The 144,179-nt window shown below is 45.5% G+C and overlaps 1 protein-coding gene across 10 annotated transcripts; it reads right to left on the minus strand.

The window, feature by feature from the left end:
* Window positions 1-31,273: 31,273 nt before the first annotated feature.
* LOC141048589 (uncharacterized) lies at window positions 31,274-106,966 on the minus strand. 10 transcript variants are annotated; one of them, XM_073544330.1, is made up of 7 exons: window positions 106,669-106,900; window positions 63,907-63,969; window positions 63,673-63,823; window positions 48,276-48,458; window positions 47,116-47,306; window positions 46,843-46,939; window positions 31,274-32,355 (listed from the first exon to the last, which is right to left on the minus strand). In XM_073544330.1, the coding sequence occupies exons 5-7, from the start codon at window positions 47,152-47,154 to the stop codon at window positions 31,361-31,363; spliced, it is 1,131 nt and encodes a 376-aa protein (XP_073400431.1). In that variant the 5' UTR covers window positions 47,155-47,306; window positions 48,276-48,458; window positions 63,673-63,823; window positions 63,907-63,969; window positions 106,669-106,900; the 3' UTR covers window positions 31,274-31,360. The 10 variants fall into 10 exon arrangements, with proteins under 10 accessions (XP_073400431.1, XP_073400429.1, XP_073400430.1 ...); XM_073544328.1 differs by lacking the exon at window positions 47,116-47,306 and adding an exon at window positions 48,084-48,162 and having other exon boundaries at window positions 106,669-106,893; XM_073544329.1 differs by having other exon boundaries at window positions 47,116-48,458; window positions 106,669-106,966.
* Between the last annotated feature and the right edge of the window lie 37,213 nt (window positions 106,967-144,179).

Genomic DNA, 144,179 nt, shown 5'->3' on the forward strand with positions numbered 1-144,179 from the left:
GTTATATGGATAAAAGGAGAGGCGCAGCTGCGCTGTTTACATTGGTATGGCGTCATCGGGATGGGGCAAGAGATGTAATCAAATACCACTATATGGTGGGGATGTATTTCCTACATGATGCACATATGTTATAACATATACAGGCTTTATCATGTTACTAGCCAGAGGTCGGTTCACACCAGGCAGTCAGTATAGGGACCCATTCAATCTGAGATCACCTTGTCGCTGGTGAATGGGCTCATATCTTTTGGCCAAATTTTGTGCTAAGTATCTCATATGTTTTTCTAGATTACAAAAGCCATTATGCTATTCATATTTCACTTATTTCATATTTGATATGCCTTATAAGAGCCATTATGATATGTATTACTAAAGCCATTTTGCTATTCCTATTTCATATTTGGTGTGCTACCATTTTCTAATTTAATATGTAAGTTGCCTTTTGGTATGCACCTATTCAGACTAGTTCTAGATGTGCCGTCAGTAGAGTTGAGCGACTTTGGTCGGATCGGGTTTCATGAAACAAAATTTGTTTCAGATGAAACTCGTCCGACTAGGGTAAAAAAAGTCGGAGTTTCGTCCGAAACCTGACCCCAATGCAAGTCAATGGGGAATAAAAGTCGGCATTGAGCGGATGAATGTGATCCACTCAATGCCGACTTTTATTACCCATTGACTTGCATTGGGGTCGGGTTTCGGACGAAACTCCGACTTTTTTTACCCTAGTCGGACGAGTTTCATCTGAAACAAATTTTGTTTCATAAAACCCGATCCGACCAAAGTCGCTCAACTCTAGCCGTCAGTTTTTTCTATAACTTGTATACTAGTTTTCTGACTGAGCACTCCGCCCTTCATCAAGTGGTGATTTTAATCGCATTCAATCACATGTTTGGTTCCTATCGTCCTATATATACAGGCTTTATCATGTTACTAGCCAGAGGTCAGTTCACACCAGGCAGTCAGTATACGGACCCATTCAGTCTGAGATCACCTTGTCGCTGGTGAATGGGCTCACATCTTTTGGCCAAATTTTGTGCTAAGTATCTCATATGTTTTTCTAGATTACAAAAGCCATTATGCTATTCATGTTTCACTTATTTCATATTTGATATGCCTTATAAGAGCCATTATATGTATTACTAAAGCCATTTTGCTATTCCTATTTCATATTTGGTGTGCTACCATTTTCTAATTTAATCTGGGAGTAGGCACACAGGTTTTTATTGTTACTATTTTGGTATGGATTTAGCTACCGGAAAAGCGGCCTGGAGCAACCAGACACAGGGGATTTTTGATGATTGTCAGGTGGCTGTTACTAGCAGAAAATAGTGGTGATGCTGATTTTCATGGTATTTCTAAAGAACATATTGGCTTACATAACTCTTTTACCAAAACTTGGTGGAAAATAAAAAACCTTAGAGGAATACAAGAAATCTGGGCTGGTCCCAAGAGGTTTGAGAATACAAATTTTTCCAGCTTGGGAGGCTGATGATTCCTTTCAAAAAACATGGGAAGGCGGATTACTTAAGTGTTCAAATATCATTATGGATATGCCTATTGAACATGATTGTGGCATTTTATTAGTGATTAAAGACAAAATCAAAATCTGTGAGATGAAACTAGAGAAGTATGATAAAAAGACTTTGGTTGAGCCTTTTCAAATACAGCTTAAAACCACTATAGACCAATTTGAAAAAGAAGTGATTGGTGGCAAGAAAAACAAATTCAAGAGAGATCAAGCTGATTTCAAACATGGACTTGCATACAGATGGATACACAAAGGCAATAAGAGGCCTTCTAGCCCGGATACTGTGGCCAGTAATGATGTGGCTACGTTACACAAACTCCCATCGAGTGATATTTTATCTTCAGAACCAAGTGACGTCGAGGGCGCAATAGGAGGGGTCGACGCAAGAACGGACTCTCAAAGAAAACGAACCAGAAATTTTAGGACTTGGTCCCCCAAATACAAGCGGCAGATCCGATAGAACAGGAGACGATAGCCTCTCCATTAACATCTGATACCCCTTTGGGGTAGGGTAAGTTTCAGATCATTATCTTATCATCTCATGTCCTTTCGGATGTATAGGTTTCTGTTCTGGAATGGGGACTTTCCTTTTACCCTACCAATTGCCTGGATAAGTTTACATTGATCAAGGATGTATATTTATTTTGCAGACAATTAACTTTTAAGTTATTGTACCACCAGCCTTCTGCAGTTGATGATCTTCCCTTGGATGAGAGGCAGGCGTTCAGAGATTTATTAGATCTTTTGGAAGAAAATGATGGAGGCCATACAAGAGCACGATTTTCCGGTAGGTTACCATCATTCACAGACCATGCCCTCTTTCTCTTTTCCCGGTAGTGCAAAGTTTTTTTGACACAGTTTGTGGTGAGATCAAAGCCTTGAAACTTGACTCTAACAGGAATAGAAATATCAGTAAGGTGAAACAGGCTGCCATTACCAGATTGGGATCAAATAGTGATTTTGTGGTCAGGGAGTCTGACAAGGGACGAATCTGGTTATTTGGCCAGTTAGTTTGTACATCAGGGAAGCCTGACACAGCATGAGCCTGCAATATCATTAATAAACGTGAGAAAGATTTTTTGACAAACCACCACCTCAGGACACCGACCTTTTATATGCTTCCTAAGGTCCACAAATCACTTCAGGACCCCCCACGTAGGCATATTGTGTCGGGGATTGGGGGTTTGTTAGAGTGGCCTTGCATTTACCTTGATTTTTTTCTCCAACCTCTGGTCCTCTCTCTTAGGTCCTATGTAAGAGACTCCACTTTCCTTATACAGTAACTGCAGGATCTGGTTCTTCCTTCCAACACATTGTTGATAATCCTGGATGTGGAGACTCTTTACACCTGTATTCAACATGATTTAGGTATTCAAGCTGTTTCCTTCTTTTTGGACCAACAGTCCTCTGGTGATAGGAAACACGATTCATTTCTTCTGGATCTCCTACATTGTGTTGACAAGAACCACTTTGTATTCGATCGGGTTCATTACAGACAAGTTACAGGTACCGCGATGAGCGCACTTTGTGCGCCTTCGTATGCAAATTTGTTTTTGGGGTGGTGGGAGAACACCAAGGTGTACTGTCTGGAGGCATTTTCCATCCACGTTGTTAAATGGTTTTGTTACATTGACGATATTTTGTTTTTTTAGACAGGCACCCTGGAGGATTGTCAGGACTTTGTTGGGACGCTGAATGCCAATCCCTGGAATATACGACTTACGGCACAGCTCTCTCCAGCAATGGTCGAATTTTTGGATCTGAGGCTTTGTCTCAAGGATTCATATATCTCCACCACCCTGTATTGTAAACTGTCGTAGCTGCTTTTTGTTCTGACCAAGAGTCAGGTATGCCAGATCACCAGTGAGGCCGGATTAGGAGTTTTCGCCCTTAATTCACAAGCGCTTGGAGACAAAGAGACTCAACACACACGAGCCGTGGTCAAATCACTTTATCTGACATAATGAAATACAAGGCTATCTTTTATACCATTTACAACAATATGTAATTTTATGGAGCTCATGTGGCCCCCACCATCACCTTCAGGGTTATACCATGTTTACAATGTACCCAGAACACGTTGTTGCTGAATATTGAGAACATATATAAGAAGAATTTTTCCCTTGAAGAGGACACAGGCAAAACTGTAGCGTCATAAGAATAAATGAAAGGCAAATCAAGAATTAAAGGCAGTTTAGGCCTTTAAAGGCAAATCATTAACCGTTCTATATCAATTTCCCCCTTTTGTAAATGGTATAACCTTTGCCACAGGGTCAGCTGATGTCCACAAAGGAGCTACTGTCTCATGGGTCTAGTACCCATAAGGGGGCTTCCTACCTGCTTCGCCCATCCACCCTCAGTGTGGACACTCACTTTCCCCATCAGCAATGGCTACCTGGGGTCTATGATACACTACAGAAGGTTCAGCCTTAGATTTTTTTCCCATACATACATTATTCGGTAGCTTAAGTAATACATATATTAGTGCTTTTACGGCTACATAAAACAATAAGCAAAACAACTAAATTTGCATACAAGTCTGTACAATGCCAAAAATCCATCCTGCTATGCCATTAAACCAATTTGCTGGATTTAAAAAAAAGAGAATGTGTTACCCCACCAGGAGTCTCTGTTTGCAGTGTTGTTTTAACCATTGGTCTCTAAGTTCACCTATTTTGTCTATAGTGGCCCAGATCTGGTGGATTGCCAGCAGGGTCGATATAATTACAACAGGCGGGACCAATTATCTGACACATTCCTCCTTCTTTTGCTGTCAGGTAATCTAGTACTATAGTATGTTGATTAGTAACTACGATTAATTGTCTCTGTATGGTATTAGTTTCATTAAGAACTTCAAGAATCTGGAAAATCTGATCGTCCAGGTAGTCGGTGGCTTCCACTAATTTATCCCACATTTGTGTTATGAAGGGGTATATTAGCATACTACTGAATATTTGTTATCCCCATTTCTACTAGATGCGGCCTACCATTTGGCCGGGGCTTATTGTCTGCAGCCCTTCTATACAAAGTATGAATTGGAACTGCTGCTGTGTCTATTTTACTATGAGGAACTATGAAAGTGGCTGGTGTTAGTTTGGCAAGAATGCAAACCCCTCTTATGTCTGGGCTTACCCATCTGTAGGCACGACGTTCGCAAACCAAGAATACTCCTTCGGGGAGAACACAAACGTGACCATGGGTCTGTATACATTGGTATAAACTCAAAAGTCCCGACATAGGTTTATGGGCACACCAAGTATTATTCATTTGTTTTCCACTTATACCAGATGTACATGTACCCCTTTCTTCCTTATTATTTTACCCATAGATGATTTACAGCCTTCAACACCATCCTGGTACACCGTCTCATTAACCTGTGTTTGATCGTGAGTGTATATACGGAAGCAATTATTGTCCTCACCACAGGTGTTTGCTCCAGTGTGTTGAAGACTGAACCACAGTCCATCATTGGGAATGGGGTCTGTGTGAGGGATTTCAGTCCTCCTCCTGGCGACCATATTTCCGACATCTGAATCATATCCCGCCACTACTTTTGTACCTTAGGCCGTGTTATAGTAAACTGAAACGAGGGATTAGTGGCCCATCCGATTATAGCCAATGAGGCAGATATATCACGGGGCACATCTTTTCCCCAAAACCTAGATTGAGTCCAAGTCTCATTATGTATGCAGTGTGGGGTTAATACCTCCCATGGCTCCAGAGGTAAGGCTAAGTACGGCATAGTCCTCGCAGATACTGGGCTGTGTGTACAGATCCAACAGTCTTTCGGTTTCTGTCCTTCCATGTCCCTTATAACAAGAGCATGATGCCGAATAAGTTTGTTGTCCCAGTCAGCATTTAAGAGTTTGTCCCGTGTCTCTGTAGAGTGCAGTAACCCTGTCACTGCCAGCAAGGTGATGAGGAGAACAGTCATTCAGCTGTTGAAAGGACCTTCTTGCAGTGACTGGCGTGGATGCAGGTGGGCTTTCCCTCAAGTTTTACTGAGGTGGATGTGGTCAGCTGGACTTGGAAGGGGCCGTCAAATCGTAGGTCCAGGCTCCTTCTCATGTGTCTGCGTATAACCACCCAATCACCTGGATTCAGCTGATGCACATCTGCACTTTCATTAGGATCTGGAATGGATGAGAACACGTTTATGCACCACATTAAGTCTTTCCTGCAAGGCCTGGACATAGGCTGTCATAGAACCGTGTTGCATTTGCAGCACCTGTGGGAAGTACAGACCAGTCTTTGGTGCACTACCAAACAGGACTTCAAAGGGAGACAAGCCTATCTTTCTATTCGGAGTGTGTCTGACTGAAAAGAGTGCAAGAGGCAAGCACTCTACCCAGCTCTTTCCTGTCTCTGCCATGGCCTTTTGAATTTTCAGTTTAAGTGTCCCATTCAGTCTTTCCACTTTCCAACTACTTTGTGGCCTATATGGTGTATGAAATGCTTGCTGTACACCCAGGGCCTGCATGACTTCCCTCATTATTTCTCCCGTGAAGTGTGTACCCCTATTGCTTTTTATGGTTTCTGGGACACCATACCTGCAGATCAGTTCTTTCATGAGTTTGTCTGCAGTCGTTTTAGCATTTGCACATTTTCCCGGATAGGCTTCCGGCCAACCAGAGAAGAGATCTACACATACCAAGACATTTGCATACACTCCTATCTTTGGTAGCTGTATGTAGTCAATCTGCAGTCTCTGAAATGGGTAGAGGCCTAGGTGTCGCTTTCTTAGGGACTTTTACTGTTTTACCTGGTTGGGCTGTGCACAGATGAGGCATGATTGTACGACTTTCGTGGCTGCATAACTGAAACCAGGAGCGATCCAGAAGGCATCTACCATGGCACACGTGACTTTTTGAGGTGTGAGTGGGGCCACGTGTTGCTTGCGCCATGATTGGGAACAGGGACTTCGGTAGGCACAACTTATCCTTATTCTTCCATACTCCGTTTGAGTTCAGATCAGCTCCCAGTCTCACCCAGTATTCTTTCTCTGTTTGGGTAGCCTGTTGCTGGAGAGATTTCAGGACATCTAGGCTCAGTGTGGCTGGAATACGCTGACTCCCCGCCACCGTCCACTGCTCCCTAGGCCGCCTTGCTGTTACTTTAGCAGCCTCGTCTGCCCTTCTGTTACCCTCTACCTTCACGGAGTCACATTTTGTGTGTGCGGAGTCACATTTTGTGTGTGCTTTTACCTTGACAATGCCACCCTGGACTGGTAACATCAATGCCTCCATTAATTGTTTCACCAGCTCTGCATTTTTAATGGGCTTCGAATCTGTGTAAATATTAGCAACTTTACCTGCAGCGGCTCTACACGCCTCAATGAGTGCCTTCAACTCTGCCTCCTGGCAGACATTTGAGGAGGGAGTGGTTCAGCTCGGATTACCTCATGTGAGGATACGACTGCATATCCAGTGTAGAATCGTCCATCCTGGTGGTATCTGGAGCCATCTACAAAAAACCCTCAAAATCTGCATTAGGATCAGTTCTATGCAGTCATGTTCATGCGTCATGTCAAAGTATTCTTCCTCACTTGCTAATACGGTCACCAATTCCCCCTTTTCTGAATCCACAGGCAGGAGGGTGGCTGGATTCAGAACGTTACATCTTTTGAGGGTGACATACTCTGGAATTAGTAGAGCACATTCAAGTCGGAGCTGTCTGGCCATAGACAGATGTTTTGGTTGAACTTGTACGAGTATGGAATGGATGTCATGTGGGGAATAAATTGTCAAAGGAGTGAGATCATAGGGGTCTGATGACAAACAGTCATAAAGTGGTTGCATCATTTATGAAGCAGGCCTTATCCAAGGCCTACAGTAGGTCACCAAGCCTAGGAAAGTGCATAGATGCTGATGTGACCTGTGTAGAGGGAGATTTTTGAATTGCCTGTTTCCTGTCTTGAGTCAGGTGTCTGGTACCTTTGGCAATACAATGTCCCAAAAATGTCACCTTTTGTTTGCAATACTGTAATTTGTCACATGAGACCTTGCAACCTTTTTCTGCTAAAAAAAAAAAAAACATAGCAAGGGACCTGTGGCTTCCCTGCAGGACCTCTGGTCCAGGCAGAACAGCAAAAGGTCATCCACGTACTGTAATAGTACAATCTGCGGATGAGGTGATTGCCACTACTCAAGGATCCCTGCCATCGCTGCTGAATAGATGGCAGGGGAGTTCTTTCCCCCTTGTGGGAGGACTGTCCAACAATATTGTTTACCTTTATGAGTAAAGGAAAAAGACACTGACAGTCAGGGTGCAGTGGCACAGAGAAAAATGCACCTGCTAAATCAATGACTGTGAAACATTTTGACATTACTGGGATCTGTGACAGACGTGTGTGTGTGTGTTAGGGACGATTGAGGTCACACTCACTGTATCATCATTAATAGCCCTTAAGTCATGAACCTTTCTGTAAGTGTCAGCAAACCCTTGAGTCCTTTTTCCCTAATGGGATACAAAAAGGGGTGTTGCAAGGGGAAGATCTTTGCACCAGAACCCCAGCCTTAACATACTCTTCAATATCTCTGCTCGGGGCCATTGATTTGGCTAGGCTCAAGGGGTATTGCTTTAAACAAGGAGTGGTTCCTTTTTTTTTCCTCTTCAATTTAATCATGACAGTAAATTCATAGGGGTATTGTCACTAACTAAGTTTTGTAAGTACCACAATTCCAGCACCTCACTGTTCCTAGGTCCCTTATTACGTCTCCACTGTTTTCCTTGTGTTCCAGCATACATGACAGGTTGTCTTATTTTCCTTGTTTGCTCAACTACTTTAGCTACCTTAAGGAGGTCTTTCGGATCTACATATCTCCGTTCAGGTCTGGCTGTCTGTACTGCGTCGTGTAAGTCTATGTTTATACCGTCAATTAATGCATTTACCAGTATTCTAACATCAAGTGGGTTTATGCAAATGTACCCCATGTCTACCCATTTCAGCTGTAACCATCCAAAGTACATCTCTACACTCTCTTCTCTTTGCTGTGTCACGTTAGTCAGGAGTACAGACTGCTCTGATTGTTCTACTGTAGCCCATTGTTTTAGTGATTCACAGTACGTCTCCCGAGACCGTGCAGATTTACCATCCATGCCCCAAGCCTGATTATTTGCCACATCTGTGTGTGTCTTAATTATATGTCCTAGTGTGTCACCTGCCTTTAAACTCACCAACCTCTCTAGGTCTGCCCAGGTACACTTATATGTCTGCTGTATTTCCTTTATGTGTCTGTAAAACGGTAATGGTTGGTTTTCAGGGTCAGGCAATTGCTTTAGCACAGCCAACTGGTCAGAGGGGCTCCAGGGATAATACAAATGCATCTTTCTTATTCTAGTCGCCCTTCTAGGTCCTGATGTGGTTGGTCGTCTACTGTCAGCTTACTCCTCAAAGGTCAATGTCCCCACTACCTACACTATTATGTCAGCTTCTTATGTCTCTACATATGATCTTGTCCGGACAGGATTTAGTGAAATTTGCTTAGGTCAGTAGCACAGGTCACACAAGTAAGCTATTCAGTCTGGGTTTGTCTGAGTCTGAACACAGTGTTTACAAGTCCATGTTTTGTCTGGGTCTCTGGTTAAACTTTGTCAATCAAAACATTCATAATACACCTTCCACACTGCTGCACATTCTCAAACATCATTTATTCACTTGCCATTTTCTTCCCTTGTCTGTGCATCCAAACATTTACACTCTGGTATTTTTGCCTTTTTCAATATTGGTCCCACTTGTTTTACTGCTTCCTTTCTTCTCTGTCTTTTACAATTTGCATAGCTGTATTGGATCCCATTGGGGGCACCGACTGTACACAGAAAAAGTTGCCCATGGCTTCAACCTTTTTCTCCCGATAGCTCACCTTTATTCTGAAATGCCCTTCTAGTGTGCCTAACCTTATCTACGGGCGGCCACACGTAGCAAGTCAGAGAGAGCCTGCCAAGGTGTAGTGGCAAGGCTCCTTGCCTCTCACCTGGTAGACTTACAGAATGTAAGGAGAAGGCTCTCTGCCTCTCACCCTTTAGATCAGCTGGCTAGAATAGGAATAGGCCTTTTTCCCTCCAGCCCAGCTCCATGGAACGTGGGAAGGCTGCTTCAACTTAGACAGCTCATCTTTCTTCTGAACTGCCCTTCTGTGTGTCTGGACCTCTGTCTTACAGCCCACACAAAGCAAGTCAGAGTGAGCCTGCCAAGGTGTATCCAGAAGGCTCCTTGCCCTCACCTCTCACTCACAACAAAAAAACCCGCTGACTAAAGTAAGACGACCCAGGTGTGATAGGCCTCTAACCTACTTTATCAGCCATACAGTCGGCTACCTCATTTGTTGATCCACAATTTGCTATACAAATCAATCACACAACTAGAAGCAGGTTCAAATACATTAATGACCAAACAATCACTTACAATTTCCTTCTAAATTAGGCACCATATTTTACTTTCAACTTCAACTTACAAAATTTCATTCCACTTCAATTAAGTACTGTTGCTTTAAAATGCACAAATCTAATAGCGAACATTTCACCAAGGACAGAACCACACAGAATCTTGAGCGCGGCTCTGTGCCCCCTCCTATTAGACACTCAGCAGAGATAAGACGAGAGGAGCGAGAGGAGAAGAGAAACCGTGCAGTGGCATCATTCTCCCTCCCATCCAAATGTAGTGTCCTTCATAAAGTAACAGAATGCCGTAGCTCTTTAGACTTAATCAAAATCAATTTCTACAAAAACCCTCAAAATCACGGGATTTCACTGTAAGAGCAGATAACTGTATAATGTGAGTAACTGAGTCTTGCCCTTTTCCGGCCAAATGCAATCAGGAAACTTTACAATGTAATGCCACATATAACACGAGCTATATCATTACTTAATTCATTCAGTCTCAGATGTAGATTTGAAATATCTATAACGCATCTGTCCGGGATCTCCCACAAAACTAGAAAGGTAACAATCTCTTGACACAAAATGATGTGTGATGATTCATTCATACGTGCTCATTCAGGGATTTTTTTTTCCATCTTCCTTCTCTTTCACTTTTCAGTGGTCATTTGATTTTACAAAGAGAAGATAACAAAAATCCCTTATACTCAATTACTCCTCTCTCATCTCATTCAGAGGTTTCTCATAGACATACATACAAGGATTCACACAGCCTACCTATCTTGCACTTTGGATTTGACACCTTAACCTACAGCAGTGTCCACTGATACTCTGAAAACACCAAAGCCAACTTTTTAAACAACAAGAATCAACAAAGACCAAAACAACCAAAAACCACAGCCCTATACAAAATACAGCCTCATATGATTTTCTGCCAATCCAAAATCACACTGCACGGAGTCTATCCCAGGCTCTGTGCTACACAGTACACCAGTACACAACCAGTTAGTATATTGGCAGAACAGATTGACAGATAATACAGATGACAATTATTATCTTATTACTCTGTTATTTAACTCTCATACGGACATACTCACCGCTCACTGGTGATGTGGATTCTTTTAAACCGTGTTTTACAGCCTTACCCAGAGATATGTAGACATCCTTAGAGAGGCTGCAAACGCAAAATCAATGTAGGAATAAATGTTCTCACCTGCTGCAGCCTGGATTTTGAATATTCAACCTCCCAGGAAACTCCCACATACGGATTCCGAATAGGCTAGTTTCCACGGTCCCCGTTGGGCATCAAAACTGTCATAGCTGCTTTTTGTTCTGACCACGAGTCAGGTATGCCAGATCACCAGTGAGGCCGGATTAGGAGTTTTCGCCCTTAATTCACAAGCGTTTGGAGACAGAGACTCAACACACGAGCCGTGGTCAAATCACTTTATCTGACGTAATGAAATACAAGGCTATCTTTTATACCATTTACAACAATATGTAATTCTATGGAGCTCATGTGGCCCCCACCATCACCTTCAGGGTTATACCATGTTTACAATGTACCCAGAACACGTTGTGGCTGACTATTGAGAACAAATATGATAAGAAGCATTTTTCCCTTGAAGAGGAGACAGGCAAAACTGCAGCGTCATAAGAATAAATGAAAGGCAAAAGGCAAATCAAGAATTAAAGGCAGTTTAGGCCATTAAAGGCAAATCATTAACACTTCTATATCAATTTCCCACTTTCCTTATACAGTAACTGCAGGATCTGGTTCTTCCTCCCAACACATTGTTGATAACCCTGATTACACCTGTATTCAACATGATTTAGGTATTCAAGCTGTTTCCTTATTTTTGGACCAACAGTCCTCTGGTGATAGGAAACACGATTCATTTCTTCTGGATCTCCTACATTTTGTGTTGACAAGAACCACTTTGTATTCTATCGGGTTCATTACAGACAAGTTACAGGTACCGCGATGGGCGCACGTTGTGCGCCTTCGTATGCAAATTTGTTTTTTGGGGGGGTGGGAGATCACCAGGGTGTACTGTCTGGAGGCATTCTCCATCCACATTGTCAAATGGTTTTATTACATTGACGATACTTTGTTTTTCTAGACAGGCACCCTGGAGGATTGTCAGGACTTTGTTGGGATGCTGAATGCCAATCCCTGGAATATATGACTTATGGCACAGTTCTCTCCAACAATGGTTGAATTTTTGGATTTGAGGCTTTGTCTCAAGGATTCACATATCTCCACCACCCTGTATTGTAAACCTACAGCTACAAACAGCTTATTGCATTTCTCGAGCTTTCATCCATCGCATTTAAAGAACGGTATCTCCAAGGACAATTTTTTTCGGTTAAAGAGGAATTGCAGCACACAGGAAGAATTCCTGAAATAGGCCAAGGACCTCACACAACGCTTCAGGAGTAGGGGTTACCCCAAAAAGGTAATTTCGCGGGCCTTTATGGCTGCCAAGGATGCCAATAGGGGACAACTTCTGCAACCCCATTTGATCAAACCCTTCAAGCCACTTGGTGTTTTTACCACCTATAATAATCAGTGGCAGGATATTCGGGGCATTTTATCTAGACACTGTGGTATTTTACACAGTGAGCCTAGGCTCAAGCCCCATATCTCCATGAAGCCCAGTTTGGTGGCAAGGAGGGCAAAAAGCCTGAAAGACTGTTTGATCCACAGTCACTTCAAACGTCCTACTGTGAGATTAAATAGGGGCACACGTCTCCAGGGGACTTTTCCCTGTTGGGGGTGCACCAAATGTTATTTTACCATCAGTTGCAGTATTTTTACACTTCCTACCGTATATACTCGAGTATAAGCCGACCCGAGTATAAGCCGACCCCCATAATTTTGCCACAAAAAACTGGGAAAACTTATTGACTCGTGTAAAAGCCGAGGGTGCACAGTGAGTGACCTCAGTTATCTGCAGTGTGTGGCCCCAGTTATGATGCACAGTGAGTAGCCCCAGTTATGCACAGTGAGTGGCCCCAGTTATAATGCACAGTATGTGGCCCCAGTTTTGCTGCACAGTATGTGGCCCCAGTTATCATGCACAGTGTGTGGCCCCAGTTATGCTGCACAGCATGTGGCCCCAGTTATCATGCACAGTGTGTGGCCCCAGTTATGCTGCACAGCATGTGGCCCCAGTTATCATGCACAGTGAGTGGCCCCAGTTATCATGCACAGTGAGTGGCCCCAGTTATCTGCACAGTGAGTGGCCCCAGTTATGATGCACAGTGAGTGGCCCCAGCTATGATGCACAGTGAGTGGCCCAGGCTTTGCTGCACAGTGAGTGGCCCCAGTTATGCTGCACAATGAGTGGCCCCAGTTATGATGCACAGTATGTGGCTCCATCATGTTGCTGCTGCCGCTGCCTCCCTTACAAAAGGGCGAGTATGATCTGACACCCCTGCTCCCCCGCCGATCCCCCCCGGTATATGACTCGTGTATAAGCCGAGAGGGGGACTTTCAGCCCAAAAAAATGGGCTGAAAATCTCGGCTTATACACGAGTATATACGGTATTTTTCCATTTCAGATTGTTTCTAAGTCCTATTTCATCTGCAAATCTCGGAATCTGATATATGCTTTGATCTGCCTGTGTCCAAAGATCTATGTCGGACAAACCATGCAGGAACTGAGAAAAAGGATACAGCAACACTTTTCTAATATAGCTACTGCCAAGAAAGACAAGGAAAAGGGCAAAACACTCTCGTCCCTCGCTATGCACTTCATGTCTATGCATAATTGCCAGTCTCGAGGAACTAAAGTTATGGGACTGGAGACTGTTTGTCCGGACATTAGGGGTGGTAATATCACTTTAGAATTGCTGAGACGTGAGTCCAAATGGATTTTTAATTTAAACAATTTAACTCTGTCTGGTCTAAATGAAGACCTGTTGTTTAGGCCTCTTTCACACTTCAGTTTTTTTCATCAGTTCAAATCCGCCAAAAAGTCATTTAGAATAGTAGTAGGCTCAGTCACATCAAGAGAATCCGCAAAGAAATTCCTAGAGAGGGCATCCGCTTTAATATTCTTAGTCTCCGGAAGAAAGGAGACCACAAAATTAAAACGCGTGAAAAACAAGGCCCACCTAGCCTGTCTAGGATTCAATCGCTTTGCTGATTCAAGATAGATCAAGTTCTTGTGGTCGGTGAGGACCACAACTTTATGTCTGGCCCCTTCCAACCAATGTCTCCACTCTTCAAATGCCCACTTCATAGCCAACAATTCCCTATTCCCCACATCATAATTACATTCAGATGGGGAACATTTTCGAGAAGAGAAGGCACAAGGATTCATCTTAGAGGTTACCGAATCTCTTTGAGACAAAATGGCTCCTGCACCAATCTCAGAAGCATCTATCTCCACCTGAAATGGGAGGGAAACATCAGGTTGCCGTAGAACAGGAGCAGAAGTGAATCTCCGCTTAAGCTCCTGAAACGCCGAGACTGCCTCTGGAGACCAATTCACCACATTAGCGCCCTTTTTGGTCAAATCCGTCAGTGGTTTAACAATACCAGAAAAATTACTTATGAATTTACGGTAGAAATTAGCAAAACCCCAACATTTCTGGAGAGCCTTCAAGGAAGTAGGCTGAACCCAATCATAAATGGCCTGGACTTTGACCGGGTCTATTTCAATAGCGGAAGGGGACGAAATGAATCCCAAAAATGAAATTTTTTGAAGGCCAAAGAGACATTTCGATCCCTTAACATACAGAGCATTTTCTCTCAAAATCTGGAATACAATCCAATCATTGGAAAAAATCAAAATATCGTCCAAATAAACGATCAAAAACTTGTCCACAAAATCTCGTAAAATATCATTCAAGACTGGAAGACGAAAGGGGCATTAGTGAGCCCAAAAGGCATCACTAGGTACTCAAAATGCCCCTCAGGAGTATTAAACGCCTTCTTCCATTTATCACCATGCTTGATGCGAATAAGATTATACACCCCCCCCCCTAAGGTCAAGCTTGGTAAACCAATTAGCACATTTCACTCTGGAGAATAAATCGTAATTCAGGGGTAACGGATACTGATATTTAACAGTGATTTTATTAAGGAGAAGATAGTCAATACATGGCCTCAATGAGCCATCATTCTTGGCCACAAAGAAAAAGCTGGCGCCTAAAGGTGAAGAGGACGGTCTGATATGACCCTTCTCCAATGACTCTTTGATATAAGATCGCATAGCATCATGTTCAGGTAAAGATAAATTGAAGAGCTGACCCTTGGGAAATTTACAACCGGGCACTAACTCGATCTCGCAATCATAACTCCTATGATCCTATGAGGAGGCAAGGACGCAGACTTAATCTCACTAAATACATCAGAGAAATCAGCCAAATAGTCAGGAACATCATGAGACTGGGGAGAGGTAGAGAAAATAGGAGTGTCACTAAGAACACATTGAGAACCACAGACACAGATTTCCAATCCAGAACAGGATTTTGGCTCTGCAACCAAGGAAAACCCAGTACAATAATGCATGTAAATTATGCAACACCAAAAATTTACAATTCACTTGGTGGTCCGGGGCTACCCGCAATATAATCTGGGTCAAAAACTGAGGTTATTCTCCGCCAAAGGGGTAGCATCAATACCCCTTAAAGGAATAGGAGTCCGCAGGGGTACCATGGGAAAACCACAATGTTTGGCAAAGTCAAAATCCATCAGGTTCAGGGCTGCTCCAGAAACATCAAAAGCCTTAGCAGAAAATGAAGATAAGGAGCAGATCAAGGAAACAGACAAAAGGAATTTAGGCTGTACATTGCCCAAAACAAATAAGTGAGCAAAACGTTTTTCCCGCTTAGGGCAGACGGAAATAGTATGAGAGGCGTCTCCACAAAAGAAGCATAACTTATTATGCCTTCTAAATTCTTAACGTTGAGCCCTAGAAAAAAACCCTATCACATTGCATGCGCTCATAAGTTTGTTCGAAAGGCAACACCGCCTCTCGCATAGTTTTACATTCACGTAAACGTGTCAATTTGAATGGCTAATGACATAGAGTTGTTGAGACCAGAGGGGACAGGAAATCCCACCATAACATCTTTTACGGTCTCTGCCAGACCTTTCCGAAAAAGAGCCACTAGGGCATCATTGTTCCATTTAGTAAGGACCGCCCACTTTCGGAATTTGACAATATAACTCTGCCGCTTCCTGACCCTGGTTCAATGCCAATAAAGTTTTCTCAGCTTGATCAATAACATTAGGTTCATCATACAACAACCCCAGAGCCTGAAAAAATGCATCCACATTATCCAGAACAGGATCCTGAGGTGTCAGGGAAAAAGCCCAGTCCTGAGGGTCGCTGCGCAACAGGGAGAACATTTTAACCTGCTGCACTGAGATCCCCGAGGAATGAGGTTTCAAGGCAAAAAACAGTTTACAAATATTCTTAAAGTTCAAAAATTTAGACCGATCCCCAGAAAATAAATCAGGAATAGGGATTTTAGGTTCTACAACAGACAACTGAGCGAGATAGGCTTAAATTCTCCGAGCTTCGGCAGCGAGCTGCTCAACACGATCAGACAATTGCTTAGTATCCATTAAAGAAAAAATCCTCCTACGGCCCCCAGAGAAAAAGAGGAAAAAATATATAAAAAAATTCTGACACCCTTTTTTATTTTTTTAACTATTCTTTCCTCCTTTACAGTACCCTAGAATCTACAGTTTGGCCGGTGATTCTGTTAGGATTAGGTAACCGATTAGGATAGCAGGGGAATGGACCAGATAACCAGAGAGAAACACAAAAAGAAAGCCAGAATGACAAATGTGCAAAAATACTCTGTAGTAAACAATATAACAGTAGTCAGCTAGTGCTAGTAAAAAGATGTTAACAAATACAGGGTATTTAGTCAATACGTTTTTTGCAAAGAATGTATACCAAGCTACTCCACCTCGTCACGGTAACCCTTAGCGGAGCAGTCCCTATCTAATGTATTTAAAACGTGAACATGTGAACGGTACCTAAATGAGCAGGATTCAGACAGGCGCTTCCTGATGTGGGCACGTGGTGTAAGATAGCTTTTTATGTGCATGCCACACAAGAGAGGGGTGGGTATCTCCCAAACCATGCATAAGCAAGGAAATAATGGATTAAAAACACGTGACATGCACATATATGAACAGGTCGGTCGGACAGTGTTCACACCATCCACTGACTGAAACACAAAAAGAAAGCACAGAATGACAAACGTGCAAAAATACTCTGTAGTAAAAAATATAACAGTGGTCAGCTAGTGCTAGTAAAAAGATGATAACAAATACAGGGTATTTAGTCTATACGTATTTAGTCTATACGTGTTTTGCAAAAAAATGTATACCAAGCTACTCCACCTCGTCATGGTAACCCCTTAACGGAGCTCACACCTGTTCAAAGCAGTTAAAACTGGTTTGAATCACTGACTGGTAACCAACTTACGATTTTACTTAAAAAAAAAAAGCTTCGTCCCAATTAATTTGCACAGCACTGTATATCTGGAAGGGTTCCAAACCTAGACTTAGTTTTAGAATCCTCTCGCTTCCTAGAACAAGAGGAGGTATGGGAGTTCCTGACCCACAGAAGTACCATATAGCAACAATATTGTCATTGATAGTCGAGTGGGCGAGAAGTCACAAACAAAAACTGTGGACAAAGGTGGCAGAGGACTCATTATCAATACCGATTACCACCATACTTCATGCATCCAAGGAATTTATTTACAAATCAGACATACCTAATGCTATCACAGTACAAACTTGGGCAAACTATTCTATTTCATTTATGCCACACCCGTCACCTTTAGTCAGAGTTATGGACCTACCAGGACTATTTTTTAGACCAGACCAACACTAAGTTTACCGATTCCCTACACTTGATTAGGGACAGAGTGGAAGCTCTTCTGGCAGAGGGCACACTACTTTCGTTACCAGAGTTTCAAACTAAATTCCCAAAATACCATATCAATTTTCTCCACTATAACAGACTCAAACAAGGTGTGAGGTCGTATTTGCAACCTGCAATCCCAGCCAGGAGGCTAACAACTTTTGAATCATTACTAACCCAGAATAAACAGCCAAAAGGTATACTGGCTAATCTGTACCAGATACTCTTGAGTAATTCAATCCCAATAAAACTAGCTTATATACTAGCATTGGAGAAAGAATTAGGCATTACGCTGCAGGACTGGGAGGTCAACCGCATTTATAAAAACTCATATGTCCCATCCGGATGTGTTAAGAGTCTAGGAGAACTCATACAAGATCATTACAAGATGGTACACCACTCCAGTAGCAACACACGTATGGTTCCCCAGTATTCCCCCAACCTACTGGAGATGCACTTTGGATAATGGGACGCTCCTCCACCTAAGGTGGTCCTGTGATAAGATAAAGCCGTTCTGGGGAAATGTTCTGAAAATTACAACTAAATTATGCAGACTTACAAAACCCCTGCAACCAAATCTTGTCTTTCTTAGTTGGTCTAGTGATTTTCCGCAAACAAAGTACAAATCTCAACTGTTATTTCGGGTAGCAGCTGCCAAATTACTTATACCTCCGAAATGGCGCTCCCAGAGCTGCCCGAGTATTTCAAAGTGGATACAAAAAGTTAATCAGCTTTATTATATAGAAGAAATAGTGGCATATACGCATCTCTCGCTGGCTAAATTTAAGGAGACCTGGGCTCCATGGGGATTAGAGAAACTGATGAATACTTGAAGTTCAAAGGAGCTGAGTAACTAAAGCACTTTAGATGATGGTCTTTGATATTGTTTAAAAAGTACGCTATGTAATAAGGTAATCTCACTATCTCTGGAGGCGCTATAGAGTTCAAGTCCTCTTTTTCTCTGAAGAGGCAATTTGCATATTAATTTCCCAGAGGAGCATTGCACGGCGAATAAGCCTCCTTACCTTGACAAGCCAGAGCTGGCATGTCACGCTCCACAAGGAGAAACCTTACCCCTTAGACCTCAGTCCAGAGCCTCTCACCTAGCCAAATCAGATCTCATACTTTGCCTTGACGAGGGCCAATATCCCGAAACACCGTGTCTGCAAATTGAGATTCTGATTTGGCTTTTATCCAAGTCATATTACATGACTCGTTAAAGGGTTGATTGTGACTTGTAGGATCGCTACTACCAACAGGTGGTGCTATAGAGTTCAAGTCCTCTTTTTCTCTGAAGAGGCAATTTGCATACTATCTCTGTAGGCCTTCCGATGAAGTTTTGATTTAAGCACCGTTTCTGCTTTCCCCTCCTGACTAGAGGAGTTTTCTATCACTCTGTTCCTTCCTTTCCTCTTCACCCCATTCACTTCTACCCTATACTTTAAAGGTTATAAGAATGTTTGTACAGATACTAATTCTTCCAGATGGAGATTATATAGGAGATTGAAATTTGTAACTATTTAGTAAGGTAACTTGTCTTTCACTTCAGATTAGTCAAACATGAAAAGCGCTCTAATAAATACTTAGTCATGTAGCCGAATGATTTTCCAATATTTATTTGTAATATCACATACATTTTGCAGTTCTTTTTCTTCTTGTATGCATTCAAAATTCAATAAAAAGATGTTTAACCCCTTCACCCCCAAGGGTGGTTTGCACGTTCATGACCGGGCCAATTTTTACAATTCTGACCACTGTACCTTTATGTACCTTCCATTGATCCCAGTGATTCTGACATTGTTTTCTCGTGACATATTGTACTTCATGTTAGTGGTAAAATTTCATTCAAATAACTTGCGTTTATTTGTGAAAAAAATGGAAATTTGGCAAAAATTTTGAAAATTTCGCAATTTTCCAACTTTGAATTTTTATGCCCTTAAATCACAGAGATACGGCACACAAAAAACTTGATAAGTAACATTTCCCACATGTTTACTTTACATCAGCACAATTTTGGAACCAAAATTTTTTTTTGTTAGGAAGTTATAAGGGTTAAAAGTTGACCAGCGATTTCTCATTTTTACAACACCATTTTATTTTTAGGACCACATCACATTTGAAGCCACTTTGAGGGGTCTATATGATAGAAAATACCCAAAAGTGACACCATTCTAAAAACTGCACCCCTTAAGGTGCTCAAAACCACATTCAAGAAGTTTATTAACCCATTAGGTGCGTCACAGGAATTTTTTTGAATATTTAAAAAGAAATGAACATCTAACTTTTTTTCACAAAAAAAATACTTCAGGTTCAATTTTTTTTATTTTACCAAGGGTAACAGGAGAAATTAGACTGCAAAAGTTATTGTGCAATTTGTCCTGAGTACGCTGATACCTGATTTGTGGGGGGGAACGACTGTTTCGGCGCATGGCAGAGCTCAGAATGGAAGGAGCGCCGTTTGACTTTTTCAATGCAAAATTGGCTGGAATTCAGATCGGACGCCATGTCACGTTTGGAGAGTCCCTGATGTACCTAAACAGTGGAAACCCCCTACAAGTGACCCCATTTTGGAAACTAGACCCCCCAAGGAACTTATCTAGATATGTGGTGAGAACTTTGAACCCACAAGGGCTTTACAGAAGTTTATAACGTACAGCGGTACAATTAAAATATCATATTTTTTCCACAAAAATGATCTTTTCACCCCAATTTTTATTTTCCCAAGGGTAACAGGACCCTAAAAGTTATTGTGCAATTTGTCCTGAGTACGCTGATACCCCACATGTGGGGGTAAACCACTATTTGGGCGCATGGCAGAGCTCGGAAGGGAAGCAATGCCATTTGACGTTTTTGGCTGGAATTGAGATCGGACACCATGTCGCGTTTGGAAAACCCCTGATGTACCAAAACAGTGGAAACCCCCCACAAATGACACCATTTTGGAAACTAGACCCCCTAAGGAACTTATCTAGATGTGTGGTGAGAACTTTGAACCCCCATGGGCTTCACAGAAGTTTATAACATACAGCCATACAATTAAAAAATCATATTTTTTCCACAAAAATGATCTTTTCACCCTCAATTCTTATTTTTCCAAGGGTAACAGGACCCTAAAAGTTATTGTGCAATTTGTCCTGAGTACGCGGATACCCCACATGTGGGGGTAAACCACTATTTGGGCGCATGGCAGAGCTCGGAAGGGAAGCAGCGCCATTTGACGTTTTTGGCTGGAATTGAGATCGGACACCATGTCGCATTTGGAAAACCCCTGATGTACCAAAACAGTGGAAATCCCCCACAAATGACACCATTTTGGAAACTAGACCCCCTAAGGAACTTATCTAGATGTGTGGTGAGAACTTTGAACCCCCATGGGCTTCACAGAAGTTTATAACATAAAGCCATACAGTTAAAAAATCATATTTTTTCCACAAAAATGATCTTTTCACCCTCAATTCTTATTTTTCCAAGGGTAACAGGACCGTAAAAGTTATTGTGCAATTTGTTCTGAGTACGCTGATACCCCACATGTGGGGGTAAACCACTATTTGGGCGCATGGCAGAGCTCGGAAGGGAAGCAGCGCCATTTGACGTTTTTGGCTGGAATTGAGATCGGACACCACGTCGCGTTTGGAAAACTCCTGATGTACCAAAACAGTGGAAACCCCCCACAAATGACACCATTTTGGAAACTAGACCCCCAAGGAACTTATCTAGATGTGTGGTGAGCACTTTGACCCCCCCAGTGCTTCACAGAAGTTTATAATGCCCGGGCGTGAAAATAAATAATTCGTATTTTTTCCACAAACATGATCTTTTAGTCACCATTTTTTTATTTTCTCAAGGGTACCAGGAGAAATTGGACCCCAAAAGTTGTTGTCCAATTTGTCCTGAGTATGCTGATACCCCATATGTGGGAGAAAACTACTGTATGGGCACACGTCGGGGCTCGGAAGGGAAGTAGTGACGTTTTGGAATGCAGACTTTGATGGAATGGTCTGCGGGTGTCATGTTGCCTTTGGAGAGCCCCTAATGTACCTAAACAGTGGAAACCCCCCACAAATGACACCATTCTGTAAACTAGACCCCCCAAGGAACTTATCTAGATGTGTGGTGAGCACTTTGACCCCCCCAGTGCTTCACAGAAGTTTATAACGCTCGGGCGTGAAAATAAAAAATTCGTATTTTTTCCACAAACATGATCTTTTAGTCACCATTTTTTTATTTTCCCAAGGGTACCAGGAGAAATTGAACCCCAAAAGTTGTTGTCCAATTTGTCCTGAGTATGCTGATACCCCATATGTGGGAGAAAACTACTGTATGGACACACGTCGGGGCTCGGAAGGGAAGCAGTGACGTTTTGGAATGCAGACTTTGATGGAATGGTCTGCGGGTGTCATGTGCGTTTGGAGAGCCCCTGATGTACCTAAACTATTGAAACTCCCCACAAGTGACCCCATTTTGGACACTAGACCCCCCACGGAACTTATCTAGATGTGTGGTGAGCACTTTGAACCCCCAAGTGCTTCACAGAAGTTTATAACACTCGGACGTGAAAATAAAAAAATAATTTTTTTCCACAAAAATGATATTTTTGCCCCCAATTTTTTATTTTCCTAAGGGTAACAGGAGAAATTGGACCCCAAAAATTGTTTTGCAATTTGTCCTGAGTAGGCTGATACCCTACATGTGGGGGTAAAACACTGTTTGGGCGCATGGCAGAGCTTGGAAGGGAAGGAGCACCATTTGACTTTTTCAACTCAGAATTGGCTGGAATTGAGATCAGACGCCATGTTGCATTTGGAGAGCCCCTGATGTGCCCAAACAGTGGAAACCCCCAATTATAACTCCAACCCTAACCCCAACACACCCCTAACCCTAATCTGAGCCCTAACCCTAGCCCTAACCCTAGCCCTAACCCTAGCCCTAACCCTAAGGCTGTGTGCACACGCTGCGGATTTTGCTGCGGTTCCGCAGCGGTTTTGGCTGCTGCGGACCCCAGTACCATGATTCCCTATGGGAATCAAAAACCGCAGTGCAGACGGTGCGGAATTTTCCGCGCGGATTATCTGCGGTTTTCAATCCGCAGAAAGAATTGACATGTCAATTCTTTCTGCGGATTCTCCTGCGGTTTGCCATCTCCTCTATTGAGGAGATGAAAAACCGCAGGACAAAACCGCAGAGCAATCTGCAGGTAAAACCGCAGGTCTTTTGACCTGCGGTTTCACCTGCGGATTTTACAAAATCCGCGCGGATGAATCCGCACCTAATCCGCAGCGTGTGCACACAGCCTTACCCTAACGGGAAAATGGAGATAAATACTTTTTTTTAGTTTTATTATTTTTCCCTAACTAAGGGGGTGATAACGGGGGGTTGATTTACTATTTATGGCGGTTTTTATTTTTGGCGGCTGTCACACGCTAAAAGACGCTTTTTATTGTAAAAATAGTTTTTGCATCACCACATTTTGAGAGCTATAATTTTTCCGTATTTTGACCCACTGAGTCATGTGAGGTCTTATTTTTTGCGGGACGAGTTGACGTTTTTATTGGTACCATTTTCGGGCACGTGACATTTTTTGATCGCTTTTTATTCCTATTTTTGGGACGCAGAATGAACAAAAACCAGCGTTTCATGAATTTCTTTTGGGGGGTGCGTTTACACCGTTCCGCGTGCGGTAAAATTGATAAGGCGGTTTTATCTTCGGGTCAGTATGGTTACAGCGATACCTCATTTAGGTCGTTTTTTTATGTTTTTGTCGGTTTTATGCAATGAAAACTATTTTATATAAAAAATAATTATTTTTGCATCGCTTTATTCTGTGAGCTATAACTTTTTTATTTTTTCGCTGATGATGCTGTGTGGTGGCTCGTTTTTTGCGGGACAAGATGACGTTTTCAGCGGTACCATGGATATTTATATGCGTCTTTTTGATCGCGCGTTATTACACTTTTTGTTTGGCGGTATGATAATAAATCATTATTTTTTGCTTCGTTTTTTATTTTTATTTTTTAAGGGGTTCGCTAAAAGGGTTAACTAATGGGACAGTTTTATAGGGCGGGTCATTACGGACGCGGCGATACCTAATATGTGTACTTTTATTGGTTTTTTTTTTTTATCATTTTCAAAAAATGAATTTATTGGGGAATATTTTTTTTTTTTTTTACTAATTTATTTGGCGATTTTTTTAAATTTATTTTTACATTTTTTTTTAATTTTTTTTTTACTTTATTACATAGTCCCAGGTGGGACATCACTGTCCTGTGACAGATCGCTGATCTGTCACATCACAGATCACTGTGACAGATCAGCAATCTGTCACAGGCATTGAAGCAGACTTCCTCTTGCCTGCGCTTTGCAGGCACTGAGGAAGCCAGCTTCCTCAGGTCCCCGAAGGCCCCCGTCGCCATCTTGGATTCGGGGGCCTGGAGGATAGGAGCCCCCCGCAGCAGCGCTGCACATTGCGCTGCCGTGGGGGGCTCAGGGAAGCATGGAGGGAGCCCCCTCCCTGCCGATGCTTCCCTTTAACTCCCGGTACACCGCGATCATGTTTGATCGCGGTGTGCAAGGGGTTAACGTGTCGGGGGCGGTCCGTGACCGCCCCTGACACATAGTGCCGGGTGTCAGCTGTGATAATCAGCTGACACCCGGCCGCGATCAGCGGCGCTCACCACGTGGGCGCCGCTGATCGCGGTAGACGTACTATCCCGTCCACGGTCATACGGGCCCGGGTACCGTGGACGGGATAGTACGTCGGATGTCAGGAAGGGGTTAAAAAAGAAGTTATTTCAGAAAAATAAAATTATATTTTGCAATTTATAATTTACTAACAGATTATAGATAGATGTCCTCTTTGAACTTTTCTATATACACCAGGCATCAGAGACAGATAGCCCTTTGTTGCAAGTGACAAGACAATGGATTACAATGAAACCATTCCAGACTAGCCTACCTCTTTTATTGATTTTCTTGTAGAAAAGAAATACATACATATACATTTTTTTTAAGCTCTTTTTATTGAAGGACTCCACAACATAGTATATCAAACATATAACATTGCAGTATGAAGTCAGTCATTCATAGTGACATAACTATGATATCATACTTTTTAAGAAACATACAAAACAAATACAACACAGTATTCTACACGATACATTATACCATTCATTGCATCTTCTAGCTAACAGGGTCCGTTTTAGGATCTGTAAGCTCATACCAGGTCCGATTATACAAGACACATTTTAAAATCACACAAATCAAAACTTGCATGGTCTAGAAGTGATATAACGTCAGGGATTATACTGTATCTCGAAATCGAAGAGACCACAGCATTAGGAGCCAAGTGTGTCAGAGGGGAGTCACACCACCTTTCCCAAATCTTATGGAACTTCTGGGGACATTTTCTGTTTTTATACAATATGTTCTCATAAGGGATTGTCATTCACTAATTTCTTCCATTGATTAATCGAAGGGGATTTCCCTCCCATCCATCTCAACACCACTCTGCCATCCTAGCCATAAATAGAACCTCTTTAAGAAATATTCTATCATAATGAACAACAACCAGGAGACATAATTCAGGAGTGCATTCAATCGGTATTACCAATATTCGTCCCAACGTATACATGACATCTCTCCAATACCCCCGTATGCTACCACTGCTCTAGATAACGTGCCAAAAGTCCACCCCCGATTCCCCACATCTATGGCATTCATTTGTTGCCCTTCTACCGAATTTATGAAGTCTGCTTGGGGTTAAATAAGACTGGTGAAGAATATACAATTGGGATTAACTTGTTTGCAGCTGGTGACACAATCGTATGTGCCCTAGGGCGTCATTCCACTGCTCATCAGTGATAGAAGGTATCAAGTGGCGCCACTTACTTTCTACAACGAGCTGAGTGGATGCAATGTTAGAATTCAATAAAAAAGGTATAAAAAGAGGAAATCATCCCCGTAGGTCCTTGGGTTGATAATATTCCTATCAATGGGTATTTAGATATTATCATTCTAGGGAATGGGAATTGATACATTATGGCGTGCCTCAGCTGCAAGTATCTATAAAATTCTCTGTAAGAAACTCCAAATCTTACATGAATTTGTTCAAAAGATAGTCAGATTTTTGAAAATGAAATTTTATTAAGGCTATGTGCCCACGTAGCGTTTTTCATGCAGAATATTCCTGAGCGGAAACGCACACCCTCTTCCGGGGAAACGCATGCGCTTTATGAAGCGCTTTTGTAAGCGTTTTTGACGCTTTTGTTAAGCGTTTTCCTATGCGTTTTTGCAATACAATTGAATGTATGCGGAAACGCGTGCGTTTCCGCAAAATTAATGAACATGCTGGGTTTTTTTCCGCTTAGCGTTTCCGCAGCAGAAAAAAACGCACCATTAGCACAACATGTGCGGATTCCATTATGATTACATTGGATGCTTTTCTTAAGCGTTTCCGCAGCAGAAACGCGCGTCTAAAAGCGCTGCGGAATCGCTTAAAAAACGCAACGTGGGCACACAGCCTGAGGCTATGTGCACACGCTGCGGTTTTGGCTGCGGATCCGCTGCGGTTTTGGCCGCTGCGGATATGCAGCAGTTCTGCAGACAGTGTATCTATGTGATTTACATTCTGCTGTGCACATGCTGCGGATTTTTAACTGCGGAAAAGCTGTGGTTTTGAACCCATAGAAAGAAATGACATGTCACTTCTTTTCTGCAGATTCTGCTGCGGTTTACCATCTCCTCCATTGTAGAGGTGATAAACCGCAGGGGAAAACCGCAGGCCAATCCGCAGGTCATTTTACCTGCGGTTCCGCAGATACAAATCCACAGACCAATCCGCAGCGTGTGCACATAGCCTAATTGTTATTATTCCATTCTGTTTCCAAAAACTTGGATCTTGTAAATTCTGAAGGTGTGGGTACTCGGGATTATCCCATATCTGAATATCCCCAATCTGATAAGTGAGTTTTATAACACGTTTACTTTCTTGCCAAATTTGTATCGCTAATTTATGCGCAAATAACAATCCCTGGGGTGGTCTATATGAACCTTCAAATATTGTTCTTAACAGCTGACATGTTGCGGCTTTGAGGTGGGCTCACTGCCGGAGCCCACCTCAAAGCGGGGGACCTTACCGATGACGTACTATTACTTCATCGGTAAGGAAGGGGTTAAAAACCCTTAGGGACCCTTACTGATATGTGCTCCAGCATATATAAACATTTGGGAAGTATCATTTTTATCAATCCAATTCTGCCCGCAACAGATAGGGGAAGCCGGGACCATATCTCAAATTTTTTCATCATATCTCCTAGGAGGTATATATTATCTGTAAGGTCATCGATCGGGTTTTGATTTATTATGATACCTAAGTATTTAAATTTTTGTACTACCTGTAAGCCACATAGCATAGGCACAGTTATGTTATCCACTAGCGGCATGATCATAGATTTTCTCCAGTTGACTTTAAGACCGGATAATTCCCCAACCTGATTAATGAGGTCAATTGCCCTTGGCAAAGATCGATCTATTCTATCCCGAAAAAGTACCAGATCATCAGCATATAATCCCATCTTATCCATCCTGGAGTTTATATTGATTCCCTCCACCACAGTATACTGTTTAATCCTCAGTGCAATCGGCTCAATCGCAAGAGCATAGGGGATAGTGGGCAGCCCTGTCTAGTTCCCCTGTCTAGATCAAAATAATCCGATAATAAGCCATTAACAAGGATATTAGCTCTGGGCCTATGATAGAGTAATTTGATCCACTTACGAAATTTATCTGAAAAACCAAATCTCCCCACTTACGAAATTTATCTGAAAAACCAAATCTCCGAAGCACCTGCTGCAGGAAACCTCACTCAAAAGCCTTTGCAGTGTCTAAAGAGGCTATCGCTCAAGGTTTCTTATATTTATGTCCTATTTGTGTTAATACCTGTACCCTTCTGATATTAGAGGGGGTGGATCTTCCTGGCGTAAAGCTGGATTGATCTTCATGTATCGGCCGTTCTTATTCCTGCAAGCACGCAGTATGGCTCTTAGGTTTGTAGTTAGCAGACGGAGTGAGCGGTTAGGCGATAAATTGGATATCCTTCTCAGAAAGGGCAGGACTCACTTGGTGTCAACTAGTACCATATACTCTACTCTGCGGAAGGAATGGTCTTGGGAGGCCAAAACCTCGGGTCCGGCGAGATGGGTACGAAACATGGAAGGTCTGGAAGTGGGAGATATATTAGAAGCTACTGAGACACAAAGGAAAATTATTCCATATAATAGTTATACATATATGGCCATATTATTGCTACATAGGGCTTATATACCCCATACGTCCAATCTAGAATGTCTCCCACAAGTTCATATCAATGTGTAAAATGTGGTCTACATAATACTGACATTTTCCATCATATGTGGTGTTGTCCAAAAATTCAAAAGTTGTGGCGTGATATCCACTCTGAGTTGCAACAATTGAGTGGTTTTGAGTTCCCTCTTACCCCAAAATGGGCTATTTTTAATATCCTAGAGGAGACCCAAAGAGTATTGCCAAAGCACACCAAAGCCATGTTAGTAATTTGGGCCTCAGCAGTAAGGAAAAGTATATTACATCAATGGTTAAACTCAAATGTTCCGTCAAAATTGTTAATATTGACAAAAATTCATTTTCTGTTTAAAATGGACTGGTTGGAAACCTTGACCAACAAAGAAAAATTAACAGAGAAGTTCTTCACCAGATGGTCGTTTTATGTTCCATCCTTGGATACAGAATCTAGGAACTGACTTAAGAAGCAATTTGAGAGCACCAGATGGTACCTGCTACAAAGCATCAGTGGACACGCACTAATTTAAGGAATCCTTTCAAATGATGACGATTGTAGGAAGGGGAGGGGTGGGGAGGAAAAGGTGGGATTTTGGCTTAGGCTATGTGCACACGTAGCCGAACTCTCGCGGAAGTTACCTAGCGATTTGCTAGCGTAATTAGCTTGCAGAATTCTAGCGTTTTCCAAGCGATCTGGAGCATCGCTTGGAGAACTGATTGACAGGTTGGTCAACTTTTTACTACTGAGGCTGCCTATGCAGCCTCAGTAGTAAAAGATAGGATGTAAAAAATAAATAAAAATATTGCTATTCTCACCTTCCGGCGTCCCGCGCAGCTTTCCCGCCTCTCTCCACGCTCCCGGTCCCAGTAATCGTTTGCGCGACTGACCGTGAGACGTTGCGCTCCCGCGACGTCATCGTGAATGACCGCGAGACGTCGCGCTCCCGCGAGATCTCGACGTCATCGCGGTCATTCTCGCAAAGGATTACTGGGACTGGGAGCGTGGAGAGAGGCGGGAAGGCTGCGCGGGACGCCGGAAGGTGAGAATAACAATATTTTTTATTTTAATTCTATTTTTTACAGGGATATGATACCCAGAGCCCGGAGGACAGTCTCCTCTCCTCTGGACCGTGGGTATCATCTGCAAATGTTCTGCTTATTTTTCGCATGGTGGGCACAGCCACATGCGGGAAGTGGAACAATGCAATCCTATGGGTGCGGGATCGTCGCGATTCCTCTAAATTAATGAGCATGCTGCGTTTTTTTTACCGCGAAGCGATTCCGCCGCGGAAAAAAAACGCAGCATTAGCACAGCATTGCGGAATCCCATAAGATGCTTATTTTTCACGTTTTCGCCGCAAAATCGCGCGTTTAAAACCGCCGTGAAAAAACCACAACGTGTGAACTCAGCCTTAATGTCATAAATATACTGTAACTGTACCTTTTCCTTGTTGTTAAAATTGTTAAATTAATAAAAATAGTTTAAAAAAAAAAGAATTACTGCTTTAAGCCACATATACTGTATATTTATTTCTCACATTGGGCATTAATCTCAAATATGCATCAAGTTTGGTGATCACTGTCTCACAAACACTGTCTGCTACAGTGAAGGAAATAATTCATTAAGATTTTGAGGCTGTCGCTTGTCAACTCAGAGCCTCAACTGCCTCCATAAGTTTTCTATGGGATTAAGGTCTAGAGACTGGCTAGGCCACTCCACGACCTTAATGTGCTTCTTTTTGAGCCACTCCTTTGTTGCCTTGGCTGTATGTATTGGATCATTGTCTTATTGGAAGACCCAGCCACGACCCATTTTTAATGCCCTGGTGGAGGGAGGGAAGGAGGTTGACACTCAGGATTTTACAGTATATGGCTCCATCCATTCTTCCATTGATGTGGTGAAGTAGTCCTGTGCCCTTAGCAGAGAAACACCCCCAAAACATAATGTTTCCACCTCCATGCTTGACAGTGAGGACAGTGTTCTTTGGTCATAGGCAGCATTTCTCTTCCTCCAAACATGGAGAGTTGAGTTAGTGCCAAAGAGCTCAATTTTTGTCTCATTTGACCACATCACCTTCTCCCAATCACTCACAGAATCATCCAGGTGTTCATTGGCAAACTTCAGACCGGCGTGCACATGTGCCTTCTTGAGCAGGAGGACCTTGCGGTCACTTCAGGATTTTAAACCTTTACAGCGTAATGCGTTACCAATGGTTTTCTTGGTGACTGTGGTCCAAGCTGCCTTGAGATCATTAACAAGTAACCCCGTGTAGTTTTATGCTGATCTCTCACCTTCCTTCTGATCAAGGATACCCCACGAGGTGAGACTTTGCATGGTGCCCCAGATCGATGTTGATTGACAGTCATTTTGTATTTCTTTCATTTTCTTGCTATTGCACCAACAGTTGTCTCCTTCTCACCCATCATCTTACTTATGGTTTTGTAGCCCATTCCAGCTTTGTGCTGGTCTATGATCTTGTCCCTGACATCCTTGTAAAGCTCTTTGGTCTTGCCCATGTTGTAGAGGTTAGAGTGTAACTGATTAATTGAGTCTGTGGACAGGAGTATTTTATAAAGGTGACTATGCAAGACAGCTGTCTTTAATGCAGGTAACAAGTTGATTAGGAGCGTCTAACTGGTCTGTAGGAGCCAGAACTCCTAATGGTTGGTAGGGGATCTAATACTTATTTCTCACTGCAAAATGCAAATAAATTTATATAATAATTTATACAATGTGATTTTCTGTATTTTATTTTTGATAGTCTATCTCTCAATGTTAAAATTAACCTACTCTTAAACTTAAAGCCTGTTCTTGTCTTTGACAGTGGCAAACTTACAAAATCAGCAATGGATCAAATAATTACTTCCTTCACTGTACGTGTGACTCTAGCCGAAGCCAACTCCACATACTCTGGCCTAATTCACATGTCTGATTTGTCACAGAACCGTTCTGAGCAAAATCGAAGAAACTTGTCCAAACTAGATCCAAGTATCAGGTCAAAATTAGAAATGCAAGTCTATAGGTTTGTGGATAAAAAATAAATAAAAAACATGCCAGCCAAGCGCAGTCCTATCGTCAGAGACTAGATAGAACCAATTTTTTTTTTTAACATATGGAAATAATAAAAACTGGATGAAAATCAGATGAAACAGATGATAATCAATGACGAAATTTAGTCCTTATTTACACACATCAGTTATTTCATGTACAAGAAAAATGACCCAAGTGTGAGAACAGCTGCTATCCAAGGTGAACAATCTGGTGTCTCATAAGATCCGATTTCTGTGTAAAGCATTTACCACACTCTGAACATTGAAATGGCTTCTCCCCTGTGTGGAATCTCTGATGTTTCATAAGCTCAGACTTCCAGGCAAAACATTTCCCACAATGGAAGCAAGAAAATGGCTTTTCCCCCGTGTGATTTCGCATGTGCTTAACAAGTTCAAATTTCAAGATGAAACGTTTTTCACACTCTGAGCAGGGAAACGGCTTTTCTCCTGTGTGAATTCTTTGATGTCTCATAAGGTCTGACTTCTGAATAAAACCTTTCCCACAGACAGAACAGAGAAACGGCTTCTCACCTGTGTGAATTCTCTCATGCTTAACAAGTTCTGATTTTCTGGCAAAACTTTTTCCGCAAGCCAAACACAACATTGGCTTCTCTCCCACATGAATTCTCTCATGTCGGACTAGCCCCAACTTCTGTGTAAAGCATTTTCCACACTCAGAACATGAAAATGGCTTCTCTGCTGTGTGGATCCTCTGATGTTTCATAAAATCAGATTTGTACGTAAAGCATTTCTCACACACAGGACAGGAAAATGGCCTCTCTCCAGTGTGAATTTTATGATGTTCCGTAAGATTAGACTTCTGCATGAAAGATTTACCACATTCCTTACATGAAAAAGGCTTCTCCCCTGTGTGGCTCCTGAAATGTTTTACAAGCGTTGACTTGCGCCTAAAACATTTACCACAGTCAATACATGCAAATGGCTTTTCCACAGAGTGGTTTTTCAAGTGACGTAAAAGACTAGATCTCATGGTAAAACTTTTCCCACATTCTGGACATGGATACGTTTCACACTCTTTGTGATCTGTGCTCTGCGACTCGGCTCCAGGGTTACAGGAATCGCTTAAAAGATCCCTGCTGTGAAGGGCTAGTGGCAGATTTGTAGCATCAGCAGCTCCTCTCTGAGAATCTTCAGTTTCAAATGTCTCATCATATTCTCCACAACCTAGGAGAAGTTAAAGAGTAGGTGTCATTTTTTTTTTTTTTAAACAATAGTACAAATGAAGATAGAAACTTTGTAATATATCTTATCATAGAAATCTGCTCATTTCGCCTCCTGCACAGATAATTCACAGGTAAAATCTGTCTTCAGCGTAGACAGATTTCTAGAGGTATGAGGTGATAGTTGCTGCTCAAACATCTATGGAGAACGGAAGAGCTAATGTAGGCCTGCACAACATGCGGCCTTCCGAAGGATACTGTATGGCGAGCAGAGAACCGTGAGACTTCAGTTCCCACCTCCCTATACTCCACTGTATTCATGTTTTTCAGATGCGAATACAGATAAACACTTCAGCAAAGCAGGACAGTGCAAATCAGCCCCCGCCCTGGCGTGCAGCAGCATCAGAAGGTCATCACACCTAGCTGTGACCTCATCACACTGCTGCTGTCACTGGCGTTGCAGGAGTTGTATGGGGGGACATCACAGAAACAGGCAGTGTGGGGAGGATATTATGGAGAGGCAGCGCTGGAGGGATATTTTGTGCAGGAAGAACAGTACGGGGCAATTATATATTCAGGGATGCAGTATGGAAGATATTATACTGCCCCATAAATAAAGATAATACTTTTATTTTTTAAAGGCACAGTGTTGGGATGTGCTACTGAAGACTGAGAAGAGAGACGTTTGCAGAGAGATGAGCTCTCGGCATGAAATCTCATCATGGCATCTGCACTATGTGGAGACAAAAGAGATGGGAACGATCAGAGAAGATGTCACTTATAAGGTACGTGGATGTAAAATATTATTTGTGCTATAGACCATGTCTCATCAAAACCGTGGTTCCTGTATGGTCCACAGTCTGATGGCTAGTATCAACAACTCCCAGTATCTCCTTACCATTATTAAGGACATACTAGGAATTGTAGGTTTACATGATACAAGTGTATATGGGGCTGACCTGAAACTGCAATTGATCACTGAACTAAGCTTGGTGATGTATTCATGCACTGACGGAGGTTCTGATCATGTAGAAATCCATACCGTGCTTCAAGTGAAAATTCAAAAAGCCTTAATTTAGTTTTCAAATTATGAGGAAGATTTAATTGAGTTTCTGCTCCAAAACCTCAGTCAAAGTTTGGAAGTGTTCACATCGTGAATGATTTTGAGTTTCTGCTCTAAAAAAAAATCAAATACCGTACTCAAAACTTGGTTCTGTAGATGTATTCATGTAAATACCTCTTTATATTTTTTTTGCACCACTTAGGACTGGTTCAGTATGACAATGAGGCCCTTCGACCAAAAAAATGTTGTGCCCCCTTGAGCTAGAGGCGGACACTGATACTCTACTGCACGTTCTCCAGAAACCACAGTTACAGTTTAAGATGTTTACTTGAAAGTTTCCTGCTCCAGGAAAGATCTAATGACTATGAAAAGCTAATACACATCCAATATCTTTGCACTGGAAATTGGCAGCAGCATTCTATGCAGAACCTTGGGCATCTGCCACAAAATTACAGGTTACACTGCTGCAAGTTTCTCTAAATGTGACTACTTTACGTGCAGCCACCTACTATGATTTTGGAATGGAAAGAAAGCTTGCCAAAAACCATTTCAATAAGTAATATATTAAATGGATTAAATTGTATTGTATAAATGTATTGAGACAGCAACAAATTACACAGAAAAATTACGCAGAAATAGGACAGGAATACCAGAAAAATATACAGCTCTGGCAAAAATTAAGAGACCACTACATCAAATCCCTGTCAGTGGCAGCCCAATCTCCAGACCTGAACCCCATTGAAAACCTGAGGAATGTAATCAAGAGGATGATGGATACTCACAAGCCATCAAACAAAGAAGAACTACTTTAATTTTTGCACTAGGAGCAGTGTGAAAGACTGGTGGAAAGCATGCCAAGAGCCATGAAAGCTGTTTTTAAAAATCATGGTTATTCCACAAAATATTGATTTCTGAACTCTTCCAGAGTTAAAACATTAGTGTTATTGTTTCTAAATGATTATGAATTTGCTTTCTTTGCATTATTTGAGGTCTGAAAGCACTGTATTTTTAATTTTGAACATTTTTCTGTCAGAAAAAAAAATACAAAAAAAATTATTGCTTGGAAATTCGGAGACATGTTGTCAGAAGTTTATAGACTAAAAGAACAATTTACATTTTGCTCAAAAATATATCTATAAAGAGAAAAATCAGACAAACTGAACATTTGAAAGTGGTGTCTTAATTTAAGTCAGAGCTATGTATACAAGCACCATATAATTCACAGTCCAAAACCAATATGGCAGAGAACAGTACTAAGAAATTGAAGACACAAGAGAAATTATATATATAAAATGAACCTTAGAGACTAATATCAAATAGCATCTTATTCTCATTGCTTTTAAAAGGGTTTTCCTCAAAATCACAAGTTATCCTCTCTCCATTAAGGATTTGGATGATTTTCCCAAAGCCACAGAAATAACTCGTCACAGAAGTTTATAAAGTATAGCCGTGAAAATAAAAAAAATAATAAAAAAAAAAAAAATCACAATTTTCCCACAAAAAATTACATTTAGTCCCAATTTTTTTTTAATTTTCACAGGTAACAGGAAATAATGGATCAAAAAGTTTGTTGTTCAAATTCTTCTGAGCGCGCAGATACCCCATATGTTGTGAAAAACTACTGAATGGGCACACTGCAGGGCTCAGAAAGGAAGGAGTGACGATTTGGAACACAAATTTTGATGGAATGGTCTGCAGGTGTCATGTCGTGTTTGGAGAGCCACTGATGTGCCGAAATAGTGGAAACCCGCCCCAAGTGAAACATTTTGGAAACTAGGCTCCTCAACGAATGTATCTATATGTGTGGTGAGCACCTTGAACCCTCAGGTGCTTCACAGAAGTTTATCAACTTCGAGCTATGAAAATAAAAAAAATAAATTTTTCCCACAAAAATGTTCTTTTTACACCCACTTTATTTTCACAAGGTTAACAGGAGAAATTGCACCATACAATTTGTTGTGCAATTTTTCCTGAGCACGCCAATACTCCATATGTGGCTGATAACTACTTTTGAGGCACAGTGCAAAGTTCCGAAGTCAAAGAAGCACCATATTGGAGTTCAGAATTTGCTGGAATGGTTTGAGGGTGCTATGTCACATTGGCAGTGCTCCTGAGGTGCCAGAAGTGAAGAAAAAAAAATAACAAAATTTTGTTATAGCCCCATCTTTTGGAAAATGGGTAGAAATGGCAAAAAAAAAATCCCACAATTTCTGCTGAATGTTGAAAAACCCCATATGTGGCTGTAGAGTACTTCTTAGCCATATGGCGAGACTCAGGCGTGACGGAGATCTATTCGCCTCCTGGAGCGCAGATTTTCCTAGAAGAGTTTGCGGACTCCATATACAGAGCCCCTAAGTGATAGAAGAGCAGAATCCCCCTTCAAGTGACCCCATTTTGGCAATTATACCCCTTTGGGAATTTATTTACATGTGTAGTGACGATTTGAACTACATGTGTAGTGACGATTTGAACTCCATGGGTGTTTTCCAGAAACAAGCTGTCATGATCCAGGTTGAGGTTTGCTTTCTGCTTCCCGACCTGGTCAGGCGGGGTTAACCTTCTCTGTGTCTTTTCCCCCCGCAGTGTATGACCCGGCTTGACTTCTGACCTGCCCATCCATCTTCCGTTCCTGTTTTGGATTGTTCTGTCTGGCTCTGACCTTTGGCGTGTTTCTGGTTGTGCTGGTGATAATTGCTTCACATGTGCAATACAAAGAAATCCTGAAAACATGATCTGTTGGTGGGCCTTGAGGACTGGAGTTGGGGAACCCTGCTCTAGTCCATCCAGCGCTTTCCTGCAGTGCTCCTTCTCCAGGCCCACACACTGAAAGTTTACACTTCTGCATTAAGCTTAGGCCATGTGACTCCTCAACCACGTGACTGATCACATGACTGTGACCTCACCAAAGGTCCTGTCAGTGGTGCTAGCTCTGTAGGGGGAGATATGGGGGAGGACACTCTCCCACCTGCTCTGTGAATGTCCCCCTAAAAACCAGCCCATAACATAACTTAACCCTCGCAACACTTACTGTGCTGGAGGAAATACATCTCTAGATTTTATAACACGGATGCCATTAGGCATAGTGAAACATATCTCCACTTTATTACATTACCAGTGACTGTCACATATTCCCCCCCTGCCCAAAACCGGAGGGTTTTTCGCGCCTTCACTGGCTTAGCAGGAGAGTCTGGATAGGGCATCTGCATTCCCATGCAGCTTCCCTGGCCTGTGCTCGACATGAAAATTAAAATCCTGTAGTGCTAAAAACCATCTAGTCACCCGAGAATTCTTCCCCTTACTTTCCCTCATCCATTTCAGGGGCACATGATCTGATACTAGCCTGAACTTACGACCTAGCAGGTAGTACTTCAGGATGTCAATCGCCCATTTGATGGCCAAGCACTCTTTCTCCACGATGGCATAGTTCTTCCCAAAAAGGAGAGTTTCCTACTCAGGTATAGGACTGGGTGTTAGTTGCCATCTGTCTCCTATGACAGCACAGCTCCTAAACTGACTTAAGAGGCATCTGTTTGGAGCACAAACTCCTTAGTGAAATCTGGCGAGACCAAGACTGGCTGTCTGCACAGGATGAGCTTCAAGTCCTGGAACACCATCTCAGCTTCAAAGGACCATTTGACCATAGTCGATTTTGTCCCTTTAAGGAGGTCCATCAGAGAGGCGGCTACCATGGCGAAGTTCGGGATAAACCAGTGGTAGCATCCCACAATGCCTAGGAATGCTTTGACCTGCTTTTTGGAGACCGGCTGTGGACACTTTTGGATTGCCTCCACTTTGTCTATTTGCGGCTTTATTTCGCCCCTTCCGTCAATTTAGCTCACGTATTTTGCCTCTTCTTTCCCAATGGCGCACTTCTTTGAGTTTATGGTAAACCCTGCCTTCCTCAGTGCATCCAGTACCGCCTGGACCTTCTGCAGATGACTTCCCCACTCCGGGCTGTTGTCCAAATAAGAGACGGTGTACTTCTTGTGAGTGACTAGGATCTGGTCCATAGCCTTCTGGAAGGTAGCTGGGGCTCCTTCTAGACCGAACGGCATTCTGGTACAATGGAAGCATCCATCAGGTATAGAGAAGGCCGTCTTCTCCTTGGCACTTGGGGTCAGGAGGATCTGCCTATACCCTTTTGTTAGGTCCAGGGTGGTGATGTATCTGGCTGACCCTAGCCTCTCGATGAGCTCATCCACCTGGGGCATTGGATACGCGTCAAACTTAAACACCTTATTCAACTTCGGGTAATCATTACAGAATCGCCACTCTCCATTAGGCTTCGGCACAAGGACAATAGGGCTGGACCAACCAGTCTTTGACTCCTCGATAACACCCAGACTCAATATTCTCCTCATCTCCTTGGAGATTACCTCGCGGCAGGCTTCGGGAATCAGATACGGCTTCTGATTCACCCTCACATGTGGTTTAGTCAGGATTTCGTGCTCCACAACTTGGTAGCTCTGTAAACACGTCTGTTGTGAACTCCCTTGCTCGGACTTCTGAGCCAAAGCTCCCTCTGGTAGTTACTGAGAGTAGTGGAGCTGGCCAGGATGATGGAAGTTCCCCACCTGACGATAATTGTGAACCTGGGATTACTGACTGGGAGCATATAATTGAGCTGGCTGCTCTTGGTGGTTTGCTGGCGATTTCCTCCATGTGCATTTGGAGTTCTTTTGTCCCCTGTCTGGTCTGCATGGTTCAGTTAAGTGATTCTTTTGCTAATTCTTTGCATCTAATCTGGTTGTGCCTTTTTTTGCTTTCTGCTTTGTTGCTAGGGTTCAGCGTACTCCCTGCTGGGGGCAGCGCTGGGCCCGGCTCCATATGTTACAGCTTGTGTCAGTTTGTTCAGTCCCCTGTTATGTTAGTATCTTTTTCTTTGCTTCCAGTTTATACCAGAGTGCTGATCTAGCGGGGGAGAGGTTGTGTGGCCTCAGGCTTTTTGTATATCAGAAGTGTTGTTTTTTTTAGGGTTTTGTGCGTGATTGCAGACAGTATCTTTTCTGTCCTGTCTAGACAGCTTGGGCCCCACCGTTTGCTCAGTCTGTTTTCTGCCTGTGTTTATCTTTCATCTTGCCTCACCGACAATATACACTGTGTGCAGAATTATTAGGCAAATGAGTATTTTGATCACATCATCCTTTTTATACATGTTGTCCTACTGCAAGCTGTATAGGCTTGAAAGCCAACTGCCAATTATGTAAATCAGTGAATATAAACTATAGGAAGAGAGAGCGCAATAGGGTCTTATCTGGGTAAACTTTGAAGAAAGACAAGATAAATATACTCACCCTTTGCAGGAGAGATTTACGCATGTAAAGTCAAAGGTCAGCCTGCTGCACGTCCAGGGCTCAACTGGCCGCCGAAAACATCAGTTTTATAAGGATTAAATTTTTGGACTTTGTGCACTGCTTGACAAATTACCACATCCAAGTTATGTCGAAGGTTTAACCATTTATTTCCCAACGCGTTTCGAAGTGTACAACACTTCTTCCTCAGGGGATGACATATGTTAAGCTTTGATATTTATGAGTCTTTTGGGTTGATTGAAAACATAGTTGTTGTTCAATAATAAAAAGAATCCTCTCAAATACAACTTGCCTAACAATTCTGCACGCAATGTATGTTTGGGGGCTGTCTATTCCTTTGGGGATCTGCTCCAGGGCAGTTTAGATTGCACCTTTCTGGCTTTAGGCTTAGTTAGTTCTCCGGCTGTGATGAAGCGTCTAGGGCATCGTAGGAATGCTCCACGGCTACTGCTAGTTGTGTTGATAGGATCAGGGGTCTGCAGTCTGCTTAGTTACCAATGTTTCTGGTGGCTTAGCCTATTCCTCCCATCCTCCTCGGTGACCCATTCATAACACAGGTCCCTGTTCCGCTGAAGCAGCTCACGACACTGTTATTTCTGGGTTGGTGACAGTGTCTCTACCACTGTGATATCCTCGACCTTGGCTTCAGGACTGGCCCCTACGCATGGTGCTTCTACCGGATCCCTGTCTCGCCATGGTTTTAGTAGGTTGATGTGTTACAATTGGTACGGCTTCCTTCTCCCTGGCTGGTGGACCTTTTAGTTGACATCACTCAACTTCTCGACCACCCCGTATGGCACTTGCCACTTGGCCAGGAATTTACATTCCAAGGTGGGAATCAACACCAACACCCGTTCTCCAGGGTTAAACTGTCTCAGCCTTGCGGCTTGTTAGTAGACCCTCGCCTGGTCTTCTTGTGCTTGAAGGAGGCTCTCCTTCACAATCGGTACTTGCGATTCTGTTCTGCATTTGGGCCACATACTCAATAACGCTCTGGTGGGGTGTAACTTCTGCCTCCCAGGTCTCCTTTGCAACATCTAGAAGTCCACAGGGATGCCGTCCATACAACAGCTCAAACAGTGAGAATTCCATAGAGGACTGAGGAACATCCCTGATAGAGAACACGTACAGTAGTAGGCAATCCCAGTCTAAGTCATCCCTGTCCACGACCTTCTTAAGCATGGACTTCAACGTCTTGTTGAATCTCTACTCCAGGCCAACTGTATGCGGATGGTACACCAATGTGCGGAGTTGTGTATCCTGAAGAGCCTTGCACAACTCCCTCATCACTTTGGACATAAACGGTGTGCCTTGGTCCGTCAGGATCTCTTTTGGCAAGCCCGTCCGAAAAAAAATATGGACTCTTGGGCTATGCTCCTGGCGGAAGAGTTTCTAAGGGGTACTGCCACCAAGTACCGTGTTGCATAGTCCATCACCACTAGAATGTATTGGTCCCCCATGGATGACTGAACCAGGGGCCCCACAAGGTCCATGGCAATCCTGTCAAATGGGACCTTTATAATGGGCAATGGCACTAGGGGACTTCAAAAATGGGACATGGGGGCTGTAAGCTGACAAGTAGGGCAGGACCGGCAATAGTTAATCTCTAGGTGACACCCAGGTCAGTACAGTCATGGCCAAAAGTTTAGAGAATGACACAAATATTATATTTTCACATGATTTGCTGCCCTCTGGTTTTTGTGTGTGTTTGTCAGATGTTTTTATCACATACAGAAATATAATTGCAATCATATTATGAGTAACAAAAGGTTATATTGACAGTTAGAATGAGTTAATGCAGCAAGTCAATATTTGCAGTGTTGACCCTTCTTCAGGACCTCAGCAATTCTCCCTGGCATGCTATCAATCAACTTCTGGATCAAATCCTGACTGATAGCAGTCCATTCTTGCAAAATCAATGCTTTTATTTTGTCTGAATTTGAAGGTTTTTGTTTGTCCACCCATCTCTTGATGATTGACCACAAGTTCTCAATGGGATTAAGATCTGGGGAGTTTCCAGGCCATGGTCCCAAAATCTCTGTTTCGTTCCCTGAGCCATTTAGTTATCACCTTTGCTTTATGGCAAGGTGCTCCATCATGTTGAAAAAGGAATTGTTGATCGCCAAACTGCTCTTGGACGGTTGGGAGAAGTTGCTCTTGGAGGACATTCTGGTACCATTCTTTATTCATGGCTGTGTTTTTAGGCAAGACAGAGAGAACCCATTCCCTTGGCTGAGAAGCCACCCCACACATGAATGGTTTCAGGATGCTTGACAGTTGGCATGAGACAAGACTGGTGGTAGCGCTCACCTGGTCTTCTCCGAATAAGCCGTTTTCCACATGTCCCAAACAATCGAAAAGGGGATTCATCAGAGAAAATGACTTTACCCCAGTCCTCAGCAGTCCACTCCCTGTACCTCTTGCAGAATATCAGTCTGTCCATGATGTTTTTTCTGGAGAGAAGTGACTTCTTTGCTGCCCTCCTTGAGACCAGGCCTTGCTCCAAGAGTCTCCGCCTCACAGTGCGTGCAGATGCACTCACACCTGCCTGCTGCCATTCCTGAGCAAGCTTTGCACTGCTGGTAACCCGATCCCGCAGCTGAAACACTTTTAAGAGACAGTCCTGGCGCTTGCTGGTCTTTCATGGGCGCCCTGGGGCCTTTTTGGCAACAAGGGAACCTCTCTCCTTGAAGTTCTTGATGATGCGATAGATTGTTGACTGAGGTGCAATCTTTCTAGCTGCGATACTCTTCCCTGTTATGCCATTTTTGTGCAGTGCAATGATGACAGCACGTGTTTCTTTAGAGATAACCATGGCTAACAGAAGTGAAACAATGATGCCAAGCACCAGCCTCCTTTTAAAGTGTCCAGTGGTGTCATTCTTACTTAATCATGACAGATTGATCTCCAGCCCTGTCCTCATCAACACCCACACCTGTGTTAATGGAGCAATCACTGAAACGATGTTAGCTGGTCCTTTTAAGGCAGGGCTGCAATGATGTTGAAATGTGTTTTGGGGGATAAAGTTAATTTTCTAGGCAAATATTGACTTTGCAAGTAATTGCTGTTAAGCTGATCACTCTTTATAACACTCTGGAGTATATGCAAATTGCCATTAGAAAAAATGAAGCAGTAGACTTTGTAAAAATTAATATTTGTGTCATTCTCTAAACTTTTGGCCATGACTGTAGAACCTCCTAAGGACCCGTTCTTGGGTTTTGTCTACTCCCAGATGTCCACCCAAGATATGGAAATGGGCCAGGTCTAAGACCCTATGCCTATGGGGACCCAGTACTAATAACTGCTCTACTACTTCATCTCTCAGCTTAGTGACCTGATACAACAGCTCTCCATATAATGCAAAATGTCGATACCTGGTGACAGCCCCCTTGGGCAACCCCATTTATCACTGTCACATTTTCCAATGCCCATTTCGGGTAAGATCCCGCATTTAAGCAGTCCCAAAATGTCCCCCAGAAACCCCCAGTTCAGGAATCTCGGCCTTACTGTTCACCGTCTCGTCCTAGTCACCAGCAAGGACCCACAAAGTGAATTCATCCACTTCCAACTGAGACTGAGTTCCCTCAGGGTTGGACAGTCAGACATTTGGTATCCCAGACTTCCACCACAAGTCCCAGAATAGTTTAAAGTCCCACCCTATTATCACCGGGTGCAGCAAGTCCTTAACCATCCCAAACTCATGCGACTCAACCCCAAAGTTAGTTTTTATAGTCACTCTGGCAACAGGATAGTCCTTGGCGTCCCCGTAGATACAGCGGACACCCACGTTTTTCCCTGAGACCAACTGCTGTGGGAGCGTGGCCTTTATCAGGGTCACCAAGCTCCCTGAGTCTAACAGTCTTGACACCAGCACTCCATTTATGTTCACAGGACATGACTGCGGCCCCTCTCCGGGCTGAGAGTCCACACTGCAGGTGGGATAAGCATAGTAGGAGCAGCGCCTCCCTAGGCTGCAGTCCATCTCTTCTGAGGACAATGGACAACGGGCGGCTATATGTCCTGGACCTCAACATCTTTAGCACAGCAAGTCTCTCCCTGTGGCCTTTGACAACCCCTCAGTGACCACTTGGGATCTAGGACTCCCCCCAGTGGTGGCTCTACTACCCCTCTTTTGGAGCTCAGGTTCCCGCTGGGTACCCCAGTATGGAGATGCACCACCCCCTGGTTTCCTTCGGGATCTCTCGACCACCTGAAACCGCTCCATTGGGCCCACTAGTTCGTCCGCATTTCGGGATCTCCCTGGGCAACCCAGGTCTGCACCAGCCTAGGAAGTGCGTGCACAAATCTGTCCATGGCCACCTGCTCGACCAACTGGGCTCGAATGGAGGATTCTGGCTGCAGCCATTTTTGCACCAGATGCAGGAGGTCAAACATCTGGGACCGAGGTGGTTTATTCCCACAATATGCTCAATGGTGAACCCTTTGCGCTCTTAATGACAAAGTCATTCCCGCACGTGCCAAAACATGGATTTTTGTGATAACTCACCGTAAAATCCTTTTCTCTGAGACGCTCATTGGGGGACACAGATACTGTGTGCTATGTCCCCCGATGAGGCGAAGGAGAAACATGGATTTTTGTAATAACTCACCGTAAAATCCTTTTCCCCGAGACGCTCATTGGCGGACACAGCACACAGTATCTGTGTCCCCCAATGAGGCGAAGGAGAAATTTCCATTTTTAACTTGGCATACTCTTGTGCATCCTGTAAAGCCAGATCATAATAGGCCTTCTGGGGCTCACCAGTCAAATAGGGGGACAGCACCTCTGCCCACTGCTCTTGTGGTAGCTTCCTACACTTCGCCACCCGCTCGAACACAGTCAAAAACGCCGCCACATGATCAGAGTCATTTTCTGCATTACTCGTCTTAGCGTCTTCTGGACGTACATGTCGTCACCTGGATTTGGGGTAGGTGTTTTCCGGCCCTCCACGAACTGCCTCTGCAAGCAAGTCAATATGCTTATGGTGCTGCTCGTGCTGTTGCTGCATCTGCTGTATAAGCAGCTTGCTTGTTTCTGGCTGCGCCATCTGCTGCTGCTGTAATTGTTGCTGATGCTGCAATTGCTGTTGCTGCTGTGCTTGTAGTAGATGTTTTAGCAGGTCCTCCATCTTACCTGACGTCACACACTAGCAGGTGGCTGTCCCACGTGTTTACTGGAAACGCTGCCTACACTTCTAACACTACTTGTGGTAGAGCGGCTCACTCGGCTGCACACAGAGGTAGGCTGAGGCTTTAAGAACTTCCTTTGGTTTATCATAAGTAGCATAAACCAAGGGGGGGGGGGTAGTGAAGAAAATACAGCCCACTGGGCAAAACAGGAAAACAAAACAAAATGGTGGCAGAACAAACACAGTCCTTCTGTGAGCCAGGTCCCTCCCGCTCACGGCTGACAGAACACACACGGTTCAGGTTCTCTAGTCCATGCAGCATTTTTCTGGAGCGCTCCTTCTCCAGGCCCACACACAGAACACTGAAAGTTCGTTCCTTCAGCCATTTAAGCCCATACCATGTGACTCCTCAACCATGTGACTGATCACGACTGTGATCTCACTAAGGTCCTGTCAGCACAAAGTGGTGCTAGCTCTGTAGGGGGAGATATGGGGGGGACATTCTCCCGCCCGCTCTATGAATGTCCCCCTAAAAACCAGCCGATAAAATAACTTGACCCTCACAACACTTACTGTGCTGGAAGAAATACAACTCTGGATTTTATAACACTGATGCCATTATGCGTAGTGAAACATATCTCCTCTCTATAACATTACCAGTGACTCTGTCACATAGGAAACCCCGATGCAAGCGCATGATAAATGTGAGCCGAGCCTTACTTTGATCTTTGAAATCAACAGCAGGTGAAGGATTTTTTTACGCCGTTCCTCCTGCGTTATAAGTGATTAAATGACGTTGTTCTTCGGGTCGGTGTGATTACAGCGATACCATAATTATGTAGGGTTTTTATGTTTGGCTGCTGTCACACACTAAAAGACTTTCTATTGCATAGAGTAGTATTTTTAGCATCACCATATTTTGAGAGCTATAATTTTTTCCATATTTCAGCAGATACAGTTATGCGAGCGATTGTTTTTTGCGTGATAAGTTGACATTTTGATTGGTACCATTTTTGGGCACATTACTTTTTTATTGCTTTCTATTCCAATTTTTACGAGGTAAAATGAACAAAAACCAGCAATTCAGGAATTGTTTTGTAGGTTTTTTTTATGCCGTTAAACAATAAATTTTAATTTTTTATTTTAAATATTTTTGCATTTTTTTTAAATTTTTTTTACTTTGTCCCACTGTGGGTCTTTTTGCAGTCTAATCGCTTGTAAAGCTTAGCAATGCCTTGAGCTTTGCTACGCTTTACAAAAGATCAGCGCGGCACTGAGAGAGATTCTTTGATCTCAGTATTTAAGGGGTTAAAGTGACGGAAGTGGTGTGAGCTGTCAGAATCCGCTCACACCCGGCGATGGATATGTCCAATGTTGGGAAGGGGTTAATGAGTAATCATCATTTTATTTTTGTTACATAAATGACTAGTACACATAAAACTCAGAAACTTTGCAATATATCTTAAAAGATAAATCTGCTTTTCTCCATCAGGACTGATCATTCATTCTTAATTTATGGGTAACATCTGTATTCAGTAAATACGGAATGTTACATTACCTAGATAGGATATAGCAGTTGCTACTGGTAAGATTCTACGTAGATAGGGCGAGAAGAAGGAAACATGAACTCTAGCTCCTCTTCCCGCCTGTCTGCATAGAATCTTATGTGCACACTCCTATCTCAGTAATGTAAACATCTGTCTTCCTTGAATTAAGATGTTACCTGGAATTGAGAATTTAGGAAATGATTGATCAGTCCTGGTAGAGAAAGAAGCACATTTTTCTGACAATCTGTCACGGGGGTACCGCAACAGAGTGGTCTCCTCTAGTTCAGGGGTCAGAAGATCGCGGTGTCCGCCTACAAGTGCACCTACACTGGGTGGATCTGCTTTGCCCTTCAGTTAGCTGTGCAGATTTCCCTTGTTTTGGTGTTGCAAGAGTTAAGCTGTGCAGATTTCACTTGCTATGTTGTTGCAAGAGTTCTGTTTGTCTCCTAGAACACTTCATACTGAATTATCTCAGCTGGTTTGATTTCTCCACTCATTTCTGTTATAAATACTCACCTCTTAGCTTTACTAGATGCCAGTGATAGCTTGCTATAACCTGGTTTGGGGCTGGAGATCTGAGCTGTTTAGAGAGGTCATCTTTGGAGATATCTGTGTGGACGTTTGAATGCCTTTCCTTACCTTATCTCCTATTTGGCTTAACTCCCCATATCCTTCCCCTTTTCCCCTTCTGTAATCTGAGAGCGTTTTCTGTGATTGCTATTTCTGTTACCCTTGTCTGGTTCCCTTTGTGTCTTTAGGTTAGACCAGAACTAGCATTAGTCGGGCTTGTTCTCAGGGTAAGATAGGGATAAGAACGTGATCGCAGCACAGGGTGAAAGATCCCATTTATGGACACCAGGGAGCTCAGGGTAAGTATCAGTTGTGTAGCCCTAGTGTTTCCCTAGTGGCAGAGTTCCCTTGTTCTTCTGTTCCACCGTGCGCTGTCATGCTTCTGGCAAAAACGGGACATAATATTACAAAGTTTCTTATTTTTACATGTATTTTTGATTTATAAACATAAAATTTAAAATGTTGTTTACTCTAATATTAATAAGAGTATGCTAGTTAAAGCTAATTTTTGACGTTAGTATTTTATATGATCGATGAGGTGACCACTGCAGCCAATCACTGGGATCAGTAGCTTGTACCATCTACAACGACATCAGTGCTAAGCCCACCAATTGGCTGCTGCATTTAGTTACGCTGTAGTTATTACGCCACCGTTGTAACCTGTCGAAGACTGAGATAGGAGCAACAGCTCTGGACCTAGGGAAGGAGATAATAGCTCTTTGTCCTTTTCTACATTTTCAATCCTGGGACAAGAAAATGAAATCCCAGACAACCCTTTTAATATTACAATGAATGTTATCTGATAATTTTCATACGGACTGAAATCTATAGGATGTGTGTCCATTGTCTAAGATAGTTGTTGGTACTCACCTGGGTTAATAACTATTGCAATGTTTTCCTCCTTAACTTGTTCCTCGCTCATAAAGCTCTCCTCTTCTCCAACAGTAACTTCAACAAGGTTGTTATCCTTAGCAAAAAAAAAAAAAATGTAAATGACTTTTTGAACCAAAGACTATGTCCACCTTTGCAACTAATTTTTTACTTTTAATCTCAAATGCAAATAATATAAACAACTTTGAAAACATTTTGTGAATAATGTTTTGCAGTGGTACAGCTCTTTATGGTTGAAGACTACGAACAAACCTTGTGTGGTCTGTGCCTACAGCAATCTTCCCGTTCCATCCATCCCCTGCCATCCCTTAGGTTATGTGCACATGATGTCTTTAAGACGCTGGTTGACCTTCCAAGGATTTCCTAGGAGCCAATTCAGGAAACAGCGGTCTTTTTCCCAGAGCGGTTTTGCTGGCGCCTCTCCTGCCGGTGTGTTTTCTTCTCTATGAGGCCACATTCACAAGTTCAGTTTTTTACCTTAGTACATGTAAGCCCAAACCAGGAGTGGAACAATCAGAGGAAAAGTATAATAGAAACACGTCATCCACTTCTGTATTTATCACACACTCCTGGTTTTGTATTACAAATTCTGAGGTAAAATACTGACACATGAAGGTGGAAACGTGACCTAATACAAACTATAACTAATGGAAGCTGTCCAAAGAATAGCCACATGGTTTCTGAAGCCTGAAGCGGTAAAGAGTAGTAACAAGAGACTGAACATGTGCACGGCAATGTTGTTTTTACATGGTTGGGCACTATATTGATTGTTTTCTGTGGTTTTTAAGATGGAATAATGTCGGAATTTGCCTGAAAAAGAAGTTGTGTACACACATCCTTACTAAGTCAGCAAGAAGGTGACAATTGGAAGTATGGCAGAAGGATTGAAGGTTTTTTTTTTGGAGCTTAATCATAGCTACACCATTTTTGATCAAGGCTAATTTGATTGTTGCTTCGGTCATAAAAATGGTTACAAGTTTTTTTATTGGTGGCTTTGACCTTGGTTAGACTTGCCCCAGTATCCTGTATAAGGTTTTGATTTTCCACTGGACAATCCTGGAAATATAGAGAACTTGGACATCTGTCTCATGTATTTCTGTTATTGGATTAATCTGAAGCACAAACAGACTGATTTTTTTTTTCCATGTTAGATGATGAGAGTAAACAAATGACTGTGAAAGCTACAGTTTATATGACAGTAAAGGAAAGTGTCCTCTCACCATACAATGTGAGGGGCTGGCAGTTCTCCACCACGAAGCCATTGTACACATTCTTGTGTCCTTCTAAATACTCCCACTCCTCCATGGAGAAACAGAGGGTTATGTCATGACATCTTATAGGAATACAATCACCATCCAGGCACCCATCTTATTTTTACTGTAAAATACCCCAATTTTCCCAGCAGCACTCACCTCTCCAGTCAGCAGCTCAATGATCTTGTTGGTGAGGTCTAGGATTTTTTGTTTCTTTTTTTCTATGCTCATTAGTGGAGTCACCATGATGGGGCACTGGGTCCTGATCAATTCTGCAGACGCACACGGATGACTCTCAAGGGAAACACACTTACTATAATTTTTCTTCACCAAAGCACAGTCCTATGAAATGAGAACAACACAGAATACATTTTAAAGAGAAACATGGATTTTTCTGAGTACTCATCGTAAAATCCTTTTCTCAGAGACGCTCATTGGGGGACACAGGTACTGTGGGTGTATGCTACTGCCGTCTGGAGGCTGACACTAAGTATACAAAAAAAAAAGTTAACTCCTCCTCGGCCGCATACACCCTCGCCCCGATTGCGGGAGGAAACCAGTTTAGTGCAATAGCAGTAGGAGAACACAAAAACAATTTAGCCTTAAAGCAGAATACCATATGTCTGAAAAAGGACCACCCTAAATTTAAAAGGAATCATATTAACTAAATAAACAAGAGCCAACTGGCTATCAGGGTGGGTGCTGTGTCCTCCAATGAGCGTCTCAGAGAAAAGGATTTTACGGTGAGTACTCACAAAAATCCATGTTTCTCCTTCGTCTCATTGGGGGACACAGGTACTGTGGGACGTCCTAAAGCAGTCCCTGGGTGGGAGATTGACTCACCGATCCAAGCCACATGCACCTCCTGCCTAAAGGTGCGCCACTGCTGCTTGGAGAATTCTTCTACCCAGACTCGCATCTGACAAAGCCTGAGTATGCACATTGTAATGTTTAGAAAAAGTGTGCAGGCTGGACCAGGTTGCCACTTTGCATACCTGCTCCTCCGAAGCCTGGTGCCGATGTGCCCAAGAGGCGCCCACTGCCCGAGTAGAGTGCGCTCTTATCCCTACTGGAATTGGTGTGCCTCTAATACGATAAGCCTCTTGAATAATTAGACGAATCCATCTGGCTATGGTCGAATTTGAGGCTGCGAGTCCCTTCCTGCGCCCTTCGGGGATCACAAACAGAGAGTCTGTCTGGCGAAAAGGTGCCGTCCGCGACACTTACCTTCTGACCGCTCTCACTAGGTCCAATGTGTGGAGCACCTTTTCCACCTGATGTACTGGCGCTGGACAAAATTAAGGCAGAACAATGTCCTCATTAATGTGAAATGAGAAGACAACCTTCGGCAGAAAGGGGGAAGCCGGTCTCAGAACTGCCTTATTCTTGTAAAAAGGTAAGAAACGGTGCCCTACAAGATAGGGCTGCCAACTCCGAGACCCTCCTAATGGAAGTTATGGCTACCAAGAATACGACCTTCCTGGAAAGGTACGATGACCCTTGGAAGTAGTGGCAGCGGGGGAAACAGGTATGGGAGGCGAAACTGGTTCCATGGTAGAACCAACGCATCCACTGCGATCGCTCGCGGGTCTTGAGATCGAGCGACAAACACGGCCACTTTGGCGTTTACCCTGGAGGCCATCAGATCCACGTCCGGTGTTCCCCACCGTTGGCAAATCTGCTGGAAGACCTCGGGGTGCTGAGACCATTCCCCGGACACGACACCCTGCCGGCTTAGGAAGTCCGCTGCCGAATTTTCCACGCCTGGTATGTGGACTGCTGAAATTACCGAGTGGTCCCCCTCGGCCCAGCGTAGCACATGCTCTATCTCGCGCATAGTTGCTCTGCTGCGCGTACCCCCCTGATGATTCACGTACGCCACCGCCGTGGCGTTGTCCGATTGAATCCGGACAGGACGTCCTGCTAGAAAGTGCTGGAAATGTTGCAGTGCCAACCGCACTGCTCGTATCTCCAACAAGTTGATCGGGAGGCGTGCCTCCTGTAGCGACCAATGCCCCCGAGTCGTGTGCTGGCGAAAAACTGCTCCCCAAACGAGGAGGCTCGCATCGGTTGTGATCACCAACCATTGATCTGGGGGGGAAAGGTTTCCCCTGAAGAAGAGAGGAGTCGCGCGTCCACCACTGCAGTGACCGTTTGACTTGGGAGGGCAACCTGCACTGATGATCGAGCGTGAATGGACTCTTGTCCCAGGATGTCAAGAGGGCGTGCTGCAGGGAACGAAGATGGAATTGGGCAAACGGAATTGCTTCCATTGCCGCCATCATCCTCCCTAGGACCCTCATCCCGAACCGAATGGTGTGAGGGCCTGGTTGTTGAAGCGTCCAAACCCCCTGCCGGAGCGCTCGCGCCTTGTCCTAGGGAGAACTACCAACCCTCGGGAGGTGTCGAAAATCATCCCTAGGAACGAAATCCTCTGAGCTGGGACAAGGGATGACTTCTTCCCGTTGATCAACCATCCTAGGCGGGATAAGGTATACAGTGTGATGTTGACATTTTCCTCGCATGCCCGAAAAGACGGACCTTTCACCAAGAGGTCATCTAAGTACGGCAAGACCACTATGCCCAGAGAGTGTAGAATGGCCATGACGACCACCATTACCTTCGTGAACACTCTGGGGGCGGTGGGCAACCCGAAAGGCAGAGCTACAAATTGGAAATGCCGCCCATCGATTGCAAAACGTAGAAACCTTTGATGCGGAGGAAAAATAGGGATGTGTAGGTAAGCATCCTGGACATCGATCGAGGCCAAGTATTCTCCCTGCTCCATGGCCGATATCACTGAACGGAGGGATTCCGTTCGGAAGTGTTTGATTCTGATGAACCTGTTCAGGAGCTTTAGGTCCAGAACTGGCCATACTGTCCCGTCCTTTTGGGGACAGCGAACAGGTTGGAATAAAAACCCTGAGTTCTCTCGTACTCTGGTACGGGGACATTTACCCCGTTGCGTTGGAGTACCTCGATGGCTCCTAGCAATGCCTCTGCCTGGGATTGCGCTTTAGGAAGCCGGGAAAGAAAAAATCGTTTTGGAGGACATTTGACAAATTCTATTTTGTACCCAAACGACACTAATTCCGCCACCCATGTGCCGCCTACTCTGTCGTCTTCGGGTAACGGATGCCCCGAGTCATTTAGCTGAGGGTCTCTGGGACCTGGCCCCCCTTGACCTGGGCAGGCGGCCTCGCATCCTGCCCAGCGGGTTGGCTCTATACGTGACCTGACGATCCTTGTCTTGGCTATAGCGGGCTGGGGCGGAAGAACTGGCCGCTGCCATCCACCCGGGGCTGCAAAATGCCCGAAAGCGTGCCTAGGGCTGACGAAATGGCAGCTTAACTTTCTGCTGTGGGAGAAAACTGCTTCCCCCCCCTCCCCCATCGCATTGGAGATGAGCTTGTCTAATTTTTCCCCAAATAGGCGGCTACCCTGATAAGGCAGGGAAGTCAAGGATTTCTTGGAAATTGAATCAGCCCGCCATAGCCTTAGCCACAGGGCTCTCCTAATGGCGATTGCATTCGCCGCTGCCAGTGCTGCGCAATTAGCCGCATCTAAGGATGCATTGATTAAATAGCCACCCGCCTTCGCGATCTGACCTGCTATCTCAGACACTTCCGTCGGCAGGTCTCTATCCTGCAGGACTTTATTTAAAGAATCTGACCATGACATCATAGCCTTGGCTACCCATGTTGCCGCAAAAGGAGAGAGTGCTGACCCCGATGCTTCATATACCGAGCGGGCCAAGCTCTCTATGAGGCGATCCGTATGGTCCTTAATGGAAGAAACACTAGGCACCGACAACAAAGTCTTTGACGCCAAGCGTGACACTGGGGGATCCACAACCGGAGATTCCGCCCATCTCTTACAGAGCTCTGGTGCAAACGGATATCTCGTTTCTAGCCTTTTCTGGCCTGAAAAACGCTTGTCTGGACGTTCCCTGTGACGCTGCACTATGTCCTCGAACTCTTGGTGAGCGCTCAACACTCTAAGCCTGGCCTTCTTAAAGGATACTTTATGACCTGAGGTTAGGGAGACGTCTTCCTCAATACCCAAAGTCTGATTGACAGCTTCAATGAGACTGTCTACCGTCTCCCGACACCCCGGGGTATCCAGGTCCAGGGATTCCTCCGCGTCATGATCTGAACTCTGCTCGCTACCGGAAAATGGTGACGGTGAATGAGACGCCGCACTCACGGATGCCGAAGCACCGGAGGGGCCTGGAGACGCAGTGTGGGTTCTCTTCCTATGCGTCTGCCAAGAGAGAGTGCGTCCCCTGCAGGCTGGAGGCTCCTGTGAGGTGGATGAACCCTCCCAGACAGGCGAGCTGTCGTCTCTGCCCCTATCCGGGGCCTGAAGGGTCTCGATCGCCATCGTAAGCGAAGCCATGGACCGCGAGAGTGATAACGCCCATTCCGGGGGATCCAGACCCCTGGGCGCCATCGCAGGGGAGGGCTCCTGGGCGCATTTGGAGTTACAGGCCTCACATAACTTAATAGTCTGCGCTCGTGGGAACATAACCCCACAGGAAACGCATGCGGCATAAAGGAACGTGTGCGTTTTTCCTTTCCCCGACATATTTCTGCTTAGGCACAATCCATGAAATTCTGAGGGGAAAGGAGGGTAACCCCTTTATCTGCACGTAGCGTGGCTCCGGGGACGGGGTCGCACTTACCCTGCTCCTGCTGTGTCCCCCCCGCCTGCCTCTGATGCGCTCCTTCACGTCTGGGTAGGCGGCGATGATGCTCTCTTGGTCGTGGCCTACCTGGTACTGAAGCCGGGGCCTCCATTTGTCCGGCGCCCGCCCTAGCCACGGGGGGCGGCGCCGGATATGACGTCACGCCGGGGGGGGGCGGAACTTCCACCCGTGGTCTAGGCCAAAGCCGCGGGCTCAATTAGTCACCGCCTGGCCGCCCGTGCACTGGGGGCCCCGCTACCCCGGCGATCCCGCCAGCACCTCCCTGAACCGCTCCGCTGGCGGTCTTCTCCATCCGCAGCCCTGATGAGTCACGAGCAGGTACAGGGAGAGAAGAGAGGAGGAGGGGAAGCGAGGAGGAGACGAGGATGGGGGAAGGGAGGGAGAGAATGGAGACTGCCGGATTGCGCCCTAGCAGAAAACCTGTCAGCTTCTGGCCGCACTGATGACCTCCAAAAACGCTGCCCAGGGTCCCCACCCCAGCCATCCATACCTGCTACTCCAGCCACTCGGTAAAGGCCATGGGGTAATCCATTTTGGACGGTGCAGGCACTCTAGCTCCGTCCCAACCAGCAGGGGCGAGGAGAGGGACTGTCCGCCGCCATGCATCACCGCCATCTTGCATTGGTGGAGCAGTGGGGGCCGCACAGACTAGTCTTGTGCCTCTGTGCAAGCCCATGGTTTCAATACCTAAGGGTGGACAGGGCTAAGTCTGGCATAATGTCCCACGGTGCGGGAAAGGATACGTGGAGGGACACTCGCACGTGCTCACCCTTTGATAGTTTGGGGAAATCGGATCCTTTCAATAGGGTCCGTCGCCCCGGTCTCATCTTCATAGTAACAAAACCAAAAAAAAAAAAAAGTCTGGAGAGATTCAGACTGTGTGTGCCTCCATAGGACACTAAGCAAAAAAACTGGTTTCTGCCCGCAATCGGGGCGAGGGTGTATGCGGCGGAGGAGGGGCTAACTTTTTTTTTTTTTTTGTATACTTAGTGTCAGCCTCCAGACGGCAGTAGCATACACTCAAAGCACCTGGGTTCCCCAATGAGACGAAGGAGAAAGTATATATTTTAATATTATATTGTGTGATGTGGCGATCACTTAAGCGGGCTAGGGAACACTCACTTGGCAGCGATATTCAAATGCACAACAGCGGTTTCTTCATTAAAACAGGCCCAGTCCTGGTTTATTATATAATCATAAACCACTATAGGGAAGTTGAACAACACAGTACCGACATACAGTCCATTTCAGGTGCGGTTATGTTTCACAACTCAGTACCTGACGCCCATCAGTTCACAATTCCCCAGGCTCTGAGTTACCCGTTTAACAGATGCTCAGGTTTTCCCCAGCCTGGATTCATATAGGTCATGTCACTCAGTAGTCCTGACCCTCAGTGCTCCCTGGACTTTCAGAAGCTCCAGCCAGTTTCAGTCTCAATCATGGCCATCATTTTCCCTGTGGTGCAAACAGGAAACGTCTATAGGACCTTCCTGACGCCACAGGGGCACACCCCCTGGGAGATGTGTGGTTAACCAGACCCACCCATCACCTCTGGTTAACTCTAAATCCAGCCCTTTACTAAAAATACAGGTTTGTGGGACTAAAATAAATTGTTTGTTCCTTTGCAAACTGCAGACAGCTCCTCCGTTCTACCATTTTCTTATACCAGTCTAATATGTCAGGGGGGGGTTGTAAGTTTTCAAAACCATGGGATTACCATTCGTGCTGCTCTTAGACAAAACCGAAGAATATCTCTCTTCTGAGTCCCTATTGAAGAAGGTAAAATTGACAGAAGAGCTATTTGAGGGGACCTTAATACACTGTTTCCCGTAATTCGCTGATAACTGTCAAAAACCTTCTCCCATAATGTCTTGATCTTAGAGCACTCCCACCAAATGTGAATCATAGAGCCCACCTCCCTCTCACCTCTCCAACAGACCTCTGAAAGTGCTGGATATATTGCGTGTAGTTTAGAAGGGTAATGATACCATCTCATAAGTATTTTATAGTCCTTCTCTTGTGCAATCCCAGCGCTAGCAAGTTTAAGAGTGAAGAGAGACCCCCTCTCCCATTCCTCAGGAGATAAGCTTATCCCCAAGTCTCTCTCCCATGCCTGTTGAAATGTTAACTTCTCCGCTTCACCCTCTTTGCTCAATTCCCCATAAATCACTGATATAGCATGTGGCGGCTTATTTTCTTCTCAGAATAATTTCTCAAAAACTGGTAAATTTTGATAAATTTTCGATTTCAAACTTATGTGACACTAGGAAGAATTGTAATTGCAAGTATTCCCCGTCTTCTAGCACCTGAAACAATCGGGTATCCTCCACTGCTCTCGGACCGAGAAAAGTTCCACGCAAATATCCAGGGAGAAAGGATGGATTGAAAAACACTGATGTAAGTGGGCTAATATTCCTATACGGGAACCCCTTCTTTCTCAGAGTGTGCCATATTTTAGGTGTGTCTCTAGTTAAATTACAATTGACTATAGTCAATGATTCCCCGGAACAGCACGGCAGATGTCTTAAAGGGACATCTAAACCCTCCTGTTCCACCCCCACCCATTGTTCAGCATCAGCTTGAAAGTGCCAGTCTAGAATCCTAAGTAATGTAGTAGCCTGGAAGTACCTCCTAAAACTGGGAAGACCAGCACTACCTATAGATTTAGGTCGAGAAAGGATCTGTATGCTTATGCGAGGTTTGAGTGTAACCCATATGAATTTGGTTAAAGCTGATCGTAATTTAAAGAAGAAACTATGAGGGGGGGAAATCGGTACTGTTTGGAATATGATTAGGAAACGGGGTAAAATGTCCATTTTGATAGCATTCATCCTTCCAAACCAGGATAGTTTAAATTTACTATAGTTCGCTAGGTCTCTGTATGTTCTGCTTAATAAAATTTGATAGCTAAGCTCGAACAATTTATTAGGATCAGAAAGGACCACGACCCCTAGATATTCCAATGACTCTCCTTGCCATTTAAATGGAAATTTATTCATGATTTGAAGGACCTCATTCTGAGGAAGGGATATATTTAAGGCTACTGATTTGGAATAATTGACTTTACTACTGAGTAATCCGAACCTATCAAATTCTTTTAAAATCATTGGAAACTATATTTGTGGTTGTAATATATAAAGGAGTAAATCATCTACATACAGAGCTGTTTTTTAAGAGTTAGGTCCTATCGTGTATCCATGAATATTGCTATTATTTCTGATATCGTTGGCTAGGTGTTCCATTACCACTACGTAAAGAAATGGAGAAAAAAAGGGAAGCCCTGTCTGGTTCCATTGTTGATCTTAAATGGGCTGGATAGTGAACCATTTACTCTAACCCGCACTGTTGGACCATTATATAAGGCTAAGATTTTCTGTAGAAAGCGAGGACCTAGACCTATCTGTCTCAAAGCATTCTCCATAAACCCCAAATGGACTCTATCGAAAGCCTTCACTGCGTCTACAGATAAAAGAACTAGTGGCATGGAGCTAGTTTTTGTCTTGGAAATTATATGTAATGTCTTAATAGTATTATCCCGGGTCTCTCGTCTTTTGACGAATCCTACCTGATCATTATTGACCAGGGAAGGAAGTAAAGGGGCTAGCTTCTCAGCTAAGACTTTTGAAAATAATTTAATGTCTAAAAGAGAAAGAGGCTTAAAGTTGACAATTATCGAAGGGTCTTTACCTGGCTTAGGGAGCACACTAATGTGGGGGGACAAATCCAGTATTTTCATCAATAGCATTGAAAGTCTTTGCCATTATTGGAGAGCGTTGTTCCCTAAAGTTTTTATAAAACGCCAGTGTGAATCCGTCTGGACCAGAGCATTTACCTGACGGAGAAGACTGTATTTGCAGTCAGTCAATGTCTTCTATTGAAATCTCCTCCTCTAAAGATTTCTGAACTGAACTACTCAACAAAACGTAGGGAAGTTTCCTGAATGTATTCCTTTACCTTATAGGAGAGGTCTAATGGGGGCATATCTGCAAATTGGTTCTTAATATTGTATAAATTCTCATAAGAAGACTGAAAAAGATCCATAATTTCTTTTGGGTTGTGTGTATACCTGCCATTTTGTTTTTTTAACAAACGGAATAAAAGTAGCAGACACACGTGGATGGTGCAGTCTGGATAATGGTCTCCAGCACTTGTCCGATAAGTCATAGAAAAAACGATTAGATTTTATTATTTATATTTCATAAGAAACTGGAGAAGTTCAAATTGCACTAGGATGTTAGTGGATTCCTGCATTGACCCATTTTACCCCAACATGCCTTCTTACTAGCATTTCCCCTCTTTGCAAATACTGACTTGCTCTCACTACAGATTTCCACTTGCTCCAATGATAAGGCCAAGTAACGGGATCCTGTTGGGGTTGTATTATGTGGCCCTTTCAGATGTGCCCTCACCCTTGTCACCCAGAAACTCCAGGGTGGTCATTATGGGCAAACTTTCCAAACCTCCTCACTATGTCCCCAAATACATCTTTTTGCCTCTTCCTGCAAGACGCATGGGCGCCATCTTGGGACCCAGCCTGTAATCCTCCAACTTCCAGGTCCATCCTTTTGCTGCGGGTCATAGCTTCAGCCTCAGATAGCCAGAGACTTCTTCCCCTGAGCTTCAGCTCCTTACATTCACAAGCGCTGACTGCAGGATCTAAGTACTGGAGGCTTTATAACCCAAGGGAGCAGGCTGCACGTAAACCAGCTCTGCACTCAGGCCGTGAGCTTTTTGTCATCAGGGACCTGTAGTACCTTCACACCAGGGGTAAGTAATGCCTTGCCTTGTCCTGTGCACACCGTCACGTGTCCATTACAACACCGGTACAATGTGGGAAAGACAAAAGTGCAAAACGAAGGGATGAGAGGTAGGGAGCCTAACACTAGGGAAGAGGGGAGTGGAGACCCCTAGGCAGATCTAAAGTCACCCTGTCTGCCCTAAACGTACATATATAGGTTATTATTATAGTGCCATTTATTCCATGGAGCTTTACATGTGAAAAAGGGGCATACATAGACAAGTACAAACAACATGAGCAATACAAGGCACACACAAGTACAGAAGGAGAGAAAGATGACTCTTTACCTATTGCCGAGCAGGAACTTAATTGCTGCCTGACCCTGGCAATAAGCCATGTTTAGGGAAGGACGTGGTGCCACCAGTCACTACAACTAAAGACAGATGGGATAGACAAACAAGGGGAACACTTATCTTGAGTTGAGATAGAGAGAAAGTACAGATGTCCTTCAACAGCACCAAAGAGGAAGATAGCCGACTGCTATAGCTCCAAGCCTCAACAGGGGGAAATGGAAATATCAATGGTGATTCCCAGAAGCAGCCATGAAGTCTATAAACATCCAGGTCCAGGTATGTCAATTAGAGCCGGGGGGAGTCAGAAGGACCGGGAAGGCGTCTGCAAAGCCAACCACAGAGACCTTCTGCAGACAGATGCTGTGCGACTGTCTGCAGCCTCTGACACATCTGTGACACCCAGCGTGACAAGAGCGGAAGGACCCACGATCCATGGACTCTTATACACCTATATTGCATATGACATTAAGGTCTTGGCTAAAATATTTGAAAACTAAATTGAAGTGAGTAATAGTGAAATTAAAGGGAATCTGTCACCATGCTTTTCCTATGCAATCTGAGAACAGCATGATGTAGTGGAAGTGGAAGCATGATGCTGATTCCAGCAATGTGTCACTTACTGCGCTGTGTCTTGATGTTTTAACCCCTTTCTGACATCATACGTACTATCCCGTCCATGGGACCCGAGCCCCTATGCCCATGGACGGGATAGTACGTCTAGAGCGATCAGCTGCGCTCACGGGGGGAGCGCAGCTGATCGCGGCCGGGTGTCAGCTGATTATCACAGCTGACACCCGGCACTATGTGTCAGGGGTGCCCCCGACATGTTAACCCCTTGCACACCGCGATCAAACACAATTGCGGTGTACTGGGGGTTAAAGGGAAGCATCGGCAGGGAGGGGGCTCCCTCCGTGCTTCCCTGAGCCCCCCACAGCAGAGCAATGTGCAGAGCTGCTGCGGGGGCTCCATCCCTGCAGGTCCCCGAATCCAAGATGGCGACGGGGGCCTGCAGGGAGCTAGCTTCCTCAGTGCCTGCAAAGCGCAGGCATGAGGAAGTCTGCGTCTATGCCTGTGACAGATCGCTGATCTGTCACAGTGATCTGTGATGTGACAGATCAGTGATCTGTCACAGGACAGTGATGTCCCACCTGGGACAACCTAATAAAGTAAAAAAAAAAAAAGTGTAAAACTAATTTTAAAAAAATCGCTAATTAAAAAAAAAAAATATCCCCTAATAAATTCATTTTTAGAAATAAAAAACAAAACAAAATAAAAGTACACATATTTGGTATCGCCGCGTCCAAAACGACCCGCCCTATAAAACTGTCCCATTAGTTAACCCCTTAAAAAATAAAAAACGAAACAAAAAATAATGATTATCACCACCGAACAAAAAGTGCAATAACACGCGATCAAAAAGACGCATATAATTATCCATGGTACCGCTGAAAACGTCATCTTGTCCCGCAAAAAACGAGCCACCACGCAGCATCATCACAGAAAAAATAAAAAAGTTATAGCTTGCAGAATAAAGCGATGCAAAAATAATTATTTTTTATATAAAATTGTTTTCATTGCATAAAAGCGCCAAAACATAAAAAAAGACATAAATGAGGTATCGCTGTAACCGTACTGACCCGAAGAATAAAACCGCCTTATCAATTTTACTGCACGCGGAACGGTGTAAACGCACCTTCCAAAAGAAATTCTTGAAATGCTGGCTTTTGTTCACTCTGCGTCCCAAAAAAAGGAATAAAAAGCGATCAAAAAATGTCACGTGCCCGAAAATGGTACCAATAAAAGCGTCAACTCGTCCCGCAAAAAATAAGACCTCACATGACTCGCTGGTTCAAAATACCTAAAATTATAGGTCTCAAAATGTGGTGATGCAAAAACTATTTTTACAATAAAAAGTGTCTTTTAGCGTGCGACAGCTGCCAAAAATAAAAACCGCCATAAATAGTAAATCAAACCCCCCGTTATCACCCCCTTAGTTAGGGAAAAATAATAAAATTAAAAAAAAAATGCATTTATTTCCATTTTCCCGTTAGGGTTAGGGCTAGGGATAGGGCTGAGATTAGGGTTAGGGGTGTGTTGGGGTTAGGGTTGGAATTAGAATTGGGGGGTTTCCACTGTTTGGGCACATCAGGTGCTCTCCAAACGCAACATGGCGTCTGATCTCAATTCCAGCCAATTCTGCGTTGAAAAAGTCAAATGGTGCTCCTTCCCTTCCAACCTCTGCCATGCGCCCAAACAGTGGTTTACCCCCACATATAGGGTATCAGCCTACTCAAGACAAATTGCAAAACAACTTTTGGGGTCAAATTTCTCTGTAACCCTTAGGAAAATAAAAAATTGGGGGCAAAAATATCATTTTTGTGGAAAAAAATATGATTTTTTTATTTTCACGCCCGGACGTTATAAACTTCTGTGAAGCACTTGGGGGCTCAAAGTGCTCACCACACATCTAGATAAGTTCCGTGGGGGGGTTTAGTTTCCAAAATGGGGTCACTTCCAGCCAAAAAAGTCAAATGGCGCTGCTTCCCTTCCGAGCTCTGCCATGTGCCCAAATAGTGGTTACCCCCACATATGGCGTATCAGCATACTCAGGACAAATTGCACAATAACTTTTGGGGTCCTGTTACCCTTGGAAAAATAAAAATTGAGGGTGAAAAGATCATTTTTGTGGAAAAAATATGATTTTTTAATTGTACGGCTGTACGTTATAAACTTCTGTGAAGCCCTTGTGAGTTCAAAGTTCTCACCACATATCTAGATAAGTTCCTTGGGGGGTCTAGTTTCCAAAATGGGGTCACTTGTGGGGGGTTTCCACTGTTTAGGCACATCAGGGGCTCTCCAAACGTGACATGGCGTCCAATCTGAATTCCAGCCAATTTTGCATTGAAAAAGTCAAACGGCGCTCCTTCCCTTCTGAGCTCTGTCATGCGCCGAAACAGTGGTTCCCCCCCACATATCAGGTATCAGCGTACTCAGGACAAATTGCACAATAACTTTTGCAGTCCAATTTCTTCTGTTACCCTTGGTAAAAAAAAAAATTGGACCTGAAGGAATTTTTTTTGTAAAAAAAGTTAAATGTTCATTTTTTTTAAACATTCAAAAAATTCTTGTGAAGCACCTGAAGGGTTAATAAACTTCTTGAATGTGGTTTTGAGCACCTTGAGGGTTGCAGCTTTTAGAATGGTGTCACTTTTGGGGATTTTCTATCATATAGACCCCTCAAAGTGACTTCAAATGTGATGTGGTCCGTAAAAATAAAATGGTGTTGCAAAAATGAGAAATCGCTGGTTAACTTTTAACCCTTATAACTTAACAAAAAAAAAATTTTGGTTCCAAAATTGTGCTGATGTAAAGTAAACATGTGGGAAATGTTACTTATTAAGTTTTTTGTGTGCCGTATCTCTGTGATTTATGGGCATAAAAATTCAAAGTTGGAAAATTGTGACATTTTCAAAATTTTCGCCAAATTTCCGCTTTTTTCACAAATAAACGCAAGTTATATGAATGAAATTTTACCACTAACATGAAGTACAATATGTCACGAGAAAACAATGTCAGAATCACCGGGATCCATGGAAGCGTTTCAGAGTTATTACCTCATAAAGGGACAGTGGTCAGAATTGTAAAAATTGGCCCGGTCATGAATGTGCAAACCACCCTTGGGGGTAAAGGGGTTAATACAATCATTGTTTTATCAGCAGAAGATCACAACAGGACAACTAGCCTTGTGCCCCCTGGTCCAACCCTGCCCCCAGCACTGATTAGCCGCTTTCCGTCAATTTACAATGGCAGCTTTCTGTGTGCAATCAGTGGTGTACACGGGATAACACATGGTTTATTCTAGTCTCTGCTTAATCTGCAGCAGAGAAAACTGTGATTCTATCATAACTACAGCACCCAGTAAACTGAGAGCTCGCATGAATCAGGGTCTCTGTCTATTCATCATGATTCTGTCGGATTACATCACAACAATCTACTGACAAATTCACTTTAATAAATAAAGAACAAGCTGGTTTCACGGCTTTATGGTCCCACAATCTGAAGACGCTATTGAAGTATATTCAGAGGTTCCCCTTATCCCCTCTTTTGTTTAGCTATTGAGCCCTTTGGAAATAGCATGAGAAGAGCATAGATTCAGGGAATCAATTAGAGGAATGTGGTAGAGAGAATAGCACTATTTGTGGCCGCCATCTTACTGTTCCATGGCTCCTACAGTCTGATCAGTGGGGTAATGGAAATGATTAAACAGTTTCGAAATTTGACAGGCCTAAAAATTCACTGGCTAGCATTAGTTATAATGCCCCTATATGAAAAATAAAGTTTACTGGTTGAGGGATCAAAGAAGATAGATGAAGAAAGAGAATTCATGTACCTAGGGGTTAATGTGGAGAGGAGTGTGGAAAATTATAAGAGTTGATTGATTTTATGTTTTGATCAGAAGTTTACAGACACAGTAATACCAGTTTCTTCTTCATGTTTAAATGTTTAATGGGGGTGATCTGAAATTTTTTTACTTAAAAAAAAAAAAGTTTTCAGAGACTTGAACCTGCAATCATCTGGTCACTTGTATTACTGTATATACTGCATTACCAAATATTGTAGTACATAGGGAAAACCACAGTCTCCTATCAAGCTTAACCCGTGACTGAACTTCATAGGTGTACCAAAATGGTTGCCAAAATGACCAAGCAGTGCAATGTGGGTGGGGTTCAACGGGACCCAATGCCTGCGTGAGCACCAACTCGACAGTGGAATTTAAATGGTTAACAGCCGCAATTAGAGCTCAGCTCTGCCTTCTGCTGCGAGACGCACATGCCGGCGTGTATTATAGCCGACATCTACAGCATGAGAAGGGAGCTCAGCCCCTCAGTCCCCCAGCACACAATGGCACCCCAGTGAAGATGAATCTATATGCAACAATGGGTTAAATATTGTAACAGGGTCACTGGCACCTAATGTGAGGGGAGATATGTGTCGCAAAGGTCATTATCCTGTGTGATGTAAAAGCCATGAGTTTTCCCTCCAGCATGATAGGTGCTGAGAGTATGTCAGTGGTTCCTAGGGCCTGGCTTTCATGTGAGTAGGTCAGAAATTGGCGGGACGCCTACTCACCATATCTCCACCTCCAGGGTGTGGCTGGGATGTTTAAATGTCCAGCCAGTGTTTTTTACTCTGTCGGTAGTGTGTGGAGGAAAGGAAGCCTCCATACTGAAGCTCCTGTGAGAATTGCTATATGTTTTGTCCCAGAGGACCTGGGCAGGACTGTGTATGAACTTTTTTTTTCATTTGAGCCGGACAGGCTGTTTTTCTGTCACCAGTTTGAGTTTTTTGGTTTATGATGCAATAAACCACCCAGAGACTTTAACACATGGGTGCCTGTGTCTACCTCGAGGAGCAGCTAAGTGAGCTGACCTTCCACAATATGTAAAAACAAATTCTAGAATTTGCCATTATGTTTTGGGAGACAGTTTTTTTTTTTTTTACATTTTCTATTAGACCCAGTCTTGGTTTTAATTGCTGATACAAGACAACGGTCTCCTACTAAGCGCCATCACAGGCTGGGCTTCTTAGATGTACTAGCATGGGGTCCTTCGGTAGGTCCCTGGCGGCCATGGCAACCTATCGCATCGCATTGTAATGGGCATATGCTGTTCCTAACTTTTAAAAACCCTACAACGAGACAGAACAAAATAACTCCAAGGGCTAGTGTGAACCTGGTCTTACCCAGACGCCTCTCACCTCTCCAGTTAGAAGGTGGATGATGTCCAAGGTGAGGTTTAATATCCTTTCAGTCATGGGACTCCTATCTGCTGCCATTCGCCAAGAATTGTGATCTTTCCAGGATTCTTCCCAAAAGCCAGAATAATATCACATGACCTTACAGGCCAATCTGGAACGAAATGAGATTGAAGTCAATATAGGGGCACCAACACACCAGCAGACATGACCAAACTCCATACGTTATCATTATACCTTGTCCTTCACTTCTATAGAGGTGGTCTTTATCCCCAGTCACCACCAGGTGATGCAGTGTTTCTGGAAGAAAGAGGAGTCATGTTGTAGCGCCTGCAAAAACCATTTCACGTGTTTTACAAATGCAAAGTAAAAGTGCAACATAATAATGGTAGTACCTTTACCTGGATACATTCGTTTTAGCCTCTTGCAGCCCAGCTGTGGCTGTACAGAGATCTATAGTCTACAAGTAGGTCACATAGTGCGAGGGATTGTCAAAGAAATCTGTCCCCAGGTTTGTGCCACCCCATCTGAAGGCAGCATGACGTCGCTAGAGACCCCGATTGTCACTTTGACGAATTAGTGCCGTGTTGTACTCTATATTCATGAGCTCCTCTCCCCCTGCTGCTGTCTCACCGCATTCTGAATATATTATGCAATTAGCACCACAGACAAAGAAACCAGATCAGTGTATTTAAGAATACTACTGAAATATGGCCAATAAGTGACATTACAATCTGAGTTTGTTCCCACCTTATGCTAGCCTCAGGACAGCAGAAACGTGGTGGCATATTCCCTTTAATTTACTCTTGCAGATCACACAAAACATAGCAACAAGACTGGGTGAAAGGCCTCTGACAGGGGGTCTAAGGTGTAAGGATTTTTCTTGAGGATAATGTCAATTAGCGTAGTGAGACTTAAGGGTAATTCACATATAGCGAAATAGTTAGCGAGATTGCTGAAACGTCACAGGTTTTGTGATACAACAGCAACCTCGCCAGCGATCTTGCTACGTGTGACAAATAGCGGCAACCGGCCCCCCCGCTGCGATATCGCTGATCGTGCTCAAATGTCCTAGGCCATTTTTTGATCGTTGGTGTCCCGCTGGCCAGCATGCATCGCTGTGTTTGACGCCATATCAACGACGAGCGACCTCGTTGGCGACTCAGAACTCAGGGACGCAGGCGTGATTTTGCTTTGTTTTTTCAACGCCTCCTCAGCTCCGATTGGTAGTCTCAAATTAGGATCTTTGTAGCGTTTCCTTTTATAGGTCAGCTATCAATTATATGCAATCATAACATCTAACATGTACAGTTATAATAATTGCGTGTTCCCGTGTCAGTGACTGTGGATCCACGAATAAATAGCGCACTAGTGACTCAGACAAGGACGCTGAAGCAAACCGCGTAGTGATAGCGCAGTAGTGGCCACCAATCGGAGCAGAGGGGCATGGAAAAGGCAACGCTGAAGCACGCCTATCGAGGTCTGAGTCGTCAGAATAGCTACTGTGTGACAAAGTCGTTATACGGATCGCCGTATCGTTGCTGCGTCGTTGAGTAGATCTGCCTGTTTGACAGCTTACTAGCGACCATGTAGTGACGTACCAGCGATCCTTACCAGGTCGTATAGTTGTTGGGATTGCTGGAGCGTTGCTATGTGTAACGGGAACCTTACAGTGGGTACGGAAAGTATTCAGACCTCTTCACATTTTTTCACTCTTTGTTTCATTGCAGCCATTTGGTAAATTCAAAAAAGTTCATTTTTTCTCATTATTGTACACTCTGCACCGAATCTTGACTGAAAAAAACAGAAATGTAGAAATTTTTGCAAATTAAAAAAGAAAAACTGAAATATCACATGGTCATAAGTATTCAGACCCTTTGCTCAGACACTAAGTCACATGCTGTCCATTTCCTTGTGATCCTCCCTGAGACTGTTCTACTCCTTCATTGGAGTCCAGTTGTGTTTAATTAAACTGATAGGACTTTATTTGTAAAGGCACACACCTGTCTATATAAGATTTCACAGCTCAAAGTGCATGTCAGACTAAATAAGAATCATGAGGAACTGGCCAAGGAGCTCAGAGACAGAATTATGGCAAGGCACACATCTGGCCAAGGTTAAAAAACAATTTCTGCAGTACTCAAGGTTCCTAATAGCACAGTGGCCTCCATAATCTTTAAATGGAAGAAGTTTGGGATCACCAAAAGTCTTTATAGACGTTGCAACAAGGCGGAACTCCGCCATGCACATGGTTGAGAGGCTGTGCGAACAGAGGCAGGCTGTAATGCATTTGTGGGAGGATACACGGGCAGGCAGTTCGAGGGCAGACATCGAGTTGTCGGGTGTGCAGTGGTCAAAGCTGAAAGACCTCTGTAAAGTCCTTCAGTGTTTTGAGGAATGCACACGGCTGGTAAGCGCAGACAACGCCATCATAAGCATGAGCATCCCACTTATGCGTCTGCTCATGCAAACTTTGACGCACATTAAGGATCAGGCGTCTGCAGCGGAGGAGGAGGAGGGAAGCCTTGATGACAGTCAGGCATTGTCTGCTCAGGGAACTGTCCTGGGCAAGGTGGAGGAAGAAGAGGAAGAGGAGGAGGAGGATGAGGGGGATGATTATTTTGGGGAGAAGGATGCTTCTCAGTGGACAAGAGAAAATGTTGGCTTGCCAAGGTCAGGTCCAGGGTTTATGCGTGACTGGAGGGATGTGGATTTGGCAGAAAGTGCTCCTCCACCCACCACTGGCAGTGCATCATTGACACCTGGAACATTGGCCCACATGTGTGATTATCTCTTGCAGATCCTAAAAAGGGACCCCCGCATTGCCAAAATACGTTACTATTATTATAAAGTAAATTAAGGTTGACAAGCTTAAGTAATAAGAATTGATGTCGTTACCACTGAAATGGGCACTGTAGGTGTTTTTACTGTCCTCCACTCACTGCCAACTTTTATTCCCCATTGACTTGCATTGGGGTCGGGTTTCTCTCAGAACTCCGACTTTTGCCGATAGTCGGCCGATTTCGTTCGACTCGACTTTTGGAAAAGTCGAGTGGTCCGAAACCCGACTCGACCCTCCCGGAGGCAAAGTCGCTCATCTCTACTTATAACCATGTGATATTTCAGTTTTTCATTTTAATAAATTTGCAAAAATTTCTACATTTCTGTTTTTTCAGTCAAGATGGGGTGCAGAGCGTACATTAATGAGAAAAAAAATGAACTTTTTTGAATTTACCAAATGGCTGCAATGAAACAAAGAGTGAAAAATTTAAAGAGGTCTGAATACTTTCCGTAAACACTGTATAGGCCACGCAGTGCTTCTCTGGGAATACGAATATGCAAGTAATCTCTTCAGAGAAGGAACTCTAGGGCCACCTATTGAAGGTAGCAATTCTAAAAGTCAATATCGACCAAGTCAACGGCCTTGCCACATGGCTTAAAAATTAATTAAAGGCCAAACTAGGAACTTAATTTGCAGACACATATTTCAGGTAGTCTTCCCCTCATTAGTGTAAAGCAGGAGATCTGGTTTGGCTGGGAGAGAAGTCTCTCACAAGAGATCAAGTTTCTACTTATAGAGTGTGATAAATTGGCATAGGGAGACTTACAAGCCGTGAAATGCTAAACTAGGAATATACACTTCCAAGTAGCCTCCTTGGAAAGAGGAGGACTGGAACTCTAGTGCCTGTTTTCTTCTCTGAAAAGTAAAAAACACAGCATAAACTATTTTTTCTTCATCAGACCACCCAACAAAAAGTAGAATAAAACGTAATAAAAAAGTCGTAGGTAAAGAAAAATAGTATCAATAGAAATTATATTTTGTCCCACCCTGAAAAAACCCCTCATATGACTGTTAGCGGAAAAATAAAATGGTTATATTCTCCTTTCTAAATTTGGCAATGCAAACACAAATGATATTTCTGAATTATAAATGGGATGTTGCTGTAATCATACTGATAAATTTACAGACATCAGTTTTATCGCATGGTGATTGGTGTGAAAAAAAATGTAGCTTTCAAAACATTGCAAAAATTCAAAGTGTGTGATAGCAGCCAAACAGAATAATATAAATCTGGTAACGCTGTAATCATACTGATCTGAAAAAAATGCTCTCTTATCACTTATACTGCATGGTGAATGGCGTAAAAATATTGAAATGCTGTGTTTATACGATCTCCCAAAAACAGTAATAACCCTAGGTACATCATATTTATCTTGCACCATATATGCTGAGTACTTACGTTGGAATTTGCATGTTAGGACTCACAAAAAAAAAAAACAAAAAAAAAACACACGGACCATGCACGTGCAGTATGATTTTTACGCATGCATCACAAAGGAAACCCACATTTCATCAGCCAATTGCACTAAATTTGCAGCTCGAACTGTCATGATAGTATAGACAGAAATATGTCACATAATCAGTGATTTGTGTGTAGTTGTGTGTACTTGTATTTAGCAGACAGCTGTGAGCTAGTATTATTCTGGGAAGGGGCCAATATCTATGGAGGTTCCTAGCCTATTAAAAACAGCCCACAGCTGTCTGCACAGTCTTTGTTGGTTATTAACCCCTTCACCCCGAAGCCTGCTTTCACCTTCCTGACCCGGCCAATTTTTACAATTCTGACCACTGTCACGTTATGATGACATACAGTGCTGTGCAAATTAATTGGGACAAAGCATTTTTTTTCAGTAAAATTGTAAGTTGGTTACCAGTCAGTGATTCAAACCAGTTTTAACTGCTTTGAACAGGCACTCACACCACAGGCACTCACACCACAGGCACTCACACCTGTTCAAAGCAGTTAAAAATGGTTTGAATCACTGATTGGTAACCAACTTACGATTTTACTGAAAAAAATGCTTTGTCCCAAATAATTTGCACAGCACTGTAACTCTAGAACGTGTCAATGTATCCCGCTGATTCTGAGATCATTTTCTCGTGACATATTGTACTTTATGATAGTAGCAATATTTCTTTTATATGAACTTGCGTTTGTTTAAAAAATGGCAATTTGGCGAAAATTTTGCAGTTTCCAAACTTTAATTTTTATGCCCTTAAATCGGAGTCATATCGCACAAAATAGTTAATAAATAAGATTTCCCACATGCCTACTTTACATCAGCACAATTTTGGAAAAAAATTTTTTGTTAGGAAGTTACAAGGGTTAAAAGTTGACCAGCGATTTCTCATTTTTACAACAAAATTTGCAAAACCATTTTTTTTTTTAGGGACCACATCACATTTGAAGTGACTTTGTGGGGCCTATACGACAGAAAATACCCAAAAGTGACACCATTCTAAAAACTGCACCCTCAAGGTGCTCAAAACCACATTCAAGAAGTTTATTAACCTTTCAGATGCTTCACAAGAATTTTTGGAATGTGGAAGGAAAAACTAAACATTAACCGTATTTTTCGCTTTATAAGATTCCCAGGATTATAACACGCACCTCAAATTTTGAGAAAAATAAGAAAAATATTTTTTAATAAAATGGTGGTGCCTCTTATAATCCTTGCATCGGTGTTTTTTTGTGCATCAGACGTGTTGGACTTTTTGCAGGGTTTTTTGCGTGATTACAGAGTGTCTTTCCTGTCCTATCTAGTCATTGTGGGCCCCATCATTTGCGCAGCCTATTTTCCTACCTGTGTTTGTGTTTTCATCTTGTCTCACCGACAATATATGTTTGGGGGCTATCTATTCCTTTGGGGTCTGCTCTGGGGCAGTTTAGATTTCCCCCTTCTTGCTTTAGGCCGAGTTAGATCTCTGGCTGTGCCGAGGCGTCTAGAATCATCGTAGGTATGCTCCACAGCTACTGCTAGTTGTGTGGATAGGATCAGGGGTCTGCAATCCGCTTAGTTACCAACCTCTCTGGTTTTCTGTGGCTTAGCCTAGGCCTGCTATCCTCCTCGGTGACCCATTCATAACACTTACATTTGCTGAGAGAAAAGCTCTAAATAATTTAAAATCTAATCCTGACATTATAATCAAAATGTCAGACAAAGTGGGCTCAGTAGTGATTATGAACTCATGCGATTATCTTACAGCGGTGAATGAAATGATTTCCAAAGACACTATTTACATTGCTTTACAAGGTGATCCTATGGTTCCTTTTCTCAGCAAATGTAAATTGATCATTGATGATGTAGTTAAACAAGGATTTTTCACTAAAAAACAGTCAGAATATCTTCTGATTGATAATCCTGTTATTCCAATCTTGCATGCACTACCCAAAACACATAAAAATGTATTTCCGCCCCCTATGCGACCAATAGTGGCTGGCATAGGTTCAATGAATGAACACTTAGATCAGTGGCTAGATTCGGTTCTTCATTTGTAAAAGACACTAAAGATGTTTTAGGCATTTTTCATAATGTTTCTTGGCATATAAATTGGACCTGGCTAACATGTGATGTGGTTTCGTTATACACATGCATTCCTCACAATATTGCAATGTCAGCAGTACGTTATCATCTATGTAAATAGAGTCCATACTGTATAGAATTACAGAACTACATTGTTGCGGTACTGCAATTTTTGTTATCCCACAATTATTTTCTGTTTAATGAGAAATTTTATCTACAAAACAGCGGTGTGTCGATGGGGGCAAAATTTTCCCCTTCAGTCGCTAACTTGGAAATGGCATGGTGGAAAGAACTGATTATTTTCAATGAAAGCAATCCTTTTTTGAACAATATAGAATGGTATATAAGATACATAGACTATCTGTTAATTATATGGAAAGGGGATGCTCATCTTATTCCCCTTTTCATTGATTATATCAATGTTAATCGATTTAACTTGAAATTTACACATTCTTTTGATACAGTTAGGTCCATATATATGTGGAAAGAGACAACATTTTTCTAATTTTGGTTCTAGACATTACCATAATGAATTTTAAACAAAACAATTCAGATGCAGTCGAAGTTCAGACTTTCAGCTTTCATTTGAGGGTATCCACATTAAAATAGGATGAAGGGTTTAGGAGTTTCAGCTCCTTAACATGTGCCACCCTGTTTTTAAAGGGACCAAAAGTAATTGGACAGATTAAATAATTGTAAATAAAATGTTTGTTTCTAGTACTTGGTTGAAAACCCTTTGTTGGCAATGACTGCCTGAAGTCTTGAACTCATGGACATTGCTAGATGCTGTGTTTCCTCCTTTTTGATGCTCTGCCAGGCCTTCACTGCGGTGGTTTTCAGTTGCTGTTTGTTTGTGGGCCTTTCTGTCTGAAGTTTAGTCTTTAACAAGTGAAATGCATGCTCAATTGGGTTGAGATCAGGTGACTGACTTGGCCATTCAAGAATATTCCACTTCTTTGCTTTAATAAACTCCTGGGTTGCTTTGGCTTTATGTTTTGGGTCATTGTCCATCTGTAGTATGAAACGACGACCAATCAGTTTGGCTGCATTTGGCTGGCTCTGAGCACACAGTATGGCTCTGAATACCTCAGAATTCATTCGGCTGCTTCTGTCCTGTGTCACATCATCAATAAACACTAGTGACCCAGTGCTACTAGCAGCCATGCATGCCCAAGCCATCACATTGCCTCTGCAGTGTTTTACAGATTATGTGGTATGCTTTGGATCATGAGCTGTACCACGCCTTCACCATACTTTTCTCTTTCTATCATTCTGGTAGAGGTTGATCTTGGTTTCATCTGTCCAAAGAATGTTCTTCTAGAACTGTGCTGGCTTTTTTAGATGTTTTTTAGCAAAGTCCAATCTAGCCTTTTGATTCTTGATGCTTATGAGTGGCTTGCACCGTGCAGTGAACCCTCTGTATTTACTTTCATGCAGTCTTCTCTTTATGGTAGATTTGGATATTGATACGCCTACCTCCTGGAGAGTGTTGGTCACTTGGTTGGCTGTTGTGAAGGAGTTTCTCTTTACCATGGAGATTATTCTGCGATCATCCACCACTGTTATCTTCCGTGGGCGCCCAGGTCTTTTTGCATTGATGAGTTCACCAGTGCTTTCTTTCTTTCTCAGGATGTACCAAACTGTAGATTTTGCCACTCCTAATGTAGCAATTTCTCAGATGGGTTTTTTCTGTTTTTGCAGCTTAAGGATGGCTTGTTTCTCCTGCATGGAGAGCTCCTTTGACAGCGTGTTTCCTTCACAGCAAAACCTTCCAAATGCAAGCACCACACCTCAAATCAACTCCAGGCCTTTTATCTGCTTAATTGAGAATGACATAACGAAGGGATTGCCCACACCTGTCCATGAAATAGCCTTGGAGTCAATTGTCCAATTACTTTTGGTCCCTTTAAAAACAGGGTGGCACATGTTAAGGAGCTGAAACTCCTAAACCCTTCATCCAATTTCAATGTGGATACTCTAAAATGAAAGCTGGAAGTCTGAACTTCAACTGCATCTGAATTGTTTTGTTTAAAATTCATTGTGGTAATGTCTAGAACCAAAATTAGAAAAATGTTGTCTCTGTCCAAATATATATGGACCTAACTGTAGATCCACAATTTGCTTTTTAGATCTTCGTTTAACTGGGATACCGCCAATAATGTATTTCCTCTTCTACCTACCGCAAAGAAATCGCTGGTAATACAATTATGCACACGCGCTCCTTTCACCCTGCTCACACAATCAAAGCGATTCCTGCGGTCGAACTAATTAGAGCAAAAAGAAACTGCAGTGAGAAATCGTCTTTTGATGGGGAATTTATCTCCATAAAAAGTCGCTTAAACAGACGCGGTTATCCAAACTGGACAATAAATAGAGATGTCGATATTGTAAATAATAAAACAAGAGAAACATTACTTAGACCAAAGTGTACTTCTAAAAATAGAAACCAACAAACTCATTGTCCCACACTAGTTCTTACAGCCCATATTTTAAACAAATCAGTAAAATAATTCAATAGAAATTTACATTTACTCCGTAATGATGATATCATGGACAATTTATTAATGAATGGTGTCAGGATTGTCTCTAGGAGAGCCTCAACTCTGGGGAATTTTTTGTCACCCAGTTTATATAGTACAAATAAAAATAATAAAAATTGGTTATCGATAATGGGCTACTATAAATGCGGTCAGACTCCCTGTAAAACGTGCTCTTTCATTCAAAACCTTATCTTTTTTCAATTCCTCAAACAACAAAGAATACAAGATTAAAGATTATTTGAATTGTAAGGCTACTTTCAGACATCCGGTGTGTGGGGTCCGGCGGTGTGCAGCAAAAAGCCAAGCCACCGGATCCGGCCTGCAGCGGTGACACCGGATGTGTATGCGGCGTCTGATACGGCTCGGACAGGATTTAAAGGAGCCGCAGGAGGAAGATACATCAGGGACGAGAGAGACAGTCGCCGAAGGGTATGGGGGGGGGGGGGGGAGGCGGTTAGAGAGAGACACATGTGGGGTTAACACTCAGTGTCCGGGCGACAGAGAGAGAGATCTCTCTCCAGGCACCTGTTGGGTTAACAAGTGCCTGCTTGTTTAACCCACAAGTGCCCGGCAAGAGAGATCTCTCACAAGTGTACGGGTGAGAGAGAGAGAGCTCTCTTGCCGGGCACTTGTGGGGTTAACACTCACAGTGTCTGGGCAAGCGCTGTGTAAAAAGCCGTTCCGGCGCTGCAAAAAACGTTGCAGGGAATGTTTTTTGCAGACGCCAGACAGGCATTTTTTGCCGTATCCGGCAAAAGCCGGACACGCCGCATGGCCATCAGGCGCAATGCGGCGATAATGCTAGTCTATGGGATAAAAGCCGGATCCGGTGACAACCGGCGCCGGATCCGGCTTTTACATTTTTCGCTGCATCGCGCCTGATGCTAAAAAACTGAAGTCTGAAAGTAGCCTACCGTATATACTCGAATATAAGCCGAGATTTTCAGCCCAAAAAATTGGGCTGAAAGTCCCCCTCTCGTCTTATATTCGAGTCATATACAAAGGGGGTCAGAGGGGGCGGAGGTGTCAAGTCATACGTACCCGTCCTGACGCTGTGTCTTGAGTCCCCAGCTTCTTCTTCAGCGGTCACGTGGTGCCGCTCATTAAAACTCATGAATATGCGCATATTCATGAGTTTTAATGAGCGGTACCACATGACCGCTGAAGGCAGGAAGAGAGAGCGCGGAGAAGCTGGGGGCTCAAGAGACAGCGTCAGGACGGGTAAGTATAGCGATACTCACCTGTCCTGCGTCCATGGCTGCTTGATGCTGTCTGCCATCGGTCAGTGACTTCAGACAGCAGAGGGCGCGGTGACGTGGTTAGTGTGCGCCGCGCCCCCTGCAGTCTGAACGTCACTGACTGATGACGTGATAGATAGCGGTGAGCAGCCATGGACCTAGGGCACATGAGTATCTCAGGTGGCAGCAGTGACACCGGCACCTCACACCCAGCGACGGAGAGGTGAGTATGTCATTTTTTTTATTTTTACATGCAGCAGCAGCATGGAGGCAGCATATGGGGCCATAATCTATGGAGCTTCTTCTGGGGGCAGCATATGGGGGGAACAATCTATGGAGCTTCTTCTGGGGTCAGCATATGGGGCCATAATCAATGGAGCTTCTTCTGGGGGCAGCATATGGGGGGAACAATCTATGGAGCTTCTTCTGGGGGCACCATATGGGGGAATAATCTATGGAGCTTCTTCTGGGGACACCATATGGGGGAATAATCTATGGAGCATTTCCCACCCTAGGCTTATACTTGAGTCAAAAAGTTCTCCCAGTTTTTTGTGGCAAAATTAGGGGGGGTCGGCGTATACTCGAGTATATACGGTAATTCAAACTTTGTTGTTTATATTGTGGAATCTACACATTGTAACTTAAAATATGTGGGTTCGACTATCCATAAGCTAAAGGGTAGGATTCGGGAGCATCTATATGATATTGTCCAGCCCACAACCCGCAATATATCTAATGTGTCAAAACATTTTGTGTCCACTCATAATAGGGACCTTTCATCCATTAAAATCTATGCTATAGAACAAATTAAAAGAAGAACTAGAGGTGGAAATAGAGAAATTATTACGGGATAGATAAGCATATTGGATTTACCTTCTTGACACACGAACACCTATGGGTATGAATTTAAGAAGAGTTCATGCTTTATTATTAATTATATGTATACAAATTTTTTTTTTTGGTTTGTTTTATGTGATGTATAGTATTATTCATTTTACTATTTTTTTTTTATTTTCGGATAGATTTTGGATTTTTCCTTTGCATTTTTCTTAAATAATTAATTATGTACACCTGTGTATTGTCTTAATATGCTGCTCAGTTACTTCCTTGGGGTCATTCTGAGTTTTAGAGCGCACAGCGCTCGAAACGCGTTCAGAGCCTCCTGGGCATCTTTCTGTGCGGTCATCCCATGCCAGAGTAAAAACAGCAATGACGAGTATAGCAGCCATATCTGTATTTTAATGAAACAAATAAAGAAAACTTTGGATTTTATTCCTTGAGCTGGACTGCCTTTTTCCATGGAGAATCTCAGGACGTCTGGGTGGAGACGTGTCCTTGCTCGGATTTTGCTGCATTATCAGTGACTAAAGAGGTGAGTCGAATCTAACCTTTTTTTTTTTTTTTTTCCATAAGCCGGGTATGCATTGTCCCCTCATCCCCATCCTTGTATGAACAACCTCCTCATGCCTAACCTGGTCTGCATGGCCCCCCTCATTCCTATCCTGGTATGCATGACCCCCTCATCCCTATCCTGGTCTGCATGGCCCCCCTCATTCCTATCCTGGTATGCATGACCCCCCTCATCCCGATCCTGGTGCATGTATTTAACAATATATGGCGCTCATACTGTATGGAGTACTGTGTATTGCCCATAACACTGTATGGAGCACTATGTGGTGCCCATAATAGAGAGGACAATGTGGTGCCCATAATACTGTATGGAGGACAACACTGTTCAGACTAAAATTAAAACTTATTAATCCCCCAGTGCACGAACTGCGAGGACTCACCGGTTTCTGAGCTATTGTAGAATTTTCTATAGATATCACTCATGTAATGTAAGAAGTGAAATCTTTAGCATTAGGGTATACTATACAGTAACTATATTTCTCTGCCGTATTTGACCATTATGAATCATGGCATGTGTTAAAAGGGCCCACTGAGACTTTTTCGCCCGGGGCTCACAAAAATCTGCAGTTGGACCTGTACAGCCACTGCTCACAGAATAATGAGTGGGGACTAAAGCTGAAGCACTTCACCCAGAGGGGAGGCAGGGCCCACTCCCGCAGCGCTACACCCAGAGGCGAGATAGAACCGGCTCCTGTAGTGCTACACCCATAGGGGAGGCAGATCCCACTCCTGTAGTATTACATATAGAGGGGAGGAAGAGTCCGCTTTAGTTTGGAGAATCGAAGGCTTAGGGGTGATCTTATTACAATGTATAAATATATGCGGGAACAGTACAAAGACCTTTCTAATGATCTTTTTACTCTTAGACCTGTGACGGGGACAAGGGGGCATCCTCTACGTCTGGAGGAAAGAAGGTTTAAGCATACTCACAGACGCGGATTCTTTACTGTAAGAGCAGTGAGACTATGGAACTCTCTGCCATATGATGTTGTAATGAGTGATTCACTAATAAAATTTAAGAAGGGACTGGATGCCTTTCTTGAAAAGTATAATATTACAGGGCATATACACTAGTTTCCTTAATATTGCGTTGATCCAGGGAGCTAGTCTGATTGCCGTATGTGGAGTCGGGAAGGAATTTTTTTCCCCAATGTGAAGCTTACTGTTTGCCACATGGGTTTTTTTTGCCTTCCTCTGGATCAACATGTTAGGGCAAGTTAGGACAGGATATGGCTTGAACTAGATGGATTTAAAGTCTCCCTTCAACCTTAATAACTATGTTACTATGTTACTCCTGGAGTATTACATATACAGGGAAGCCGCCCACTCCTGCAGTATTACATATAGAGGGAAGCCGCCCACTCCTGCAGTATTACATATAGAGGGAAGCCGCCCACTCCTGCAGTATTACATATAGAGGGAAGCCGACCTGCTCCTGCAGTATTACATATAGAGGGAAGCCGACCCGCTCCTGTAGTATTACATATAGAGGGAAGCCGCCCGCTCCTATAGTATTACATATAGAGGGAAGCCGCCCCTCCTGTAGTATTACATATAGAGGGAAGCCGCCCCTCCTGTAGTATTACATATAGAGGGAAGCCGCCCGCTCCTGTAGTATTACATATAGAGGTAAGCCGGCCGCTCCTGTAGTATTACATATAGAGGGGAGGCAGAGCCCACTCCTGTAGTATTACATATAGAGGGAAGCCGCCCGCTCCTGTAGTATTACATATAGAGGGAAGCCGCCCGCTCCTGTAGTATTACATATAGAGGGAAGCCGGCCGCTCCTGCAGTATTACATATAGAGGGAAGCCGACCAGCTCCTGTAGTATTACATATAAAGGGAAGCCGCCCGCTCCTGTAGTATTACATATAAAGGGAAGCCGCCCGCTCCTGTAGTATTACATATAGAGGTAAGCCGCCCCGCTCCTGTAGTATTACATATAGAGGGAAGCCGCCCGCTCCTATAGTATTACATATAGAGGGAAGCCGCCCCTCCTGTAGTATTACATATAAAGGGAAGCCGCCCGCTCCTGTAGTATTACATATAGAGGTAAGCCGCCCCGCTCCTGTAGTATTACATATAGAGGGAAGCCGCCCACTCCTGCAGTATCACATATAGAGGGAAGCCGACCCGCTCCTGCAGTATTACATATAGAGGGAAGCCGACCCGCTCCTGTAGTATTACATATAGAGGGAAGCCGCCCGCTCCTATAGTATTACATATAGAGGGAAGCCGCCCCTCCTGTAGTATTACATATAGAGGGAAGCCGCCCCTCCTGTAGTATTACATATAGAGGGAAGCCGCCCGCTCCTGTAGTATTACATATAGAGGTAAGCCGGCCGCTCCTGTAGTATTACATATAGAGGGGAGGCAGAGCCCACTCCTGTAGTATTACATATAGAGGGAAGCCGCCCGCTCCTGTAGTATTACATATAGAGGGAAGCCGCCCACTCCTGTAGTATTACATATAGAGGGGAGGCAGAGCCCACTCCTGTAGTATTACATATAGAGGGAAGCCGCCCGCTCCTGTAGTATTACATATAGAGGGGAGGCAGAGCCCACTCCTGTAGTATTACATATAGAGGGAAGCCGCCCGCTCCTGTAGTATTACATATAGAGGGAAGCCGCCCGCTCCTGTAGTATTACATATAGAGGGAAGCCGGCCGCTCCTGCAGTATTACATATAGAGGGAAGCCGACCAGCTCCTGTAGTATTACATATAAAGGGAAGCCGCCCGCTCCTGTAGTATTACATATAAAGGGAAGCCGCCCGCTCCTGTAGTATTACATATAGAGGTAAGCCGCCCCTCCTGTAGTATTACATATAGAGGGAAGCCACCCGCTCCTGTAGTATTACATTTACATATAGAGGGAAGCAGCCCGCTCCTGTAGTATTACATATAGAGGGAAGCCGGCCCGCTCCTGTAGTATTACATATAGAGAGAAGCCGACCCGCTCCTGTAGTATTACATATAGAGGGAAGCCGCCCCTCCTGTAGTATTACATATAGAGGGAAGCCGCCCCTCCTGTAGTATTACATATAGAGGGAAGCCGCCCCTCCTGTAGTGTTACATATAGAGGGAAGCCGGCCGCTCCTGTAGAATTACATATAGAGGGGAGGCAGAGTCCACCACATTTTAAAAAAGACATCAACAAACTGGAGCAAGTTCAGAAAAGAGCGACCAGAATGGTGACCGGTCTGCAAACCCTGTCTTATGAGGAAAGGTTGCAGGATTTGGGAATGTTTAGTTTGCAAAAGAGAAGACTGAGAGGAGACTTAATAGCTGTCTACAAATATCTAAAGGGCTGTCACATTGTAGAAGGATCAACTTTATTCTCATTTGCACAAGGAAAGACTAGAAGCAATGGGATGAAACTGAATGGGAGGAGACACAGATTAGATATTAGAAAAAACTTTTTGACAGTTAGAGTGATCAATGAGTGGAACAGGCTGCCACGAGAAGTGGTGAGTTCTCCTTCAATGGAAGTCTTCAAACAGAGGCTGGACAGACATCTGACTGGGATGATTTAGCGAATCCTGCTTTGAGCAGGGGGTTGGACCAGATGGCCCAGGAGGTCCCTTCCAACTCTACGATTCTATGATTCTATGATTCCTGTAGTATTATATATAGAGGGAAGCTGCCGGCTCCTGTAGTATTACATATAGAGGAAAGCCGCCCGCTCCTGTAGTATTACATATAGAGGGGATGCAGAGCCCACTCCTGTAGTATTACATATAGGGAAGGCAGAGCCCGCTCCAGTAGTATTACATATAGAGGGAAGCCGGCCCGCTCCTGTAGTATTACATATAGAGGGAAGCCGGCCGCTCCTGTAGTATTACATATAGAGGGAAGCCGCCCGCTCCTGTAGTATTACATATAGAGGGAAGCCGGCCGGCTCCTGTAGTATTACATATAGAGGGGAGGCAGAGCCCGCTCCTGTAGTATTACATATAGAGGGAAGCCGGCCGCTCCTGTAGTATTACATATAGAGGGAAGCCGGCCCGCTCCTGTAGTATTACATATAGAGAGAAGCCGACCCGCTCCTGTAGTATTACATATAGAGGGAAGCCGGCCGCTCCTGTAGTATTACATATAGAGGGAAGGCAGAGCCCACTCCTGTAGTATTACATATAGAGGGAAGCATCCCGCTCCTGTAGTATTACATATAGAGGGAAGCCGCCCGCTCCTGTAGTATTACATATAGAGGGAAGCCGCCCGCTCCTGTAGTATTACATGTAGAGGGAAGCCGGCTGCTCCTGTAGTATTACATATAGAGGGAAGCCGCCCGCTCCTGCAGTATTACATATAGAGGGTAGCCGCCCACTCCTGTAGTATTACATATAGAGGGAAGGCGCCCGCTCCTGTAGTATTACATATAGAGGGGAGACAGAGCCCACTCCTGTAGTATTACATATAGAGGGAAGCCGGCTGCTTCTGTAGTATTACATATAGAGGGGAGGCAGAGCCCACTCCTGTAGTATTACATATAGGGAAGGCGCCCGCTCCTGTAGTATTACATATAGAGGGAAGCCGGCCGCTCCTGTAGTATTACATATAGAGGGAAGCCGGCCGCTCCTGTAGTATTACATATAGAGGGAAGCCGCCCGCTCCAGTAGTATTACATATAGAGGGAAGCCGCCCGCTCCAGTAGTATTACATATAGAGGAAAGCCGCCCGCTCCTGTAGTATTACATATAGAGGAAAGCCGCCCGCTCCTGTAGTATTACATATAGAGGAAAGCCGCCCGCTCCTGTAGTATTACATATAGAGGGAAGCCGGCCGCTCCTGTAGTATTACATATAGAGGGAAGGCGCCCGCTCCTGTAGTATTACATATAGAGGGAAGCCGGCCGCTCCTGTAGTATTAAATATAGAGGGGAGGCAGAGCCCACTCCTGTAGTATTACATATAGGGAAGGCAGAGCCCGCTCCAGTAGTATTACATATAGAGGGAAGCCGGCAGCTCCTGTAGTATTACATATAGAGGGAAGCAGCCTGCTCCTGTAGTATTACATATAGAGGGAAGCCGGCCTGCTCCTGTAGTATTACATATAGAGGGAAGCCGGCCTGCTCCTGTAGTATTACATATAGAGGAAAGCCGGCCTGCTCCTGTAGTATTACATATAGAGGAAAGCCGCCCGCTCCTGTAGTATTACATATAGAGGAAAGCCGCCCGCTCCTGTAGTATTACATATAGAGGGAAGCCGGCCGCTCCTGTAGTATACCATATAGAGGGAAGCCGCCCGCTCCTGTAGTAATACATATAGAGGGAAGCTGCCCACTCCTGTAGTATTACATATAGAGGGGAGACAGAGCCCACTCCTGTAGTATTACATATAGAGGGAAGCCGCCCGCTCCTGTAGTATTACATATAGAGGGGAGGCAGAGCCCACTCCTGTAGAATTACATATAGAGGGGAGGCAGAGTCCACTCCTGTAGTATTACATATAGGGAAGCCGGCCGCTCCTGTAGTATTACATATAGAGGGGAGACAGAGCCCACTCCTGTAGTATTACATATAGAGGGAAGCTGCCCACTCCTGTAGTAATACATATAGAGGGAAGCCGCCCGCTCCTGTAGTATTAGAAGCAGAGAGGAGACACAGAGCCCGCTCCTGTAGTATTATATAGAGGGAAGCCGGCCGCTCCTGTAGTATTACATATAGAGGGAAGCCGGCCGCTCCTGTAGTATTACATATAGAGGGAAGCCTGCCGCTCCTGTAGTATTACATATAGAGGGGAGGCAGAGCCCACTCCTGTAGTATTACATATAGAGGGAAGCCGCCCGCTCCTGTAGTATTACATATAGAGGGAAGCCGCCCGCTCCTGTAGTATTACATATAGAGGGAAGCCGCCCGCTCCTGTAGTATTACATATAGAGGGAAGCCGCCGGCTCCTGTAGTATTACATATAGAGGGAAGCCGCCCGCTCCTGTAGTATTACATATAGAGGGAAGCCGCCCGCTCCTGTAGTATTACATATAGAGGGAAGCCGCCCGCTCCTGTAGTATTACATATAGAGGGAAGCCGCCCGCTCCTGTAGTATTACATATAGAGGGAAGCCGGCCGCTCCTGTAGTATTACATATAGAGGAAAGCCGGCCGCTCCTGTAGTATTACATATAGAGGAAAGCCGGCCGCTCCTGTAGTATTACATATAGAGGAAAGCCGGCCGCTCCTGTAGTATTACATATAGAGGAAAGCCGGCCGCTCCTGTAGTATTACATATAGAGGGAAGCCGCCCGCTCCTGTAGTATTACATATAGAGGGAAGCCGCCCGCTCCTGTAGTATTACATATAGAGGAAAGCCGCCCGCTCCTGTAGTATTACATATAGAGGAAAGCCGCCCGCTCCTGTAGTATTACATATAGAGGAAAGCCGCCCGCTCCTGTAGTATTACATATAGAGGAAAGCCGCCCGCTCCTGTAGTATTACATATAGAGGAAAGCCGCCCGCTCCTGTAGTATTACATATAGAGGGAAGCCGGCCGCTCCTGTAGTATTACATATAGAGGGAAGCCGGCCGCTCCTGTAGTATTACATATGGAGGGAAGCCGCCCGCTCCTGTAGTAATACATATAGAGGGAAGCTGCCCGCTCCTGTAGTAATACTTATAGAGGGAAGCCGCCCGCTCCTGTAGTATTACATATAGAGGGGAGGCAGAGCCCGCTCCTGTAGTATTACATATAGAGGGAAGGCAGAGCCCGCTCCTGTAGTATTACATATAGAGGGAAGCCGGCCGCTCCTGTAGTATTACATATAGAGGGAAGCCGCCCGCTCCTGTAGTATTACATATAGAGGAAAGCTGGCTGCTCCTGTAGTATTACATTTAGAGGGGAGGCAGAGCCCGCTCCTGCAGTAATACATATAGAGGGAAGCCGGCCGCTCCTGTAGTATTACATATAGAAGGAAGCCGGCCGCTCCTGTAGTATTACATATAGAAGGAAGCCGGCCGCTCCTGTAGTATTACATATAGAAGGAAGCCGGCCGCTCCTGTAGTATTACATATAGAAGGAAGCCGGCCGCTCCTGTAGTATTACATATAGAAGGAAGCCGGCCGCTCCTGTAGTATTACATATAGAGGAAAGCCGGCCGCTCCTGTAGTATTACATATAGAGGGAAGTCGGCCGCTCCTGTAGTATTACATATAGAGGGAAGCCGGCCGCTCCTGTAGTATTACATATAGAGGGGAGGCAGAGCCCACTCCTGTAGTATTACATATAGAGGGGAGGCAGAGTCCACTCCTGTAGTATTACATATAGGGAAGCCGGCCGCTCCTGTAGTATTACATATAGAGGGGAGACAGAGCCCACTCCTGTAGTATTACATATAGAGGGAAGCTGCCCAATCCTGTAGTAATACATATAGAGGGAAGCCGCCCACTCCTGTAGTATTACAAGCAGAGGGGAGACACAGAACCCGCTCCTGTAGTATTACATATAGAGGGAAGCCGCCCGCTCCTGTAGTATTACATATAGAGGGAAGCCGGCCGCTCCTGTAGTATTACATATAGAGGGAAGCCGGCCGCTCCTGTAGTATTACATATAGAGGGAAGCCGGCCGCTCCTGTAGTATTACATATAGAGGGAAGCCGGCCGCTCCTGTAGTATTACATATAGAGGGAAGCCGCCCGCTCCTGTAGTATTACATATAGAGGGAAGCCGGCCGCTCCTGTAGTATTACATATAGAGGAAAGCCGGCCGCTCCTGTAGTATTACATATAGAGGAAAGCCGGCCGCTCCTGTAGTATTACATATAGAGGAAAGCCGGCCGCTCCTGTAGTATTACATATAGAGGGAAGCCGCCCGCTCCTGTAGTATTACATATAGAGGGAAGCCGCCCGCTCCTGTAGTATTACATATAGAGGAAAGCCGCCCGCTCCTGTAGTATTACATATCGAGGAAAGCCGCCCGCTCCTGTAGTATTACATATAGAGGAAAGCCGCCCGCTCCTGTAGTATTACATATAGAGGAAAGCCGCCCGCTCCTGTAGTATTACATATAGAGGGAAGCCGGCCGCTCCTGTAGTATTACATATGGAGGGAAGCCGCCCGCTCCTGTAGTAATACATATAGAGGGAAGCTGCCCACTCCTGTAGTAATACTTATAGAGGGAAGCCGCCCGCTCCTGTAGTATTACATATAGAGGGGAGGCAGAGCCCACTCCTGTAGTATTACATATAGAGGGAAGGCAGAGCCCGCTCCTGTAGTATTACATATAGAGGGAAGCCGGCCGCTCCTGTAGTATTACATATAGAGGGAAGCCGCCCGCTCCTGTAGTATTACATATAGAGGAAAGCTGGCTGCTCCTGTAGTATTACATTTAGAGGGGAGGCAGAGCCCGCTCCTGTAGTAATACATATAGAGGGAAGCCGGCCGCTCCTGTAGTATTACATATAGAAGGAAGCCGGCCGCTCCTGTAGTATTACATTTAGAGGGGAGGCAGAGCCCGCTCCTGTAGTAATACATATAGAGGGAAGCCGGCCGCTCCTGTAGTATTACATATAGAAGGAAGCCGGCCGCTCCTGTAGTATTACATATAGAAGGAAGCCGGCCGCTCCTGTAGTATTACATATAGAAGGAAGCCGGCCGCTCCTGTAGTATTACATATAGAAGGAAGCCGGCCGCTCCTGTAGTATTACATATAGAAGGAAGCCGGCCGCTCCTGTAGTATTACATATAGAGGAAAGCCGGCCGCTCCTGTAGTATTACATATAGAGGGAAGTCGGCCGCTCCTGTAGTATTACATATAGAGGGAAGCCGGCCGCTCCTGTAGTATTACATATAGAGGGGAGGCAGAGCCCACTCCTGTAGTATTACATATAGAGGGGAGGCAGAGTCCACTCCTGTAGTATTACATATAGGGAAGCCGGCCGCTCCTGTAGTATTACATATAGAGGGGAGACAGAGCCCACTCCTGTAGTATTACATATAGAGGGAAGCTGCCCAATCCTGTAGTAATACATATAGAGGGAAGCCGCCCACTCCTGTAGTATTACAAGCAGAGGGGAGACACAGAACCCGCTCGTGTAGTATTACATATAGAGGGAAGCCGGCCGCTCCTGTAGTATTACATACAGAGGGAAGCCGGCCGCTCCTGTAGTATTACATACAGAGGGAAGCCGGCCGCTCCTGTAGTATTACATATAGAGGGAAGCCGGCCGCTCCTGTAGTATTACATATAGAGGGAAGCCGGCCGCTCCTGTAGTATTATATATAGAGGGAAGCCGCCCGCTCCTGTAGTAATACATATAGAGGGAAGCTGCCCACTCCTGTAGTAATACTTATAGAGGGAAGCCGCCCGCTCCTGTAGTATTACATATAGAGGGGAGGCAGAGCCCACTCCTGTAGTATTACATATAGAGGGAAGGCAGAGCCCGCTCCTGTAGTATTACATATAGAGGGAAGCCGGCCGCTCCTGTAGTATTACATATAGAGGGAAGCCGGCCGCTCCTGTAGTATTACATATAGAGGGGAGGCAGAGCCCACTCCTGTAGTATTACATATAGAGGGAAGCCGCCCGCTCCTGTAGTATTACATATAGAGGGAAGCCGCCCGCTCCTGTAGTATTACATATAGAGGGAAGCCGGCCGCTCCTGCAGTATTACATATAGAGGGAAGCCGACCAGCTCCTGTAGTATTACATATAAAGGGAAGCCGCCCGCTCCTGTAGTATTACATATAAAGGGAAGCCGCCCGCTCCTGTAGTATTACATATAGAGGTAAGCCGCCCCGCTCCTGTAGTATTACATATAGAGGGAAGCCGGCCGCTCCTGTAGAATTACATATAGAGGGGAGGCAGAGTCCACCACATTTTAAAAAAGACATCAACAAACTGGAGCAAGTTCAGAAAAGAGCGACCAGAATGGTGACCGGTCTGCAAACCCTGTCTTATGAGGAAAGGTTGCAGGATTTGGGAATGTTTAGTTTGCAAAAGAGAAGACTGAGAGGAGACTTAATAGCTGTCTACAAATATCTAAAGGGCTGTCACATTGTAGAAGGATCAACTTTATTCTCATTTGCACAAGGAAAGACTAGAAGCAATGGGATGAAACTGAATGGGAGGAGACACAGATTAGATATTAGAAAAAACTTTTTGACAGTTAGAGTGATCAATGAGTGGAACAGGCTGCCACGAGAAGTGGTGAGTTCTCCTTCAATGGAAGTCTTCAAACAGAGGCTGGACAGACATCTGACTGGGATGATTTAGCGAATCCTGCTTTGAGCAGGGGGTTGGACCAGATGGCCCAGGAGGTCCCTTCCAACTCTACGATTCTATGATTCTATGATTCCTGTAGTATTATATATAGAGGGAAGCTGCCGGCTCCTGTAGTATTACATATAGAGGAAAGCCGCCCGCTCCTGTAGTATTACATATAGAGGGGATGCAGAGCCCACTCCTGTAGTATTACATATAGGGAAGGCAGAGCCCGCTCCAGTAGTATTACATATAGAGGGAAGCCGGCCCGCTCCTGTAGTATTACATATAGAGGGAAGCCGGCCGCTCCTGTAGTATTACATATAGAGGGAAGCCGCCCGCTCCTGTAGTATTACATATAGAGGGAAGCCGGCCGGCTCCTGTAGTATTACATATAGAGGGGAGGCAGAGCCCGCTCCTGTAGTATTACATATAAAGGGAAGCCGCCCGCTCCTGTAGTATTACATATAGAGGTAAGCCGCCCCGCTCCTGTAGTATTACATATAGAGGGAAGCCGCCCACTCCTGCAGTATTACATATAGAGGGAAGCCGACCCGCTCCTGCAGTATTACATATAGAGGGAAGCCGACCCGCTCCTGTAGTATTACATATAGAGGGAAGCCGCCCGCTCCTATAGTATTACATATAGAGGGAAGCCGCCCCTCCTGTAGTATTACATATAGAGGGAAGCCGCCCCTCCTGTAGTATTACATATAGAGGGAAGCCGCCCGCTCCTGTAGTATTACATATAGAGGTAAGCCGGCCGCTCCTGTAGTATTACATATAGAGGGGAGGCAGAGCCCACTCCTGTAGTATTACATATAGAGGGAAGCCGCCCGCTCCTGTAGTATTACATATAGAGGGAAGCCGCCCGCTCCTGTAGTATTACATATAGAGGGAAGCCGGCCGCTCCTGCAGTATTACATATAGAGGGAAGCCGACCAGCTCCTGTAGTATTACATATAAAGGGAAGCCGCCCGCTCCTGTAGTATTACATATAAAGGGAAGCCGCCCGCTCCTGTAGTATTACATATAGAGGTAAGCCGCCCCTCCTGTAGTATTACATATAGAGGGAAGCCACCCGCTCCTGTAGTATTACATTTACATATAGAGGGAAGCAGCCCGCTCCTGTAGTATTACATATAGAGGGAAGCCGGCCCGCTCCTGTAGTATTACATATAGAGAGAAGCCGACCCGCTCCTGTAGTATTACATATAGAGGGAAGCCGCCCCTCCTGTAGTATTACATATAGAGGGAAGCCGCCCCTCCTGTAGTATTACATATAGAGGGAAGCCGCCCCTCCTGTAGTGTTACATATAGAGGGAAGCCGGCCGCTCCTGTAGAATTACATATAGAGGGGAGGCAGAGTCCACCACATTTTAAAAAAGACATCAACAAACTGGAGCAAGTTCAGAAAAGAGCGACCAGAATGGTGACCGGTCTGCAAACCCTGTCTTATGAGGAAAGGTTGCAGGATTTGGGAATGTTTAGTTTGCAAAAGAGAAGACTGAGAGGAGACTTAATAGCTGTCTACAAATATCTAAAGGGCTGTCACATTGTAGAAGGATCAACTTTATTCTCATTTGCACAAGGAAAGACTAGAAGCAATGGGATGAAACTGAATGGGAGGAGACACAGATTAGATATTAGAAAAAACTTTTTGACAGTTAGAGTGATCAATGAGTGGAACAGGCTGCCACGAGAAGTGGTGAGTTCTCCTTCAATGGAAGTCTTCAAACAGAGGCTGGACAGACATCTGACTGGGATGATTTAGCGAATCCTGCTTTGAGCAGGGGGTTGGACCAGATGGCCCAGGAGGTCCCTTCCAACTCTACGATTCTATGATTCTATGATTCCTGTAGTATTATATATAGAGGGAAGCTGCCGGCTCCTGTAGTATTACATATAGAGGAAAGCCGCCCGCTCCTGTAGTATTACATATAGAGGGGATGCAGAGCCCACTCCTGTAGTATTACATATAGGGAAGGCAGAGCCCGCTCCAGTAGTATTACATATAGAGGGAAGCCGGCCCGCTCCTGTAGTATTACATATAGAGGGAAGCCGGCCGCTCCTGTAGTATTACATATAGAGGGAAGCCGCCCGCTCCTGTAGTATTACATATAGAGGGAAGCCGGCCGGCTCCTGTAGTATTACATATAGAGGGGAGGCAGAGCCCGCTCCTGTAGTATTACATATAGAGGGAAGCCGGCCGCTCCTGTAGTATTACATATAGAGGGAAGCCGGCCCGCTCCTGTAGTATTACATATAGAGAGAAGCCGACCCGCTCCTGTAGTATTACATATAGAGGGAAGCCGGCCGCTCCTGTAGTATTACATATAGAGGGAAGGCAGAGCCCACTCCTGTAGTATTACATATAGAGGGAAGCATCCCGCTCCTGTAGTATTACATATAGAGGGAAGCCGCCCGCTCCTGTAGTATTACATATAGAGGGAAGCCGCCCGCTCCTGTAGTATTACATGTAGAGGGAAGCCGGCTGCTCCTGTAGTATTACATATAGAGGGAAGCCGCCCGCTCCTGCAGTATTACATATAGAGGGTAGCCGCCCACTCCTGTAGTATTACATATAGAGGGAAGGCGCCCGCTCCTGTAGTATTACATATAGAGGGGAGACAGAGCCCACTCCTGTAGTATTACATATAGAGGGAAGCCGGCTGCTTCTGTAGTATTACATATAGAGGGGAGGCAGAGCCCACTCCTGTAGTATTACATATAGGGAAGGCGCCCGCTCCTGTAGTATTACATATAGAGGGAAGCCGGCCGCTCCTGTAGTATTACATATAGAGGGAAGCCGGCCGCTCCTGTAGTATTACATATAGAGGGAAGCCGGCCGCTCCTGGAGTATTACATATAGAGGGAAGCCGGCCGCTCCTGTAGTATTACATATAGAGGGAAGCCGGCCGCTCCTGGAGTATTACATATAGAGGGAAGCCGCCCGCTCCAGTAGTATTACATATAGAGGAAAGCCGCCCGCTCCTGTAGTATTACATATAGAGGAAAGCCGCCCGCTCCTGTAGTATTACATATAGAGGAAAGCCGCCCGCTCCTGTAGTATTACATATAGAGGGAAGCCGGCCGCTCCTGTAGTATTACATATAGAGGGAAGGCGCCCGCTCCTGTAGTATTACATATAGAGGGAAGCCGGCCGCTCCTGTAGTATTAAATATAGAGGGGAGGCAGAGCCCACTCCTGTAGTATTACATATAGGGAAGGCAGAGCCCGCTCCAGTAGTATTACATATAGAGGGAAGCCGGCAGCTCCTGTAGTATTACATATAGAGGGAAGCAGCCTGCTCCTGTAGTATTACATATAGAGGGAAGCCGGCCTGCTCCTGTAGTATTACATATAGAGGAAAGCCGGCCTGCTCCTGTAGTATTACATATAGAGGAAAGCCGCCCGCTCCTGTAGTATTACATATAGAGGAAAGCCGCCCGCTCCTGTAGTATTACATATAGAGGGAAGCCAGCCGCTCCTGTAGTATACCATATAGAGGGAAGCCGCCCGCTCCTGTAGTAATACATATAGAGGGAAGCTGCCCACTCCTGTAGTATTACATATAGAGGGGAGACAGAGCCCACTCCTGTAGTATTACATATAGAGGGAAGCCGCCCGCTCCTGTAGTATTACATATAGAGGGGAGGCAGAGCCCACTCCTGTAGAATTACATATAGAGGGGAGGCAGAGTCCACTCCTGTAGTATTACATATAGGGAAGCCGGCCGCTCCTGTAGTATTACATATAGAGGGGAGACAGAGCCCACTCCTGTAGTATTACATATAGAGGGAAGCTGCCCACTCCTGTAGTAATACATATAGAGGGAAGCCGCCCGCTCCTGTAGTATTAGAAGCAGAGAGGAGACACAGAGCCCGCTCCTGTAGTATTATATAGAGGGAAGCCGGCCGCTCCTGTAGTATTACATATAGAGGGAAGCCGGCCGCTCCTGTAGTATTACATATAGAGGGAAGCCTGCCGCTCCTGTAGTATTACATATAGAGGGGAGGCAGAGCCCACTCCTGTAGTATTACATATAGAGGGAAGCCGCCCGCTCCTGTAGTATTACATATAGAGGGAAGCCGCCCGCTCCTGTAGTATTACATATAGAGGGAAGCCGCCCGCTCCTGTAGTATTACATATAGAGGGAAGCCGCCCGCTCCTGTAGTATTACATATAGAGGGAAGCCGCCCGCTCCTGTAGTATTACATATAGAGGGAAGCCGCCCGCTCCTGTAGTATTACATATAGAGGGAAGCCGCCCGCTCCTGTAGTATTACATATAGAGGGAAGCCGCCCGCTCCTGTAGTATTACATATAGAGGGAAGCCGCCCGCTCCTGTAGTATTACATATAGAGGGAAGCCGCCCGCTCCTGTAGTATTACATATAGAGGAAAGCCGCCCGCTCCTGTAGTATTACATATAGAGGGAAGCCGCCCGCTCCTGTAGTATTACATATAGAGGGAAGCCGCCCGCTCCTGTAGTATTACATATAGAGGAAAGCCGGCCGCTCCTGTAGTATTACATATAGAGGGAAGCCGCCCGCTCCTGTAGTATTACATATAGAGGAAAGCCGCCCGCTCCTGTAGTATTACATATAGAGGAAAGCCGGCCGCTCCTGTAGTATTACATATAGAGGGAAGCCGCCCGCTCCTGTAGTATTACATATAGAGGGAAGCCGCCCGCTCCTGTAGTATTACATATAGAGGAAAGCCGCCCGCTCCTGTAGTATTACATATAGAGGAAAGCCGCCCGCTCCTGTAGTATTACATATAGAGGAAAGCCGCCCGCTCCTGTAGTATTACATATAGAGGAAAGCCGCCCGCTCCTGTAGTATTACATATAGAGGAAAGCCGCCCGCTCCTGTAGTATTACATATAGAGGGAAGCCGGCAGCTCCTGTAGTATTACATATGGAGGGAAGCCGCCCGCTCCTGTAGTAATACATATAGAGGGAAGCTGCCCACTCCTGTAGTAATACTTATAGAGGGAAGCCGCCCGCTCCTGTAGTATTACATATAGAGGGGAGGCAGAGCCCGCTCCTGTAGTATTACATATAGAGGGAAGGCAGAGCCCGCTCCTGTAGTATTACATATAGAGGGAAGCCGGCCGCTCCTGTAGTATTACATATAGAGGGAAGCCGCCCGCTCCTGTAGTATTACATATAGAGGAAAGCTGGCTGCTCCTGTAGTATTACATTTAGAGGGGAGGCAGAGCCCGCTCCTGCAGTAATACATATAGAGGGAAGCCGGCCGCTCCTGTAGTATTACATATAGAAGGAAGCCGGCCGCTCCTGTAGTATTACATATAGAGGAAAGCTGGCTGCTCCTGTAGTATTACATTTAGAGGGGAGGCAGAGCCCGCTCCTGCAGTAATACATATAGAGGGAAGCCGGCCGCTCCTGTAGTATTACATATAGAAGGAAGCCGGCCGCTCCTGTAGTATTACATATAGAAGGAAGCCGGCCGCTCCTGTAGTATTACATATAGAAGGAAGCCGGCCGCTCCTGTAGTATTACATATAGAAGGAAGCCGGCCGCTCCTGTAGTATTACATATAGAAGGAAGCCGGCCGCTCCTGTAGTATTACATATAGAGGAAAGCCGGACGCTCCTGTAGTATTACATATAGAGGGAAGTCGGCCGCTCCTGTAGTATTACATATAGAGGGAAGCCGGCCGCTCCTGTAGTATTACATATAGAGGGGAGGCAGAGCCCACTCCTGTAGTATTACATATAGAGGGGAGGCAGAGTCCACTCCTGTAGTATTACATATAGGGAAGCCGGCCGCTCCTGTAGTATTACATATAGAGGGGAGACAGAGCCCACTCCTGTAGTATTACATATAGAGGGAAGCTGCCCAATCCTGTAGTAATACATATAGAGGGAAGCCGCCCACTCCTGTAGTATTACAAGCAGAGGGGAGACACAGAACCCGCTCCTGTAGTATTACATATAGAGGGAAGCCGCCCGCTCCTGTAGTATTACATATAGAGGGAAGCCGCCCGCTCCTGTAGTATTACATATAGAGGGAAGCCGCCCGCTCCTGTAGTATTACATATAGAGGGAAGCCGCCCGCTCCTGTAGTATTACATATAGAGGGAAGCCGCCCGCTCCTGTAGTATTACATATAGAGGGAAGCCGCCCGCTCCTGTAGTATTACATATAGAGGGAAGCCGCCCGCTCCTGTAGTATTACATATAGAGGAAAGCCGGCCGCTCCTGTAGTATTACATATAGAGGAAAGCCGGCCGCTCCTGTAGTATTACATATAGAGGAAAGCCGGCCGCTCCTGTAGTATTACATATAGAGGGAAGCCGCCCGCTCCTGTAGTATTACATATAGAGGGAAGCCGCCCGCTCCTGTAGTATTACATATAGAGGAAAGCCGCCCGCTCCTGTAGTATTACATATAGAGGAAAGCCGCCCGCTCCTGTAGTATTACATATAGAGGAAAGCCGCCCGCTCCTGTAGTATTACATATAGAGGAAAGCCGCCCGCTCCTGTAGTATTACATATAGAGGGAAGCCGGCCGCTCCTGTAGTATTACATATGGAGGGAAGCCGCCCGCTCCTGTAGTAATACATATAGAGGGAAGCTGCCCACTCCTGTAGTAATACTTATAGAGGGAAGCCGCCCGCTCCTGTAGTATTACATATAGAGGGGAGGCAGAGCCCACTCCTGTAGTATTACATATAGAGGGAAGGCAGAGCCCGCTCCTGTAGTATTACATATAGAGGGAAGCCGGCCGCTCCTGTAGTATTACATATAGAGGGAAGCCGCCCGCTCCTGTAGTATTACATATAGAGGAAAGCTGGCTGCTCCTGTAGTATTACATTTAGAGGGGAGGCAGAGCCCGCTCCTGTAGTAATACATATAGAGGGAAGCCGGCCGCTCCTGTAGTATTACATATAGAAGGAAGCCGGCCGCTCCTGTAGTATTACATATAGAAGGAAGCCGGCCGCTCCTGTAGTATTACATATAGAAGGAAGCCGGCCGCTCCTGTAGTATTACATATAGAAGGAAGCCGGCCGCTCCTGTAGTATTACATATAGAAGGAAGCCGGCCGCTCCTGTAGTATTACATATAGAGGAAAGCCGGCCGCTCCTGTAGTATTACATATAGAGGGAAGTCGGCCGCTCCTGTAGTATTACATATAGAGGGAAGCCGGCCGCTCCTGTAGTATTACATATAGAGGGGAGGCAGAGCCCACTCCTGTAGTATTACATATAGAGGGGAGGCAGAGTCCACTCCTGTAGTATTACATATAGGGAAGCCGGCCGCTCCTGTAGTATTACATATAGAGGGGAGACAGAGCCCACTCCTGTAGTATTACATATAGAGGGAAGCTGCCCAATCCTGTAGTAATACATATAGAGGGAAGCCGCCCACTCCTGTAGTATTACAAGCAGAGGGGAGACACAGAACCCGCTCGTGTAGTATTACATATAGAGGGAAGCCGGCCGCTCCTGTAGTATTACATACAGAGGGAAGCCGGCCGCTCCTGTAGTATTACATACAGAGGGAAGCCGGCCGCTCCTGTAGTATTACATATAGAGGGAAGCCGGCCGCTCCTGTAGTATTACATATAGAGGGAAGCCGGCCGCTCCTGTAGTATTATATATAGAGGGAAGCCGCCCGCTCCTGTAGTAATACATATAGAGGGAAGCTGCCCACTCCTGTAGTAATACTTATAGAGGGAAGCCGCCCGCTCCTGTAGTATTACATATAGAGGGGAGGCAGAGCCCACTCCTGTAGTATTACATATAGAGGGAAGGCAGAGCCCGCTCCTGTAGTATTACATATAGAGGGAAGCCGGCCGCTCCTGTAGTATTACATATAGAGGGAAGCCGCCCGCTCCTGTAGTATTACATATAGAGGAAAGCTGGCTGCTCCTGTAGTATTACATTTAGAGGGGAGGCAGAGCCCGCTCCTGTAGTAATACATATAGAGGGAAGCCGGCCGCTCCTGTAGTATTACATATAGAAGGAAGCCGGCCGCTCCTGTAGTATTACATATAGAAGGAAGCCGGCCGCTCCTGTAGTATTACATATAGAAGGAAGCCGGCCGCTCCTGTAGTATTACATATAGAAGGAAGCCGGCCGCTCCTGTAGTATTACATATAGAAGGAAGCCGGCCGCTCCTGTAGTATTACATATAGAGGAAAGCCGGCCGCTCCTGTAGTATTACATATAGAGGGAAGTCGGCCGCTCCTGTAGTATTACATATAGAGGGAAGCCGGCCGCTCCTGTAGTATTACATATAGAGGGGAGGCAGAGCCCACTCCTGTAGTATTACATATAGAGGGGAGGCAGAGTCCACTCCTGTAGTATTACATATAGGGAAGCCGGCCGCTCCTGTAGTATTACATATAGAGGGGAGACAGAGCCCACTCCTGTAGTATTACATATAGAGGGAAGCTGCCCAATCCTGTAGTAATACATATAGAGGGAAGCCGCCCACTCCTGTAGTATTACAAGCAGAGGGGAGACACAGAACCCGCTCCTGTAGTATTACATATAGAGGGAAGCCGGCCGCTCCTGTAGTATTACATACAGAGGGAAGCCGGCCGCTCCTGTAGTATTACATATAGAGGGAAGCCGGCCGCTCCTGTAGTATTACATATAGAGGGAAGCCGGCCGCTCCTGTAGTATTATATATAGAGGGGAGGCAGAGCCCACTCATGTAGTATTACATATAGAGGGAAGCCGGCTGCTCCTGTAGTATTACATATAGAGGGAAGCCGCCCGCTCCTGTAGTATTACATATAGAGGGAAGCCGCCCGCTCCTGTAGTATTATATATAGAGGGGAGGCAGAGCCCACTCCTGTAGTATTACATATAGAGGGAAGCCGGCTGCTCCTGTAGTATTACATATAGAGGGAAGCCGCCCGCTCCTGTAGTATTACATATAGAGGGGAGGCAGAGCCCACTCCTGTAGTATTACATATAGAGGAAAGCCGGCCGCTCCTGTAGTATTACATATAGAGGGGAGGCAGAGCCCACTCCTGTAGTATTACATATAGAGGAAAGCCGGCCGCTCCTGTAGTGTTACATATAGAGGGGAGGCAGAGCCCACTCCTGTAGTATTACATATAGAGGGGAGGCAGAGCCCACTCCTGTAGTATTACATATAGGGAAGCCGACCGCTCCTGTAGTATTACATATAGAGGGAAGGCAGAGCCCACTCCTGTAGTATTACATATAGAGGGAAGCCGCCCGCTCCTGTAGTATTACATATAGAGGGGAGGCAGAGCCCACTCCTGTAGTATTACATATAGAGGGAAGGCAGAGCCCGCTCCTGTAGTATTACATATAGAGGAAAGCTGGCTGCTCCTGTAGTATTACATTTAGAGGGGAGGCAGAGCCCGCTCCTGTAGTATTACATATAGAGGAAAGCTGGCTGCTCCTGTAGTATTACATTTAGAGGGGAGGCAGAGCCCGCTCCTGTAGTAATACATATAGAGGGAAGCTGGCCGCTCCTGTAGTATTACATATAGAGGGAAGCCGCCCGCTCCTGTAGTATTACATATAGAGGGAAGCCGCCCGCTCCTGTAGTATTACATATAGAGGGAAGGCGCCCGCTCCTGTAGTATTACATATAGAGGGAAGCCGCCCGCTCCTGTAGTATTACACATAGAGGGAAGCCGCCCGCTCCTGTAGTATTACATATAGAGGGAAGCCGCCCGCTCCTGTAGTATTACATATAGAGGGAAGCCGCCCGCTCCTGTAGTATTACATATAGAGGGAAGCCGCCCGCTCCTGTAGTATTACATATAGAGGGAAGCCGGCCTGCTCCTGTAGTATTACATATAGAGGGAAGCCGGCCTGCTCCTGTAGTATTACATATAGAGGGAAGCCGGCCTGCTCCTGTAGTATAACATATAGAGGGAAGCCGCCCGCTCCTGTAGTATTACATATAGAGGGAAGCTGCCGGCTCCTGTAGTATTACATATAGAGGGTAGCCGCCCGCTCCTGTAGTATTACATATAGAGGGAAGCCGGCCTGCTCCTGTAGTATTACATATAGAGGGAAGCCGGCCGCTCCTGTAGTATTACATATAGGGAAGGCAGAGCCCACTCCTGTAGTATTACATATAGAGGGAAGCCGGCCTGCTCCTGTAGTATTACATATAGAGGGAAGCCGGCGGCTCCTGTAGTATTACATATAGGGAAGGCAGAGCCCACTCCTGTAGTATTACATATAGAGGGAAGCCGGCCCGCTCCTGTAGTATTACATATAGAGGGAAGCCGGCTGCTCCTGTAGTATTACATATAAAGGGAAGCCGCCCGCTCCTGTAGTATTACATATAGAGGGAAGCCGCCCGCTCCTGTAGTATTACATATAGAGGGAAGCTGCCCGCTCCTGTAGTATTATATATAGAGGGAAGCTGCCGGCTCCTGTAGTATTACATATAGAGGGAAGCTGCTCGCTCCTGTAGTATTATATATAGAGGGAAGCTGCCGGCTCCTGTAGTATTACATATAGAGGGAAGCTGCCGGCTCCTGTAGTATTACAAGCAGAGGGGAGACACATAGCCCGCTCCTGTAGTATTACATATAGAGGGGAGGAAGAGTCCACTCCTGTAGTATTACATATAGAGGGAAGCCGCCCACTCCTGTAGTATTACATATAGAGGGAAGCCGCCCGCTCCTGTTGTATTACATATAGAGGGGAGGCACAGTCCACTTCTGTAGTATTACATATAGAGGGGAGGCAGAGCCCACTCCCGTAGTATTACATATAGAGGGAAGCCGCCGGCTCCTGTAGTATTACATATAGAGGGAAGCCGCCCGCTCCTGTAGTATTACATATAGAGGGAAGCCGGCCGCTCCTGTAGTATTACATATAGAGGGAAGCCGGCCTGCTCCTGTAGTATTACATATAGAGGGAAGCCGGCCGCTCCTGTAGTATTACATATAGAGGGAAGCCGGCCGCTCCTGTAGTATTACATATAGAGGGAAGCCGGCCTGCTCCTGTAGTATTACATATAGAGGGAAGCCGGCCGCTCCTGTAGTATTACATATAGAGGGAAGCCGGCCGCTCCTGTAGTATTACATATAGAGGGAAGCCGGCCTGCTCCTGTAGTATTACATATAAAGGGAAGCCGGCCGCTCCTGTAGTATTACATATAGAGGGAAGCCGGCCGCTCCTGTAGTATTACATATAGAGGGAAGCTGCCCGCTCCTGTAGTATTACATATAGAGGGAAGCCGGCCCGCTCCTGTAGTATTACATATAGAGGGAAGCCGCCCGCTCCTGTAGTATTACATATAGAGGGAAGCCGGCCGCTCCTGTAGTATTACATATAGAGGGAAGCCGGCCTGCTCCTGTAGTATTACATATAGAGGGAAGCCGGCCGCTCCTGTAGTATTACATATAGAGGGAAGCCGGCCGCTCCTGTAGTATTACATATAGAGGGAAGCCGGCCCACTCCTGTAGTATTACATATAGAGGGAAGCTGCCGGCTCCTGTAGTATTACATATAGAGGGAAGCTGCTCGCTCCTGTAGTATTATATATAGAGGGAAGCTGCCGGCTCCTGTAGTATTACATATAGAGGGAAGCTGCCGGCTCCTGTAGTATTACAAGCAGAGGGGAGACACATAGCCCGCTCCTGTAGTATTACATATAGAGGGGAGGAAGAGTCCACTCCTGTAGTATTACATATAGAGGGAAGCCGCCCACTCCTGTAGTATTACATATAGAGGGAAGCCGCCCGCTCCTGTTGTATTACATATAGAGGGGAGGCAGAGTCCACTTCTGTAGTATTACATATAGAGGGGAGGCAGAGCCCACTCCCGTAGTATTACATATAGAGGGAAGCCGCCGGCTCCAGTAGTATTACATATAGAGGGAAGCCGGCCGCTCCTGTAGTATTACATATAGAGGGAAGCCGGCCGCTCCTGTAGTATTACATATAGAGGGAAGCCGGCCGCTCCTGTAGTATTACATATAGAGGGAAGCCGGCCTGCTCCTGTAGTATTACATATAGAGGGAAGCCGGCCGCTCCTGTAGTATTACATATAGAGGGAAGCCGGCCGCTCCTGTAGTATTACATATAGAGGGAAGCCGGCCTGCTCCTGTAGTATTACATATAGAGGGAAGCCGGCCGCTCCTGTAGTATTACATATAGAGGGAAGCCGGCCGCTCCTGTAGTATTACATATAGAGGGAAGCTGCCCGCTCCTGTAGTATTACATATAGAGGGAAGCCGGCCCGCTCCTGTAGTATTACATATAGAGGGAAGCCGGCCCGCTCCTGTAGTATTACATATAGAGGGAAGCCGGCCCGCTCCTGTAGTATTACATATAGAGGGAAGCCGGCCGCTCCTGTAGTATTACATATAGGGAAGGCAGAGCCCACTCCTGTAGTATTACATATAGAGGGAAGCCGGCCTGCTCCTGTAGTATTACATATAGAGGGAAGCCGGCCGCTCCTGTAGTATTACATATAGGGAAGGCAGAGCCCACTCCTGTAGTATTACATATAGAGGGAAGCCGGCCCGCTCCTGTAGTATTACATATAGAGGGAAGCCGGCCCGCTCCTGTAGTATTACATATAGAGGGAAGCCGGCCCGCTCCTGTAGTATTACATATAGAGGGAAGCCGTCCGCTCCTGTAGTATTACATATAGAGGGAAGCCGGCCTGCTCCTGTAGTATTACATATAGAGGGAAGCCGGCTGCTCCTGTAGTATTACATATAGAGGGAAGCCGCCCGCTCCTATAGTATTACATATAGAGGGAAGCTGCCCGCTCCTGTAGTATTATATATAGAGGGAAGCTGCCGGCTCCTGTAGTATTACATATAGAGGGAAGCTGCCGGCTCCTGTAGTATTACAAGCAGAGGGGAGAAAGAGTCCACTCCTGTAGTATTACATATAGAGGGAAGCCGGCCGCTCCTGTAGTGTTACATATAGAGGGAAGCCGTCCGCTCCTGTAGTGTTACATATAGAGGGAAGCCGTCCGCTCCTGTAGTATTACATATAGAGGGAAGCTGCCCACTCCTGTAGTATTACATATAGAGGGAAGGCAGAGCCCACTCCTGTAGTATTACATATAGAGGGAAGCCGCCCGCTCCAGTAGTATTACATATAGAGGGAAGCAGCCCACTCCTGTAGTATTACATATAGAGGGAAGGCAGAGCCCACTCCTGTAGTATTACATATAGAGGAAAGCCGCCCGCTCCTGTAGTATTACATATAGAGGGAAGCAGCCCGCTCCTGTAGTATTACATATAGAGGGAAGCCGCCCACTCCTGTAGTATTACATATAGAGGGGAGGCAGAGCCCACTCCTGTAGTATTACATATAGAGGGAAGCCGGCCGCTCCTGTAGTATTACATATAGAGGGAAGACAGAGCCCACTCCTGTAGTATTACATATAGAGGAAAGCTGCCGGCTCCTGTAGTATTACATATAGAGGGAAGCAGCCCGCTCCTGTAGTATTACATATAGAGGGAAGCCGCCCACTCCTGTAGTATTACATATAGAGGGGAGGCAGAGCCCACTCCTGTAGTATTACATATAGAGGGAAGCCGGCCGCTCCTGTAGTATTACATATAGAAGGAAGCCGGCCGCTCCTGTAGTATTACATACAGAAGGAAGCCGGCCGCTCCTGTAGTATTACATATAGAGGGAAGCCGCCCGCTCCTGTAGTATTACATATAGAGGGAAGCCGGCCGCTCCTGTAGTATTACATATAGAGGGAAGCCGCCCGCTCCTGTAGTATTACAGATAGAGGGAAGCTGGCCGTTCCTGTAGTATTACATATAGAGGGAAGCCGCCCGCTCCTGTAGTATTACATATAGAGGGAAGCCGGCCTGCTCCTGTAGTATTACATATAGAGGGAAGGCAGAGCCCACTCCTGTAGTATTACATATAGAGGGAAGGCGCCCGCTCCTGTAGTATTACATATAGAGGGAAGCCGGCCTGCTCCTGTAGTATTACATATAGAGGGAAGCCGGCCGCTCCTGTAGTATTACATATAGAGGGAAGCCGGCCTGCTCCTGTAGTATTACATATAGAGGGAAGGCAGAGCCCACTACTGTAGTATTACATATAGAGGGAAGGCGCCCGCTCCTGTAGTATTACATATAGAGGGAAGCCGGCCTGCTCCTGTAGTATTACATATAGAGGGAAGCCGGCCGCTCCTGTAGTATTACATATAGAGGGAAGCCGGCCGCTCCTGTAGTATTACATATAGAGGGAAGCCGGCCGCTCCTGTAGTATTACATATAGAGGGGAGGCAGAGCCCACTCCTGTAGTATTACATATAGAGGGAAGCTGCCGGCTCCTGTAGTATTACATATAGAGGGAAGCCGGCCGCTCCTGTAGTATTACATATAGAGGGAAGCCGGCCGCTCCTGTAGTATTACATATAGAGGGAAGCCGGCCTGCTCCTGTAGTATTACATATAGAGGGAAGCCTGCCGCTCCTGTAGTATGACATATAGGGAAGGCAGAGCCCACTCCTGTAGTATTACATATAGAGGGAAGCCGGCCTGCTCCTGTAGTATTACATATAGAGGGAAGCCTGCCGCTCCTGTAGTATGACATATAGGGAAGGCAGAGCCCACTCCTGTAGTATTACATATAGAGGGAAGCCGGCCTGCTCCTGTAGTATTACATATAGAGGGAAGCCGGCCGCTCCTGTAGTATTACATATAGGGAAGGCAGAGCCCACTCCTGTAGTATTACATATAGAGGGAAGCCGCCCGCTCCTGTAGTATTACATATAGAGGGAAGCCGCCCGCTCCTGTAGTACTACATATAGAGGGAAGCCGGCCCGCTCCTGTAGTATTACATATAGAGGGAAGCCGGCCGCTCCTGTAGTATTACATATAGAGGGAAGCCGGCCGCTCCTGTAGTATTACATATAGAGGGAAGCCGCCCGCTCCTGTAGTATTACATATAGAGGGAAGCTGCCCGCTCCTGTAGTATTATATATAGAGGGAAGCTGCCGGCTCCTGTAGTATTACATATAGAGGGAAGGCAGAGCCCACTCCTGTAGTATTACATATAGAGGGAAGCCGCCCGCTCCTGTAGTATTACATATAGAGGGAAGCAGCCCGCTCCTGTAGTATTACATATAGAGGGAAGGCAGAGCCCACTCCTGTAGTATTACATATAGAGGGAAGCCGCCCGCTCCTGTAGTATTACATATAGAGGGAAGCAGCCCGCTCCTGTAGTATTACATATAGAGGGAAGGCAGAGCCCACTCCTGTAGTATTACATATAGAGGAAAGCCGCCCGCTCCTGTAGTATTACATATAGAGGGAAGCAGCCCGCTCCTGTAGTATTACATATAGAGGGAAGCCGCCCACTCCTGTAGTATTACATATAGAGGGGAGGCAGAGCCCACTCCTGTAGTATTACATATAGAGGGAAGCCGCCCACTCCTGTAGTATTACATATAGAGGGGAGGCAGAGCCCACTCCTGTAGTATTACATATAGAGGGAAGCCGGCCGCTCCTGTAGTATTACATATAGAGGGAAGCCGCCCGCTCCTGTAGTATTACATATAGAGGGAAGCCGGCTGCTCCTGTAGTATTACATATAGAGGGAAGCCGCCCCCTTCTGTAGTATTACATATAGAGGGAAGGCAGAGCCCACTCCTGTAGTATTACATATAGAGGGAAGCCGCCCGCTCCTGTAGTATTACATATAGAGGGAAGCAGCCCGCTCCTGTAGTATTACATATAGAGGGAAGGCAGAGCCCACTCCTGTAGTATTACATATAGAGGGAAGCCGCCCGCTCCTGTAGTATTACATATAGAGGGAAGCAGCCCGCTCCTGTAGTATTACATATAGAGGGAAGGCAGAGCCCACTCCTGTAGTATTACATATAGAGGGAAGCCGGCCGCTCCTGTAGTATTACATATAGAGGGAAGCCGCCCGCTCCTGTAGTATTACATATAGAGGGAAGCCGCCCACTCCTGTAGTATTACATATAGAGGGGAGGCAGAGCCCACTCCTGTAGTATTACATATAGAGGGAAGCCGCCCACTCCTGTAGTATTACATATAGAGGGGAGGCAGAGCCCACTCCTGTAGTATTACATATAGAGGGAAGCCGGCCGCTCCTGTAGTATTACATATAGAGGGAAGCCGCCCGCTCCTGTAGTATTACATATAGAGGGAAGCCGGCTGCTCCTGTAGTATTACATATAGAGGGAAGCAGCCCGCTCCTGTAGTATTACATATAGAGGGAAGGCAGAGCCCACTCCTGTAGTATTACATATAGAGGGAAGCCGCCCGCTCCTGTAGTATTACATATAGAGGGAAGCTGCCCGCTCCTGTAGTATTATATATAGAGGGAAGCTGCCGGCTCCTGTAGTATTACATATAGAGGGAAGGCAGAGCCCACTCCTGTAGTATTACATATAGAGGGAAGCCGCCCGCTCCTGTAGTATTACATATAGAGGGAAGCAGCCCGCTCCTGTAGTATTACATATAGAGGGAAGGCAGAGCCCACTCCTGTAGTATTACATATAGAGGGAAGCCGCCCGCTCCTGTAGTATTACATATAGAGGGAAGCAGCCCGCTCCTGTAGTATTACATATAGAGGGAAGGCAGAGCCCACTCCTGTAGTATTACATATAGAGGGAAGCCGCCCGCTCCTGTAGTATTACATATAGAGGGAAGCAGCCCGCTCCTGTAGTATTACATATAGAGGGAAGGCAGAGCCCACTCCTGTAGTATTACATATAGAGGAAAGCCGCCCGCTCCTGTAGTATTACATATAGAGGGAAGCAGCCCGCTCCTGTAGTATTACATATAGAGGGAAGCCGCCCACTCCTGTAGTATTACATATAGAGGGGAGGCAGAGCCCACTCCTGTAGTATTACATATAGAGGGAAGCCGGCCGCTCCTGTAGTATTACATATAGAGGGAAGCCGCCCGCTCCTGTAGTATTACATATAGAGGGAAGCCGGCTGCTCCTGTAGTATTACATATAGAGGGAAGCCGCCCCCTTCTGTAGTATTACATATAGAGGGAAGGCAGAGCCCACTCCTGTAGTATTACATATAGAAGGAAGCCGCCCGCTCCTGTAGTATTACATATAGAGGGAAGCAGCCCGCTCCTGTAGTATTACATATAGAGGGAAGGCAGAGCCCACTCCTGTAGTATTACATATAGAGGGAAGCCGCCCGCTCCTGTAGTATTACATATAGAGGGAAGCAGCCCGCTCCTGTAGTATTACATATAGAGGGAAGGCAGAGCCCACTCCTGTAGTATTACATATAGAGGGAAGCCGGCCGCTCCTGTAGTATTACATATAGAGGGAAGCCGCCCGCTCCTGTAGTATTACATATAGAGGGAAGCCGCCCACTCCTGTAGTATTACATATAGAGGGGAGGCAGAGCCCACTCCTGTAGTATTACATATAGAGGGAAGCCGCCCACTCCTGTAGTATTACATATAGAGGGAAGCCGCCCACTCCTGTAGTATTACATATAGAGGGAAGCAGCCCGCTCCTGTAGTATTACATATAGAGGGAAGGCAGAGCCCACTCCTGTAGTATTACATATAGAGGGAAGCCGCCCGCTCCTGTAGTATTACATATAGAGGGAAGCAGCCCGCTCCTGTAGTATTACATATAGAGGGAAGGCAGAGCCCACTCCTGTAGTATTACATATAGAGGGAAGCCGGCCGCTCCTGTAGTATTACATATAGAGGGAAGCCGCCCGCTCCTGTAGTATTACATATAGAGGGAAGCCGCCCACTCCTGTAGTATTACATATAGAGGGGAGGCAGAGCCCACTCCTGTAGTATTACATATAGAGGGAAGCCGCCCACTCCTGTAGTACTACATATAGAGGGAAGCCGGCCCGCTCCTGTAGTATTACATATAGAGGGAAGCCGGCCGCTCCTGTAGTATTACATATAGAGGGAAGCCGGCCGCTCCTGTAGTATTACATATAGAGGGAAGCCGCCCGCTCCTGTAGTATTACATATAGAGGGAAGCTGCCCGCTCCTGTAGTATTATATATAGAGGGAAGCTGCCGGCTCCTGTAGTATTACATATAGAGGGAAGGCAGAGCCCACTCCTGTAGTATTACATATAGAGGGAAGCCGGCCGCTCCTGTAGTATTACATATAGAGGGAAGCCGCCCGCTCCTGTAGTATTACATATAGAGGGAAGCCGCCCGCTCCTGTAGTATTACATATAGAGGGAAGCCGGCTGCTCCTGTAGTATTACATATAGAGGGAAGCCGCCCCCTTCTGTAGTATTACATATAGAGGGAAGGCAGAGCCCACTCCTGTAGTATTACATATAGAGGGAAGCCGCCCGCTCCTGTAGTATTACATATAGAGGGAAGCAGCCCGCTCCTGTAGTATTACATATAGAGGGAAGGCAGAGCCCACTCCTGTAGTATTACATATAGAGGGAAGCCGCCCGCTCCTGTAGTATTACATATAGAGGGAAGCAGCCCGCTCCTGTAGTATTACATATAGAGGGAAGGCAGAGCCCACTCCTGTAGTATTACATATAGAGGGAAGCCGGCCGCTCCTGTAGTATTACATATAGAGGGAAGCCGCCCGCTCCTGTAGTATTACATATAGAGGGAAGCCGCCCACTCCTGTAGTATTACATATAGAGGGGAGGCAGAGCCCACTCCTGTAGTATTACATATAGAGGGAAGCCGCCCACTCCTGTAGTATTACATATAGAGGGGAGGCAGAGCCCACTCCTGTAGTATTACATATAGAGGGAAGCCGGCCGCTCCTGTAGTATTACATATAGAGGGAAGCCGGCCGCTCCTGTAGTATTACATATAGAGGGAAGCCGCCCGCTCCTGTAGTATTACATATAGAGGGAAGCCGGCCGCTCCTGTAGTATTACATATAGAGGGAAGCCTCCCGCTCCTGTAGTATTACATATAGAGGGAAGCCGCCCGCTCCTGTAGTATTACATATAGAGGGAAGCCGGCCGCTCCTGTAGTATTACATATAGAGGGAAGCCGGCCGCTCCTGTAGTATTACATATAGAGGGAAGCCGCCCGCTCCTGTAGTATTACATATAGAGGGAAGCCGGCTGCTCCTGTAGTATTACATATAGAGGGAAGCCGCCCCCTCCTGTAGTATTACATATAGAGGGAAGGAAGAGCCCACTCCTGTAGTATTACATATAGAGGGAAGCCGCCCGCTCCTGTAGTATTACATATAGAGGGAAGCCGGCCGCTCCTGTAGTATTACATATAGAGGGAAGCCGGCCGCTCCTGTAGTATTACACATAGAGGGAAGCCGCCCGCTCCTGTAGTATTACACATAGAGGGAAGCCGCCCGCTCCTGTAGTATTACATATAGAGGGAAGCCGCCCGCTCCTGTAGTATTAGGCTGTTTTCACACACAGCGTTTTTTTTCACGTTTTTCACGTGGATTTACCATAAAAATCAGCTGAAAAAACGCTTAAAAGAAGCTTCCCATTCATTTTAATGCATTTTACGGTAAGAAACATATGCTCATTAATTTTGCGGAAAATTCCGCCTTTCTAGCTATTTTCTATGTGTCTGGGGACGCGCGGGAAAAAGTCGTGTTTTCTGGGAAGGAGTCTGGTTTTTATGCAGACATTTTCTGCATAGTGTGCACAGGGCTGGCGTTAGGGGCAGGCAAACCAGGCAGCTGCCTAGGGCCCCCACTCCCCCAGGGGCCCCCAGCTAATGGCACATCACGCAGCCACTATGGTACCCCTGTGAGGCAGGGGGGCCGCCTGCCCCCAGTGCCGAGTCCCCCCACCGCCGCATTGAACTATACATTATATTCTATGGGGGAGGCTGTGTTATATAATATGGGGGGTTACATTATATTCTATGGGGAGGTGGGCTGTATTATATTCTATTTGGGGCTACATTATATTCTATGGGGGGGCTGTATTATATTTATTTTATTCTATGGGGGTGATTGCATCATACTCTATGAGGGGGCTACATTGTATTCTATGGTGGGCTGCATTATATTCTATGGGGGCTAGATTATATTGTATGGGGGCTATATTTTACTTTATGAGGGTGCTACATTATAATCCATGGGGTTGCATTATACTAGATGAGGAGGACTACATTGTATTCTATGGAGGGGCTACATTATACTATATAAGAGACTGCATTATACTCTATGAGGGGGTTGCCATATATTCTATGGAGGGGCTGCATTATATTCTATGGGGGGGGTTAAATTATATTCTGTGGAGTGGCTGCATTATACTCTGTGGGTTATCTGCACTATTCTCTAAGGGGTGGCTGCATTATACTATAAGAGGGGGGCTACATTATATTCCATGGGGGTTACATTATATTGTATGGCGGGGCTGCATTATACTCTGTGGAGTGGCTGCATTATGCTCTATGGGGTGGCTGCATTATACTGTATTGAGGACTACGGGGAATACATTATATGAAGAACTATGGCATGTATTATACTATGGGAAGTGAATTGTACTACATGGATGACTATGGCGGTGCATTATACTATATGGAGCACTATGAGGAGTGTATTATACTATATGGAGGACTGAGCAGTGTATTTTAATATATGGAGGACTATGGGGAGTGTATTATTCTATATGGAGGACTATGGGGAGTCTATTATACTATATGGAGGACTATGGGTCACATTATATTATATGGAAGACTATTCGGAGTGTATTATGCAATATGGAGGACTATAGGGAGTATATTATACAATATTGAGGACTATAGGGAGTATATTATACAATATTGAGGACTATAGGGAGTATATTATACAATATGGAGGACTATGGGGGACATTATATTATATGGAGGACAATGGGATGTAAACTGTAGATGTGCTGCTGATAACATGATACTGTATGGTGACCTGTTAGTGATCCATTAGTGATTGTTCTGTCCCCATCATTCTTTCTCAGATGGTGGAACGAGGCTGGGAAACAAGCGTTGAACGATTTCAATATTGTTGATCACACTCATTTAGCGTCCTGAACTCAGCGCATGTAAATACAACCAAAATGCTTCTATGTCATGTGCAATATGTTATCATTTGGGTCCCCATTTTAAACTTTGCCTAGGGCCCCACTTTGCCTAAAACCGGCCCCGAGTGTGCACATAGCCTTACATATGGAGGGAAGCCGGACAGCTCCTGTAGAGAGACGCCGGCCTGTCGGTGGGCTCCTGTGGTTTTCATACATGGAGGCCGGTGGGCTAGTGTAGCATTACTGAGGGGAAGTGGCGCCTTACACAGTATGTCCGATCAGGATACAAAGCCGACTCACCACCAGAGCTGTGCGGGCCGGAGATCGTTAATGACGGAGCATCCTCCTCCCCCGGAAACTTTCCACTGCTTCCTGTTCATTGCGCTATGTGTGTTATGTCTGTCAGGCACGGAGCGTCTCCTCAGCAGTCCGTGTGCGCACGGTGTACGCGGAGTGGGGACCGCTACTGGCGGTAGGACGCGGACTCCAGGGAAAACCACTCCACCTGGGTGGTCGTCACAGAGGACATAGCAGACCCTGCTGGCTAGTGGGGGCACTGATGGCGTCTTCTGTGTGTAGTGAGGTGTGCACGGTTTTCATCATACAGAAACCGCAGGTTGCACAGATCGCAGCCAGGTGCAGTCCCAGAAACGGTTCCGCTAGAATAAGCTTTCCAGATCTTGCAGGAGTCCAGCGATTAGTCCCCTCCGCACATCGGCGACTCTCCCCAGCACTGTTGGCCAGCTGTCAGCCACGTACAGGACAGCTGTCAGCCACGTACAGGACGGCTGTCAGCCACGTACAGGACAGCTGTCAGCCACGTACAGGCCAGCTGTCATCCACGTACAGGACAGCTGTCAGCCACGTACAGGCCAGCTGTCATCCACGTACAGGACGGCTGTCAGCCACGTACAGGCCAGCTGTCAGCCACGTACAGGCCAGCTGTCATCCACGTACAGGCCAGCTGTCATCCACGTACAGGCCAGCTGTCAGCCACGTACAGGCCAGCTGTCAGCCACGTACAGGCCAGCTGTCAGCCACGTACAGGCCAGCTGTCAGCCACGTACAGGCCAGCTGTCAGCCACGTACAGGCCAGCTGTCAGCCACGTACAGGCCAGCCGGCGTGTACAGCACCCTCACCGCATATTCCAGCCAGAGCATTTCAGACACTGGCCTGTCTGGGCCTCCTGCTGGAAATTGGGCAGCCCAAATCATAGGCTAGCTTCCCTTCCTGCCATGGATCCAGAAGGGGAGAGTGGTGGGTGTGGGCCACTGCACCAGAGGCCGGGCTAAGGCTAGTTTCACACTAGCGTTTTTTTGCGCAGTGCAAACGCATACGAAAAACGCATCATGCGTTTTGTATGTGTTTGCTGCTTTTTTGCTCGTGTTTTAACCATTTTTTTGCCATTTTTACTCTTAAAACGCAGACCTGCGCATGTCCCTGCACACATCTGCGTTCCCATAGACTGTATTGTGTTTTTTTGCACATTCCTTGCGCATGCGTTTTTTTTAGACAGGTCAGACAGACCAAAAATGCAACAGGTAGCGTCCGGCGCGGCTGGGCGCACACTACAAAGAAGCGCATGCGCACGGATAACGCGTGCAAACGCTAGACCATGCGCACCCATTTTAAAGATAGGGGGAAAGGACACATGCGCATGTATGCGCAAAAACGCAGCGCAAAAAAACACTAGTGTGAATCCAGCCTTACACTGGAGGGTCATGACTTAAGTAGTTTTCACTAGAGCCCCTGATGGTGAGGATAGGCTTGGCTGTAGATAAGGGGCTGTAGGGACGGCATACTATAGATAAGGGGCTGTAGGGCCATCATGCTATAGATAAGGGGCTGTAGGGACGGCATACTATAGATAAGGGGCTGTAGGGCCATCATGCTATAGATAAGCGGCTGTAGGGACGGCATACTATAGATAAGGGGCTGTAGGGCCATCATGCTATAGATAAGCGGCGTTGGACCATCATACTATAGATAAGGGGCTGTAGGGCCAGCATACTATAGATAAGCGGCTGCGGTACCATCATGCTATAGATAAGGGGCTGTGGGACGATCATACTATAAGGGGCTGTTGTACCATCATACTATAGATAAGGGGCTGTAGGACCAGCATACTATAGATAAGCGGATTTTGGACCGTCACACTATAGACAAGGGGCTGTAGGGCCAGCACACTATAGATAAGGAGCTCTGGGGCCAGCATACTATAGATAAGGGGCTGTAGGGCCATCATACTATAGATAAACGGCTGTTGGACCGTCATACTATAGATAAGGGGCTGTAGGGCCAGCATACTATAGGTAAGTGGCTGTGGGACCATCATACCACAGATAAGGGACTGTTGGACCATCATACTATAGATAAGGGGCTGTAGGGCCATCATACTATAGATAAGGGGCTGAAGGGCCAGAATACTGTAGATAAGGGGCTGTAGGGGCATCATACTGTAGATAAGGCGCTGTAGGGCCAGAATACTGTAGATAAGGGGCTGTAGGGGCATCATACTATAGATAAGAGGCTGTAGGGCTGCATACTATAGATAAGGGGCTGTGGGGCCATCATAAGGGGCTGTAGGGCCAGCATACTATAGATAAGGGGCTGTAGGGCCAGCATACTATAGATAAGGGGCTGTGGGACCATCATACTTTAGATAAGGGGCTCTAGGGCCAGCATACTATAGATAAGGGGCTGTGGGACCATTACACTATAGATAAGGGGCTGTAGGGCCATCATACTATAGATAAGGGGCTGTAGGGCCAGCATACTATAGATAAGGGGCTGTGGGACCATTATACTATAGATAAGGGGCTGTTGGACCATCATACTATAGATAAGGGGCTGTAGGGCCATCATACTATAGATAAGCAGCTGTTGGACCGTCATACTATAGATAAGGGGCTGTAGGGCCAGAATACTATAGATAAGGGGCTGTAGGGGCATCATACTATAGATATGGGGCTGTAGGGCCAGCATACTATAGATAAGCGGCTGCGGTACCATCATGCTATAGATAAGGGGCTGTGGGACGATCATACTATAAGGGGCTGTTGGACCATCATACTATAGATAAGGGGCTGTTGTACCATCATACTATAGATAAGGGGCTGTAGGACCAGCATACTATAGATAAGCGTATTTTGGACTGTCATACTATATATAAGGGGCTGTAGGGCCAGCACACTATAGATAAGGAGCTATGGGGCCAGCATACTATAGATAAGGGGCTGTAGGGCCATCATACTATAGATAAACGGCTGTTGGACCGTCATACTATAGATAAGGGGCTGTAGGGCCAGCATACTATAGATAAGTGGCTGTGGGACCATCATACCACAGATAAGGGACTGTTGGACCGTCATACTATAGATAAGGGGCTGTAGGGCCAGCATACTATAGATAAGTGGCTGTGGGACCATCATACCACAGATAAGGGACTGTTGGACCGTCATACTATAGATAAGGGGCTGTAGGGCCATCATACTATAGATAAGGGGCTGTAGGGCCAGAATACTATAGATAAGGGGCTGTAGGGGCATCATACTATAGATAAGAGGCTGTAGGGCTGCATACTATAGATAAGGGGCTGTGGGGCCATCATAAGGGGCTGTAGGGCCAGCATACTATAGATAAGGGGCTGTAGGGCCAGCATACTATAGATAAGGGGCTGTGGGGCCATCATACTTTAGATAAGGGGCTCTAGGGCCAGCATACTATAGATAAGGGGCTGTGGAACCATTACACTATAGATAAGGGGCTGTAGGGCCATCATACTATAGATAAGGGCCTGTAGGGCCAGCATACTATAGATAAGGGGCTGTGGGACCATTATACTATAGATAAGGGGCTGTTGGACCATCATACTATAGATAAGGGGCTGTAGGGCCATCATACTATAGATAAGCAGCTGTTGGACCGTCATACTATAGATAAGGGGCTGTAGGGCCAGAATACTATAGATAAGGGGCTGTAGGGGCATCATACTATAGATATGGGGCTGTAGGGCCAGCATACTATAGATAAGGGGCTGTGGGGCCATCATACTATAGATAAGGGGCTGTAGGGCCAGCATACTGTAGATAAGGGGCTGTAGGGCCATCATACTATAGATAAGCAGCTGTTGGACCGTCATACTATAGATAAGGGGCTGTAGGGCCAGAATACTATAGATAAGCAGCTGTTGGACCGTCATACTATAGATAAGGGGCTGTAGGGCTAGAATATTATAGATAAGGGGCTGTAGGGGTATCATACTATAGATATGGGGCTGTAGGGCCAGCATACTATAGATAAGGGGCTGTGGGGCCATCATACTATAGATAAGGGGCTGTAGGGCCAGCATACTATAGATAAGGGTCTTGTTATGAATGAGTCACCGGAGGAGGAAAAAACAAAAATACAAGCTAAGTCCAGAAAACCGGAGAGGTTGGTAGCTAGCAGATTGCAGACCCCTGATCCTATTCACAACAACTAACAGTAGCCGTGGAGTGTTCCTACGGTGGTCCTAGACACCTCGTCACAGCCGGAGAACTAAATAAGCCTAAAGAAAGAAAGGGGAAATCTAAACTGCCCCAGAGCAGACCCCAAAGCAATAGACAGCCCCCAACATGTATTGACGGTGAAAACAGATGAAAACACAGACAGAAAGACAGGCAGAGCAAACGATGGGGCCCAACTAACTAGATAGGAAAGGATAGAAAAGATGCTGGCTGCAATCCGCAAAAACCCTACCAAAAATGTCCCAACACGTCTGATAGGAAAAACAGCCCTGAAGTCACTAGACTTCAAAATCCCTATATCAGCACTCCGATATATGCTGAAGACAGAGCAAAAGAGAATTAACTGATCAGGGACAAAAATGGATATTCAGCAAAGCCCCAGCCGGGGCTGGCTGAACGCAAAACTAAGCAAATCAGACAAAATCTCATGGAACAATAACAGAGCAAAAACTTAGCTTTAGAAGACAGGAACTGAACTGGAGGCCAGCGCTCAGAGCAGAGAAATCACCAGCAACCCTACAGGGCGTCGGCTGCCTTATATCCACTCAGAGATTCCAGATGTCCAATCGCAATCCACCTGTACAGGTGACAGGTCTCTCCCATCCAAATCAGTTTTACCACCTCCTTTCACCAGCAGAGGGAGTTCATCGGACATCAAAGGTGAACGAGAAAATGAGTTCATAACAGGGTCTGTAGGGCCATCATACTATAGATAAGGGGCTGCAGGGCCATCATACTATAGCATACCTCCCAACTTTTGAAGAAGGGAAAGAGGGAGAAAGGTTGTGGCATGCGCAGCGCACCTCGGCAAATGTTAGGCCACTCCCCTACCACACCCATTTTACAACTAGCCACACCCATGTAGCACTGCTGATCACACTGGTACTGAGGGCACAGTGGCTGGCATTATAAGCACAGTGGATGGTACTGTGGAAAAGAAAGAAAACAAAGAACAGAGACGGAAAGAATGGGAAAAGAACAGAGAGAAAGAAACAAGGAAGGGACAGAGAAAAAAATGGAAAAAGAAAGAACATGGAGAGAGAAAGAAAGGGGAAAGAAAGAACAGAGAAAGAAAGATTAGAGAGAGAAAGAAAACAGAAAGAATGAGGGGAAAGAACAGAGAGAAAGAAAGAAAAAGAACATAGAGAAAGAAAGAGTGGACAGAAAAAAGAACAGAGACAGACAAAAAGAAAGGGGAAAGAACAGAGAGGTAGAGAGAAAAAGAGGGGAAAGAAATAAAGAAAGAACAGAGAAAAAGAAAACAGAAAAAGAGTGGACAGAAAAAAAGAACAGAGAGGGAAAAAGAAAGAGGGGAAAGAAAAAGAAACAGAGAGAGAAAAAGAAAGAGGAAAGAAAGAACAGGGAAAGAGAAAGGAAGGGGAAAGAAAGGAAAGAAAGAATAGAGAAAGAAAGAACAGAGAAAAAGAAAGAGAGAACAGAGAGAAACAAAGATTCTGTAAAGACACTATAGCAGCCCGACTCTCTTTGTAATGCCCACCTGATCCTCCCGGAGTAGGACATATCATGATCCGCTCACATGGCCGGCATCCCCAAGTCCAAGGCGATCCCACTGTCCGCGCTGTTGGAAGAGGACACGGTGATGGATCTGAAACATTCCCTGAAGTGCCTCCATGGTTCCGTCACAATCTCCTCTCGAAATTACCTAATTTCCGCTGCTAGCATGTCACTTCCGGTGGAACGTCACGTGCAAATTTTGCTCCGCCGTGTACTCCTGTGTCCGCAGCAAAAGTAAGCTCCTAGTCTGGACAGTCTCAAAATCAGGACTATCCCGCTGGATCTGGGACGGTATGAATGCTCCCCACCATAAACGCATAGCTCCGCACACCTCATACACACGATTCCGCTCCGTACACACAGCTCTACTCCATAAATCTTGTACACACTCAGCCACATTCTGTACCCACATGACTCCACTCCGTAAACCTTACACACATGCGGCTTTGCTTCATACATCTCATACACACACAGCTCCGCTCCATACACACGTGGCTCCACTCATTACACCCCATACACACATGGCTCTGCTCTGTACACACGGCTCCATTTCATACACCCCGTACACACACAGCTTCTCTCCGTACAAACCATACATCCGGCATCGCTACGTACACCCCGTACATATGCGGCTCCACTCCGTACACACACGGCTTCACTCCATACACACATGGCTCTGATCCGCTCCATACACCTCGAACACACATCTGCTCTGTACACCTGGCTCCACTCCGTACACCTCGTACACACACACGGCTCACATCTCCGTACCTTACATCTCTTAAACATGCAGCTTTGCTCCATACACCTCATACACACAAATCTCCACTCTGTACACATCTCCGCTCCGTACACCTTGTATACACGCAGCTCTGCTCTGTACACACACGGCTCCACTCACCCCGTACACACATGGCTCCGCTCCGTACACCTCATACAAACACGGCTCCGCTCCATACATACACGGCTCAGCTCCATACACCTCATACACACACATCTCCGCTCCGCATACCTTGTACATGTGCCACTCTGCTAAATCCACCCTGTAAACCCCTTGTTAGGCGTTGGGTTCCTGCAGCTGCACAGCAGGAATCCAGAGCCATGCAGCCAGCGGTCTCCCATTCCCTCTGACGTCTCAGGGACCTGCACAGCAATCTCGGCGATCCAGACACCCTGCGCAGACCAGTTCTCTGGGTCTGGTTGTTGCTGCCACCTCTGGACCAGCAATAGTAGCGCAGACTGCTCTGCAGCAAGCCACTTCAGAGGCTAAGTCCTCTCGCCGTGCTACTGGGCATGCTCACGAGACGATCTCCCAGTGGAGATCGGGAGTCACTAGCTCAGGTCCTTCTCCTGATCTGATTGGTCCATCTCAGAGTTCTGGAAGGTCCCGGAAGCGCACGGCTATAAAAGGCCCGCATGGCCGCTTGGCCATGCGCTAGTATAGACTCTAATTGCTACGTGTGAATGATGATGGATGCATGAACCTGCGAATGACTCATTAAGACTCCCCTCCCTCTGATATTATGGGACTTAGTCATAGAGTCAGCGCCAGTCAGTGGCACGCTACAGGCCACAGTGCATATCATCACCTAACTAGCGTCCGACAGTGCGCCCCTCCTGGACACTGTCGCATAGCGGCTGTGTCAGTCGCCACGCTGCAGTCTGCAGCACCTGTGGGTGTCCACGGTAGCGACGCCGCACGCACGGTAGGTCTAGACGGACTCTGTCCCTCTGCCTTGGGCTCAGCTCCTGTGACCATATACCGTGCGTGCATTTCTCTGAGACCTGTGAGTCCAACAGGCTCAGTACTTATGTTTAAGGCAACTCTGTGAAGCTAACAGAGTACGCGCAGTGCACACCGGGTGACATTCAACCTGTGTGCGATATACCGCCATATTGTGCGTCTGCCATTACATAGTAGCAGTTTAACACCTCTGCAAGGTGAACCCCGGGCGGAGAACGCACTTTCTATTATTTTATATTTAGTGCGTTCCGCCGTCCCTAACACCCCTCCTGACCCCACACATAAACTTCCCCTCATCACAGGTCCTGTGTGCACAGAGCAACCCAGCGACGTCATTGCTGGGATTTATCAGTAAGGGGCTGCGGTGGCTAGTAGGTCTCTCTGGGAGGGCGAGGATGGGGTCGGTGCATGGGGGGGGGCATGGCGGCTCAGTGCAATGTGGTAAATATATGCTCCCGGGCGGGACAGCGTCTCCGCTCCGTACGAGGTGTACGGAGCAGAGCCGCGAATGAACGAGGTGTACATGGTGTACCGAGCTGAGCCGTGTGTGTACAAGATCTACGGAACGGAGCCACGTGTGTACGAGGTGTACGTAGTGGAGCCGCGTGCCTACGAGGTGTATGGAGCGGACCCGCATGTGTACGAGGTGTACAGAACGGAGCCCTGTGTGTACAAAGTGTACGGAGCTGATCCGTGTGAATGGGGTATACAGAATGGAGCTGCATGTGTATGGGGTGTACGGAGCAGAGCCGCATGTGCATGAGTTGTATGGAGCGGGACCGCATGTGTATGAGGTGTATGGAGCAAAGCCGCATGTGTACAAAGTATACAGAGTGGAGCCATGTGTGTACATGGTGTACAGAGTGTGGCTGCGTGTGTACAAGGTGTACGGAGCAGAGTCGAATGTGTACGAGGTTTGCGGAGTGGAGCCATGTGTGTACTGAGTGGAGCCGTATGTGTGCGAGGTGTACGGAATAAAGCCGCGTGTGTATGAGGCATACAAAGCGGAACCGTGTGTTATGAGGTGTGCGGAGCCATGCATGTACAAGGTGTACGGTGGGGAGCATTCATACCTCCCAACCATCCCCGATCCAGTGGGACAGTCCCGATTTTAGAGAGCGTCTGCCCCACTGCCCCGGCCGGGAGCTTACTTTTCCCACGGACACAGGAGTACATTGCGGAGCGCCGAGGAGAACTTTTAAAATTTTGTACGTGATGTTCCACCGGAAGTGACATACTAAAAGCTGACCGGAAATGAGGTAATTTCGGAAGGAGATTGACGGAACCATGGAAGCACTTCAGGGAATGCTTCAGATCCATCACGGTGTCCTCCTCCAACAGCGCAGACAGCGGGATCGCCTTGGAATCGGGGATGCCGGCCATATGAGCGGATCATGATATTTCCTGCATCGGGAGCTCAGATGGGCATTACAATGGGAATTGGGCTGCTATTGTATCTTTATAGAATCTTTATTTCTCTCTGTTTCTTTCTCTAATCTTTTTTTATTTCTCTCTGTTCTTTCTTTCCTCTTTTTCTCTCTCTCTCTTTCTTTCCTCTTTTTCTCTTTCTTTCCCCTCTTCCTTTTTCTCTATCTGTTCTTTCTTTTGCTCCTTCTTTCTTTCCCCTCTTTCTCTCTCTAATCTCTGTTCTTTCTTTCTCTCTGTTTTTTCTTTTTCTCTCTGTTCTTCCTTTCCCTCTCTGTTCTCTTTCATCTCTTTCTCTCTGTTCTTTCTTATCTCTCTCTGTTCTTTCTTTCATTCTCTCTGTTCTTTATTTCTTTCCCCTCTTTCTCTCTCCCTCTCTGTTCTTTCATTCTCTCTGTTTATTTCTTTCCCCTCTTTCTCTCTCCCTCTCTGTTCTTTCATTCCCCTCTTTTTTTTCTCTCTCTCTGTTCTTTTTTTCTGTCCACTCTTTCTCTCTCTGTTCTTTCTCTCTGTCCTTTCTTTATTTCTTTCCCCCTTTCTCTCTCTTTGTTTTTTCTGTCCACTCTTTCTTTCTCTTTCTTTCCTTCCGTTCTTTCTCTCCCCTATTTTTTCTCTCTTTAATCTTTCCTTCTCTCTCTCTGTTCTTCCTTTCTCTCTCTCTGTTTCACTCTGTTCTTTCTTTCCCCTATTTCTTTCTTTCTCTCTGTTCTTTCCCCTCTTTGTTCTTTCTTTCCCCTCTTTCTTTTTTTCTGTCCCTTCTTTCTTTCTCTCTGTTCTTTCTTCCCCTCTTTCTTTCTCTCCTTCTCTCTATCTCTGTCCTTTCTTTCCCTTCCTTCTCTCTCCATCTCTGTTCTTTCTTTTTCTTCCTCCCTATTTCTCTCTATCTCTCTGTTTATTTCCCCTTTCTTTCTCCCTGTTCTTTCTTTCTCCTCTTTCTTTCTCTGATCTTTTGTTTTTTTCTTTCTTTCATTCTCTCTCTGTTCTTTTTTCACCTCTTTCTTTATGTCTCCCTCTCTGCCCTTTCTTTTTTCTCTCTCTGTTCTTTTTTTCTGTCCCCTCTTTCTTTCTCTCGCTCTGTTCTTTCCCCTCTTTCTTTCTCTGTTCTTTCTTTCCCCTCTTTCTATCTCGCTCTGATCTTTTGTTTTTTTTCTTTCTCTCTGTTCTTTTGTCGCCTCTTTCTTTCTCTCTCCTCTTTCTTTATGCCTCCCTCTCTGTTCCTTCTTTGCCCTCTCTTTTTTTCTCTCTGTTCTTTTTTTCTGTCCCCTCTTTCTTTCTCTCTGTGTTCTTTCCTTCCCCTTTTTCTTTCTCTCTCTGTTTCTTTCTTTCCCCTTTCTTTCTCTCTCTGTTCTTTCTTTTTTCCTTCTTTCTTTCCCCTCTCTCTTTTTCTTTCTCACCCCTCTTTCTCTCTCCCTCTCTCTCTCTGTGTTTTTCTTTCCCCTCTTTCTTTTTCTTTTTATCTCTCTGTTCTTTCTTTCTCTCACAGTTCTTTCTTTCCCATCTTTCTTAGTTCTTTCATTCCCTTCTTTCTTTGTCTCTCCCTTTCCCCTCTTTCTTTCTCTGTTTTTTCTTTCCCCTCTTTCTCTCTTATTTTTTTCTTTCCCCTCTTTCTGTTCTTTCTTTCCCCTCTTTCTGTCTCTCTCCCTCTCTGTTCTTTCTTTCTTTCCCCTTTCTTTCTTTCCCATCTTTCTCTCTGTTCTTTTTTCCCCTTTCTTTCTCTGTTCTTTATTTCTTCCCCTCTTTCTCTTTCTTTGCTCTTTATTTTTCTTTCTGTCCTTCTCTCTCTGTTCTTTCTTTCCCCTCTTTCTTTCTCACTCTGTTCTTTCTTTCCCTCTGTTCTTTCATTCCCCTTTCTTTCTTCTCTTTCTGTTCTTTTTTTCTCCCCTTTCTTTCACCTATTTCTTTCTCTCTCTGTTCTTTCTTTCCCCTCTTTCTTTATCTTCCCTCTCTGTTCTTTCTTTGCCCTCTTTCTGTTTTTTTTCTCTCTGTTCTTTTTTTTCTGTCCCTTCTTTCTCTCTGTTCTTTCTTTTCCCTCTTTCTTTCTTTATCTCTCTGTTTTTCTTTTTATCTCTCTGTTCTTTTTTCATTCCCCTTTCTTTCTCTCTCTGTTATTTCTTTCTTTCCCCTCTTTCTTTTTCCTCTCTGTTCTTTCTTTCTCTCCCCTCTTTCTGTCTCTCTCTCTATTCTTTCCCCTTTCTTTCTTTCTCTGTTCTTTCTTTGTCATCTTTCTCTCGCTGTTCTTTCTTTCTCTCTGTTCGTTCTTTCCCCTCTTTCTATCTATCTCTCTCTCTGTTATTTCTTTCCCTTCTTTCTTTCTGTTAGGCGTCGGGGTCCTGCAGCTGCACAGCGGGAATCCAGAGCCTTGCATTCAGCGGTCTCCCATTCTCCATCGACCACAGAGGAGCCTGCTCAGCAGCCCCGTCGTTCCCAACGCTCTGCTCAGACCAGCTCTGTGGGTCTGGCTATTGCTGCCACCTCTGGGCCAGCAATAGCAATGCAGGCTGCTCAGCAGCAAGCCACTCCAGAGGCTGTCTTTCCTTCACTCCACTGAGCATGCTCACGAGACAATCTCCCATTGGAGATTGGGAGTCACATGCACAGGTCCCTCTCCAGATCTGATTCGTTCATCTCAGGGATCTGGAAGCTTCCGGAAGGTCCCAGCTATAAAAGGTTTGCATGGCCGCTCAGCCATGTGCTAGTATAGACTCTTATTGCTAACTGTGTGAATGATGACGGATTCATGGACTTGCAAATGACTCATTAAAATTACCCTCCCTCTGATATTACGTGTGTGGATAGGGAGCTAGTGATAGAGTCAGCGCCAGTCAGTGGCAAGCTACAGGCCACAGTGCATACGATCCACAGTACTAGCGTCCGACAGTGAGCCCGCTACCGGGCATTGTCGTATAGCGGCAACGTCTGTTGCTGCGTGCAATCCGCTGAGTCCTGTGAGTCCAACAGGCTCGGCATTTGTGTTTGACGCTATGGAGCCTCTGTGAGGTAACAGTGCGCCCAGTGCACACCGGGTGACGTTCAACCCACGTGCACTATACTGCCATATTGGGCATCTGCCATTACATGGCAGCAGCGTAACACCTCTGCACGGTGGACCCCAGGTGGTGAACGCACTTATTATTATTTATTATTTAGTGCGTTCCGCCATCCCTAACACTTTTTCTCTCCCTCTGTTCTTTCTTGCTTTCCCCTTTCTTTCTCTCTCTGTTCTTTCTTTTCCCATCTTTCTTTCTCTCTCTGTTCTTTCTTTATTTCCCCTTTCTTTCTTTCTCTCTCTCTGTTCTTTTTCTCTCTACCTCTCTGCTCTTTCTCTTTTCCCATTTCTTTCTTTCCCCTTTCTTTCTGTCTTTCTCTGTTCTTTCCTTCTTTCCCTTCTTTCTATCTCTTTCTTTCTCTTTCTCTCTCTGTGCTTTCTTTCCCCTTTCTTTCTTTCTTTCTTTCTTTCTCTTTCTGTTCTTTCTTTCTCTCTCTCTTTCTTTCTTTCTCCTCTTTCTTTCCTTCCCCTTTCTTTCTTTCTTTCTTTCTTTCTCTATCTTTCTTTTCACTCTTTCTTTCTCTCTCCCTGTTCTTTTCTTCTTTCCCCTTTCTTTCTTTCTTTCTTTCTTTCTTTCTTTCTTTCTTTCTTTCTTTCTCTTTCTTTCTTTCTTTCTTTTTTTCTCGCTCTCTGTTCTTTCTTTCCCCTCTTTCTTTCTCTCTCCCACTCTGTTTTTTCTTTCTCTCCCCTTTCTTTCATTCTTTCTTTGTCTCTGTTCTTTTTTTTGCCTCTTTCTTTCTCTTTCTTTCTTTCCCCTCTTTCTTTAGCTCTCCCTCTCTGTTCTTTCTTTGCCCTTTTTTTCTCCCTCTGTACTTTCTTTCTCTCCGTTTCTTTCTTCTTTATTTCTTTCTCTCTGTTCTTTCTTTCCCCTCTTTCTTTCTTTCTCTATCTTTCTTTTCCCTCTTTCTTTCTTTCTTTCTTTCTTTCTCTATCTTTCTTTTCCCTCTTTCTTTCTCTCTCCCTTTCTGTTCTTTATTTCTTTCCCCTTTCTTTCTTTCATTCTTTCTTTCTCTCTGTTCTTTCTTTCCACTCTTTCTTTCTCTCTCTCTCTGGTTGGGGCATGGTCTAAAATTTGCCGTGGTGCACTGCCCAGGCTTCTGCTTTAATCAGGAAGTATCCTGACTATACTTCCCTGCTCTGTGCTTTTCCTCCCATTCACTTAACCCCTGTGCTGCCTATCTACTACTCTATTCTATGCTGTTCTCTATCACTAATGCGCCCCCCTCTATTCTATACTACACTCTGTCCTCTTCTAATCCTAATCCTATAAACAGTACATTTACATTACAATACATGACATTACAATATATAAACATTAGTAAGCAGTGAGGTGCCGCATGTGAACGTGCGAACATTGTCCAGAGGAGAGGAGAGGACGCTCGTGAGGATCCCCGCCACCTCCTTACACCTAGAACAGGGATCTAATACTGGAATAATACAAACTGCTAATATTATGCTCGGACTACATTTGTGTCAATGATTCTTCTCAAGCCTCCACAATAGATCACATGAGATCCCGGCTGAAACTCTGATCTGACCACACTATAAGTCACTGGGTTCTGCTGGTGTCTGACGGTCCCTGTACTGCATCATGGTCTCAGTTTTTACCAGAACCTATATCACAGCTGTGACCTGGACCTCAGATAAGAGAAAAAAGCAGACAGATGCGGATTGTGCTTTAGAAATTATTATTATTATTATTTATTGTTATAGCGCCATTTATTCCATGGCGCTTTACATGTGAGGAGGGGTATACATAAAAACAAGTACAATAATCTTAAACAATACAAGTCATAACTGGTACAGGAGGAGAGAGGACCCTGCCCGCGAGGGCTCACAATCTTCAAGGGATGGGTGGTAATACAGTAGGCGAGGGTAGAGCTGGTCGTGCAGCGGTTTGGTCGATCGGTGGTTACTGCAGGTTATAGGCTTGTCGGAAGAGGTGGGTCTTCAGGCTCTTTTTGAAGGTTTCGATGGTAGGTGAGAGTCTGATATGTTGTGGTAGAGAGTTCCAGAGTAGGGGTGATGCGCGAGAGAAATCTTGTATGCGATTGTGGGAAGAGGAGATAAGAGGGGAGTAGAGAAGGAGATCTTGTGAGGATCGGAGGTTGCGTGCAGGAAAGTACCGGGAGACGAGGTCACAGATGTATGGAGGAGACAAGTTGTGGATGGCTTTGTATGTCATGGTTAGGGTTTTGTAATGGAGTCTCTGGGCAATTGGGAGCCAGTGAAGTGATTGACAGAGGGGAGAAGCTGGGGAATAGCGGGGGGACAGGTGGATTAGTCGGGCAGCAGAGTTTAGAATAGATTGGAGGGGTGCGAGAGTGTTTGAGGGGAGGCCACAGAGCATGAGGTTGCAGTAGTCAAGGCGAGAGATGATGAGGGCATGGACTAGGGTTTTTGCAGATTCTTGGGTGAGGAATGAACGGATGCGTGAAATATTTTTGAGTTGAAGTCGGCATGAAGTGGAAAGGGTTTGGATATGTGGTTTGAAGGAGAGATCAGCGTCAAGGATTACTCCGAGGCAGCGAGCTTGTGGGACTGGGGAGAGTGGGCAGTCATTTACTGTAATTGATAGGTTTGTAGGGGGGGTCACGTGAGATGGGGGAAAGATGATGAATTCTGTTTTGTCCATGTTGAGTTTCAGATATCTAGTGGAGAAGAAGGATGAAATAGTGGACAGACATTGAGGGATTCTGGTTAGTAGGGAGGTGATATCTGGTCCAGAGATGTAGATCTGTGTGTCATCAGCATAAAGATGATACTGAAAGCCATGAGATTCTATGAGCTGTCCCAGGCCAAAGGTGTAAATAGAGAACAGCAGGGGCCCAAGGACTGAACCTTGTGGGACTCCGACAGATAGGGGGCGAGGTGAGGAGGTGGTGTGTGAGTGGGAGACGCTGAATGTCCGGTCTGTTAGGTATGATGAGATCCAGGAGAGGGCCAAGTCTGTGATGCCGAGGGATGAGAGGGTCTGTAATAATAGGGAATGGTCCACTGTGTCAAAGGCAGCCGACAGGTCCAGGAGGAGGAGGACAGAGTAGTGTCGCTTGCTCTTGGCAGTTAAGAGGTCATTGGTGACCTTAGTAAGGGCTGTTTCAGTGGAGTGGTGTGACCGGAAGCCAGATTGTAAGCGGTCGAAGAGGGAGCAAGAAGAGAGATGGGAGGACAGTTCAAGGTAGACGTGTTGTTCCAGTAGCTTGGAGGCGTATGGGAGAAGTGATATAGGGCGATAGCTAGATACAGAGGATGGGTCAAGAGAGGGCTTTTTGAGGATAGGTGTGATGGAGGCATGTTTAAAGCTTGAGGGGAAAACACCAGTTGTTAGTGATAGGTTGAAGAGATGGGTTAGGGTTGGGATGAAGACTGTGGTGAGGTTTGGGATGAAGTGGGATGGGATCGGGTCGAGTGCACAGGTGGTGAGATGTGATCTTGAGAGTAGAGTGGAGAGTCGATCTTCTGTAATGGTGGAGAAGTTGGTTTTGAAGGTGGAGGGCTGGGAAGTCTGGAGGAAGGGCTCTGGGGGTTGTTGACCAAAACTGTCCCTGATGTTATCAATTTTCTGCTTGAAAAATGAGGCAAAGTCTTCAGCTGAGATGAGTGGGGAGGGAGGAGGTGCTGGGGGGCGGAGGAGAGAATTGAAGGTGTTGAATAACTGTTTAGGGTTGTGAGACAGGGAGGATATGAGAGATGAGAAGTAGGTTTGTTTAGCTGTGGCGAGTGTGGTCTTGAAAGTAGTGAGGGACTGTTTGAATGCGATGAAGTGCTCGTTGGAGTGGGATCTTTTCCATCTGCGCTCAGCAGCCCTGGAAGCTCGCCTCAGCTCTTTGGTCAGGCTGGTGTGCCAGGGCTGTCTGTTGATTTTGCGAGTTTTGGTATGTGTAAGTGGGGCAGCGGATTCCAAAGCTACAGCTATTGTGGTGTTATATAGAGCGGCAGCGTCATCCGCATTGTGTAAGGAACTTATATCTGTAAGAGGGAGGAGGGATTCAGAGAATGAGTGTAGGTCAAGGTGTTTAAGATTCCTGCGAGGGTGTGAAAGTTTGTGGGGTGAGGATTGTAGACATGGAGTGAAGAGGGAAGAGAATGTGAGCAGGTTGTGGTCAGAGAGAGGAAGAGGTGAGTTAGAGAGGTTAGATAGGGAGCAGAGGCGGGTGAAGATGAGGTCCAGTGTGTGGCCATCTTTGTGGGTGGCTGTAGAAGACCATTGAGTGAGGCCGAAGGAGGAAGTGAGAGATAGAAGTTTAGTGGCAGCTGAGAGGGAAGTGTCAATGGGGATGTTGAAGTCGCCCATGATGATGGTAGGGATGTCCGCGGAAAGGAAATGAAGTAACCAGGTGGTGAAGTGGTCAAAGAAGGTGGTGGCTGGCCCTGGGGGGCGGTAGATGACAGCCAGTTGGAGGTTGGAGGGGGAGTAGATGCGCACAGAGTGCACCTCAAAGGAAGGGAGGGTAACAGAGGGTGGCAGTGGGATTGGGGTGAAGGAGCAGGTATCTGACAGGAGAAAACCAACTCCTCCACCATGTTTGCTGCTGGGGCGGGGGGGGTGAGAAAGGTGGAAGCCACCATACGAAAGTGAAATGACAAACTTCCCACTTAGAGAAGTGTAAGCTGCTCCTGGTACAACGGGGGCAACCCAATAACTGAGCCGTGTCCATCAGACAGCGAGCACTGCACTTATTTATGCAGTCCTTGCTTCACAAAGCTTACATCATACTTATACACACACAAATAGGTGTATACATGCTAGCAGGAATAAACTAACATATACGAGTGTATACTAACACATGTGACTTCAGATTTTGTATTAGTCTAGCCTGATGAAGAGACCTGAGTAGTCTCGAAAGCTTGCAATGTATTACCATCTTTTCAGTTAGCCATTAAAAGGTATCAACTACTGAGGACTCTCAATCCTGAATATTTTACTAACACATATGTAACTGACTGTATAGCAGTTTCATCCTGCAGACACTAGATGGCGCTGTGGTTCCCGATGACATCACGGGTCCTGCAGCCTCTAGTCAGTAATATCAGCATTATCTCCCGCTGGGTGCAGTGGTGTGTGCCTGTAATCCCAGCTACCAGGGAGGCTGAGGCTGGTGGATCGCTTGAGTCCAGGAGTTCTGGGCTGCCCTGTGCTATGTCGATCGGGTGTCCGCACTAAGTTTGGCATCAATATGGTGACTCTGGGGGAGCTCGGAGCTACCAGGTTGTCCTACTGAGGGGTGAACCGGCCCAGGTCGGAAACGGAGCAGGTCAAAACCCCCGTGCCGATCAGTAGTGGGACCGCGCCTGTGAATAGCCAGTGTAGAGCAGCCTGGACAACACAGCGTGACACAGACTTTTTATACAACAGAAAATTACCATTTTACATAAGGAGATCATTATTAATGTAGGAAAAAATCCGGGTTCGTAAAATTGTGATGTTTATTAGGAAATCCAATGCAAAAATTCAAGGCTGCCTATGTAATCACTATGCATTGAATTTTATACTTATTTTTATAGTACACAGCACAATTTTAAGAAGCTGATTTTTTTCTACATTTGATCCCTTTGGCTTCCGTGCTTCAATGCGCCTAGAGCCTGAGTGAGCTGTTTTTCTTTTTTAACCAGATCATTATTAACCCTCAGTCTCATCTGCAACAAATATTATTCGATTGCTGTTTTGAATGTAAAAATATTGAATTATGCAAAATATGAAAATGTAAATATATTTATATTTGTTCCTCCATCCATGTAGTTGTACTTTCTCACTATCTCCCCAGATTCTGTTTTTCTGTCTCCTGATCTCTATGTGATGCCGCTACACCGAGCGCTACTGACACCTACTGGTGAAACCAACAAAATGCTTCATTCTGCTGTGCAGTACTAGGTGTTAACAGTAGAGGCCGCTCCAGGTCTAAACCTTCAGGACAGAATGTGAATCCATGATACTGTGCAATTCACATTTTAATGAGGTTATGGTCCAGTCCTCAGGAGAAAATCACCTGTTGTTTAACTCCTTCATGACCAGAGGCATTTTTGGTTTATCCATTTCGTTTTTTGCTCCCCTTCTTCCCAGAGCCATAACTTTTTTATTTTATTATTATTATTATTATGCATTTATATAGCGCCATTTATTCCATGGCGCTTTACACGTGAAAAGGGGAAATATAGACAAGTGTAATATGTACAAGAGTCAGGGCTGCCACTAGGAATTTTGGGGCCCCATACTGGCAAAATTTTTTGGGCCCCCTTGAGACTCCACCCAGGCTCCACCCCTCAAACTGTCCACAGCCCCACCGCTCTCTCTTAGAAAAATTCCACTTCTCACCAATCACACATTAACAGTTCCCATCTCCAGATCACACACATAGCCAGCATCTCTTGTTATGACCAAAAGATTTTTTAAATCTGCCACCACTAGGTAGACTCTTTTGGCTGAGCCCTATTCTACTCTAACCTATTAAATATTTGCTAAAATATCCAATACAATTTAGGTATTTTTTTTATTTATTTTTCAATTTTTAAAATGACCAATAATATCACATCCAAAGGGACAAATACCACCACACCATGCCCAGACACCATATTACCACCACATGGTGACCAATAATACCACATACAGGGAACAAATACAGCCATACCATGTCCAGGCCACATATTACCACCAGTGACAGAATAATAGCACATACAAGTGACAAATACCACCGCACCATGACCAGACCACATATTACCAGCACATGGTGACTGAATACTACAATACTGATCATTAATAAAAAAATATTACTATCACTATAAGTGCCATTATACACAGGAGATCTGTACTTAGTATGTAGTGTGTGTACAGGTAATACAGTGATCACCAGTGACAATATACACGTGAACTCTGTATATAGTGTCAGTGTACAGGTAATACAGTGATCACTGGTGACATTATGCACAGGAGCTCTGTATATAGTGTCAGTGTACAGGTAATACAGTGATCACTGGTGACATTGTACAAAGGCACTCTGTATATAGTGTATAGTGTCATTGTACAGGTAACACAAACTCACCAGTGATGTCTCTAGGTGAAGTCCTTCATCTTTGCTTTTCATCTTTCATCCAGCACAGATCGCCATCACGTCTTCCAGCCAGGGCTTCTCTCTGCAGGAAATAACACAGTTATCTAGAGCTCCACTTGCAGAACACATTACTTAATTTTTTTCCCAACTTCTACACTACACCAGATGAAGAAGAAAAAAAGGCGACATAGTGTCGCTCTGCACAGTAACAGAACCTCCCCCCATTTAAAACAGTATCCTCAAAAAAATAAAATAAATACATCACTGCAGTAATAATATCCCTTAATTAGCCCCTATGGTAATAATATCCCCCATCCTGGCTCCAGCCATATTTTCTCTCATCCTGCCCTCATGAGTATCCATTCTGCCCCCACATGATCTCCAGATCCTGCCCCATCTGTCTACATCGTATCCATCCTGCCCCATGATCCTGCACCATGTGTCTCCCATCCTGTACCCTGTGTCTCACATTCTGCCCCCTCCTGTGTCTCACTGTCACATTCTGCCCCCTCCTGTGTCTCTCTGTCACATTCTGCCCCGTGCCTCACATTCTGTCCCCTCCTGTGTTTCACTGTCACATTCTGCACCCTCCTGTGTCTCACTGTCACATTCTGCCCCCTCTTGTGTCTTACTGTCACATTATGCCCCCATGTCCATTCTGACCCTGTGTCTCACATTCTACCCCATTGGCATTCTGCCCCCTTCTGTGTCTCACTGTCACATTCTGCCCCCTCCTGTGTCTCACTGTAACATTCTGCCCCATGTCTCACATTCTGCCCCCTCCTGTGTCTCACTGTCACATTCTGCCCCCTCCTGTGTCTCACTGTCACATTCTGCCCCCATGTCTCACATTCTGCCCCCTCCTGTGTCTCAATGTCCCATTCTGCCCCCCCTGTGTCTTACTGTCACATTCTGCCCCCATGTCTGCATTCTGCCCCCATATCTTCCTTTCTGCCCCATGTCTCACTGTCACATTCAGCCCCCTCCTGTGTCTCACTGTCATATTCTGCCTGCCCCCATGTCTTGCATTCTGCCCCCGTGTCTGCATTCTGCCCCCATCATGTGTGCATTCTGCACCCATGTCTGCATTCTGCCATGTCTTGCATTCTGCCCCCATGTCTTGCATTCTGTCCCCATGTCTGCATTCTGCCCCCATGTCTGCATTCTGCCTCCATGTCTTGCATTCTGTCCCCATGTCTGCATTCTGCCCCCATGTCTTGCATTTTGCCCCCATGTCTGCATTCTGCCTCCATGTCTTGCATTCTACCCCCATGTCTTGCATTTTGCCCCGTGTCTACATATTTGCCCCTGTGTGACTTCAATCCTGCCCCATCTCCACATTTGCCCCTGTGTGACTCCAATCCTGCCCCCTGTCTCCACATTTTCCCCTGTGTGACTACAATCCTGCCCGCTGTCTCCATATTTGCCCCTGTGTGTCTCCAATCCTGCCTCGTCTCCATATTTGCCCCTGTGTGACTCCAATCTGGCCCCCTGTCTCCATATTTGCCCATGTGTCTCCAATCCTGCCCCCTGTCTCCACATTTGCCACTGTGTGACTCCAATCCTGCCCCCTGTCTCCACATTTGCCCCTGTGTGACTTCAATCCTGCCCCGTCTCCACATTTGCCCCTGTGTGACTCCAATCCTGCCCCCTGTCTCCACATTTGCCCCTGTGTGACTACAATCCTGCCCGCTGTCTCCATATTTGCCCCTGTGTGTCTCCAATCCTGCCCCCGTCTCCATATTTGCCCCTGTGTCTCCAATCCTGCCCCCTGTCTCCATATTTGCCCCTGTGTGACTACAATCCTGCCCGCTGTCTCCATATTTGCCCCTGTGTGACTCCAATCCTGCCCCCTGTCTCCATATTTGCCCCTGTGTCTCCAATCCTGCCCCCTGTCTCCATATTTGCCTGTTGTGAGTTCATTTTCCCCTTCATTACTGAGACCCGAGGAACTCCCTCTTCTGGTAAAGAAAGGTAGTGAGCCTGATTATCAAACACCTGAGGCTGATGATGATGACTGGCTGAGTGGAGTTACTGACTGGATATAAGGCTGCCGACGCCCTTCTGCCCTGCGGGTGATTTCTCTGTGGGTTCCTTGGAGACCAGTCTGAATTCCTGCTCCTCTAAAGCTAAGTTTGCTGCTCGGCCTTTTGCATTGTGCTTTGACTTTGTTTTTCTGGATTTCTGCCATTCCCTGCTGGGGTGTGCTGAATTCCTTTAGCTCTGTCTTCTGAAAATACCTGAGTGCTGATTTAGTTTTTGAAGCCTAGCTGCTTCAGGGCCTTTTTCATATCAGCTTGTTGGCTTATGTCTTTGATAGGGTTTTGGCAGATTGCAGACAGCAGCCTTCCTGTCCTTTCCTATCTAGGTAGTTTTGGACCCCGTCTTTGCTCAGTCTATCTTTCTGTCTGTGTTAGTGTTTTCATCTTGCTTCACCGTCATTATATGTTGGGGGCTGCCTATTGCTTTGGGGTCTGCTCTGGGGCAGTTTAGATTTCACCTTTCTTTCTTTAGGCCTATTTAATTCTCCGGCTGTGATCGAGGGGTCTAGGGCATCGTAGGAACCCCCCACGGCTACTGCTAGTTGTGTTGATAGGTTCAGGGGTCTGCAATCTGATAGTTGCCAACTTCTCTGGTTATCTGGACTTAGCTTGTATTTCTGCTTTTGCCTCCTACGGTGACTCATTCATAACAGAATCACCCGCCATACCGCAGATCCCAGGATACTCAATAGCAGGAAAGAATTGTCAAAAAAAAAAAAAAAAGTGTGTATATTTTTTCCTCTATATCTCTGAGGCCGTAGGGGGAATTTTTTTTTCTCTCAATAGAGATAAAGCAATTGTCTGATCGTGTGGAGCAGCTCGCTGCGGAAGTGCGGGGAATTTCCGCCTACCTTGCTCATTGACATGCTGCTGAACCAAAGATTCCTACACCTGATGTATTTTTTGGGGATCGGTCTAAATTTTTGAATTTCAAAAATAATTGTAAATTATTTTTTGCCTTGAAGCCTAACTCGTCGGGGAGCTCCACGCAGCAGGTTAAAATTGTCATCTCTTTGCTGCGTGGCGATCCCCAGGATTGGGCGTTTTCTTTGAAACCAGATGATCCTATTCTGACTAATGTGAACGCATTTTTTCAGGCCTTGGGGTTGTTGTATGACGAACCTAATGCCATTGATCAGGCTGAAAAGACCCTTCTGGCATTGAACCAGGGTCGTGATTCTGCAGAATTGTACTGTCAAAAATTCCGAAAGTGGGCAGTACTTACTACCTGGAATGATAATGCCTTGGCTGCTCTCTTTCGGAAGGGGTTGTCAAAAGCCGTAAAAGATACTATGGTGGGATTTACTGTTCCCTCTGGTCTTGACGATTCTATGTCATTAGCCATTCAGGTTGATCGGCGTTTGCGCGAACGCAAAGCTGCACGAGAGGTGTTGCCACCTGTTGAACAAATGTCTGAACCTATGCAATGTGATAGAGTTTTTTCCAGAGAGCAGCGTCAGGAGTTCAGAAGGCGTAATAAGTTGTGTTTTTTCTGTGGAGATGCCTCGCATATTATTTCTGTCTGTCCTAAACGAGAGAAACGCTTTGCACACACGTTTTCTGTTGGGGGTGTTCAACCTAAGTTTCTTCTGGCTATTACTCTGATCTGCTCCCTGTCCACATTTTCCGCCAAGGCTTTTGTGGATTCGGGAGCAGCCCTAAACCTAATGGACTTGGATTTTGCTAAACGTTGTGGATTTCCGATGACACCTCTGCAGATGCCTATCCCTTTGAGGGGGATTGATGCTACTCCTTTGGCTAAAAATAAACCTCAGTTTTGGACCCAGGTGGTAATGCGGGTCGCCCCAGACCATCAAGAAAATTGCAGATTTTTGGTGTTGCATAATCTGCATGATAGTATTGTTCTGGGGTTTCCCTGGTTACAAATTCATTGGTTGGAGGGAGCTAAGCATCAAGTTGTGGTCCTCACTGACCACAAGAATTTGATTTACCTAGAGTCGGCTAAGCGCTTGAACCCTAGACAGGCTAGGTGGGCCTTGTTTTTTACACGTTTTGATTTTGTGGTTTCTTTTCTTCCTGGAACGAAGAATGTCAAGGCAGACACCCTCTCTAGGAGCTTCTTTGCTGATTCTCCTGTGGTGACCAAGCCTGCTACCATCTTAGGCGAAGGGGTAGTTCTTTCTGCCATCTCGCCCGATTTGAGACGTGCTCTGGAAGAGTTCCAGGAGGACAAACCTGAGCGTTGTCCCAGTGGAAAGTTGTATGTTCCTGACCAGTGGAAGAAGAGAGTGATGTCTGAAGTTCATTGCTCTGCTTTGGCTGGTAATCCAGGTATTTTTGGTACTAGAGATCTGGTGAGTCGGTTTTTTTGGTGGCCCTCCTTGTCTCGTGATGTCAGGAATTTTGTGCAGTCCTGTGGGACGTGCTCCCGGTCTAAATCGTGTTCTCGCTCTAGTGGGTTGTTGATGCCTTTGCCTGTCCCCAAGAGGCCATGGACCCATATTTCAATGGATTTCATCTCTGATATGCCTGTCTCTCAAAGGATAACTGTTATTTGGGTGATTTGTGATAGGTTCTCTGAGATGGTTCATCTTGTACCACTCCCTAAGTTGCCGTCTTCCTCTGAGTTGGTGCCCCTGTTTTTACAACAGGTGGTTCGTTTGCACGGGATTCCTGAGAACATTGTATCTGACAGAGGAGTCCAGTTTTTGTCTAGATTTTGGAGAACTTTCTGTTCCAGGCTGGGAATTCAGTTGTCCTTCTCCTCTGCTTTTCACCCTCAGACCAATGGGCAGACAGAGAGAACAAACCAGACCTTGGAGTCATATTTGAGATGCTTTATTTCTGCTGATCAGGATGATTGGGTTTCATTTTTGCCCTTGGCCGAATTTGCTTTAAATAATAGAGCAAATTCTGCCACTTTGATGTCACTTTTTTTTGTAACTTTGGGTTTCATCCTTGATTTTCTTCAGGGCAGGTGGAGCCCTCTGCCTGCCCAGGTGTTGACACTGTGGTGGAGAGAATGCACCAGATCTGGGACCAAGTGGTGGATAAGTTATCTCTCTCCCAGGAAAAGGCCCAGCGGTTTTCCAACCGACATAGGACCATTGGTCCCCAGTTTAAGGTTGGTGATATGGTGTGGTTATCATCAAAAAATATTGCTATGAAGGTGGCTTCTCCTAAGTTTAAGCCTAGATTTATTGGACCTTACAAGATTGTGGAGATTATTAACCCGGTCTCTTTTCGTTTGGCTCTTCCTGTCACATTTAAAATCCATAATGTGTTCCATAAATCTTTGTTGAAGAGGTTTGTTGAACCTGTTGTTCCGGGGGTGGCACCTCCAGACCCTGTATTGGTTTAAGGTAACATGGAATATGAGGTAGAGAAAGTACTGGATTCCCGTCTGGCTAGACGGAGACTCCAGTATTTGGTTAAGTGGAAGGGTTATGGTCAGGAGGATAATTCCTGGGTCTCTGCCTCTGATATTCATGCCAAAAGATTGGTGCGTGCCTTTCATCGGGCTCACCCTGATCGCCCTGGTGGCGTAGTTGAGGGTTCGGTGACCCCTCCTCAAGGGGGAGGTACTGTTGTGAGTTCATTTTCCCCTTCATTACTGAGGCCCGAGGAACTCCCTCTTCTGGTAAAGAAAGGTAGTGAGCCTGATTATCAAACACCTGAGGCTGATGATGATGACTGGCTGAGTGGAGTTACTGACTGGATATAAGGCTGCCGACGCCCTTCTGCCCTGCGGGTGATTTCTCTGTGGGTTCCTTGGAGACCAGTCTGAATTCCTGCTCCTCTAAAGCTAAGTTTGCTGCTCGGCCTTTTGCATTGTGCTTTGACTTTGTTTTGCTTTGTTTTTCTGGATTTCTGCCATTCCCTGCTGGGGTGTGCTGAATTCCTTTAGCTCTGTCTTCTGAAAATACCTGAGTGCTGATTTAGTTTTTGAAGCCTAGCTGCTTCAGGGCCTTTTTCATATCAGCTTGTTGGCTTATGTCTTTGATAGGGTTTTGGCAGATTGCAGACAGCAGCCTTCCTGTCCTTTCCTATCTAGGTAGTTTTGGGCCCCGTCTTTGCTCAGTCTATCTTTCTGTCTGTGTTAGTGTTTTCACTTTGCTTCACTGTCATTATATGTTGGGGGCTGCCTATTGCTTTGGGGTCTGCTCTGGGGCAGTTTAGATTTCCCCTTTCTTTCTTTAGGCCTATTTAATTCTCCGGCTGTGATCGAGGGGTCTAGGGCATCGTAGGAACCCCCCACGGCTACTGCTAGTTGTGTTGATAGGTTCAGGGGTCTGCAATCTGATAGTTGCCAACTTCTCTGGTTTTCTGGACTTAGCTTGTATTTCTGCTTTTGCCTCCTACGGTGACTCATTCATAACATTTGCCCCTGTGTGACTACAATCCTGCCCGCTGTCTCCATATTTGCCCCTGTATGTCTCCAATCCTGCCCTGTCTCCATATTTGCCCCTGTGTGACTCCAATCCTGCCCCCTGTCTCCATATTTGCCCCTGTGTCTCCAATCCTGCCCCCTGTCTCCATATTTACCCCTGTGTCTCCAATCCTGCCCCCTGTCTCCATATTTGCCCCTGTGTGACTCCAATCCTGCCCCCTGTCTCCATATTTGCCCCTGTGTCTCCAATCCTGCCCCCTGTCTCCATATTTGCCCCTGTGTGACTCCAATCCTGCCCCCTGTCTCCATATTTGCCCGTGTGACTCCAATCCTGCCCCGTCTCCATATTTGCCCCTGTGTGACTCCAATCCTGCCCCCTGTCTTCATATTTGCCCGTGTGACTCCAATCCTGCCCCCTGTCTCCATATTTGCCCCTGTGTGACTCCAATCCTGCCCCCTGTCTCCATATTTTCCCCTGTGTCTCCAATCCTGCCCCATCTCCATATTTGCCCCTGTGTCTCCAATCCTGCTCCCTGTCTCCATATTTGCCCCTGTGTGACTCCAATCCTGCCCCGTCTCCATATTTGCCCCTGTGTGACTCCAATCCTGCCCCGTCTCCATATTTGCCCCTGTGTGACTCCAATCCTGCCCCCTGTCTCCATATTTGCCCCTGTGTGACTCCAATCCTGCCCGCTGTCTCCATATTTGCCCCTGTGTGACTCCAATCCTGCCCCGTCTCCATATTTGCCCCTGTGTCTCCAATCCTGCCCCCTGTCTCCATATTTGCCCCTGTGTGACTCCAATCCTGCCCGCTGTCTCCACATTTGCCCGTGTGACTCCAATCTTGCCCCGTCTCCATATTTGCCCCTGTGTCTCCAATCCTGCCCCCTGTCTCCATATTTGCCCCGTGTCTCCAATCCTGCCCCCTTTCTCCATATTTGCCCCTGTGTCTCCAATCCTGCCCCCTGTCTCCATATTTTCCATGTGTGACTCCAATCCTGCCCCGTCTCCATATTTGCCCCTGTGTGTCTCCAATCCTGCCCCCCGTGTTTCCATTCTGCCAGGGATACATATTGCCCCTTTCAAAAATAAAAACTTTCTTCTTACCTGACCTCGCTCCTGTGCTGAAGATGGAGCTGCTGCTGTGTGAGCTGAAAGGATCTGTGGTGACGTCATCGTCATGTGATCAGGGGCGGATCTGATCAATGCTGAAGGCCTGTGATAATGATGACATCACCACAGGTCCTTCAGCTCTTCTCTATCTTTCGGATGTCGAGCGCTGTGGCGGCTCTGCTGATGTGTGCGCTGCAGGCCCGATCGCAGCGCACACTTGGGGCCTGCCCGGCGCCCCTATGACGCACAGCACTTGGGGCCCGATGACTGGCAGCACAGGAGCAGGGCCCCTGATCTGCGGGCCCCCTTCTGTACTGATGTTCATCGGGCCCAATACAGCAGTAAGGGCTGTCATTCCCTGATGGCGGCCCTGACAAGAGTAATATACAAGTGTAAGACAAGGGACAAGGGACACACAAGTACATAAGGAGAGGGGACCCTGCCCGCGAGGGCTCACAGTCTACAGGTATGGGTCAGGATACAGAAGGAGAGGGTAGAGCAGGTCGTGCGGTGGTTCAGTAGACAGAGGATCATTGCAGGCTGTAGGCTTGTCGGAACAGGTAGGTCTTCAGATTCTTCTTGAAGGTTTCCGTTGATGGTGAGAGTCTGATGTGTTGCGGCAGGGAGTTCCAGAGTATGGGGGAAGCACGGGAGAAGTCTTGTATGCGGTTGTTGGAAGAAGAGATAAGGGGGGAGTAGAGAAGGAGATCTTGGGGCGATCGAAGGTTGCGTGCGGGTAGGTACCTAGAGACCATGTCACAAATGTATGGAGGAGACAGGTTGTGGATGACTTTGTATGTCATGGTTAGGGTTTTGAATTGGAGCCTCTGGACAATATGAAGCCAGTGAAGGGCCTGGCATAGGGGGGAGGCTGGGGAATAGCGGGGAGACAGGTGGATTAGTCGGGCAGCAGAGTGTTGGATGGACTGGAGCGGTGCTAGAGTGCTAGAGTGGAGGCCAGAGAATAGGTGGCTGCAGTAGTCGAGGCGGGAGATGATAAGAGCGTGCACTAGTGTTTTTGTGGTTTCGTGGTTGAGGAATGAGCGGATCCGGGAAATATTTTTGAGTTTGAGGCGGCAGGAGGAGGCGAGGGCTTGGATATGTGGTTTGAACGAGAGCGCAGAGTCGAGGATCACCCCAAGGCACCGGGCATGTGGGACTGGGGAAAGAGAGCAGCCGTCAATTTTACTGTCAATATGGCCATATGAGGGTTTGTGTTTTGTGGGACGAGTTGTACCTTTGAACGACATAATTGGTTTTAACATACAGTATCTTGTACTGGAAAGCAGAAAAAAAAATTCCAAGTGCAGTAAAATTGTAAGAAAGTGCAATCCCACACTTGTTTTTTGTTTTGCTTTTTTACTATGTTCACTAAATGCTAAAACTGACCTGCCAATATGATTCTCCAGGTGATTGCGAGTTCATAGACACCAAACATGTAAAGGTTCTTTTCTATATAAGAGGTGAAAAAAAATTCCAAACTTTGTTAAAAAAAAAGCACCATTTTCCAATACCCGTAGTGTCTCAATTTTTCAGGAACTTGAGTTGGTTAGGGCTCTTTTTTTGCATGCCGAGCTGACCTTTTTAATGATGCCATTTTTGTGCAGATACGATCATTTGATCGCCTGCATTTTAATGCATTGTCACGACGACCAAAAAAAACTAATTCTGGCGGTATGACTTTTTTTGCCGTTTAGCGATCAGGTTACTCCTCTTTTGCATTGATAGATCGGGCGATTCTGAACGTGGCGATAGCAAATATGCGTATGTTTGATTTTTTTTATTGTTTTATTTTCAATGGGGCGAAGGTGGGCGATTTGAACTTTTATATTTGTTTTATTTTTTTTAACTTTTTTTTAGTTTTCAATAGTCTCCATGGGAGACTAGAGGCTGCCTTAACCCGATCGGCTTTGCTACATGCAGGTGATAATCAGATCGCCTGAATGTAGCAGAATACCTCACTTGCTATGAGCGCCAACCACCAGACGATGCTCATAGCAATCCGGCAGTGACAACCATAGAGGTCTCCATCGGTGACCCGCGATCACGTGACGGGGTTACTGATGGGCGGATTTCTGGTGCGATTGCCACTGTCAGCATTTCACAGCGGCATTTAACGGGTTAACAGCTGCGGGAGGATTGCGATTCCTGTGGGAGGATCAGCTGTCATGTGGCGGAAAAGGTGCAGGCTCATCGTCGGAGCCAGCACCAAACAAGGGGAGGCGTCCAATGACAGATAGAACCATCATTGGTCGTTAAGTGGTTAAATCATGTTTTTTGTTCCACTCCTTCCTCAGGACATCCGTACAAAAATGAATCAATTGTCCTTAGGAAGGAGTCATTGGATTCTGAAACACAACGGCAACAATAAACCTTCAATTTTATGTACTATAACTGGTGTCATAATTCCAGAGAGGGAGAAACACTTCCAATCCGGTTAGTTTTACTGATATTTTATGGAAGCTGCTGCATCTGGTCTTTAGGCTCTTTAAGTGTTGTGTCTCATACAACCTTACAAGGTGAACAGTTTTACCTTTATTCATCAACCTTTTAACCTGGAGAAGACCATATTGCCCTCTTGTATTTCTTTCTTTCTTTCTTTCTTTCTTTCTTTCTTTCTTTCTTTCTTTCTTTCTTTCTTTCCCCTCTTGCTTTCTCTGTCCCTCTCTGTTCTATCTTTCCCCTCTTTCTTTCTTTCTCTCTCACTGTTTTTTCTTTCTTTCCCCTCTTTCTCTCTCTTTGTTTCTTTCTTTCTTTCTTTCTTTCTTTCTTTTTTTCTATCTCTCTGTTCTTTATTTCTTTCCACTTTCTTTCTTTCTTTCTTTCTTTCGTTCTCTCTTTCTTTCTTTCTTTTTTCTTTCTCTCTCTGTTCTTTCTTTCTTTCCCCTTTCTTTCTGTCTTTCTCGCTTTGTTCTTTCTTTCTTTACCCTCTTTCTTTCTTATATTCTTTCTTTCTCTCTCTGTTCTATCTTTCCCCTCTTTCTTTCTTTCTTTCTTTCTCTCTCTCCCTCTCTCTTCTTTCTTTCTTTTCCCACTTTCTTTTTTTCTCTCTCTGTTCTTTTTTTCTGTCCCCTCTTTCTTTCGCTCTATTGTTTCTCTCTGTTTCTTTCTTTTTTCTATCTTTCTTTCTTTCTCTCTTTTCTTTCTCTCTTTCTTTCCCTTCTTTCTCTCTTCTTTCTTTCACCTCTTTCTTTCTCTCTCCCTCTCTGTTCTTTCTTTCTTTCCACTATCTTTCTTTTTCGCTTTGTTCTTTCTTTCTTTCCCCTCTTTCTTTCTTTCTTTCTTTCTTTCTTTCTTTCTTTCTTTCCTTCTCTTTCTTTCTTTATCTATCTCTGTTCTTTCTTTCTTTCTTTCTTTCCCCTTTTTCATTTTTTCTCTCTCACTGTTTTTTTCTGTCCCCTCTTTCTTTCTCTCTCTGTTTCTGTTTCTTTCTACTTTCTTTCTTTCTCTCTCTATTCTTTTTCTTTCCCCTCTTTCTCTGTTCTTTCTTTCTCTCTCTCCTTTCTCTCTCTCTGTCTTTGTTTTCTTTTTTCTCTCTCTCTGTTCTTTCTTTCTTTTCCTCAGTACCAGTCAGTGTGCCCACAGTACCAGCCACTGTGCCCATAATTCCAGCCACTGTGCCCTCAGTACCAGTCAGTGTGATCACGAGTGCTAAATGGGTGTGGTTGGGGCGTGGACATGGGTGTGACTAGCCATGAAACGGGTGTGGTCACGGCGTGGTCTAAAATTTGCCGTGGTGCGCTGCCCAGGCTTCTGCTTTAATCAGGAAGTATCCTGACTATACTTCCCTGCTCTGTGTTTTTCCTCCCATTCACTTAACCCCTGTGCTGCCTATCTACTACTCTATTCTATGCTGTTCTCTATCACTAATGCGCCCCCCTCTATTCTATACTACACTTTGTCCTCTTCTAATCCTAATCCTATAAACAGTACATTTACATTACAATACATGACATTACAATATATAAACATTAGTAAGCAGTGAGGTGCCCCATGTGAACTTGCGAACATTGTCCAGAGGAGAGGAGAGGACGCTCGTGAGGATCCCCGCCACCTCCTTACACCTAGAACAGGGATCTAATACTGGAATAATACAAACTGCTAATATTATGCTCGGACTACATTTGTGTCAATGATTCTTCTCAAGCCTCCACAATAGATCACGTGAAATCCCGGCTGAAACTCTGATCTGACCACACTATAAGTCACTGGGTTCTGCTGGTGTCTGACGGTCCCTGTACTGCATCATGGTCTCAGTTTTTACCAGAACCTATATCACAGCTGTGACCTGGATCTCAGATAAAGAGAACAAAGCAGACAGATGCAGATTGTGCTTTAGAAATGACAAACTTCCCACTTAGAGAAGTGTAAGCTGCTCCAGGTACAACGGGGACAACCCAGTAACTGAGCCGTGTCCATCAGACAGCGAGCACTGCACTTATTTATGCAGCACTTCACAAAGCTTACATCATACTTATACACACACAAATAGGTGTATACATGCTAACAGGAATAAACTAACATATACGAGTGTATACTAACACATATGTAACTGACTGTATAGCAGTTTCATCCCGCAGACACTAGATGGCGCTGTGGTTCCCGATGACATCACGGGTCCTGCAGCCTCTAGTCAGTAATATCAGCATTATCTCCCGCCGGGTGCAGTGGCGTGTGCCTGTAATCCCAGCTACCAGGGAGGCTGAGGCTGGTGGATCGCTTGAGTCCAGGAGTTCTGGGCTGCCCTGTGCTATGTCGATCGGGTGTCCGCACTAAGTTCGGCATCAATATGGTGACTCTGGGGGAGCTTGGAGCTACCAGGTTGTCCTAATGAGGGGTGAACCGGCCCAGGTCGGAAACGGAGCAGGTCAAAACCCCCGTGCCGATCAGTAGTGGGACCGCGCCTGTGAATAGCCAGTGTAGAGCAGCCTGGACAACACAGCGTGACACAGACTTTTTATACAACAGAAAATTACCATTTTACATAAGGAGATCATTATTAATGTAGGAAAAAGTCCAGGTTCGTAAAATTGTGATGTTTATTAGGAAATCCAATGCAAAAATTCAAGGCTGCCTATGTAATCACTATGCATTGAATTTTATACTTATTTTTATAGTACACAGCACAATTTTAAGAAGCTGATTTTTTTCTACATTTGATCCCTTTGGCTTCCGTGCTTCAATGCGCCTAGAGCCTGAGTGAGCTGTTTTTCTTTTTTAACCAGATCATTATTAACCCTCAGTCTCATCTGCAACAAATATTATTCGATTGCTGTTTTGAATGTAAAAATATTGAATTATGCAAAATATGAAAATGTAAATATATTTATATTTGTTCCTCCATCCATGTAGTTGTACTTTCTCACTATCTCCCCAGATTCTGTTTTTCTGTCTCCTGATCTCTATGTGATGCCGCTACCCCGAGCGCTACTGACACCTACTGGTGAAACCAACTAAATGCTTCATTCTGCTGTGCAGTACTAGGTGTTAACAGTAGAGGCCGCTCCAGGTCTAAACCTTCAGGACAGAATGTGAATCCCTCATGCTGTGCAATTCACATTTTAATGAGGTTATGGTCCAGTCCTCAGGAGAAAATCACCTATTGTTTAACTCCTTCATGACTAGAGGCATTTTTGGTTTTTCGATTTCATTTTTTGCTCCCCTTCTTCCCAGAGCCATAACTTTTTTATTTTAGTGTCAATATGGCCATATGAGGGCTTGTGTTTTGTGGGACGAGTTGTATCTTTGAACGACATAATTGATTTTAACATACAGTATCTTGTACTGGAAAGCAGGAAAAAAATTCCAAGTGCAGTGAAATTGTAAAAAAGTGGAATCCCACACTTGTTTTATGTTTTACTTTTTTGCTAGGTTCACTAAATGCTAAAACTGACCTGCCAATATGATTCTCCAGGTGATTGTGAGGTCATAGACACCAAACATGTAAACGTTCTTTTCTATATAAGAGGTGAAAAAAAATTCCAAACTTTGTTAAAAAAAAAAAAAATTGCGCCAGTTTCCAACACCCGTAGTGTTTCAATTTTTCAGGAGGTTGGGTTAGGACTTTTTTTTGCATGCCGAGCTGACCTTTTTAGTGATGCCATTTTTGTGCAGATACGATCATTTAATCGCCTGCATTTTAATACATTGTCGCGACGACCAATAAAAACTAATTCTGGCGATTTGTCTAGAGATGAGTGACTTTGCCTTTTTTAGGGTCAAGTCGGGTTTCATGAAACCCGACTTTCTCAAAAGTCGGGTCGAACGAAATCGGCCGACTATAGGGAAAAGTCGGGGTCTGACTGAAGCACGAAACCCAATGCAAGTCAATGGGGAAGCAAAGTCGTCAGGGAGTGGAGGACAGGAAACACACCTACAGTGCCCATTTCAATGTCAACAACATAAAATCTTATTACTTAAGCTTGTCAACCTTAATTTACTTTATAATAATAGTTACGCATTGAAAACTGGGGGTTATTTGGCTAAAGTTGTGGGGGGTAGGGCTGGCTCCAGGTTTTCGTGTGGCCCAGGGCCAAAGAGTGTCAGTGCGCCCCTTTAACATATACCACAATTCATGATGCTCCGATACGGCAGAGAAATATTGGTATAGTACAATGTAAAATACTTCACTTCTTACATGACATGACTGATATCTATTTTAAATTCTCCAATAGCTCAAAAAATGGACAGTATATTCCTCTATACAGTATTATAGCCACCGCATAGTGCGCTATACAGAGTAATGAGGCCCATATATTTCTCCATACAGAATCATTGGTCCCATATAATGTTGCATACAGTATATGACGAACTCCACATAATGCTACAGTATATGTTGGTCCCCATGGATGATGCTCCACTGTCTTATGGGCCCAAATAGTGCTCCATATATAATGGGCTCCATTTCTAATGCTCCAGTGTATAATTGGCCCCACAAATGCTGCTCCAGTGTATGATGTCCCCCATTTGGAAAGCTCCATTATATGATGGGCCAAATGAATGATGCTCCAGTGTATGATGGGCCCCGTATCTCATTCTCCATTGTATAGTGCTCCCCAAAAATTGCTCCCAACCTTTAAAAAAGTTAAATACCTCTCCTTGCTGGGCACTGCTCTACTCCGGACTCCTCAGTGTCAACATCTTCCAGCTCTCTGCACTTGGACTGTTTAGGCAGGGGGCATACAGACGTGATGTCATCGTGCTCTCTGACCTGAATGTCACTGTCAGGAAACGCGGAAGATGTCACGGCGGTGGAGCAGGGAGAGATAAGTATTGCAAGTGCTGTGGCCATGAGCAAGCAGGGGGGGGCCACTCGTGGGCGGCGGCACTGGCACAGGGCCCCTCATAGTATGCCGGTGTGTCTGACGGTGAGTGGGCCATCCCACCAGCAGAGACACCTTTGCGTACTATGAGGGGTCCTGTGCCAGTGCCGTCACCCACGAGTATGCCCCCCACCTGCTCAGGGAACCGGCACTTTCATCTGCACCTTCCTCTGTGTCACTGTGTAAGGTGGTATAGTATGCGGGAAGGGGCACCTGAGCTTCATCAGAGTCAGATTCTGGCTCTGTAGAGTGCAAGGGGAATGTAGTGCTCTGGGTGAATGTACCAGCAGAATCATCTAGCAGTGGCTGTGCATCAGTGCACGCCATGTCAGATTCATCTTGGACTGGGGAATTCAGGATTTGACTTGCTAACCCAGGCATGGTATGTGAAAAGAGCTCAATGGAGTATTCTCAAGTGTGGGCTGCCGCATCCTTCACTTTTGGTGGGGGTGAAGGACACAAGGAAAGGGGTTGTTCCTTACCAGAAGCCTGCACTGACGACTCAGTGCTTGCATTTTTTGAAACTTCAGAAGAGGAGGCGATAGAGCTGGATGATGCTTTGCCAATGTAAGCCAAAACCAGTTCCTGATGCTCCCGCTTTAAATGCGTTTTACGGAGCTTGGTTTGCAGGGGAAGGGAGCAGACCTGTTTTTCACGAGCTCCTGGTATTCCCCTATTTAATCCTGAAAAAGCATACTAAAAGCGGAATTTTGGAATTACAATCTTGTTGGAACATGCCAGGAGTAAGAAAGAAAGAAGAAATTCAGGATCCGATGTAGAAAAACTTTATTAATGGCCAAAAAAGCTCACTGAGAAGATCTGAGGTAGGCCTCCTCACCCCCAGAGCAAAACAACTTAACCAGCCTTCTGGAGCTGCAGCATCTGAACAAGCGAGATGGAAGCCGACGGCTCAGGAGGCTCTGGGAAATCCCCGGGCTGCGAGCGCGAAGAGGAATCTGCAGGCCACAGCAAATGTGCCGGAGGAGACATGCTGGCATCAGCGTCGGGAGACCGTGGGAAGGCGCGACTCTGGAAGACCGCCGGTTAAAGCTGTAAAGTCATCATTGTTGGGGCTGGTCCTGAGTGGCGGTAAGCCTGCTGCTGGGCAGGACACAGGGAGCCGGAGGTCAGGAGGAGCGGCGTTATCTGCAGCGGCGGGGAAGGAAGCAGGCGGTAGCCCGGGGAAGGCAGCGGTATACACTTCAAAGCCAGTGACAGCGGGTGCAGGCGGGAACCCGGGAGCCGCAGCGGTGAACTCTTCAGAGGATGTAGGAGCAGCCAGGAGCCCAGGAGAGGCGGCGGTGGACTCATCAGCGGCTGCAGGAGTGGCTGGGAATCCAGGAGAAGCGGCGGTAAAGTCATCAGGGGTGCATGAATAATCGTTGACAGCTGCAGGGAGAGGCTTCAGGTTTGCGGTGGAGATGGGGAGTTGTTGTGAGTTCATTCTCTGGTTCACCAGTTGTGAGTTCCCTTCTAGACTCCCTCTGGTGGTGACGGGAGGTGGTGCGGCTGGTTTGATCGGTGGAGATCTGCCACCTGAGAATGAGGATGACGATTGGATCTCAGGATTCTCAGATTGGATTTAAGACAGCCGACGCCCTATTCAGTTGCTGGTGATTCCTTCTGGCTTGTCAGCTCTTGGTTTTCAGCACTGTTCCAGTCATCTAAAGCTAAGTTTTTCTGCTAATGTTCACACTTGATTTTGTTGGTCTATTCAGTTTTTTGTGTGGTCTGCCAGCCCCGGCTGGGGGTTGAGCTGAATTTCCACTCTTATTTATCAGTATTTTGCCAATTGGCTTTTTGTCCCTTACTAGTTCGGTCTCTTTTTGCTCTGTCTCAGAATATTTCAGAGTGCTGATATAGTGGGAGAAGTCTAGTGACTTCAGGGTTAATTTTGCTATCAGAAGTGTTGGACATTATTTTTGTAGGGTTTTTTGCAGGTTGCAGATAGTGTCTTCCCTTTCCTTTCCTGTCTAGTTAGTTTGGGCCCCATCATTTGCTCAGCCTATTTTATTGCCTGTGTTTGTGCCTTCATCTTGTTTCACCGTCAATACATGTGTGGGGGCTATCTATTCCTTTGGGGTCTGCTCTGGGGCAGTTAGTTTTCCCTTTTCTTGCTTTAGGCTCATGTAGTCCTCTGGCCGTGACGAGGCGTCTAGGTTCATGGTAGGCACGCTCCACGGCTACTGCTAGTTGTGTGGTAAGATCAGGGATCTGCAATCTGCATAGTTACCAACCACTCTGGTATTCTGTGGCTTAGCTTGTTTTGCTTTTTTCTCCTCGGTGACCCATTCATAATAGAATCACCAGCCATACCGCAGATTCTAGGGTACTCAAAAGCAGGAAATAATTGTAAAAAAAAAAAAAAAAAGTGTCAGAAGAGGATTTTTTTTTTAAATGGAGATTAAGCAATTGTCTGATCGTGTGGAGCAGTTCACTGCCGAAGTGCGGGGAATTTCCACCTATCTCGCTCATTCACCTGCTGCTGAACCAAGGATCCCTACTCCTGATGGGTTTTTTTGGGATCGGTCTAAATTTTTGAATTTTAAGAATAATTGTAAATTATTTCTTGCCTTGAAGCCTAATTCATCGGGGAGTTCTGTGCAGCAGGTTAAAATTGTCATCTCTTTGCTGCGCGGCGATCCCCAGGATTGGGCGTTTTCTTTGACACCTGAAGATCCTATTCTGACTAATGTGGATGCATTTTTTCAAGCCTTGGGGTTGTTGTATGATGAACCTAATGCTATTGATCATGCTGAGAAAGCCCTATTGGCATTGAACCAGGGTCAGGATTCTGCAGAGTTATACTGTCAAAAATTCCAAAAGTGGGCGGTCCTTACTACCTGGAATGATGGTGCCTTGGCAGCTCTCTTTTGGAAGGGTTTGTCAGAAACTGTAAAAGATACTATGGTGGGATTTCCTGTTCCTCTGGTCTTGACGATTCTATGTCATTAGCCATTCAAATTGATCGGCGTTTACGTGAACGCAAAACTACACGAGAAGAGTTGCCACCTTTTGGACAAATGTCTGAACCTATGCAATGTGATAGAGTTTTGTCTAGGGCGTAACGTCAGGAGTTTAGAAGGCGTAATAAGCTGTGTTTTTTCTGTGGAGACGTCTCATATTATTTCTGTTTGCCCAAAACGAGAGAAGCGTTTTGCACACACATTTGCTGTGGGCAGTATACAGCCTAAGTTTCTTTTGGCAATTACTCTGATCTGCTCCTTATCCACATTTTCCATGAAGGCTTTTGTGGATTCAGGAGCAGCGTTGAATCTGATGGATTTGGACTTTGCTAAACGTTGTGGTTTTTAGATGACGCCTCTGCGGACGCTATTCCTTTGAGGGGTATTGATGCTACTCCTTTGGCGGAGAATAAACCTCAGTTTTGGACCCAGGTGACGATGCGAGTTGCCCCAGACCACCAAGAAAATTGTAAATTTTTGGTGCTGCATAATTTGCATGATACTATTGTTCTGGGTTTTCCTTGGTTGCAAACTCATAATCCAGTTTTGGATTGGAAATCTGGGTCTGTGGTGAGTTGGGGTTGTCAGTGTGTTCTTAGGGACGCTCCTGTTTTCTCCACCTCTCCTCAGTCTCATGATATTCCTGATTATCTCGCCGATTTTTCTGATGTATTTAGTGAGAGTAAGTCTGCGTCTTTGCCTCCTCATAGGAGTTATGACTGTGCAATTGAG

Source organism: Dendrobates tinctorius, unplaced genomic scaffold, assembly GCF_039654945.1.
Source record: "Dendrobates tinctorius isolate UK_male_01 unplaced genomic scaffold, ASM3965494v1 ptg000137l, whole genome shotgun sequence".
Taxonomy (NCBI): domain Eukaryota; kingdom Metazoa; phylum Chordata; class Amphibia; order Anura; family Dendrobatidae; genus Dendrobates; species Dendrobates tinctorius.

Bases quoted from the DNA above. Each gene is read 5' to 3' on its own strand.
- LOC141048589 (XM_073544323.1), bottom strand. From the start codon at position 63,750: ATGGCAGCAGATAGGAGTCCCATGACTGAAAGGATATTAAACCTCACC. The intron at 46,940-48,275 runs GTGAGTGCTGCT...TTTTTTGCTAAG, and splicing joins TTGAGCTGCTGACTGGAGAG to GATAACAACCTTGTTGAAGT. The intron at 32,356-46,842 runs GTGAGTACCAAC...AACTTCTCCTAG, and splicing joins TGCAATAGTTATTAACCCAG to GTTGTGGAGAATATGATGAG.